This window comes from Ruditapes philippinarum, unplaced genomic scaffold, assembly GCF_026571515.1.
Source record: "Ruditapes philippinarum isolate M1 unplaced genomic scaffold, ASM2657151v2 ctg1184_1_1_1_1, whole genome shotgun sequence".
Classification (NCBI taxonomy): Eukaryota; Metazoa; Mollusca; class Bivalvia; order Venerida; family Veneridae; genus Ruditapes; species Ruditapes philippinarum.
In genome coordinates this window covers 47,040-184,069 of record NW_026851622.1, presented here as the reverse complement: position 1 = coordinate 184,069, position 137,030 = coordinate 47,040, and the positions used below count along the sequence as shown (strand labels likewise).

Sequence of the window (137,030 nt, the reverse complement as noted above, 5' to 3'; positions counted from 1 at the left end):
AGAAAAATATGACATAACTGATAATTTAAGTCGAGTGTAAAGTCGACATTTTTCATGCCAACTTTACAGATTTTCAGGTGGAAGAAGATATCAGACAATCGCCAGTTTTGGTACGTCCAGCGTCTGAAAAGAATCACCTTGTTGGTAAAAAGAGTTTGCTCCTTCAAATTTATAAAGCAAAGTATGACTCCGACTATTATCCTAGTGCAATAACAAAGAAAATCACAAATCTACTTCGTGATATTCTTTGCAGATTTTTAGTATTAGCAGGCTTGCCTTTAGATGTTCATAATTTACTAGCAAATAGTTTATAATGATTAAATACTGTTTAATTAATGCAATTTAATAAACCATTTACCCTATTCATCAGAAAGCATCGGAGATAAAAAAGAAATGCCTGGAAATTTGAAACAGCTTCAATTTAATGAAGTCTTTTAGTACAAAATAAGTAAAGTAAAGATGGAAAGACTGTTTCCTACCACTTCAAATTTATCTGTTTTAACAAGAAACCAAGCAGTAAATGTATCAGTTTCAGGTTTTTGTTAATTACGGAGCCAATGTCATAAATTTAGATTTAAATGGGCAATTTGAACTTTTTATCTTTTATTTCTCTATATTTTAGCTGGGAATGATGATGCGGCACACAGTTCCTGAATAAATAGCAATCTATTTTTGAATCGTTTTCCACAAGAATCAAAACAATTTTAAGAAAACAATAAGAGTTTTGAATCATTGAAGTGAATGTTTTTGGGGAAGAAATATTGAACAAAAACTCTAGCATTGTTGATTAATTAGTAAAAATCATGATTTTGACCTAGAAACTGAACAATGCTGATGACCAAAAATGTTACCGGTCGTGTTGTTCTACCCTAAATGATGAAAATAAATTTCAAACAGACAAAAATATATGTATGATATATCAGTTAAGAAGATTTTTCTTTGTTTCTTATGTAAATATCTTATTACAATTCAATAGGTTTTTTTTACGATGACACTTTTATGATATGATATAGACCAAGACCGAAAGCGAGACTGTCGCAAAGGCTCTGTAGGTTACCAAGGCAACAATGCAAACACCAACTGAGTTATTTACTGTTTTAACCATGTTATGATTAATAAGCTATTTTTAAGAAGCTTAACAACTTAATGGAACAGATAAGTAGAAATAAACGACTGTCGACTGTCTTGTAAACATTTCAATTTTCTTTTCTTGTAAATATAATTTTTCTACGAAAAACCAGACGGGATATATTTATTGTTTACTTTTTGAAATATTTGTCCCAAAATGTTATCAATCCTTTATGTAAAACACATTGTTATTTCAATAATGGTGTGCACATTAAAGCCAATAGGTAAACATTTTATCTTGTTCTACACCAGACGCTTTTGTGCGGAACATTTGTGATTATACATGTAGTAAACAAGTAAAGCTTTTGATAAATGGCAGAATGACAGCCTATACAGTCATTGATGTTTTGGGATATTTACTTCATATGTGTAATTAATGTTATATTTTGAATTGTTGTTTTATAATTATTTCACCGATGTAAGACTAGATAGAAATTTTATAACTACATATAAACACATTCACAGTCTGTTGCTAGCGCATCTGTGCATTTGATGATGTTATCAAAATGTGTTAAAAAGTTGAAGAGCTGATAAAAGAAAACACGTTAAGTATGATATCAATAATTCTTTTATTTCGAATAATAATAATAAATCATGGACATATAGAAAATTTGAAACTGTACAAACAAAACTGACAAAACGTATTTTTATTTGCCAGAATATTCTAAGTATGCAACTGCTTGTAGAAATCTAATGCTGTAGTTTTGACAATTCAGGTAATACAATGGTTTAGCTATGTGAGCTAACTAGTTTTAATAAATGTTCGTGTGATAACAAAGGTAATGTTGTGTTGTTGAAGTATCTGTACGGTATTTACTTAAATATCAGACTATAGAAAACAGCATGCAATTCTTGCTTAATATTAACAGGTATATTTATTAAAGATGAAACTATAAAGACGACTGTATTTCTTTCATTTGTTATTTTTACTCTTGTACAAGTATTTTCAGCGAGTTTCAGCAACTGTTTCCACTGACGAAAATCAATGATACATTTCTTTATAAATATAGATGAAACGAAGAAAAACATGTCTCATAGTTGTAACAAAATATTCAAAGAGGTTCCTTTAAGTTTTGTTTATTATACTACATTTAGATGATACGAACAAATTATATATTACATGTATGAGTAAAATTTAATGCAAGTGATTTGCTATTTGCCTTATTTTGAATATAGCTTGTCACTTTCATAAATACCGTGTATTATATTAACAAGACAATGTCTCTATCGTATTATACTGTGTCTCTTATACATTACCAAAATGTTCCCTTTTTTATTTGAAAGGAAAATTTCACTTTAAAATATAAGCATGGAAGAGATCAGATTATAAAAGAAAACACAGAACGCATTACAAAAGTACATAAACAGAACTTTTTTATGTAGGTTACACTCATTTTACAAACTAACATAATCACAACCAGTTTATACAGAATTCACATTCACTTTCTCAATATATTTGCATTTTGTATGTGAATATTTTTCCAGGTTTTTCATCAGATTGCAGAAAATCGACACGTGTACATTGTTAAAATATGAAAAACAAGATCAACAAGGAAAGGCGGCGTTCAATGAACGCAACCCCAAACCATTGAAAATAATGCATTTCATTTAAAACAAATTTCATATGAAAATTTTCCCAAACATTTGTCCATTGTAGTGAAAATATGAAGCCTTAATTGAAGCATTTAATTCACTAGGTTAGAAAAAAAGACATCCATTTGTGTGTTTTCTTTAGAAAATGCAGTTGCAACTGCAATTCATTTTAATGTATCGGAAGTTTTCCGTAACAACGCAGTTAACAAGAGCTTTAGAAATTCATTAGATATTGTTGTGTTGAACAGTTTTTATTCAAGATGTTTTTTCATTCTCATCAATTTGTTTTTTATGTAGAAAAACTTTTACGCTTGCTCGTATATGCCATTGAATAATATCTTCATTTTATCTTTGAAACCGGGTCTACTAAGAATTTTGTGGTAGGAATTTTCAAAATGTAAAAAAGTCGACATTGTTACAAAAAGAAAGAATTTATTCAGACTGTTTTAAAGTATATGAAGCTATATGCCTTCTGCAAAAACTGTTATATGACTAAAAACCTTAACAAATGCAAATATTTAAGAAATAGGTCTGTATCTTTTCTTAAGAATGAATGGCACATAAATGAGATAGATTATTGCTAAACAGTTAAAACCCTACTTAAGATAGCAGCATAATATTTTGTTCCGAAACATTGAATTCTGCTTACATATAATATTCATGTGTATTAAAAATATTACGTGACGCTGTCTTTAAAGGATCGACCATAAGGTTACAGAATGTCATATAACATACAGTAATTCTACTCTTAAAAATATATATAAAAATAAAATATAGCTTCATACCATTTAAAGTAGAGAAAACATAATATGTTACACGGTTATACATTCACGGATAAATCAATAAAATTAATAATTTTACCATTGATCGATATCATATACAAACAAAATATTAAGCAATCAGAAAAACAAAACATTTGATTAGTGAACACTTATTGGTATGTTCTTCTACTGGTTGTCAGGACTGTATGTCCTGAAATATGTGTAATCAATTACATCACCTCATAGTGTAACCACATCTTAGTTGGTAAATTAAAACCAAAGAACAGTTCTTTGAAGTATTATTGTCGCCGTTCCTGGATAGCACAAGATTTGATCATTTCTACCCGCACATCCTCTACCATAAGCCAAACTCGAGAGTCGATGTTTTGTGCGATTCTTAGCAGTATTTGCACACAGGTTATTGATAATGGAACACAAATCTAGCAAAAATATTTCCATGTATATCTGCAAACCGTCACACTATGTTGTATCTGATTCTTAGGTGGTAAATTTTTAAACTAATAGACAGTTTTTTTTTGAAGTTATGGTAGCTTAAATACAAAATGTATAATAAGTTTTCGTTATTACCCCATTAAATTTCAATAACTTCCATTATTTAGTCCTCTCAGTAAATAATTGCGCCGTTAATACCTATTACAGGTAGTCAGTATATTTATTATAAAACATATCAGGATGAATTTAAACTTAATCTCCTTTAGTGCCTTAACATATGATTATCTTGTTAAGTGCTTTAACATAATATTATCTTGTTAAGTGCTTTAATATAATATATTGTTAAGCGCTTTAACACATTATCTAGTTATACTCGTATTTACCTTCAAACTCACAAACATTCACTTAAATTCACATTATTCTTCAGAAACCAATAAATGTTTATTTCTTTAGAAAGGGCAAACATGAGATTTTTTATATTTAAATATCAGTATTAGAGCATGCTTGATGCTTGTTACTTGAATAAAGTAGCGATATATGGGTTATAAAACCTGCACAGATAAGACATAAAAAAGCAAGCATCATATCCTAATAGTGATTATACAGTATCTGGAACAAACCAAATTGAAAAAGGTCACACAGATAAACAAAAAATACCACAAACACAAACAACAATAACTTCGTGCTGAACGATCTTCAAAAATCGTTTAATACGATTATCCCTAAGAAACTCTAAATATTTTGACAAGCACTGATTTCAGAAACGTTTAAAATCGTAAATACGTGAACAAACGTTTACTGTTAACAAACTATTTTTATTTTGCTGATTTAAGATTTCTTTAAAAAGCTACTTTTAGATAATAGAGGCACATACAATAACTATTCTCTTTATATGAAGTGAAACAATTTTTGCCAGGACTTCAAAACTAGGTTCGATTCATTTTAGCACGACGATGAAAATTATGAACCACGCAACACTTTTTTACCGTTAAATACAAAAATTTAGGACAAATTAATTTTCACAATGAATGAGGAAAACAGAACGCTATCGACGATTTGCATTTATTACTTTCGGACTTGTTTTGTTAATAAGGCAAAATGGTAATAAATTTAATTTGAATAATTCAAATTGCATTGCTCTTTGCATCTCTAAGCTATATTTTAGCTTTAAAATGAAGCACACAACTGTGTTTTAGTGAAAAGTGATTTATTTCAATTTAAGCTTCAAATATTTTAGTTACAGAAATAAAAATACCGTATTGAGAATAGTTAACACATAATGAAGGCTTTATTAACCTGAAGTAAGCGTTTGTTATTGATATGTAGAAGCTGTCTGAATAAAAATTATTTTTAGTGAAGCAGCATACACTGCACAGGAGAAAAAGATGATTGCTGAGGGTCAACTTGTCTAAAAAGCTACCAAATAAGGTCAAACCCACGGTTCGTATAATATTCGCCTATCGTCCGGAAAATATAGAATTTAAAGTATATTTTCATTTTATAATGTATATAAAGGTATTTCCTAAAGAACGCCAAAACGGCAAATATTGAAATGTATGGAAGTGGGAAGTGCGTACATACTCTCACACAGGTTAAGCAGAATGCATCAATTAAATAAGAAGTCATGAGCATATACACAATCGTAAGATCAGAATTGGCAAAAATTTTATAGAAATAAATATTCCTGTCCTCTATTTTGGTTGAATCTAATACCGTTAACATTAATATATAATAAACTCGACTGAAAATTTATCTTGAAATGATCTTGACGTATTTGATGAAGTCCTTCAGTCATACTTGACGTACACATAAAGTTGATTTGCATGGTCCAACAAGACTATAAAATCAAAGTGTATTAAAGTTTATCTGCTGATTTTTAAAATAGTAATTCTTCAAAATACCTGTATGCTCGAATATTTCTTTAAGAGCGACTGGTGTGTGTATGCAATCATTGCTAAACGGTTTAAACCCCACTTAAATAGCAGCATAACAATTAATTCTGTCAGCGTGCAATTTCCACGTGTGTAACTTTCAGAATTTTTACAACTCATTCGAGAATGAATAACTGATAATTTAAGTCGAGTGTAAGTCGGCATTTTTCATGTCAACATTCCAGATTTTCAGGTGGAAGAAGATATCAGACATTCGTAATTTTTGGTACGTACAGTGTCTGAAATGAACCACTTTGTAAGAAAGAAGAGTTTGCTCCTTCAAATTTATAAAGCAAAGTATGACTCCGACTATTATCTTAGTGCAATAATAAAGAAAATGTTTTCACAAAAATACTTCGTGATAATCTTTGCAGACTTTTGTAAATATTGATGTGTAGTATTAGCAGGCTTGCCTTTAGATGTTCATAACTTACAAGCAAATAGTTTATAAGATTAAATACTGTTAAAGTAATGCAATTTAATAAATCAGTTACCCGACTCCTCAGAAAGCAACGAAGATAAAAAAATATCTGGAAATTTGAAGCAGCTTTAATTTAATTAAGTCTTTTTAGTACAAAATAAGTAAAGATGGAAAGGCTGTTTCCTACCACTTCAAATTAATCAGTTTTAACAAGAAACCAATAGTAAATGTATCAGTTTCGGGTTTTTGTTAATTATGGAGCAAATGTCATAAATCTAGATTTAAATGGCAATTTGATCTTTTAATCTTTTATTTCTCTATATTTTAGCTGGGAATGATGATACGGCACGCAGTTCCTGAATAAATAGCAATCTATTTTTGAATCTTTTGCCACAAGAATCAAATACTTTTGTCAATTTTAAGAAAACAATAAGCGTTTAGAATCATTGAGGTGAATGTTTTTCGGGAAGAAATATTGAACAAAAACCCTAGCATTGTTGATTAGTTAGTAAAAGTCATGATTGTGACCTAGAAACTGAACACTGCTGAAGACCAAAAATGATACTGATCGTGTTTTTCTACCCTAAATGATGAAAAAAAATTTCAGACAAGAATTATGTATGATATATCAGTTAAGAAGTTTTTCCTTTGTTTCTTAAGTAAATATCTAATTACAATTCAATGTCACTTTAATGACTATGATATAGACCAGAACCGAAAGCGAGACTGTCGCAAAGGCTCTTTAGGTTACCAGGGCAACATTGCAAACCCCTGGTGAGTTACTTATTGTGTAAACCATGTTATGATTAAGAAGCTATTTTGACCACGATTAACAATGTAATGGAACAGATAAGTAGAAATAAACGACTGTTGACTGTCTTTGAAACAGTTCAATGTTCTAAATATGTTTTTTTCTATGAAAAAACAGACGGGATATATTTATTGTGTACTTTTTGAAATATTTGTCCCAAAATGTTATCAATCCTTTATGTAAAACACATTGTAATTTCAATAATGGTGTGCAAATTAAAGCCAACAGGTAAACATTTTGTCTAATTCTACACCAGATGTTTATACTTAATGCGGAACATTTGTGATTATACATGTAGTTAGTTAACAAGGAAAGCTTTTGATAAATGACAGAATGACAGCTAATATAGTGATTGGTGTTTAGGGATATTTACTCCATATGTGTAATTTATGTCATTTTACCGATATAAGACTAGGTGGAAGTTTTATACTCACATATAAACACATTCAAAGTCTGTTGCTAGCGCATCTGTGCATTTGATGATGTTATCAAAATGTGTTAAAAAAGTTGAAGAGCTGAGAAAAGAAAACAAAAACGTTAAGTATGATATCAATAATTCTTTTATTTCGAATAATAATAATAAATCATGGACATATAGAAAATTTGAAACTGTACAAACAAAATTGACAAAACGTATTTTTTAATCTCCAGAATATTCTAAGTATGCAACTGCTTGTTGAAATTTAATGCTGTAGTTTGGACAATTCAGGTAATACAATGGTTTAGCTATGTGAGCTAACTAGTTAACTTAATAAATGTTCGTGTGATAACAAGGGTAATGTTGTGTTGTTGAAGTATCTGTACGGTAATAACGTAAATGTAAGACTATAATAAACAGCATGCAATTCTTGCTTAATATTAACAGGTATATTTATTAAAGATGAAACTATAAAGACGACGGCATTTCTTTCATTTGTTATTTTTAGCGAGTTTCAGCAACTGTGTCCACTGACGAAAATCAATGATACATATCTTTATAAATAAAGATGAAACGACGAAAAACATGTCTCCTAGTTGTAACAAAATATTCAAAGAGGGTCGTTTAAGTTTTGTTTATTATACATGTACTACATTTAGATGATATGAAAAAATTATATATTACATGTATGAGTAAAATTCAATGCTAGTGATTTGCTACTTGCCTTATTTTGAATATAGTTCGTATCTTTCACACATACCTTGTATTATATTAATAAGACAATGTTTCTATCTTATTATATTTTGTATTTTGTATCTTATACATTACGAAAATGTTCAATTTTTATTTGAAAGGAAAATTTCACTTCAAAAAATAAGCATGGAAGAGATCAGATTATAAAAGAAAACACAGAACGCATTACAAAAGTACATAAACAGAACTTTTCTTTTATGTAGGCTACCCACCATTTTACATACTAACATAATCACAACCAGTGTATACAGAAATCACATTCCCTTTTGGTACACAAATCTAGCAAAACTATTTCCATGTATATCTGAAAAATGTGGAATCAACTACAAACCGTCACACCATGTTGTATCTGATTCTTAGGTGGTAAATTTTGAAACTAATAGACAGTTTTTTTGAAGTTATGGTAGCTTAAATACAAAAATGTATAATAAGTTTTGGTTATTACCCCCATTAAATTTCAATACCTTCCATTATTTAGTTCTCTCAGTAAATAATTGCGCCGTTAATACCTATTACAGGTAGTCAGTATACTTATTATAAAACATATCAGGATGAATTTTAACTTAATCTCCTTTAGTGCCTTATCATATTATCATCTTGTTAAGTGCTTTAACATATTATCTTGTTAAGTGCTTTAACATATTATCTTGTTAAGTGCTTTAATATAATATTTTTTTTAGCGCTTTAACATATTATCTTCTTAAACTCTTTAACATTTATATTTAACTTCAAACTCACAAACATTCACTTAAATTCACATTATTCCTCAGAAACCAATAAATGTTTACTTCTTTAGAAAGGGCAAACATGAGTTTTGTTATATTTAAATATCAGTATTAGAGCATGCTAGATGCTTGTTACCTGAAGAAAGTAGCGATACATGGGTTATAAAGCCGGCATAGATAAGACGTCAAAATACAAAATAAAAAAGCAAGCATCATATCCTAATAGTGATTACACAGTATTCAAGAAGAAATACTGGAACAAACCAAGTTGAAAAAAGTCACACAGATAAATTAAAAATACCACAAACACAACAACAATAATTTCGTGCTGAACGATCTTCAAAAATCGTTTAATACATTTATCCCTAAGAAACACTTAGGCAAAAGCACTAATTTCAGAAACGTTTAAAAATCGTAAATACGTGAACAAATGTTTACTGTACAGTGTACACAAACTATTTGCATTTTGCAAATGAAATTTTATACATTTTAGATTTCTTTAAAAAAGCCACGTCTAGATAATATAAGCACATACTCTAAGAACTGGCTTTATATAAAGTGAAACAATTTCTTTGTAAGGATTACAAAACTAGGCGTGATTTATTTTAGCACAACGATGAAAATTTATGAACCACGCAACACCTTTTTACCGTTAAGGACAAATTAATTTTCACAATGAATGAGGAAAACAGAACGCTATCGACGATTTGCATTTATTACTTTCGGACTTGTTTTGTTAATAAGGGAAAAGGGTAATACATTTAATTTGAATGATACAAATTGCATTGCTCTTTGCATCTCTGAGCTATATTTTAGCTTGAAAAGAAGCAAACAACTGCGTTTTAATGAAAAGTAATTTATTTTAATTTAAGCTTGAAATATGTTAGTTACAGGTATAAAAATACCGTATTGAGAATAGTTAACATAATATTATTATGAAATACTTTATAAAGTAAGTAAACGTTTGTTATTAATATGTAAAAATTGTTTGAATACTTGGTTTTTAGTTAAACAGTATACACTGCACAGGAGAAGAAAGTGGCCAAATTGTCTGAAAAGCTACCAAATAAAGTAAAATACACTTGCCCGTCCGAAAATTTAGATTTTAAAGTATATTTTCATTTGAAAAATGATAATTAAAACATCATTAAAGAAATAATGGAATCATAACGCCCATTTATATGTAGGTATATCCTAAAGAACGCCAAAAACGGGGAAAAATTGAAAATGGACGTGGTAATTGCGAGCTATCGCTATCGTCCACACACTTTCACAGAATTCATCATTTAAATATGAAGTCATGAACATAAACACAATCGTAAGATCAGAATTGACAAAGAAACATATTCCTGTCCTCTACTTTGGTTGAATCTAATACTGTTGACTTTTACATATAATAAACTCGACTGAAAATTTATCTTGGAATCATCTTGACTTATTTGATGAAAGTCCTTCAATTATACTTGACGTACACATAAAGTTGATTTGCACGGTTCAATACGATTATAACATTAAAATGTATAAAGCTATATATCTGCTTCATGATGGGTACTGATTATTGCTTGAATTAAAATACTAATTCTTCAAAATACATGATAGAAATATGTTCGAACAATTGAGTGGTGTATGTGTGAGTGGTTTTTAATAACACAGAATTTCTACAACAGATTCGAGACTTACGAAACGCTATAATTCTACCACTTATAAAAAACATTTATATTTGAAAAAAAAGCTTTATACCATTTAAACGGTCAAAATCTGCCAAAAATATTTCTATCCATAATTATGGCGAATAAGTTGGATTCATTATCTAAACAAAGCACTGGTCAAGCTGATTAAAGCTCTAGATGAGAAACCTGTCTTCTTAACATTTTTATTCAAAGGTAATCTACATGTACTTTACAAAGTACAAAGAACTTTGGCCAAAGGACATATATACATGTATGCATACTTGAATTAACGCAATTTGAACTGTCTCGGATTAAATTACTCTGAACCTTCTCTAAATTGAAAATAAACATGTTGTCTGTGACAGTAATGTAAACGATGCAACTGTAATATTTTCCTTAAGTGAATTTAAAGATCCTGTAACACAATTTTTTTTTATGGTTTTATATCATAAATATAATGTTCAAATGAGATTTATCAATTTTGGAAGTTCCAAAAAGCATTATTTGTAAAGATACTACCGAATTGACATTTCATGTTAATCAAGGGAGGTAATAAAAAATTTATTTTCTAGCAAGTCTAAGTCAAATTTTTCAATCAGAAATGAATGCATATATTTGAATGATTACATATAATGTGGACAAATATTTGTGGTACATATTTTACATATTTTTCAATGTTTGAAAATTGTTTAAGAAGCATATTGTATACATATATAAAATTTAATTTTAGTGTGGTAACAGCATTAATTACAACATACAGGATCTTTAACATATACAATAGAAAGTGATTTCACTGCCGTCATTTTGGAAACAGATATGATATTATACAATTATTGACTATTGAGCCATTGAATATGATGTGATATTTACCGGCAGATGACATATTGACCGAGGCGATAGCCGAGGTCAATATGACTTTCTGCCGGTGAATATCACATCATATTCAATGGCTCACTTGTCAATAATTGTTTTATTATATGAATAGGCTAAGAAATAAAAAAATCACAAAAAGTACAACCTTATATATACATGTACAAATTTTGCCTCGTTGAAGCGCGGGAAAAAAGACGCACGTGTTAGGCGTGCAACGACTTCGCGAACGCTGCGCATACAAAAGTAATTCAAGTTTATACTCATCATTGCGGTGTAGCTTTTAAGTAAAATGGTAATGTATTTATATTTTAATCGAGAAATATGCCACAAAGAACAAAAAGCAACAATTATTTTTTAAGTAACACGCGTATTTAACAGTATAAGGTGTATGATCATTGAATATGAGTCTCAATCTATGTTTAGACTGGGAAAATCCAATTCAGCCAGTGAATATGATACTACACCCAGTAAATATGATTTTATAAAAAGTTCTGTTGACTACTGTCTGGACCAATGAGATTGAAGCTATATTTAGATCATATAATAATTTATGATATGTAAGTCAAATGTTGTTTTATTTTGGAAAACATGAGAATATTACCTGTGTACGAGTGCATGTCAATGATAAATTACTATCGTATATCATAATAACACTTATAAAGCATATGTTTGTCAAATGGATGTCTTTCGATATGAACATATTACATGCTATGTGTTGACGATATAACAATGATATTGTTATACAAAATTATTCCGTTGATAGAACGTTGTTGAAATGTGTAGATAAGTCATATCTCACTTCAGAAACATTATAAAGTGATATTTGTTTCAGTTACGACGTTTATTTCTCGCTTGAGAAACATTGTATATTGATATTTATTAAAGATAAGTTATTTATATCTCACTTTAGAAACATTTTAAGTGGTACATGTGGTCTTTATTGAAAATACGATATTTAGAATTTTCTCTGGCACATTACATTGACATATATATTGAAGATGTAACATTGATGTGAGTTTCAGATTTGTACGATGTTTAAGTTGAAAATTGACATGAACACTGTAGCTGAATGTATGCCATTGAGACATAATTAGAAGATATTACATACGTATGTAAATAACAGAAAATATGACATAACTGATAATTTAAGTCGAGTGTAAGTCGACATTTTTCATGCCAACTTTACAGATTTTCAGGTGGAAGAAGATATCAGACAATCGCCAGTTTTGGTACGTCCAAAGAATCACCTTGTTGGTAAAAAGAGTTTGCTCCTTCAAATTTATAAAGCAAAGTATGACTCCGACTATTATCCTAGTGCAATAACAAAGAAAATCACAAATCTACTTCGTGATATTCTTTGCAGATTTTTAGTATTAGCAGGCTTGCCTTTAGATGTTCATAATTTACTAGCAAATAGTTTATAATGATTAAATACTGTTTAATTAATGCAATTTAATAAACCATTTACCCTCTACATCAGAAAGCATCGGAGATAAAAAGAAAATGCCTGGAAATTTGAAACAGCTTCAATTTAATGAAGTCTATTAGTACAAAATAAGTAAAGATGGAAAGACTGTTTCCTACTACTTCAAATTTATCTGTTTTAACAAGAAACTAAGCAGTAAATGTATCAGTTTCGAGTTTTTGTTAATTACGGAGCAAATGTCATAAATTTAGATTTAAATGGACAATTTGATCTTTTAATCTTTTATTTCTCTGTATTTTAGCTGGGAATGATGATACGGCACGCAGTTCCTGAATAAATAGCAATCTATTTTATATCGTTTGCCACAAGAATCAAATACTTTTTGTTAATTTGAAGAAAACAATAAGGGTTTAGAATCATTGATGTGAATGTTTTTTAGGGAAGAAATATTGAACATAAACTCTAGCATTGTTGATTAATTAGTAGAAATCATGATTGTGACATAGAAACTGAACAATGTTGATGACCAAAAATGTTACCGGTCGTGTTGTTCTACCCTAAATGATGCAAATAAATTTCATACAGACAAGAATTATGTATGATATATCAGTTAAGAAGCTTTTCCTTTGTTTCTTATGTAAATATCTAATTACAATACAATAGGTCTTTTACGATGACACTTTTATGACTATGATATAGACAAAGACCGAAAGCGAGACTGTCTTCTTAGCAAGGCAACGAATGCAAACCCCAACTGAGTTATGTACTGTTTAAACCATGTTATGATTAATAAGCTATTTTGTTCAAGCTTTTGGAAAGCTTTTTTAATTTGATAAATGGCAGAATGACAGCTTATACAGTGATTGATGTTTTGAGATATTTACTTCATATGTGTACTTAATGTTATATTTTGAATTGTTGTTTTATAGTCATTTTACCGATGTAAGACTAGATAGAACTTTTATAACTACATATAAACACATTCACAGTCTGTTGCTAGTACATCTGTGCATTTGATGATGTAATCAAAATGTGTTAAAATAGTTGAAGAGCTGAGAAAAGAAAACACGTTAAGTATGATATCAATAATTCTTTTATTTCGAATAATAATAATAAATCATGGACATATAGACAATTTGAAACTGTACAAACAAAACTGACAAAACGTATTTTTATGTTCCAGAATATTCTAAGTATGCAACTGCTTGTAGAAATCTAATGCTGTAGTTTTGACGATATAGGTAATACAGTGGTTTAGCTATGTTACTATGTAACTACATGTAGTTAACTTAAATTTTCGTATGATTACACGGGTAATGTTGTTTTGTAGAAGTATCTGTACGGTACTAACGTAAATGTCAGACTATAGTTAACAGCATACAATTCTTGCTTATTATTAATACATTAACAGGTATATTTATTAAAGATGAAACTATAAAGACGACGACATTTCTTTTACTCTTGTACAAGAATTTTCAGCGAGTTTCAGCAACTGTTTCCAGAGACAAAATCAATGATACGTCTCTTTATAAATATGGATGAAATGAAGACAAACATGTCTCATAGTTGTAACAAAATATTCAAAGAGGTTCCTTTAAGTTTTGTTTATTATACTACATTTAGATGATACGAAAAGTTATATTATGAGTAAAATTTAATGCTAGTGACTTGCTACTTGCCTTATATTGAATATAGCTCGTCACTTTTACACATATCGTGTATTATATTAACAAGACAATGTCTCTATCGTATTATATTTTGTCTCTTATACATTACCAAAATGTTCAATTTTTATTTGAAAGGAAAATTTCACTTTAAAAAATAAGCATGGAAGAGATCAGATTATAAAGAAAACACAGAACGCATTACAAAAGTACATAAACAGAACTTGTCTTTTATGTAGGCTACACTCATTTTACAAACTAACATAATCACAACCAGTTTATACAGAAATCACATTCACTTTCTCAATATATTTGCATTTTGTATGCGAATATTATTCCAGGTTTTTCATCAGATTGCAGAAAATCGACACGCGTACATTGTTAAACCATTCAAAATAATCCATTTCATTTAAAACAAATTTCATATGAAAATTTCACCAAACATTTGTCCATTGTAGTGAAAATATGAAGCCTTAATTGAAGCATTTAATTCACTAGGTTAGAAAAAAAGACATCCATTTGTGTGTTTTCTTTGGAATAATGCAGTTGCAACTGCAATTCATTTTAATGTATCGGAAGTTTTCCGTAACAACGCAGTTAACAAGAGCTTTAGAGATTCATTAGATATTGTTGTGTTGAAAACTTGTTATTCAAGATTTTTTTTCATCCTCATCAATTTGTTTGTTTTTTATGTAGAAAGACTTTTACGCTTGCTCGTATGCCATTGAATAGGATCTTCATTTTATCTTTGAAACCGAGTCAAGTAAGAATTCTGTTGTAGAAATTTTTAAAATGTTACACTAAGAAAGACTTTATTAAGGATGTTTTAAAGTGTTTATGTCTTCTGCAAAAATTGTTATATGAATTTTGAAAATAATACCTAAAAATGCCGATATGTAAGAAACATGTCTGTATTTTTTATTAAGAATGAATGGCATATGGATGAAATAATTGCTAAACAGTAATAAAAAACCTACATAAAATAGAAGCATAATATTTTGTTTCAAAACACGCAATTCTGCTTACATATTATATTCAAGTGTATTAAAAATATTACGTTACATTGTTTTCTAAAGGATTTACCATAAGATTACCGATTGTTAAAAATAACATAATTTACTCTTAAAAATATATATAAAAAATAATAAGATATAGATTTATACCATTTAAAGAAGAGAAAACATAATAAGTTACATGTGACACGTTATATACACGGATAAATGAATTCAATTTTAATTAGGACAGTTTGTGAAAAAGATATTATGTTGATTAATAATTTTACCATTGATCGAATCATATTCAAACAAAATACTAAGCAATCAAAAATAGCATTTGATTAGTGAACATGTTTTGGTATGTTCTTCTACTGGTTGTCAGGACTGTCTGAAAAATCATTAATCAATTACATCACCTCATAGTGTAACCACATCTTAGTTGGTAAATTAAAACCAAAGAACAGTTCTTTGAAGTATTTATTGTCGCCATTCCTGGACAACAACATATACAATTAACAAGATTTGATCATTTCAACCCACACACCACCTACCCTAAGCCAAACTGAATTAATATAGTATAATGACTGCAATATTTTGTGTCGGAATACAAATAAATTGAATCTAAATTTAAAGTAGACCTCTATTGTTCTGGAAGAAGTCTATTTCACGAAAAAAAATCCTAATACCCGACAGAACGGCTATTCCTAGCATTATTTGTAAATGCTAATATTTGCAGACCAACTTTTTAAAACTGGTAGTCAGTATATTTATTATCAAAATACCCGGTAGAGTTGAAAATTAATTCCTTCAGTGCTTTGCCATATTATGCTGCTATACACATACTAAATATAGATAAAATGTTTACCATCACTTTGAATATTTCATTATAATGATATGTGTTACATTTTAATAAAAGTACATGAAAAGTTAAGAAAGTGAAGTCGCTGACTTCAAAATATTCTATCACTATATACACAAAATAAAACATCAAGGTTTTAAAATCATGAACAAATCCGAGGATAACATTTGAACGTTTCGGAAAAACCCTGTTTCCTAATTATGCGGTTATCTGCAATGATGATGTCGACTCAGTGTAAAACGCCGGAAAACAACTGTTACAATTTAAATAAAACACACGCTTTTAAAACCTTGGCTTCACATATTTTAGTCTTGATCCTTTAAATACATACATGTAAGCTCCCCACTAAATAGTAACATTAAATTCCGTTTTTGGCTACTTACTTGAATACGATAACATATAGAGTACACAGCTAAACCTTCATAATGGCACAATACATTACGCTTGTTTCAATCCCATGTCTCATGTTTTACGTGAAAAGATCAAGTTGTTGATCATATTAGCACAATACACATATCCAATTCCTACTATTGTTGTTTTCACATGTTTGTTTAATGGACATACATTTTTTTTCACATGCCCTTATATTTAACTCACAATGTTCAGTGTCATTTACAATATCACAATCGTGACGTCGACTAACAAATTGCACCGCTTAGAAGATAATTTGAATTTATTGACATCTTAAACATTATCATTCTTTCATCTAAATTTTATGAATTCTGCCTAAAATATCATGCAAAAAAGCATTTGTGTATTAATATGCGCGCAAGTTGCCTTCTTTTATAGAACCTCTAAAGACAAAGTGAATGTTATTTTCAACACTGACTTTCTCTATGTGGGTGTATATGTCAAGGTGTAATCTTGGGGAATCATCACAACTAGAGTTACCGTTACTGTTACTATAATAAACACAAGCAACAAAAGCCTATCCAAAACTAACGCCAATTGCTGCCATTCTTGTTTTAAAATATCCTTCCTATCTTGTTCTTGTAACCTCGTTTCATTTCTTTCAATAGTTTCATACACTTTTTTCAACACTTTTAAAAATTGTTGTTCAACATTATCACTCGCGGTTGGAGTGGCACCGCCTACACGCAGTCTGTTAACAAAGCGCGGCGACAATCCGCCATTTTGTGCTGGTATCTCTGCATCAAAGTCTGGAGTGTCATACTGACAGTGGTCATGAAGTGGTATCCTCGACTGTAAATAGGTTAAAACAAGATGACTTAATATGCAATTATAGCCTTATTCTAGTATGTAAGAAAATGTTTGATTTTTTAAATTAATTTTAGTTTTTTTTTTGTATTAATTCATTTCATATAATGCTTCATGTTAGATAAAGGTTTTGAATAAATATATTCAGACAATAAGTATTAAAGTGACATTATGCTCATTTTGTCATTGTCAAGTTGAGCTGAATTGACTTAATATTTTAAAAAAGTGTCTGTTATAATGGTGATTGACAAACAGTTGATATTGGAAATTTGTTTAAATTTAACACTTTGAATTTCTTGTATCAAGGAGTACTTAAAATCTTCTGAAATCACGTGCGATAATATGTTATATAGCCTCTAACATAATACCAGGAAAAGAATAAAATTCAATATATATTATAAGAGATGAGATCATCCAAAAATTGTCTGAAATAATGAAGCAAAAACTCTTTATAATTCATAGAGGGGTTATATATCTACTCTTATGTTATACGTTCCTTACATTTAAACGTTTATTTCTTATAATCAGTTTAAAATGAAATAAGATTTCGAAATATTCTAGAATTATTTACTTATCCACATTAAATATTTGATTTTAACTGTATTAAACTCTCCTCAGACGTTAAGGCTTAAGGTGCACAACTTTAAACAACATCAGGGAATTGAAACAATTACATTTCCCGATATAAAGAGATTATTGAAGAGAATTCTGGGCTGATTCTTCGTGTTGGTACTACAACAGATACGAATGAATAACTTGTTACAGGAAATATGTAAAAAAGTAAATGGTTACATTTGAAGACACTTTTGCTATGTAGTATTTGTACTTACCAAACCAGGTCCCGGCGGGGGCGACGGAAGATCTAGCTTTATGAACAATATTTTGGCAATAATACCGAAAAACATTCTTTTCACTGAATGTGGTACCTCTATACCTCGTGCCCCCTTGTGGTGAATATTTAACGTTAGCACCGTCATAGCCGTAGCAGATGATACAATTGCAATAGTTACACCGTAATATAATCCTGAAATATAGAAAACTTCTTAATACATGTTTATAGACTGTACAAATCTTTATAACGAATTTATTATACAGCATTTCTTATTTCAAAACGTAAATTGACGGTAGCCATGAATAAAGATTATATTAACTTCACAATTATTTATATGAAATAGAGAGTTTTAAAACTATTTTAAAGAACGTCCAAAATGACAAAATTGATAATGTTGCAGGCTCAGTTTGATTTTGCCTGTTCATTGACGGAACTGAAAGTTGTATGCTACCGTACCCCGGCCGAAGCAAAAATCAACATTTAACTTGAAATGGTTAAATTTTGAATTTGAAAACATCCCCAGATGTGTTAATATTGTGATAACCATGCATGGCGTTTTTAATGTGACACGCTAGTGCCATTCCATTTAAAAGATCTATTGGTCCATAAGTCAACAAATACGTGAAAACAATCATTTACCAAAGTCTTTATGCATAAATTGTATAGAAGACAAACTAAAGATACTTCGCATCTATTTTGTTTGGTGTTCATTCATCCATTGATTTATTTAATACGTTGTGTTTGATTCATTTAATACGTTGTATTTGATTTAATTAATACATTGTGTTAAGTCACTTAATGATGTTTTACTACAATCAACAGTATAATTTGTTCAATAGTTCAACACTCACCTATAAGAGGCACTACATCTGATGTCGGAGGCATACTTTCAGCAACTATCATAAGGAAGACGACTATAGATAACAGTGTAGTAATTCCCATCGACACCTTTTCTCCGGACTCAGGGGGCATGTAGAATCCAAGAAGAGCAACAATCGTTATCAGAATACATGGCATAACCATATTAAACAGATAGAACAATGGTCTCCGCTTTATGATTATAATGTATTTCATGAAAGGCACATCATCTGGACAACACGAGAACTTGACAAGTGTTCGTTTCGGTTGATAATGTAGTAACTGCCACTCCGAGCTTGGCACATAATTTGAAATGTCCCCTTTGTCGTCCTTACTTATTACATTTAACTCGGCAATACCGTATGACCATGATGCAAAATCCATTGTGCAGTTTTGTATATCGTAAGGAAAATATTTAACATCAATTGAGCAAGAGCTTCTAAAAATAGACATAGACAACCACGTGACATTTCCGGTATGGTCAATCATAACATTTGAACTGACAGATGTTACAGTTGAGCTGACGTCCGCACTGAAAACAATACACGAGAGGAGAATATGAATACAGTAAGATAACAGAAAAAATAAACATGTTGTAAATATATACATGTATATATTATGATAACAATAGGAGTATTTTAGAATTGTTAAGATAAGATACCTTATACGTGTGTTAGTAACTGGATATTTTTATTCAAAACTGTTAATCGGTTATTTGTCTTGTATTAAATAAATTAATATTAATAACATTAATGTAATTGTGGCATGATGGATTTCTGACAGACACTACATGTTATTTTTGATTCACATGTAATAGTAGTTTGTACTTCAAAAATGTCCATATCCTTTATCAAAGACAATCATGCTGGTGTTACGTAAAGTATGTGCCCTATAAAAGCATATTACTGTATCAAAAATCGTACACTGACGCCCGGGAAGAAAATTAGAAATCTGCGAATTTGCTTGGGAAATCTTACTTATTGTATAAGACAACATCTGGTCTCCATATGTCTTTGTACGGGATACGTATCACGGTGATATTTCCGTATTTGCTTGGCGACCAAATTAGTTTTGGATCCAGCCAGTTTTGATTGAGCCAACAATTTGTAGTAATTATTTGATTCTTTTCATCCTGAAGAATATGAAATTTAGTTTAAAGTTACTATAATACCAGTAATGATAGATATTATCATACTCATGAACAAACGCAAAAAATTTCAATTTAATGTACATTGTTGTCAAAGGATATTAAATTAAAATCAGTTAATTACTAGTAACAATATGTAGAATTTAAATGATTAAATGCTAATTTATTATAATATTTTTTATTGCATTAACAATAAATCACACTTGCAAACATGATTTATGCCTTTAATGATTACATAAATGGAAGAAAGGTTTTGGTTGAAAATGTACGACAGACATAACATTCAAGACACATAATGTTTTGATAAAATGTGCTCTAAAATCTTTTTTAATGGTATAAACTTATGTTTCTCCTTTCTAAAGAAAATTAAATCATTTCTGAGCCATACATTTTCTTTATAACGACAATACATTATTTATTCAAAATGTTTTCAAATTCCAAGATACAACGGCTGTTTCACATAACTGTGTCAGAATTGTAAATAACAAAACCACGGATAAAAGAGAATCTACCGGAAGAAGAAACATATTTTGTAATATTTGTAGTTCGTTAGTCATAAAACAGTAAACATTATTTTAGATTTATAGTGATAAAATGTGAAATAAGAGTAACAAAATAGTAAGCCGTCTTGCCGATGGAGCAATTGAATATTTGAACATTTTGAACAGGAAAGAAAGAACAAACATCACATATATTAGAAACAGCAACAACAATGCAAAATGATATAATAGACTAAAATGACAGTGTCGCAGTGGTAAAAGTTTCAAGACTGCACGTTTTATTTTAAGCATTTTCGAGTGAAAGGTTACTTTTTCATACAATTGTGTTCATAAAATCATGCTTCTTGCCCTCAATACTAGAATACCTTTAGGAAGAAAAAACCTACAATTCCATTAGTTCAGACACTTCCTTGATTGCTTGAATTACATTTAGGATAAAATGTACAACTAGTTTTATTTGTTCTGATTGTAACAAAAGAAACAATAATTACATCCAGACGAAATCATATCTTCCATAATCAACATTGTTCTGCGGAACTAAAATTGCTTTATTATGGTATGAAAGGAAATGGACTTTTTACGATATCAGCTAAAACTCTGCTGCAATGAATATTTGGGCTAATTTGTCCTATCAATTACATCTAGATTCCATTCAGATATCTGCATACAATCAAAGTCAGAAACATATTGTAACATCACGATATACTGTGAATCTTGATGGATGCAAAAACGTTCGATTCCAAACATACAATATGATAAAACGACTCAATGTTCCAATTAAAAAATGAAATACAAAGATAATGTAAAAAAAATAAACAATTATGTTATAAAGAAAGCAGATAGTCAATAATTTAAAAAGGGATAAACAGTATAAATGTTGATAAATGAGTACACCTTAATGTCCATGAAATAAATGAGCCGCGTCATGACAAAACCAACATAATGGGTTTGCGACCAGCATGGATCCGCGCAGTCTGATCAGGATCCATGATGTTCGCTTACCAACTCTATTACAAGTGGAGAAACTGACAGCGAACAGCATGGATCCTGATCAGACTGCGCGGATGCGCAGACTGGTCTGGATCCATGCTGGTCGCAAACGCACTATGTTGGTTTTGTCGTGACGCGGCTCAAATGTGATTTAAAATATATCATACCACATCTATGATTTGAGCTAAAGCTACTGCATACGTCATATTGACGGGTTTACTGTAATGATTCGACGGTCGAACTCTTTTGTCATATGATTTGAACAAATCGCGGACCAGTCTATACTCGTTTTCATCTCCAAATGTCAAGGTTCCTGAAATATAATAATGAAATAGTGAAAATATGTTGATATTCATATAACTGAAACTGTCATATTTCAGTCTCGTCACATAAGATGATTTGTAAAGAAAAAGCATGCATTACAAAGTTGAGATGACAAATCCTTTACTAATTATTAAAACACAAATCGTACAATTCAAACAGATCTCTGGTTAAAATCAACAATTTTAATAATCCTCGCCTCTTTAAATTGCATTTTAATATCTCCTTACATTAATAACAAATAAAACAGAACATGACACTATACTATGACATATACGCACACTGCTTTAATTTTCACAGCATCATATTCTTTAATAAACAATACCATTTCACCTGTATACGATAACTTCTTTTACAATATGTTCAAATTAATTATTGTTAACATCAGATTCTTTTTTTCAAGAAGCATACCTGTTTTTCTTTTTAAAACACAAACAACCTCAAAACAATATATTTATACGTTACATTTCCACCTTTTAAATATTAAGAAAAACATGAGACTTATAGCTTTTATATTTTGAAAAGACTCCATTGCGTTTTCTTTTGATGCGATTGAAATGTTTTCGGGAATTGTGTGCTACATGATGTAGGTCTAGATTAATAATTTGTGTGAAGATTTCTAATCATTCTTTCATCATGTTTTTCATCATTTGTATTGAGCAAAATGAACCAATAACGAAACGCTTTTTTTTAATCGGACATAGAAGCGAGCAAAAACTTCCATATTAAATTTACATCTGAGCATATGTCTTTATTATCATTGCAGGTTTTTTTTTCACTTGAGATATGTAAGAATTTCTTATGTTATGTTTTAAGCTTTTTTACCTTAGTGGAAGTCCTTTAATATCTGGTTAATATCTTAAAACGGCAATTTTGCAGTCTTTTAGCATTATAATCAATGTAAGAAAATATTCAATAATCTATGTTTGATATGTGGACTTTGACAGTTTTTACAGTAAACGCAATGCAATTAATTCATATTGACGACAAAGTAAACATTTTGATTAAACGATTTGAGTCATAAATGCTACTAATTAAGCATGAATGTTTCGTGCAAAAGGTATTTAAGTAATGTTTAAGCCGCTGTTAGGTTTTCTTTGATGTTTTTTTAATAAACCACTACAGTCAATCCAACCAGACCAGCTGGATAACAGCTGTTCACCCTAAACGACTGACGCAACCGAGGTTTTGGAAAAAGTATTTTAGACATAAAATATAAAGAAACTAAACCCTGGCACCCAGTATGCGCGTGAGAACCGTATGGTTATGTCAGCGGACCGAAACGTGATGATGTCGCGGGACAGTCCGCATAAGTATCATCTGACGACTGTTAAAGCTTTACAGAAATATTAAATAGTTTTAAAAAGTTTGACTTTGCCTTGTTTGCTATTCTTTAACGTTTCTTAATTTATTTTATGGCATATTAGATATATTTAAACATTGCATATTCCTTCATTACAAATATATACCTGTTCTTGGTAGACAAGCAGAACGATAAAAATTCGTCACCAGAAAATAAAATTGATCTTATAAGACCATATTGTGTTTCACACAATATCAGCCAAAAGCTTAATTGCATTGCGACAGAGAAGAACGAAAAATAATTCGTTTTATTACCTTTTACAATCAGAATAGCCATTATAAGAAGTTCCATTTTCTTCCCCAAGAATTCACATCAGTCAACTCATTTCCGGTATGGACAAATTACACGGTTAGGAGAATATCAGCGCCGATTATTGTTATCGTCTCACCAACACAACGGCATTATAAGCTGGAAATAAATGTAATTGCCATGAAATAATCAGCAAAATGAGCATTTTGTTAAGTGAAAACTTCCTTGGGAACAATAGATTTCTGTAATTCTATTGTTCGGACGAGAACGCATATCGAATCTGTTTTAGCCACATCGAACAGATTGCCTCGTTCTACCACGCTGATAACGAGCGTTTGTCTGAGTCTGCAAACCGTAAATAGGTGAAATGAGATCATTCTAAAAAATAATTAGAAGTATAAAGTACATTCCTCACACAAAACTGCTCAGATCGAGTAACACTTGCTACTTAATGTTAGCTTAAGCTAACAGACGAATGACGAATAGTAATTTTAGTGACGATGTAACAATTCCAACATTATCAGTCTTGTATCACTTGCAGTTATGCCTATAATATGATTCTGTTGTTGTCTTTAACACTGCTTCTCTTAACAATGTCTTTGGAGAATAATTGGAAATTAAAAATCCATTCCCAGGTGTACATTGTGCAATCTGATAATTCTCAGTTAGGTGACAATAACTGTTTAGACTGCAGATAACAAAATTAGATTAAATCTATGGAGCCTTAGGTTAAGCTAATATACACAGACGAAGTCATTTGTTACATCTTTTAATCTAGGGAACAAATTAATATTACCACGGCTATAACCATGGTAACAATAACGTTTCTATAAAATGAAGTTTATATGAGCCATAAGTCTTCTGCTTTTACTCTATGGACACCATGTTCAGGGTTTTTGTCAGCTTCATACTGAATAAACTTATCAATAAGTATTTTGCAGTCCACAGTATCACCTCTGTAGAGCAACACCCTTTGGTAGACGAACATCTTAGATTTTAGGAGGGATGCTCTACAGAGGTAAAAATATAAGAAATTCTTTATTAAGAAAGAAAGTATTGTTGCTGTCAAAAGATTTTTGCTTTACAGAAGGCCGAGTGATTTAAATGAGCTAGACAAAGATTTGTTAGTTATACAAGGGATGACAAGGATATAAAATATTACGGTGTTATCATTAGACCGTTCCTTCCGGAATGACACTAAATAGCAGATATTAATATATTTGCTCTTGAGATAGTTCAATCATATTTTATACCAGGATATTACCAAGCTTTCAGGATTTTTATTCACGACAGGGTGTCATAAATAAAAGGGAAAATAATGGCACATAATGGGGACATAATAACATGCTTTTCGTATGACGATAAAACAAATGAATTATACCAAGAACACGTCAACACGTTTTTTTATGAGAGCCACAGACAAAGGAAATAGAAAGTTCATTTAGTTAACACTTAGTCAACTTAAGTCAAAACAATTTTTATTAGAATTTGTTTTCCGTTCTTGTCTTTTTTTAAAATATATATTTTATTTGAGTTATCAGTATATCTGCTTATATGCACAGTAATTGTGAAATACAGACAATGTACAATAAACATGTAAAATAAGATTAAGCAATGTTTTTTTTCTCGTTTAATTAAAAAATGAAATAAATTCGAATTTTCAAAAAAATGCAACATTTAATCTTTTAAAGTGAATTGGTCGATTATGTAAGGTCTGTTAAACCTTTATTAATTAATTAATTAATGAATAACCTTTATTAACCTTTGTTAAACGTATTAATAATTACATGAACGTTGAAAGTATTTAGTATTAGATATAAAGCAACCCACAGATTAATAATATATGGATACATAATCTGATATTACATGTATTTATACCTCATCTACAGCAGTATATATGTTTTCATCATATAAATGTTCATACAAAATCACTTAAAACTTTACCAAGTTTATTTCAAGAAATTTTTTATAAGAATATTCAAGTGAAACATTTCATTTCGTTTTATCAACATTTGCAATACTTATAGAAAATGTGTACATTGTAGACAAATCTACTTTAAAAAAGAGTTGTGAAATACCATAAGAACCATAAGGAATAAAATTATTTTCATCGGAACCTTTTTGCTAAAAGGACAAATAATCGCTTTTTTCTCAAGATAAAGATTAAAAATGATTGACGATTAAGATATACATGTGAAATGATTTATCAATAAAATAAACATGAAGTGGCTTTTAAGATACACATGTAACGCAGATATACATGGATCTTTTATAAAGATATACATGTAAAATAATTTATACATTTGATCTTTTATTAAGATATACATGTAAAATAATTTGTTGTTAATATATACACGTAAAAGATATACATTTAATGATAAATAAGAGGATATTTATATGATAGCTCCCAATAACTATATATTATATATACACAATATGGAACATTATAACATTGTCAATATCAATCATTTTGTAGATATTATAAGTTTTTAACTCTGAAAATCCCGGAAGTCCTATCGATACTGCTATGATTATATACGGCAACTTTCCTGGTGGAGGGAGAACCTCGGCTGCCATCACCTGAGTAGAACCACTTAGCTAGATAGCATCCTCACGGGAAAGAACCGAACCCACAACGTTGAGACGCCATGGTTCGTAGCCATCGACTTTAAATACTCGGTCATGGAGGCCACCATAAACTTCTATATAAAGAAGTGAACTTATAGAAGTACTAAGTAACATTTGTATTATCATTTTACTTTGCAATTTTTTATGAATTCGATCAGAACTATCATTGTTTCACTGAGATATATGGAAAAAGAAATATGCATTATACAAACATGGTGCAATTTCATAGATGAAATCTTGTAATAAAATCTGTTTTGAAAAAAGTTAAATGACGCTTTTAATATTTAATGAAAATATTTCATTATCATGTCACCTATGAATTATAAAAAAAACTCTCTGTCACAATTTAAATACAAATATTTAATTTCAACCGCTCTAAGCATTTACAAATAGTTTGCCTCTTGAGACAAGCCTTGGATGCAAATATCATTTACATCTGATGCTTTTATATAATTATACAGATGTAAACACATTTGTGAGGTTATATGAAACAGCATAATCTCAAATATACACACCCTAGTATCAAAGACAATTCCCAGGTAGACATAATACACGCAACATCCAAATGGAAATAAAAAATATGTAAATTTCAGATTTTTTTTTATATCGTGTCATATTTTAGAACAGATTTCACAGCTTTAAAAGTAACATATTTATTTCATTCGGTAAAACAGAGAACAAAATTATAGTTTAATTTTCAAACACCTTTATTATGAAGGTCAATGGTTGTTCTCAACTTAAACATCATGTAAAATATGCTTTGATTATATACAGCTGCTTTATATGCATATATGACAACAAGAATGTTCTGATAAAGCCGTATAGTCATATAGTAAATGCTTATAATGTAAAGAATCGAAAGCAAATCTTCAAAAAAAAAAAGATAAAAATTAGATGACACTGTTGGACAATTATAACAAGTTAACTGAATATCATAATGTCCATATTCATGAATCAAATTGCTACATTTTAATTAAATGTACAAAACCAAATAATAGCTACAATTAGACTTTGGTTTCAATATCTCTTAAAATCATTGCATATTTTACTGAAATAAATAAAAAACAAAAACAATAGTGACAAAATCCAAATACCCACGATTTTACTCACAGAGGAGTCTAATTTCCAGAAAAAAATCCACCACTTATGAATCAACTATTTTGATTACCTTGTCCTGGTTTGTTTATTTGTATAAAAACATTTTCTGACAATTGTTTAATATATATCGCATCATTTATAAGCCGAGGTGAGTATTATGAAATTCTAAAAAACCCTGTGTTATTGCGCGTAGCTTTTAAACACTATTCCGTGGCATCGAATGTCCAATATCAGTTTAGAACCGAGGAGAAATGAAAGCAATATCAAATTTACCATACCATACAATTTAACCCTTTAACTACAACATTGACTTACGAACCATATATAATCCACATTTAGAAACAAAGAATTATTCACTATGGTGAAGAAAATGAATAGGAGTACTTATTCTTATTTCCGCTTGTTTATTGACTGAACCGATACCAGAAACTATGTTTTACAGTAACAAAACCTATATCCATAAAGTTTGAAGTAAATTCCATGGAGTTACAGGGACTCAAAGCACATGTCTTTTTTGCACAAATAATACGAGTTGTACAGTCTGATTTTTATCTCTACACAGCACATATATACATTATACAAATATGTTAGCTAGAGTACTGATGAAAAAATATCTCTCAACGTATTAAGTATTCAATAATATTACCCATATAGCGTAACAGAAGAAATTGTGTCGTCAAACACTCGTAGATCAAATGTGCATTAAATATTTTAATATACACAACTAAAATAAAAAGAAATGCAAAGACTGAAGAAAATCTGTTCAGATAAAACAGTTTGCCACTTATTATCAGCAAAATAAGAGTTTTTTTAAACACATTTTCTTCTCATCTTTTTGTCACCCTTTTTATCGGAAGGTATCAGGTGATTTCATATGATTTGATAAAACAAGACGTATTACGTTTTTTTTTCTCTGGAAAGAAGTCGAAAGGATGTTTCATGGCTTGATGTTTTAATAAACTTTCTAATATGAAAGACGTATTGCTATAGACCAATTCACTTTAAAAACTGTCTGCAAAAAGACATTTACATAACAAACAAACAAAGAAACAAAAAAAAATGTGAAATGTAATCCATAGAATACAGAAACAGTTTATCATGTATTATGCAAGCATATAGTGAACCCATCTGTGTCTAACAACAGCAGACGCATGTATAAAGATAATTGGTGCCATATCATGTCTTTAAGATCTCTCTAGATATAATACTTGTTCTTGAGCATCGACAGCGTTAAAATTGCAAACTTCCCTAGGAGATTATAGTGCAATCTGACGTCGAGATTGAGGTGACGATAATTGTATCATAAAATAATTCTCAAAAGACCACGTCAAAACAAGCTTACAATCTGAATATATGAATATTTACAAACAACACTTTTTAGTGTTGAGAAATGAGTACCACTCAAGCCGGTGCTGGGGGGAGACATGAGGGATGTTACATTATCCTTCTTGTACAGACTCAATCAAACCGAGTCTGCAATTTTCATGTAATTTTGCTGTTTTCAGTGCTTAGGAGGGATCACTTTTTCCATATATCTGTAGTAAAATGACGTTATTTTATTACAATTACACACTATAATATCTCTATTTCATCTAAATAAACATAAGAATTACCAATACGTTTAAACTAAAGAAATCAGATTTAAGGTATATGATGTATCTAAAGCCAACTTTGGCCTAGTATCAGTACATTTGTAAATGCGAAGTTGACTTAACCTGACAAAAAATTTAAATAAGTTATGTTAGTGCTACATTAATCCATTTTATGAAGTCAATGCCTTTCTTAGATATAATTTCAATTTGACGGCACAAAATGAAGATTATGTTATGTACCGGATTCCGAACATCTACCTGCAAAAACCGAACAGTTTTTAGAGTGGCTTATAAACAAATCAAGTTAGAAATTCTGCTTTTTTACAGCTAAAGTTCGGTTCACAATCTTCATTTTCTACACTTTTCTGCCTTTTCGTGACCGTTCTGAAAATTATGACCAATGGGCTCCGGAAAGGGGTCACAATGAGTAATTCATTTCATACCGGGAAACGATCTACCGGACAAAAATATGTTCATATTAATGGGTGGTAATTATTTATTGAATATATATGATCTTTGGTTTTAAGAACATACATGTGCAAACCTTAAAATTGATATTTTTCTATTTGCGACATTTTCTTTGTTTCTATATCTAAAACACCACTTTGAATGAGGTCTGTGAATAATAAAGAAAACGGTTTTTCATGAAAGAAACGACGCTAACATGCAATTACGTGTTTAACAAAATATTTCTGATTATTTCATCTTTTCGTTGTAAAGTTTCAAAGCTGATTATAATTTACCACTGTTCTCACTTTTATAGACAGTATCAAATATACAATAATCGAATAAAGTATTTGATAAATATTTTTCAGTAGTGCAAGATTTTGTTACTTTTACCGTTTACAAATTCAATAGCTTAATTAATACGAAAATGTTCGTGTACTGTTTTGTCTAATAAAATCTTATTATGTTCGTTACGTACACATTTCATGAACCTCCATTACAAATTGATTTTGTACACATGAGGGCCTTACCATGACAGAGGTACATATAACGCAGCCTTTCTATGAATTCTCAGAGATAGATTACAGAGTTAGTCATTCTGAATGAGGAAATATATAAATAGTAAATCATTTATTTTTATTTTATGCTTTTCAGTGGATTACTGATTTATCCGTGAAAATTATATTTGATAATTTCACAGTGAAAATTATCAAAATATAATTTCACACTTTTCAATGACGAAACTACTTTTTTAAGATTTTCCCCATGTGGTACCTCAATTTTATTTTTGCTGACAATTGTGACAATGTCCTCCCGTGAAATACACAACTTTAAAAAATGGCTGCCGCTTACATTTAACAAAGCTAGGTCTAATATAAATTCGCAGTAAGTAACAGAAATATGGATGGATGGTTGGACTTTTTCTCCTACAAGAATTGTTTGTTTTTATTATTAAAACAAGCAAACATTCATTTTTTATTAATAAAATGAATAATATCACCGTCATTTAACGTTGATTGTCGAACATATTTTTCAGCGAAAGACTTTTTGTATTTAATGAGAATTTCCAAATAAATGGGGCTGTCAATGGGGAAAACAGATTTTTTATTAACGTTAGTATTATGGAAATTTCGTTTTAACTTGTTTTTAAGCATAAAATAAAATGAAAATTTGTTTGTTTGTTGTGTAAGATGTAATTTTATTTCATCTCGTGAACTTTAAAAACAGTATTCTCACTCTTGCTTACGCCACTCGTGAGAATACTGTTTTTAAAGCCCACTCGATGAAATAAAATTTCATCTTACACACAAACAAACAAATATCCTCTGTATAATAAACAAATAAATGAAATTCAGACGAACACGTAGAAAAGGGAATTTGATTGTCAGGTCTCACAAGACAGCATAAATTAACTGTATCTACCAAAATTTAAACTGTGTTAAAGGAATAAATTCTTGAAATTGATATAACACAAGAAGATATATCTTAAATTGTGAACTTTCGAAAATTTATAGCATAATTTAGACGTCACCGTTGTTTGATTTATTGTTTGAAATTTCCTCATCTGGTAAAGTTTAATATTATATAAAATGTAAGAAACCATAAAATGCATCTATATAAAATGTATGCATGCATACTATGTAAGGTTTAAAGTCTAAATATTTGTGAACTAGCAAAAGCTAAATAAAGACGAGTTTTACACGGTTATATAAGCACATCCATCAAAATGCTTATAAATTATGCGTATATATCTAAGCTCCATTGTGATGCTTGCTGCTTATTTAAATAACTCCCGAATTCCGCTGACCTGTGTAATTTAATGAAATATGGTCCGGCAAGACTCGAACCTATGAACTGTAAGTTGAGTAGCACCTTTACCTCTTAGCTAGTGACACCTTAAGTAACTAACAATTATGGAAATATTTTATAACTATAAATCAATTAAAATCACGAGATACGCATGGAGAACTTGTATGGTTTAATATTTCTTCATGAACAGTGAATTTTTCATTTATCGTTTTCGTCGTGCAAACGATAATTAAATCCAGAAGTCTTTATTGAAGCTTTGTGCGCATGTTGATTTTTCATTTATCAGTGTGTGATTATAAAAATAAAAGAAAAATAAATCTTATCAAATAAAACATAAAAAACATGGAAAGGCACGGCTTTAAATGAATCATGTCTAGCAGGCAATCGAATGCAATGGACATGCATCGACATTTAAACAAGACCCATCCAAAACTAAGTCCAATAAACGCACTATAAATATTAGCTGGGATGTTACAATCACTGCCTTGTACTTTCATATTTTCAAAACATCTGATGAACTATCTATCAATGGTATAACTAAACCATCTGTTGTAATGCAAATTCAATCAGATGACCGGAGACAGTCTGGCGACAGTAAAAGCTTTATGATGTTGAGACTATTCAACTTTATGTCAGTACATCGATTTGTCGTTTAGTGAAAATTTAAAACCAGAAAATACATAATAAATTTTTAAAGTTGTAGAAACAAGAAATTTTTATAAATGAAAGCTAAATAAATCTTAAAATATGTCTTTACATACATGTGTGCAAGCTTAAATTTAATTTCATCACAATAACATTGTAATAAAAAATAACAAGGGCAACATTGTCGCAAAATACGCCCGTCACAAAAGCTTTTGACAGAGATGTGGGCATTATAGATATGCATATAGGAGATATGCTCTGGGCAATATCCGGAAAATATCCGGATATTTTATCATCTCTAGTGACCTTGACATTGCAAATATTAAACTTAATTACATGTGCTACACCTGTAGTCATGATAGTTATCACTTGTGTAATTATGGTTCACGTTCATAAACTTTGACCTTACTCTGTGACCTTGACTTTGGTAGCAGGGACCTGGATTATATGCGCAATAAGCCTCGCAATGGTGAACATTTGTGCCAAGTTACAATAAAATCACTCGGTGAATGTTGAAGTTCAGCTCCGAACAAGCGTTTTTCAATGACCCCTGAGTGTGATCTTAACCTTTCACCTAGATACCTATGTGCACGTGACACTGCTTCTCACAGTGATAACAATTCTATGAAGTTTTATCAGAATCCCACCATGCGTGGAGGAGATATGCTCTTGACAAAATTGTTATATTCTATCATCTTTACTGGTCTTATTCTTGCATATAGTAACCTGAATTACACATTTTACACCAAACGTTATGATAATGATTTGTGTTTCAATTCCATAACAAATGATTACTTTTTTTCCGTTTTTTTTTTAAACGGTCGTTTAAAAATGGTTGCAAACGTAATAGGAAATAAAAAATATTTAAAGAGCATAATATTATTTAAACTTTTGGTGTTGATGCTTTTAATCTTTTTGCGCACGTTGATTTTTTAGTGTAAAATGAGTTCAGTTAAAGCATAGTTAAACACACTTTCTTTGCGAAATAAGAATTCAAAATAATTTATTTGATATAAATTAATTTTCAGGGTCAAGAAATTTCTCCTAATATTTTCTATGAAAGTTCAAGAATTTCTAAAATTTGAATTTTCGAACGATATTTGATACTTTTTGGTTATTTCGTTAAAATTCACTTCCTAATTCCGGAAATTTGTAAATGATAATTCTACTTGAAATCAACAAAGATTCCAAAATGTCGTATCTTTCAATTTAGCAGTGACCATTTATTTCTGAAACCTTTTTAGAAGCATGTCAAGTCTTGATTAATGTGTGGGAAAATAAGAAAATCGAGAGGTATAATTTTGAAGACAAAAAACGATTACAGTTACAAAGTTTAGTAATACATTAAACATGCTTAAATCCTCAAATTCTTTTATTTTATATAACAACTATATATATTTTTGTCATGTCTTACTAAAACAGTTTATTTTATGTTTCTTTTTCTCCAGATAAACCCAGACATTCGAATTCTGGCAACTTACAAAATCTTAACTCACAGATGTTCGGTTTTCAGGAGCTACTCTGTATTGCAAAGAGTACTGTTTTATAAAATAGCATATCGATCCGTTTTATGCACTACTAATTGGTGTTTTTCGTTTTTCAGAACTTTAATACCATCATTTTGAAAATTGAATCTTTATAAAGTATTGAGATAATTATTATGTTGTTGACAAAACGAATTCTAGACAGTGTTTTAACAATTGTTCAATTATGCACTCAAACATCAAAATAAAAAAATGTTATCGTCTGCTAGAAAGCCAGTTATGAATTTTGCGTGTTCTATTAACTGAACGTTGAGCTGAAAGTGTTAAAGCAAATCTGATTTCAATCCCAACGGTATACTGTACAACGTGCTAGCAGGATTGAAGTTTTACGACAATGGTATTAAATGATGTTATATTTCTCAATCCAAATTTTTCAGAAATCTTAGTTAAAGATTATAGCCAGCTTTAAAATAAATGTCTTCCTTTGAATTTACTTTCTGAAGAAAACACTCATCTGATCTGAACGCTTTTATCGAGTCTCTAAACGTTTCCTTGACAATATCAATAAACGTGTTTGTGAACCATTTAATTAAAATTATTATATCTAGACTAAAAGGTCTATCTAATACTTATCATAACATAATCATTTATAGCTTTACATTCTTACATGTTCAGAGTCACATAGCGGGCGTACGTAAATATTCGTAAGTACATTGAATTTTTTCTTACACTTTTATAACAAATTTGATTAATTAAAATTCACGAAGTGTGTACAAAGCATGTACATGTTTACTAAGTTGTTAAAGTGAATTAGTTAAATCATGTTAACAAAATTACTTAGAATCAAACAGAGTCTGTAATTCTCTTGTAATTTTGTTGTGATTAATGCTTCCGAGGGATCACTTTGTTTCCAGATTGTTATTCAATATTTATCAAATAATAATAGAGATACATTTGGTTAGTCTTTATCTATATTTAGATGCCAAAAATAAAAACAAGGAAAGAAAAAATACAACAACAAAAAATAAATAAATAAAAAACAATAAAACTCTAAAAGCAAACAAAAAACCACGCAAACACAAGGAACGTATTTTGTATAAACTGACAGAATAATGGTTTTCTACTACCAAGACATCTCTAGACAAAAGCATTTGTGATACGGACACATAAGTCGTATTTACAATGCTTTCCCCTACAGATAAACTCCATCACACACTATTTCATTTTAAGATCCCTTTTAAGAAGTAATGAACACATATATTTTTAAATTACACTTTTTTTATTCTAATTGATACCCGGTTTAAAATGTCAATAGGAATCTTGTTTTCCCTAGAAACCATATAAAAATCTTTAAAGACCTAATACAAAGAAAATATTTTTCCCTATTTTTATCGGTAAAATGTTTGTTTTACAGTGATATCTACGTAAATGGTCATATAAAGACTAAAAAGAACTTTTACGACAGTTTTCAATAACATTTTTCGAAAAAGGGAACAAAAATGATATATTGTTAAGAAAGCTTTCTAAAAAATGTAATTACCCCGTCTACAGATTTTATGATATCATGTGTGGACGAAGAACTGACATCTGAATGGTTATCAGAAAAAATGTGGTAACAAAGGCCAATACAAGTTGTCAAGTGATCAGTTGATGATATATCAGGGTATTGAAGGTACGACATTGTCTGGTTGAGCTGACATAAAATGAGTTACACAATCATGGCAAGATATTTTTTGCGAGTGTATGATAAACAATTAACTCTTGCCAAGTTCTTTATGCTTAGCTTCACTGTTATTCTTATTTTGGTGATTGTATCAAACCTGTTTTGTTTTGCTATTACATTCATGACAATGTAATGTTACAACATGACGTAAACCCTTGAAATGAATTTATGACACGTCATTGATGCATGACCAAAAATATACAGTTTGCGAAACTATTCATAACATGAACCATAACTGGAATATTGTTTTGGGTGATGCCGCCCTTAAACACATCAATCTAAAATATGCATTTAAAATTTTATCTTTAATGTATTGTACATCTGAATACCATGAATACATTGCTGATGGGCTAAAAGACCACCCATACCGTTTATTGAATGACAAAAAAGAAACAACAACAAAATTTCATTAGTACTACAATCGTATTGGAAAAAAAGTAAACATTAATGATAAGTTGTTTTTGATGTTAATTACAGTAAAATTCAAGATTCCGTGAAATAAGTGCGATGCAAAAACCCTTGTAATTAAATGGGTATATTATATAACATAACGATCTTATCGACAAGAGTAGCTCTTCCCCTCGAACAAAATATTCACCAAAACTGCATTTTACAAAAAGTAAAAATCTATTGATCAAAAAGAAGAAAGGAATCTTAGGTCTGTTATATTGTTTTTATACTATTATATTTTACAGTGATACTACTAAGATCTAATTAAATCCGATTGATGAAACCGACTTGATAAGCCATCTGTTGTATTATAGATTACATCTGATAACACAGACAACAAAATAACGTTGTAATGACGAGAATTGTCAACAATACTGATCTTCAACTGGACAGAAAATTAGATTTATCTAATTGTTGTATGTCATATGCCGCTTAAATAAGTTAGTCAATATTAGAATATTAGACATTATTTTCTGAATATGTAGATACAAAAATGTTTATGAGGGAAAAAAAAGACATACATCTAGTTGAATGAAAACCATTCGTTAAAACTTTTGAAATAGCGTAGTCAATATGTCACAATGTTAATGTTACTCGACAAGAAAGTAAATCAAATGAAAGATATTTTTGCTGCATGACCTTTTTGGCAATTGCAATTTATTTGAAAATGTACTTATCATACTTTCATAAAAAACAAATGTGATTGATGAACAATATGTAATTTATGTTCCTAAGTTTGTGTAACCTTGACAAAAATAAAAATGTTTTTCTACTAAATGGATTCTGACTAATTGATACCATTGCCAAATAGCAATGCTTTCTTTACCTTTATCATCCATGCTTTTTGTATGAATATAATAACATCTTTACTTTAAATAGTATTACCAAAAAAGGTCACGGAGAATGCCTTCTTTTTAAACAAATATAGTTTTTAAAGAGAGTTTGTTTGACTGGCAGATATTGTACAAACAAATTTCACAAAATTAATACATAAACTTTCGTATCTTAATGGGTACTTACATATAAAATTTAGCATTTTAGCATCTGTTATATCACAAATATTACAATTTACTCCGTTCGCATTGCATTTGATAAGCTTGTAACTGTCCGATACAAACAAATCTTTCTTCTTTAAACACTGTTCAATCTTAAATCTTAAAAGTGTGGTGTACACAAATTTTGTTTGAGAATTACTACAACAATAAATGATTTAAGATACGAGATAACATTCGATACGTAAATTGCAGAAAAAAGCACCATATCCAGTTATATCGAAACTCTCAACATTACTCAAGCATTATAAAAGCTTTTTTTCTTGCATAATATTTGATTGTCAACTACGTTTCCGTTTCCGGAAAATACGTAACCTGATATCTTGATGAAATGAAAAACACAAAATTAATAATAATTACACAATTATTGAAACGTTTTAGACAGAAATAAGGCACAGATAAGGACTGTTGTGTAAGATAACGTATAGACGAAACGCAACTAAAATTTTATTTATATAACATAAAATTTGGGGCAATATTTCACAATTTAGTGAGAAACTCCGGGTAACGTACGGGACGTCGGGGATTCATGCAATTTATTTTTGGAAATTTGTTCATGGGGGGACCCGAGGGTTCCCCCAACAATAGCCGTACAAATTTAAAAAGTGTTTGGCGAAATTTAAAAAAATTATATTTACAAATTAAAACATAAATTTAAGGCAGTACCTTCAATTAGAACGTACATTTGATTGTTTCTAACGCAATAACTTTTAAAATTTTTTAAATTTAACGATAGTCGAGTAATAATAAACATATAAAAAATTATCAAATGTACAAAAAAATTGATGCTTTCACACAAGTAATTCTTTTTATTCATTTCAAATTCTTTTTTTTTTTTTTTACTTTAAAAGTTTTAAAAAATATAACGTTTCTTTGTTTTTCTTTGGTTATATATGAATATGTACTAACACAATTATTTACATTTTTTTGTAAAAAAAGAGAAAATAATAACTAGAAAAAAGAAATAAAAATAAAGATGAATAAAACGAACTCACCGACTGAGTATTTAACGCATTTAAATCACTGTTAAAGACAGGGGACTCTATCAAATCTTGGACATCGTTAAAAGGAAAAATTGGTACACTTCACAATGAAACTTAGTTATTAATGTTTCAGGATAAAAGAATGGAATTAAATAATAAATAAATAAATGAATAACTAAATAGTGTGTGGCATCTGTAAGTTAATTGCTTCTATGTTTTTAAAAGCCTTTGAGATAAAATAAATGGAAAATATGATACATTGTCTGGCTAAAAAATGATAGATAAACGAAAAGAAATCGCGTGTATGATTCGAAAATATGTCATGGAGTTGCCTTTAGTTTATTAAAAAATCTCAAATGGCTCAAGGAATTTGAATTTAAAAATCTAAAAGATGATAGTTTTTATTGTAAGAAATCTAAACGGAAACATACGTTTGAATTAGAAATTTAATAAAAATGTCAGAATAACTATGTATCACACCTTTTACAGAGATGCTTTGTCAGTTATTCCTTCATTTCCATGGCGACACATTACAATTGTTTGAAACGATATTTAAGGAAAATATTATTGTTTTTTCTTATAACTTTGAATTCATTTGTGTCTCGAATTTATATCAGCTTTACTCCCCCGTATAATATTTGCGAAGAGCGTGATCTTTAATATTGGTTAGATATAACGAAATCACCAGATTACCTAAAGCATAGTTTTTATATAGAATTGGTGTGATTGTTAATAAACAACAACAAAGTAACCTGAGTATCAGAGATAAGATGTTTTAGTTATAGCGGCATAAGCGATATAATATAAAACAAGTTTGATAAAAACTATATGCCAATGTTGAAACAAACATTACGTGACCATAATGTACAAATGTAGATAATCAGTGTAAGTTATTCTACTATAGACAATTTTTGAAACTGTATTTATGTACAAAAAATTCTTAGATAGTGTTAAATATGATACACATACAATAAATATGCCTCGTCTAAAAAATATGCTCCTATTTTCCTACAATCAAAACAGAAGATATTCTGGTACTTTCTCAAAATGTTGAATCTGAATACCACTTCTTCCTATATTGCCCCACAAAATGTGAACTTAGACAAAATATATTAAATAATCCCTTTGTATGTTAAAAAAATTAGTAGCAATATTGGCTTTTGGTACCAATACTACTTTAACAAACATGATATATTTACAATGCTATGAAACAAATTACTTCTCAAATTCTTGTTTTCTTTCAAAATGTTCATCAATATCGTTCAGTATTTCTTATTTAAACTATTACTCAATATAGATATTTGTAAATATTGTCATTCTTAATATATAAGCTAAAATGCTATTCCTTTTAGGTAGGTGTGATATCTTGGCCATCCTCTTAATACTTGTAAATCGGCAAATGCATTTGTATGCCGAAATGCAAATAAACTTGAAACTGAATTGATTACCTTTTCGATTGGATTAAACAAAATGATTTATAACACCAACTGTTTGTAATTTATGGATAGTATGTGTGAGATTTACTGAGACCATGTAAGCTTTACACGATATATCACATTAATTCTAAATGAAGAAAATAACTCATTTTACTGAGAAGTACTTATATACTTGATTAACTGACGGGTTCATTTATATTCCTGGAACAGTTTCAGAAAATATCACATATTTCAACGACTGTGCAAAATAACACGCGGTCCAAATATATATTTTATTTCCCTTTTTTTTCAACGACTGTACGAACCAAAATAACACGCGGTAAAATGATAATATTTCATTTCCCTTTTTTTTAAGTTTGACTTTTATATGGATATTTAAAGTAGTTCAATATGCATATTGTCGAAATAAACAGATGTTATAGATAAATCGAAAGAGGTCATTCTTAGGAGGATAAGTAAGTTGGGTGTAATAATCGGTAATTATTCACATTTTGAAATATATATATAGTATGTTCGAAACGTATAAATATCGGGAGGTCACATTGGAAGTGAAAAACAAGAGTCCACTGAAGAGACTGATGGTATAATAACACCAGTGTACTAAATCTATGCAATTACTAAATTATTTCTAGCATTAGTGAATTAACAAAACGATCGAAATTTATTAAAATATCTTTAACGTTTCCAAAATGAAATACATATTTAAACGAAGTGTTTTGTACTGATGACGCAAAAAAAATGTAAATTAACAAATTCATGTTAAATTCAAAACAGATCTAAGACAAACAAATAAAAGTGAACACTAAATCTAGATCGACTTTAAGGCAGCAGGCTTCCAGATTTAAACCAATTTTCATGAAAATTTTGAAATTGTATTAAAGAGTAAAACTATTGTGAAGTGAACACGCAAGTAATTTACATTTGCAAACAACAATCAACAACAATCAACAATGCATAGATCCATAACCTGTCTAATTCTGATTTTTTTTTCAAGTTTTCTAGCACCGATGTAAACAGTAGATAATCCAATCTGATATGCAAGAAAACGGCATCTTCCACACAGTTATACAGGAAATGTATCGATATACTTAAAATTGACTGTCGACGTCATTATTTTGTAATTTGAACACATCGTGAGGTGAAGTGTGGCTTGTTTCAAATCGGTATAAAATTGTATCTCTGAAAGATTGTCTCCATGTTTTGTATTGTTTTGTATTTTCACATATATTTTGTTTACCTTACTGACAGATTTATTGTTGACTAATGCCAATATTAATTCAAAAGGGTATATACCAAAATGTGACTATGAGCTATAATGGCTTTGCCAATTGTGTATTGTGAGATTTATGAAAGAATAAAGCTTCTTCTTCTTCTTCTTCTTCTATGAACATTATATATTTATACCGAGTATTGTTTCATCCATGTTATGAAAATGAATTGTTAAAATGGGTTCTCGTACGTTTATTTTGTATTTAAAGTACTCAATACACAGAAAAATTACAATAGATATGTATATCATAAACCAATGCATAAGCAATGTGAAGTAAAGACAAACAAGCACATCAAGTTGATGGTTTAATCGTAAATATCAGCTTAAACCATCCTGGTCATTTCCCCGGCAAGACTCGAACCTACGAACCGTAAGTTGAGTAGCACCTTTACCTCTTAGCTAATGACACCTTAAGTTACTAACAATTATGGAAATATTTTATAAATATAAATCAATTAAAATCACGAGATACGCATGGCGTACTTTATTGAAGCTTTGTGTGCATGTTGATTTTACATTTATCAACGTGTGATTATAAAAATAAAAGAAATAGACCTTATCAAATAAAACATCAAAAAACATGGAAAGACACGGCTTGAAATAAATCATGTGTAGAAGGCAAGCGAATGCAATGGACATGCATCGACATTTAAACAAGACCCATCCATAACTAAGTTCAATAAACGCACTATAAATATTAGCTGGGATGTTACAATCACTGCCTTGTACTTTCATATTTTCAAAACATCTGATGAACTATCTATCAATGGTATTACTGAACCATCTGTAATGCAAATTCAATCAGATGACCGGAGACAGTCTGGCGACAGCAAAAGATTTATGATGTTGAGACTATTCAACTTTATGTCAGTACATCGATTTGTCGTTTAGTGTAAATTGACTCCAGTAAATACATAAGTCAATTTAAAGTTGTGAGAAGACAAGAAACTTGTTATAAATGGTAAAGCTAAAGATATCTTAAAAATATGTCTTTGCATACATGTGTGCAAGCTTAAATTTAATTTCATCACAATAACATTGTAATAAAAATAACAAGGGCAACATTGTCGCAAAAAACGCCCGTCACAAAAGCTTTTGACAGAGATGTGGGCATTATATATATATAAAAACATGTGCTACACCTGTAGTCATGATAATTATCATTTGTGTAAGTATGGTTCCCGTTCACAATCTTTTACCCCACTCTGTGACCTTGACTTTGGTAGCAGGGACCTGAATTATATGCGCAATAAGCCTCACAATGGTGAACATTTGTGCAAAATTACATTATAACTCCCGCTGAATTGATGTTAGCTCCGAACAAGCGTTTTTCAATGACCTCTGAGTGTGATCCTAACCTTTCACCTAGAGACCTGATTTATGCACATGACACTGCTTCTCATAGTGATAAACATTTCTATGAAGTTTTATTATAATCCCACCATACGTGGAGGAGATATGCTCTTGACAAAATTGCTATATTCTATCATCTTAAGTGGCCTTTACCTTGCATATATTAACCTGAATTACACATTTTACACCAATAGTTATGATAATGACCACATGTGTTTCAATTCCTCAACAAATGATTACTAAATGGTCCGGATATCTTTTAAAACGGTCGTATAAAAATGATTCCAAACTTAAGTAAACAATAAAAAATACAAAAAGAACATAATATTATTTAAACTTTTGGTGTTGATGCTTTTAATCTTTATGCGCACGTTGATTTTTTAGTGTGAAATGAGTTCAGTTAAAGCATAGTTAAACAACTGTTTTGCGAAATAATGAATCAAAATAAGATATTTTTGGTATCTTATTTATATTCACTTCCTAATTCCGGAAATTTGTGAGAGATTGTTATATCTTCAAAACTTCCGTCTCTTCCAATTAGCAGTGACCATTTATCTTGAAACCTTTTAGAAGCATGTAAAGTCTTTGATTAATGTGTGAGAATTAAAAAACCGAGTGGTATAATTTTGGTCTAGACCTGTATAAGATAGATCATCAATCTCGAAAAGTTAGTTTAGTCCTGTCACGTCAAAATACACCAGTGTAGTCTCTTTAAGAATAAATTGTGATACATGTAACTTATTTTATGGTATTGTTTAAAAAAAAGTCAGTTATAGGTGATAATTAATTCATTAAACTTTAGAAGAACCCTCAAATTCTTACATTTTATATATTATATCAACTTCATATATTTTTTGTCATGTCTTACTAAAACAGTTTATTTTCATGTTTCTTTTTCTCCAGATAAACCCAGACATTCGAATTCTGGCAACTTACAAAATCTTAACTCACAGATGTTCGGTTTTCAGGAGCTACTCTGTATTGCAAAAGAGTACTGTTTTATAAAATAGCATATCGATCCGTTTTATGCACTACTAATTGGTGTTTTTCGTTTTTCAGAACTTTAATACCATAATTTTGAAAATTGAATCTTTATAAAGTATTGAGATAATTATTATGTTGTTGACAAAACGAATTCTAGACAGTGTTTTAACAATTGTTCAATTATGCACTCAAACATCAAAATAAAAAATATGATATCGTCTGCTTGAACGCCAGTTATTAGTTTTGCGCGTTCTATTAACTGAACGTTGAGCTGAAAGTGTAAAAGCAAATCTGATTTAATCCCTACGGTACACTGTACAACGTGCTAGCAGGATTGAAGTTTCACGACAATGGTATTAAATGATGTTATATTTCTCAATCCAAATTTTTCAGAAATCTTAGTTAAATATTATAGCTAGCTTTAAAATAAATGTCTTCTTTTGAATTTACTTTCTGAAGAAAACACTCAACTGATCTTAACGCGTTTATCGAGTCTCTAAACGTTTCCTTGACAATATAAATATACGTGTTTGTGAAACATTTAATTAAAATTATTATATTTAGATCAAAAGGTCTATCTAATATTTATCATAACATAATCATTTCATGGCTTTACGTTCTTTTATGTTTAAAGTCACATAGCGCGCGTACGTAAATGTTCGTTAGTACATTGATTTTTTACTAACACTAATATAACAAATTTGATTAATTAAAATCACGAAGTGTGAACAAAGCATGTACATGTTTACTAAGTTGTAAAAGTTAATCAGTATAATCATTTTAAGCTTGACTTATTTAATAGTTATCAAATAATAATAAAGATACATTTGGCAAGTCATTATCTATATTAAGATGCCAAAATAAAAACATGGAAGGAAAGAGACAACAACAAAAATGAATAAAAAACAATAAAACACTAAAAGCAAACACAAAACCACACAAACACAAGGCACGTTGTTTGTATAAACTAACAGAACAATGGTTTTCTACTACAAAGACATCTCTAGACAAAAGCATTTGTGATCCGGACACAAAAGTCGTATTTACAATGCTTTCCCCTACAGATAAACTCCATCACACACTATTTCATTTTAAGATCCCTTTTAAGCAGTTGTGAACACATATATGTTTAAATTACACTTTTTTTATTCTGATTGATACATGGTTTAAAATGTTAACAGGAATCTTGTTTTTCCTAGCAACCATATAAAAATCTATCAGACCTATAAGTAATAATATTTTCCCTATTTTATCGGTAAATGTATGTTTACTGTGATATCTTACGTATAATGGTCATAAAGACTATATAAACTTTTACGACAGTTTCATTAGACATTTTCGACAAAAGGGAACAATAAATGATATATTGTTAAGATAGCCTTTCTTAGAAAATGTACACCCCGTCTACAGATTTTATGATATACAGTGTGTGGATGAAGAATCTGACATCTGAATGTTATCAGAAAATAAATGTGGAAACAAGGCAATACAAGTTGTCAGTGATCATGTTGAATGATATATCAGGGTATTGAAGGTACGACATTGTCTGGTTGAGCTGACATAAATGAGTTACACAATCATGGCAAGATATTTTGCGAGTGTATGATTAAACAATTAACGCTTGCCAAGTTCTTTACTTAGCTTCACTGTTACATATTCTTATTTTGTGATTGTATCAAACCTGTTTGTTTTGCTGGTTACAGTCATGACGATGTAATGTTACAGCATGACGTAAAGCCTTGAAATGAATTATATGACACGTCATTGATGCATCACCAAAAATATACAGTTTGCAAATATTCATAACATGAAACCACACTGAATATTGTTTGGTGATGCCGCCTTAAACACATCAATCTAAAATATGCATTTATCATTTTATCTTTAATGTATTGTACATCTTGAATACCATGAATACATTACTGATGGGCTGAAAGACCACCCATACCGTTTATTGAATGACAAAAAAGAAACAACAACAAAATTTCATTAGTACTTCAATCGTATTGGAAAAAGTAAACATTAATGATAAGTTGTTTTTGATGTTAAATTACAGTAAAATTCAAGATTCCGTGGAATAAGTGCGATGTAAAAACCCTTGTAATTAAATGGGTATATTATTTAACATAACGATCTTATCGACAAGAGTAGCTCTTCCCCTCGAACAAAATATTCACCAAAACTGCATTTTACAAAAAGTAAAAATCTATTGATCAAAAAGAAGAAAGGAATCTTAGGTCTGTAATATTGTTATTATTATATTTTACAGTGATACTACTAAGATCTAATTAAATCCGAATGATAAGACTTGAGCCATCTGTTGTATTATAGATTACATCTGATAACAGAGACAACAAATAACGTTGTAATGACGAGAATTGTCAACAATACTGATCTTCAACTGGACAGAAAATTAGATTTATCTAATTGTTGTATGTCATATGCCGCTTATATAAGTTAGACAATATTAGAATTTTAGACATTATTTTCTGAATATGTAGATACAAAAAAATTTATGAGGGGACAAAAGACATGCATCTAGTGGAATGAAAACCATTCGTTAAAACTTTTGAAAATAGCGATGTATCAGTATGTCACAAGGTTTATGACACTTGACAAGAAAGTAAATCAAATGAAAGATATTTTTGCTGCATGACATTTTTGGCAATTGCAATTTATTTGAAAGTGTACAAATCATACTTTCATAAAAAACACAAATGTTGATTGATGAACAATTTGTAATTAGTTTATTTACTGTTCCTAAGTTTGTGTAACCTGGACAAAAATAACAATGTTTTTCTACTCAATGGATTCTGACTAATTGATACCATTGCCAAATAGCAATGCTTTCTATACCTTTATCATCCATGCTTTCTGTATGAATATAATAACATCTTACAAATAAATAGTAATTACCAAAAAAGGTCACGGAATGCCTTCTTTTTAACAAATATAGTTTTTAAGAGTTTTGTTGACTGGCATGATATTAGTACAAACAATTTCACAAATTAATACATAAACTTTCGTATCTTAATGGGTACTTACATATTAAAGAATTTAGCATTTTAGCATCTGTTATATCACAAATATTACAATTTACTCCGTTCGCATTGCATTTGATAAGCTTGTAACTGTCCGATACAAACAAATCTTTCTTCTTTAAACACTGTTCAATCTTAAATCTTAAAAGTGTGGTGTACACAAATTTTGTTTGAAAATTACTACAACAATAAATGATTTAAGATACGAGATAACATTCGATACGTAAATTGCAGAAAAAAGCACCATATCCAGTTATATCGAAACTCTCAACATTACTCAAGCATTATAAAAGCTTTTTTTCTTGCATAATATTTGATCGTCAACTACGTTTCCGTTTCCGGAAAATACGTGACCTGATATCTTGATGAAATGAAAAACACAAAATTAATAATAATTACACAATTATTGAAACGTTTTAGACAGAAATAAGGCACAGATAAGGACTGTTGTGTAAGATAACGTATAGACGAAACGCAACTAAAATTTTATTTATATAACATAACAATTTGGTCAATATTTCTACAATTAACGTGAGAAACTATCCGGCTAACGTACGGACCGTCGGTGATTCATGCCAATTTATGTTGGAAATAGTTCATGGAGGGGCACCTGAGGTCTTCCTCAACAAGTAGCCGTACAAATTTAACAGTGTTGGCGCAACTAAAAAATATTATATTTACAATTAATCATAATTAAGGCAGTACCTACAATTAGAACGTATCATATTGATTGTATTCTAACGCAATAACTTGTAATATTATACTTTAACGATAGTCGAGTAATAAATAAACATATAAAAACATTATCAAATGTACAAAAAGTTGATGCTTTCAGCACTATAGTACATTCTTTCTATTACATTTCATTACTTAGTTTTTGTTTGTTTTACTTTAACGTTTGAATTAATATAACGTTTGCTTATGTTTACTTTGGTTAATATATCGAATATGTACTAACACAATTATTTACAATATTTTGTAAAAAAAGAGAAAATAATAACTAGAAAAAAGAAATAAAAATAAAGATGAATAAAACGAACTCACCGACTGACCGACCGACCGGTCAACTTACTCAATATATGAAAATATTATAAAATATCATAATAAACAGAACTGATTTTGTTTCACCAAACGCATTTAAAACACTGTTAAAGACAGGGTCTATCAAATCTTGGACATCGTTAAAAGGAAAAATTGGTACACTTCACAATGAAACTTAGTTCTTAATGTTTGAGGATAAAAGAATGGAATTAAATAAAAAATAAATAAATGAATAACTAAATAGTGTGTGGCATCTGTAAGTTAATTGCTTCTATGTTTTTAAAAGCCTTTGAGATACAATAAATGGAAAATATGATACATTGTCTGGCTAAAAAATGATAGATAAACGAAAAGAAATCGCGTGAATGATTCGAAAATATGTCATGGCGTTGCCTTTAGTTTATTAAAAAATCTCAAATGGCTCAAGGAATTTGAATTTAAAAATCTAAAAGATGATAGTTTTTATTGTAAGAAATCTAAAACGGAAACATACGTTTGAATTAGAAATTTAATAAAAATGTCAGAATAACTTTGTATCACACCTTTTACAGAGATACTTTGTCAGTTATTCCTTCATTTCCATGGCGACACATTACAATTGTTTGAAACGACATTTAAGGAAAATATTATTGTTTTTTCTTATAACTTTGAATTCATTTGTGTCACGAATTTATATCAGCTTTACTCCCCCGTCTAATATTTGCGAAGAGCGTGATCTTTAATATTGGTTAGATATAACGAAATCACCAGATTACCTAAAGCATAGTTTTTATATAGAATTGTGTGATTGTTAATAAACAACAACAAAGTAACCTGAGTATCAGAGATAAGATGTTTGTTATAGCGATAAAGTATAATATAAAACAAGTTTGATAAAAACTATATGCCAATGTTGAAACAAACATTACGTGACCATTATGTACAAATGTAGATAATCAGTGTAAGTTATTCTACTATAGACAATTTGAAACTGTATTTATGTACAAAAAATTCTTAGATAGTGTTAAATATGATACACATACAATAAATATGCCTCGTCTAAAAAGATGCTCCTATTTTCCTACAATCAAAACAGAAGATATTCTGGTACTTTTCAAAATGTTGAATCTGAATGACAACTTCTTCCTATATTGCCCCACAAAATGTGAACTCAGACAAAATATATTTAATAATCCCTTTGTATGTTAAAAACAATTAGTAGCATATTGGCTTTTGGTACCATACTACTTTAACAAACATGATATATTTACAATGCTATGAAACAATTACTTCTCAAATTCTTGTTTTCTTTCAAAATGTTCATCAATATCGTTCAGTATTTCTTATTTAAACTATTACTCAATATAGATATTTGTAAATATTGTCATTCTTAATATATAAGCTAAAATGCTATTCCTTTTAGGTATGTGTGATATCTTGGCCATCCTCTTAATACTTGTAAATCGGCAAATGCATTTGTATGCCGATATGCAAATAAACTTGAAACTGAATTGATCACCTTTTCGATTGGATTAAACAAAATGATTTATAACACCAACTGTTTGTAATTTATGGATAGTATGTGTGAGATTTACTGAGACCATGTAAGCTTTATACGATATATCACATTAATTCTAAATGAAGAAAATAACTCATTTTACTGAGAAGAACTTATATGCTTGATTAACTGACGGGTTCATTTATATTCCTGGAACAGTTTCAAGAAATATCACATATTTCAACGACTGTACAAAATAACACGCGGTCAAAATATATTTTATTTCCCTTTTTTCAACGACTGTACGAACCAAAATAACACGCGGTAAAAGGATAATATTTCATTTCCCTTTTTTTAAGTTTGACTTTTTATATGGATATTTAAAGTAGTTCAATATGCATATTGTCGAAATAAACAGATGTTATAGATAAATCGAAAGAGGTCATTCTTAGGAGGATAAGTAAGTTGGTTGTAATGATCTTTAAAAATAAAGTTCGGTAATTATTCACATTTTGAAATATATATAGTATGTTCGAAACGTATAAATATCGGGAGGTCACATTGGAAGTGAAAAACAAGAGTCCACTGAAGAGACTGATGGTATAATAACACCAGTGTACTAAATCTATGCAATTACTAAATTATTTCTAGCATTAGTGAATTCACAAAACGATCGAAATTTATCAAAATATCTTTAACGTTTCCAAAGTGAAATACATATTTAAACGAACAATCAACAACAATCAACAATGCATAGGTCCTTAACCTGTCTAATTCTGATTTTTTTTTCAAGTTTTCTAGCACCGATGTAAACAGTAGATAATCCAATCTGATATGCAAGAAAACGGCATCTTCCACACAGTTATACAGGAAATGTATCGATGTACTTAAGACTGACTGTCGACGTCATTATTTTGTAATTTGAACACATCGTGAGGTGAAGTGTGGCTTGTTTCAAATCGGTATAAAATTGTATCTCTGAAAGATTGTCTCCATGTTTTGAATGTACATTATATGTTTATACCGAGTATTGTCTCATCCATGCTATCCAAATGAATTGTTAAAATCGGTTCTCGTACGCTTATTCATTATTTAAAGTAATTAATACACAGAAAAATCGCACTAAATATGTGTATCTTAAACCAATGAATAAGCGATGTGAAGTAAAGACAAACAAGCACATCAAGTTGATGGTTTAATCGTAAATATCAGCTTAAACCATCCTGTAAGAGAGGTTTAAATCATTCATCTAAAACGTAATGCACTTATAGTTAAATTTGTGTGGTCTGTTTCAATCTGATGAACAACAGTGGTTTTTCATAATTATGACATCGCCTATGACATATTTAGTACGTGAAGTATGATAAAAAGTGATTATTTATGATTTTAACATTTTTTTAATAGAACAGGTGTATCAATAAATATCATCATAAAATGGGTTGGATACTTTTTTGTATTTTCTGCGGCAGAATTCTTTACTTATATATCTGCAACATTTTACTCGAGTTCAAACTAGCGTCGATTTATAAACTCGTTACAAATGTCAAAACAAAATAAATCGTAAATAGCAAGCAAACAAATGCATTGTATTTTGAAAAGAGTTTCAACATTTTAATGATAAGTTCACAGATGTGATACTACTCACAAGTGGAATAGTGTACTTTCTTTTCGTGTACGGTGATATTAATAACTCCCAATTGCATAACTTGATGAACAGAATCATCTGTTGTAAAGCAAAATAAATCAGATGACTGGAGGCTAAACATTTGTTATTGTTAAGGCTCCCTAACTGTTTGCTTATATTGATGTTTCGAATAGAGCAAATTGAGTTAAATTAAGTCGCTTCATTATAAATGTTCAGGAAAATAAGATATGTAAATTTCTGTATAAAACAATGTTGGCTTTGTCCTCTGGGAATATTGTTAAATCTAAATAATTAACATTTGTGAAAGAAACGCTTAATAATCTTTGTTTGTCAGAATATTTTCATCTACAGAAAGTAGATAATATTAATCACTTTTAAAGTATTGTGAAGCTTAGACTACATGATCAATTTTACGAGAATGACATAATGCTATTGATACACCTTCTAAGTGCTAAGTGTGTCGTACATAAAAAAATACTCACTCTTTTCAAACATAGATGTACTTCACTTTGAAAAAGGCAAATATTTATGTAAATTTAGAACAATGAATCACCCACAACCAACTTAAAAAGGCAATCATTTGGTTATTGACCATAATAATACGCTCTGTTCCTTTTGTCTGTATGAAGTTATTTTGATGAATTTCACTACTTATTTGAGTGTTCGTATGACATTAGACGTAAATCTCCTCTTTCGAGTTTTTATATTCATCCCAAATTTTTAAACTTGAAAGATTAATGAATATTTGTGATAAAAAAAATCTACTAAAACTGTATTTTGTAAAAACATCAAAATGATTTATTGTAATCTTTTTTACAGAAATAAAGTTCAATTTCTTCATATATTTAAACGTTATTCAAAGACATTATATAGTATTATAAGAACAGGTAGTAGTTAATCAAGACGTTAATATAATGCAGCTCTTCAAGTTTTTAATTGATAGTACGTGTTATTTTTACTTCTCCCCAATGCCATGTGTATTGCTCTTATATTCCTGGACTGATCAAATGTAACATTTAACTTATCATTTTACTAAACGATTTTTCTTTTCAATCAGTCTATGTTACTCGAAAATAATGATTGTATTTAGGAATGGCACACTTTTGAAATCTGTCCACTATGCTCAGTGCGACGTAACAACTGAAATATATATAGATATTCATCTCTAATTTTTTTATAGCATAGGAGATAATACCTTCTCAATATAAATTTAAAACATGAGATATAATATATCTTTTGGTTGATGTTTACATCGCTCCAACACAGAAAAGGTTATTAGATGACTTATCAGCTTAACTGGTAGAGGAAGACCAAAGGTTCGTGCAGTATTATAGGCAAGACCGGGTACCTAAGTTGAACCACAAACGTTCCACAAACCAGTTTGATAGCTTCCTCACACGAACCAAAGACCCTTGCAGGATTCAGAATCACAGCGGTGTGGGGCATTTGGGTTAAAATCAACGACCCTAACCACTCGGCCACAGATTCCTATACTATAAAACAAAGATGATCATTGGTTTGAGAAAAATAATATAATTTGAACCATGAAATGTTGGAAATTGTGCCATTTTGACTGTCTTTAGGGATTCTATTTCTCTCTATTTTTTAATAATACCTTATGATACTTAAACTTATGTACATAAAAAGATTGTGATTTTTTTTCTAAATACTCATGAATGTTTACGATACATGAAATGAATAAACTGAGACATCAAGGTATTCGAGTTAATAAACAAAAGATAAATCCTACATATTTAAAATCAATTAAGAACTATAAGGAAAATAATTTAAATTGCCAGGTTATGTCTAACTAGCTTTTTGTTTCTTGTTTAAAAAGGAAGTGAAAGTGTTTTATACAAAAAAGCACATGCTAACTCACCAGTTGATGGCCGGCTATTGTCCCGTTACCTTATAATGACATTATTGCAAAAAATAATCATAATATTGTGTTCCTAGATAAACAACCCATTTATTTTATTCGCGAAAACTAACACATAATATAATTATGAAAATAAACTAAGGAAATACATTCTCATTTGATAGTTTATATTTTGTCTATTATTTGCTATTTCACCTGATATGAGATGCTCTTGTTCTCTTACAAAATCCTTTAAGGTGTTCAGGAACATCCGATTTCCATTCCCGTGGGCATTTAATGCAATCTTAAAGCTACATTTAGGTGACGACATTAACATTACCAGATAATGTAACTCTCAAAAGAGCACATGAAATTAAATTATGTAAAATTAAGACAAAGTTTATACACTTGGAATTCAAAACTGGTACATCTATTTGTATGCGGGACATATTACAACATATACAACACATTAACTGCACATATATTTATACATTTAAAATATTGAATAAATCCAAAATTAAATGATATAGCATAAATTAATAGGCCGACATTCAAAGATATGCTTTCGTTTTTTAGTTTTAAATTATTTTTTGAACAGAAAAGAAAAGTTTTCTCCAAAGAATTCTAGGTAATCTCTAAATTTAGCCGACTGAAAACATAAATGATGTCATACTGTCAAAAAAGGGCAAAACAATATTATGTTGTGATTATATCTAAGAAAGAATGCCAGTGAATTACAAAATGAGCCCACCTATACATTTTTTTGTTATTAATGCTTTAAGCATACGAAATATTGAGCGGTAAAAATCAAGCATATGTGATAAATGTTATTTTTTCCCTATTTGTGTTGAATATTTTATTCGGTATGAAACTTATACATTTACATCTATGACACATATTGAATTCTTTTTTTTCCTTAAACACACACAAAAATTCATTTCTAATCCCGCAATATTATAATTCTTATAGTATTTTCATTTTTATTTTACAAGTTTTATAATTTCTTAAACCAGAAACGTTTCATGGATGCAGCATTGAAATAAAGATGTTTGCAGAGTGTACAAAAAGATATTCATAATTTAAAGTATTTGAGGATAACAGCCTGAACAAGCAAAGATAATTGAAATGTGCTTTCGGTAGCAATCTTCTTTGGATATTTTGTTCTGAATAAATCTGAAATATCATGAATGCATTTGATCGATAGCAAGATGACATTCGTGAAGAATTATTCAATGACAAAATGGTAATGAATGTATTGTACACAAATGAGATGTAATGTTGATGTCATTGATACAAGGAGAGACGTTTTGATAAAGTTACAAACCATGCTTGTAATAAAAGTGTCTGAAACATTCGTCAGACTACCTAATTTCATTGTTATTATGACCGTAGGTCAGTATTTTGTTTTAGAAAGATCTTCCACGCGCTGTAAAAATATTTATAATATATAAAGTGTATTATCTGACAGCACCCTAAATAATAGCAACAACCCCAACCACCAAAAACAACAATAACACCCCTCCTTCATCTTTGAATCATACACAATAAATACCTCAATCTGATAAAGGGATCACCGTGCTTTTAAAATGTTAAGCATATATAGCAATACTTCTTAAAGTGTAAACTTTTAATATGGAAAAGGATATAAAATCGATATTTCGAAAAGCAAATTTAGCGAGACCGTGGAATTTGTAAATAAATATGTTTGACTGTCCGCAAACAATTAAACACATAAAAAGACGTTTGATGAAGCCGCAAGAGTAAATCAAGTAATACTTGCCTTTATTTACTTTTTTCTGATTGATTTTTACCGTTATATATTATAGAGTTAGAAATAATATTTGAAAATTAAGGCTTTTTATTTCATATAAAAGTGGAACTTGCAATACTTTTTAATTTTAAAACTGTTATTTCAATGATTCTATAGCTGTTGTCAAACCATAATAAAGAGTTCACGTGTAGTCTATCTTATCATGTCAGTTATTTAACTAAGGTCATTTTCAATATAAATATGATGGTTATTTAGAAATACAAGATCTTAATTTAACGTCTATAAATGTTGAAAAGATACTGACATTGGCATGATTAAAAATTCAATATTCTGTTTTTTTCTTTTCTTCTCTTTGCATGAAATACATACTTCTGACAGAACAAAATTGAAAACAAAAACATGCAGGTTTTTGAAAATGTATCAGGCAGTAGAAAATTAAATGGCTGCAAGCTCTGCGGTATTTTCTGATCTTTGCAATCTAAATCGTACTGTATATCTGTATGTATTTTCCTGTATAAGTTTATTTTTATGTACTATAATTCATCTTGCAAGGCACCAGAGCTTGATACATACGGAATTTTGCATAACTAGAGTTGCATCAAAAAATCATTTATGTTCATTTTTTTTATGACAGCCACACTTTATCCTTGCATATCATGGCTACTTCCTTAACAAAGACACTTAAAAAAGGTTGCCTCGACCGGGATTTGAACTTTAGACCTCTCACACACTAGACGAGCGGGTTAACCCTGCACTACGGAGAAGTTATACAAACAACGCCTGAATAAAATCAAGTCATTCTAAATTTAGAACTTCCATTACATTTCGGATTTGTAATCGTTATTAATTTCGAGGTATTTTGTTCAAGATAAACCTGTTGTTTAAAATTGAAGTAAATAATTTAGCGAAAATCTTCTCGCCCAAACAGCGCGACATGTAGAATCTATATATTCCTCTACTCGGCAGTCAGATTTTCAACTTTGAATGCGTTGTAATTTGTTGGATACTTGTAACAAATTAAAAATGTTTCTTTCTTTTAAATCGCTAGTTTTAACCTGTTTTGAGAACTACTTGTTGTTAGGTTTGTCGTGAAACTTCTGTGTCAGAGATTGAATGTTAGCTTTGTATATCAGAAAATACAAAAACTAAATCCGGGATAAGGAAATGTGAAACTTGAACAGTCAACCTTAACTATACAAAAACATTTTAAATAAGCTATGACATAATATCTGAAATTCTTTACATTGCATTTTCAATATCTGTTCAATTAAAAATAATATGAAATCACTATATTTTTACCTTACTTGTTCACAGCTAAATCCTTTCTTTTCACATGACTGTTATCCATGCAAATAATTCACTCGACAGGCAAATTTAGAAAATCCAATAAAATGTTAGAACACGAATCCATTGATATTTTTGCAGTTAATCAAAAATCCAAAACAATAATTACCAAATAAAGGAAAGTGTTACTACAATATTTCTTGTTCTATCAATTATTACTGAATGTTGTTATCATTTACATTTTGTTCATATAGTTAATAAAGACATTTACGACATTTTCATTATACTCTTACTCAAGAAGGAGCAATTAATGACGATGTTTCAAAATGATCTTTCCGAGAAAATGTCCGGCACTATCATAAATCTTCATATATATAGAGTGTGGACGAGATCTATTGATATCTGAATGTCAAATGGGGAAATTGGGATAAAAACGAAGCAATACAAAGTGATGTGAGATTCTATTATGAGATAAGGTCAGTATATTACACGTATAAGATTAGCCATTCTTTATTGCCTAAATGACGTACGAAATAATAAGAATATATATAAAAATGACCTTGTGCGAATCTTTCAAGTAAATTTACACAATAGTCAGGAAATTTTATATCAAGCCTGAATAAAATTAAAGTTTTGGATTGAATTCGTTATATACTTAAAAATAAACAGCATCGAGTTAATTTATAAAAAATATTCGGATATTTTCGTATTTTGTGAAAAATATTTTTTTTAAATATTATCAGCTGGGGAGTTATAATTTGCATTGTTCTTATTTTTGTCTAATCGCTTTATTTATTGATTCAAACTTTAAAAAATCTGTTTGCAAATACTCTTAACACTGATTCATTATGGAAGAAGCTTTTTTATAAAGAAGCCTGAACAAATATATTTCAATGATCGCCTTTGTAAGTTTTGAACAATCAATATTTGCCCTATCAAATATTTTATTTTAAAAACTTATTATCGTTATATCGTATCGATTCAAAGAAGACATTTAAAAATGAACGTTTTACGCACGCTAGCTCATGTGGATATTAAGTTGTCAATTCGGTTCCAATACACTCTGATGAAATTATTTTATATAAATTTAAACAGCGTCTGTAAGTTTCTCGTATAATTCTTGATATCAGACAGGAATATGTATTGTTTATACCTGTGATAGAAAACATGTCTTACACCCCCGTGTAAGACAGATCTCGTGCTTTAAATGACGTCTTTTTTTAATAAATTTTTTCATATGATGGCGTAATTTTTCAAGAAGTTTAAAATTCTTACGCTACTATAAGAAATAAGTGCTGCGTGAAAATATTAGTTCCGAAATATGATCAATATTTTAATATGCAAGAAAAAGAATCAAACACCGGCAGAGCCTCGTTACCGCAGTGAAAACAGTTACCCTCGAGATAGATATTCCGGTCTGGGTAAGATCCTTTTAATCTAACACTTCATTTTGATGGTAAAATGCGCATGTCATTTGTTTAATGTGTATAACTTTAAAAAATAAAATAATAAACAAGAGGGCCATGATGGCCCTGAGGTCGCTCACCTGTATATCGGCCCCTGGAGCAGGGTCAGTTTAAACCCCAGGGCTTTTATTTGAACATACTTGGAAGACACCCATTAGAAGATGTTTCTTGATGTTAAGTTTTTACTACACACATATAATGAAAAACAATGACCTCTGCCCTCCCCCACCACCACCTTTCCCCTCACCCCCCAGCAGGGCCAATTTTTACCCAAGGGCTTTTATTTTAACAAACTTGGTAGACACCCATAAGAAGATGTTTCATGCACATATAGTTGAAAACAATAACACCCCTGGGGCATGGCCAGTTTTGATCCCAGGGATTTTATTTGAACAAACTTTGAAGACACTTACTAGGAGATGTTTCATGCTTAATATCTTAACTCTAGCTCTTTGAGTTCTATAAAAGAAGATTTTTTAAGTTTTTGCTATACACATATTAGGAAAATCAATGAACCCCGGGGCGGGGCCAATTTTGACCCCAAGGCTTTTATTTGAACAAACTTGGTAGACACCCATTAGAACATGTTTCATGCTAAATATCTTAACTCTAGCTCTTTGAGTTCTATAAAAGAAGATTTTTTAAGTTTTTACTATATGCATATAGGGAAAATCAATGACCCCCTGCGACTGGGCCAATTTTGTCCCCAGGGCTTTTATTTGAACAAACTTGGTAGACACTCATTTGAAGATGTTTCATGCTTAATATCTTAGCTCTAGCTCTTTGGGTTCTTTAAAAGAAGATTTTTTAAGTTTTTACTATATGCATATAGGGAAAATCAATGACCCCCTGGGGCGGGGCCAATTTTGACCCCAGGGCTTTTATTTGAACAAACTTGGTAGACACCCATTAGAACATGTTTCATGCTAAATATCTTAGCTCTAGCTCTTTGAGTTCTATAAAAGAAGATTTTTTAAGTTTTTACTATATGCATATAGGAAAAATCAATGACCACCTGCGACTGGGCCAATTTTGTCCCCAGGGCTTTTATTTGAACAAACTTGGTAGACACTCATTTGAAGATGTTTCATGCTTAATATCTTAGCTCTAGCTCTTTGGGTTCTTTAAAAGAAGATTTTTTTAAGTTTTTACTATATGCATATAGGGAAAATCAATGACCCCCTGGGGCGGGGCCAATTTTGACCCCATGGCTTTTTTTTGAACAAACTTGGTAGACACTCACTAGAAAATGTTTCATGCTTAATATCTTAGCTCTAGCTCTTTGGGTTCTTTAAAAGAGAATTTTTAAGTTTTTACTATATGCATATAGGGAAAATCAATGACCCCCTGGGGCGGGGCCAATTTTGACCCCAGGGCTTTTATTTGAACAACTTGGTAGACACTCACTAGAAGACGTTTCATGTCAAATATCTAAGCTCTAGCTCTTTCGGTTTTTTAAAAGAAGATATTTAAAGTTTTTTCTTTCGGTTGCCATGGCAACCAGAGTTCTGCATGGAATTAAATTCTTTAAACAATTTTCAAAGGTGACCACCAAAGGAACATTCCTGTGAAGTTTGGATGAAATTGGCTTAGTGGTTTATGAGGAGATTTAAAGCAAAAGCAAAAGTTTACGGACGGACGACGGACGGACGGACGGACGACGGACGGACGCCGGACGAAAAGCGATCACAAAAGCTCACCCTGTCACTTTGTGACAGGTGAGCTAAAAAACTATGTTTGAAACGTTTAATAACTAACAGTTTAACTAATGTCAAATCAAGAATATTTACACAGAATATCCAAAAAAGAGACAAAACCAAAAAAGAGACAAAAGAAAACAAACAGACATTCTATAATGACCCCTAAAAGCCAAATGTTAAAGGTGGAATAAATCGTTCTGACTTGAGTTATTATAATTATGTCCTGTATAGCGATATATTCAAAGATCTAATAAACTCTCCCAATGGTATTAACTGATGAAACCGAACCGTTCTGTTGCAATACAAATTAAACCAGTTGAACGGAGACAGTCTGAAAACGGCCAATACTTTGTTATATGAGGCTATTCAAATTTTGTCCGAACTCATATTTCGTCTAATGTAAAATGAGTTCAAATCATACAGTTGAGTAGCAACAATGTACTTTAAAAGCATGAAAGGTATATGCATATGAACAATACTTAGGCCCAAGGGAATGTGTACACTAAGTTTGGATATCATGGTCTAAATGCTGATATGTTAAACTTACATTTTAAACCAGACCGTGAGATAGAATAAGTTAAGTATAACACCGCACAGGTTATACGCTTATAAACTGAAAATCGGATTTTTCATTCCACACGAATGCGTCGAAAATCTTTGAATAATTTCGGCTAAAAGTGGTAATGTAGATGAAGAGCCCTTTTCCGAGCGTGCACAATAGTATATGTGTATACATGCCAACAAAAGATATCAGCAAGTTCTTTGTAAATGATGGCAAGTTTAAGTAATTGTTTCCCAGTGGTTGACTGGGTCTTTGAAATCGTAGTATAATCTTAAACATTGCTAAGAATAATATAATGCTTTTTTATATAAGTCTACAGAAAAAAACTCATTCTGAACTCATACTGCAAGAAAATGTTCACGACATCATAATAATCATTTTCCTTACAATGTCTATAATATCTACCCTCTCCCTTGCCGCCAAAAATCAACAACAACCATTTTCTATCATAACAGAGTATGTCACATATAATATTGGTTTAAATCTATGTATAACAGTAGGCTAAATGACTTGATGTTGAAGAGAGACTCTGCCCAATTACATAAAAAACTATTATAAATTTAAATCGAAATGTGAAAAGATTTAGGAAAATAAATAGACAATATGTAGCCCTATGTACCAAAATAATTTCTGTAAATATTTCACATTAGGTTATTTTTATCATTATAATTGTTATAGATGGTTTTCAAGTTCGCGCCTGATAGGATGAATGTCATTATATTTCAAAGTAAAACACTTACGGAAAGTAAAACACTAACAGAAAGTTAAACACTTACGGAAAGTAAAACACTCGCAGAAAGTTAAACACTTACGGAAAGTAAAACACTCGCAGAAAGTTAAACACTCACAGAAAGTAAAACACTTTCTTCTAGAAAGCATTTCAAGGAACTGCAATACTGTTACAAGGGGAAAGTGGTGTTGTGATTTAAAAAAAAGAACAAAAAATATTATTTTATGTTAGAAAGGGGAAATATCTTCAATGCTGTTGCTGCTTTGTTGTCTGCTGTATTGTACTGAGGTGCGATATTCCTGTTAGAGGCTTGTGAATATCATTAAATCTGATTTGAATTCCCCGAGGTATATTGTACACTGTTTGAGAAAGTTTAGTAAAGAAAGATAATATAAAAAAAGTTCAAGTTACTGTCTGTTTACAAGAAAAATATACAACGACACCAAACGTATATCTTACATCTTTTGCTCAAGTCAGTTTGAGTTTTTACAAGGAAATATAGCATTGAGTTACTTATAAAGTGCTGTTGCCATAGACGTACATTACACATGTATCAGAAAGAAGAGAACAAGATTATTTCACAAATATAAATCCACCTTTTTCATATGCTATGATCTGATCAAATAATTTTCGTTCTATTTATTTATAGGTCTCCCGCTTTTTTATAAAGATAACAGAGTTACCTACAAAGTAGAGAAAAACAGAAGCCATTAAGAACGAAAATGTTTCAGGATCAGTAAGTTCATTGATGGTACTGGTATTTGCAAGCTATCGTCCTCACCCACAAGCAACGGCTTGAGCAGAATTCAAATTTAAATAAACAAGATGATACGTTCATGCCATTCAATGAAAAGCGCCGTTTGGTCGTCATTAAAAGAAGGCGTATGCCAAAAACGAGAAGACAATGGACAGAGCCATTTACAAAACTTACCTTGGAAATTAACTGCAACTAGTAAAATACTTTATTATTAAAGTAAGGAGACAGTGTGCTTTGGCAATGTAAACCTCTTTTATTTCCTTTAATTAAAACATGAAAAAGGTGAACTTTTATATTTAAAAAACATCCGCTAATGTGGTCATCGTGGAACCTTCGAGATGATACTTTCATGCTATTCAATGAAAAGTGCCGTTTGGTCGTCAGATAAAAGAAGGCGTATGCCAAAAACGTGAAGACAGTGGACAGAACTGTTTAGAAAACTTACCTGCAACTAGTAAAATACTTTATTATTAAAGTAAGGAGACAATGTGCTTTGGCAATATAAAAAAGTAATACTACTCAATATAATCATAACCATTCTCCATTCAACCTCTTTTATTATCTTTAGGTAAAATGGCAATATAAGTGTACAAACATTATATTAGAAAATCGAACCTTCAATTAGTAATTTATTATACCATTGTCGTGAAGAACACCTATAAATAGGAATGTAAATTGCATGAATACTATGTATTCGTTCCTTAAAATAAGTACAAGTTATACAAAATGTAGCCACTCTCTTATCAATGATCCTTCTCTCTACCCACACATTCTCCCCACATTGATCAAAGACCCCAGACAACAAAACAAAAATATAAACCATACCAAGGTTATTCATTTTAAAAATACAAACAGGTATTTAGAAGAATGATGTCTTATGTACAATTTTGTCGACAAAGTTCAAACAGAAGTATTTTAATTACTCTTGTAGACTCGCGGTTACATATGTAGTGATATATAGACCTAACAAACCCCGAAATGGCCTCATCTAATGAAACAGAAATATCTGTTGTAATACAAATGAAATCAGATAAGCGGAGACAGTCCGGAGACACTAAATAACTAAGTAATCTTTGCACAATTCAACGGTATGTCCGAATTGATTTTTTTCCTTCATTGTGCAAGATGTCTTCCTAAGATTAATCACAAATCTACTCTGATATATCATGCAGGAAACAAAATCAGACTATACTTAATGAACATGTTTAGATGTATTAAAGTAATATGACTGAGTTGGAAAATAATTATTTACATATACATTAATCTTTGAGAAGGTTTTCAACATTCTCTCATGTGCCATGATATAATATAAATTCTTGAATTAACAAATAGATTAAAATTTCAGAATCAGTTTAACTTAGACTGTTAATTATGAATGTCGTAAATGATTATTATCGTAAAAATGAAATATGTTTCACGACCCTTGTCGCCGGTCTAAACGCGTCGATAATCCCAAAAGAACCAGAAAAGTAAAAGAACATTGAGATAAAGTAATGAAAAAAAATTAACAGATGCCCAATGGCACGTAACACCTGCTGTTTTGATAATATAAATACTTAAATGGCGTATATCTCGAGAGCCGTGACAACAATTTAAATAATAAAAAAAGCAATTAAACAGTAATGACAGTGATTATTAACTTTTATAAAATTTAATAAAATGACGCCAATACCTTTCAGGAAGTAAAGAAAGTAAAATATTTTGCTTAATAACACATCGCTTACTTTTATTAAATAAAAAACTGACAAAATAAAACTCAAACCACAGTCTAAATAAATTGGAAAAGTCATTGACTAAAACTGCAAACATTTTTTACATTTATTGTTTTTTGTGTGTTTTGCTTTAAAAACATAATAATTGAAGTTCAGTGTACAGGAAATAGTTCCTTTATCTAGTCTCGTAACACCTATTTGGATTTTTCACAAACATTTTTAATTCATATTATTTGTCTGTCAGCATCGTTTCCTGACAGGAAATAATGTGAGGCAAGATAGAAAAATAGCATAGAACAATAAACGTTAATAAAGAAAAGATAATTTAAAAAATCGAATAAGGAAAAGATAAGGAAAATTAGTTCCTGATAACGACAATAAGATAAGTCTCAATCTTTTATTGTTTAACAGATGTATTTGTTTTTGTATTTTAGTTTATTTTCAAATACACTGTTCCTGATATGATATTTTTCATAACAACGGAAATGACGTATTAACTAACAGTTTTATTTATGCCTGGATTGAATGTCGACAATCATGCCTTGCAATCTTACTGATGACTATTTCTCAGGTAATTACAAAGTCATTAATTGCAAAATAATGTTTTTTTTTATATAAACGTTCAATATCTGAAAAAAGGTTTATTTGCTAAACTACCAAGCATCTCCCGGGGTTCGATGCCCAGGAAATTTGTTTGTAGTTAAGAATGTAGGAAGGTAGTCTAGTACAGTAACTGGTGTAACTCTCCAGGAACGATGGTTAGGAAACTACCCACCTATATGACTGAAATACTGTTGGGAAAAGGCGTTAAATGAAACAGACAAACAAAATAACAATACCATTAAGTGAAATCTATTTTTAGTTTTACATCCTTATATACATAAGTCTTTAAAACATTTCTTCAAATCAAATGCTTTTTGATGAAATATTGAAAAACAAAATTTTAATGATATGTGAATAAGATATTGTTATACTTCTATAAATATAATCTAACATAATTCATTAACAGATATTTAATGAATGAACTTTGCTACAACTATATTTGTAGTTGAGGGGCAAGTGGTTTGAAATATGATAAACAAGATCAACAAGGAAAGGCGGCGTTCAATGAACACAACCCCCATATGACCCAGCAACAAGAACCAACGGCAAGGAGCCCAGGCGGACCCCAAACACAAAAAGGACAGGGCAATGACACGTTAATCATTAAATGATAAATAATTTGTAACTGATTAGGAATTCAAAGAAAAAAATAATAGGCCCACAAAGGGGAAGGGGACAGGAGACCGGGGGAAGGGGGGGGGGTGGTTAATCAAAGAAATAAAAACTAGAGGTAATGGGGAAGATACTTACCGTAGACGAGAAAACAACAAGGGACACAAGCAAAAGTGTCACCAAAACAGTATGAAACAACATAGACATACATCTGAGGAACACAGTGGGGCGCCGCCTTGGGAAACGCGTCAGTTTATTGCTGGGGAGTTTAAAAAAAACCGGTTAATGTGTGCAACCAAAACCTCACTCTTAGCCCCACCATGTTCCTATAAACGAGACAGTGTAAATAAAATGAATCCCCGCCAAGTGAAATTCTAACAGTTGTCATGGTTTACAAAAGGTTAAATAAGTAAAAACACTAGTTTATTTTCAAATACAACTGTTCCTGATATGATATTTTTCATAACAACGGAAATGACGTATTTACTAACAGTTTTATTTATGCCTGGGTTGAATGTCGACAATCATGCCTTGCAATCTTACTGATGACTATTTCTCAGGTAATTACAAAGTCATTAATTGCAAAATAATGTTTTTTTTTATAATAAACGTTCAATATCTGAAAAAAGGTTTATTTGCTAAACTACCAAGCATCTCCCGGGGTTCGATGCCCAGGAAATTTGTTTGTAGTTAAGAATGTAGGAAGGTAGTCTAGTACAGTAACTGGTGTAACTCTCCAGGAACGATGGTTAGGAAACTACCCACCTATATGACTGAAATACTGTTGGGAAAAGGCGTTAAAATGAAAACAGACAAACAAAATAACAATTACCATTAAGTGAAATCTATTTTTAGTTTTACATCCTTATATACATAAGTCTTTAAAACATTTCTTCAAATCAAATGCTTTTTGATGAAATATTGAAAAACAAAATTTTAATGATATGTGAATAAGATATTGTTCTACTTCTATAAATATAATCTAATTTAATTCATTAACAGATATTTAATAAATGAACTTTGCTACAACTATATGTGTAGTTGAGGGGCAAGTGGTTTGAAGTCAACAACCTTAACCACTCGGCTACGGATGCACATAAAAATAACCGTTAGAAATATACATAACTATTTCTAGAGAAAACAAAATATTGCCTATTCCAATTCCAAAATTAAATAATAACATAAATAAATAAATTTATTAATAAATAAATGAATAAATAAACGCTGTATTATCGCATTGTAAATGGGGATATAGATTTTCCAAAATATATATTTTTGTCATTTTATTTATAATGTCTGATATGGCAAATTAATCACCTTTCCGATTGGATTAAACAAAATGATTTATAACACCAACTGTTTGTAATTTATGGATAGTATGTGCGGTATTTACTGAGACCATGTAAGCTTTATACGATATATAACATTAATTCTAAATGAAGAAAATAACTCATTTTACTGAGAAGAACTTATATATTTGATTTACTGTCAAGATCATTTATATTCCAGGAACAGTTTCAGAAATTATCACATATTTCAACTACTGTATACACCAAAATTACACACGGTAAAAAGATAATATTTCATTTCCATTTTTTAATTCTGATTACTTTTTTATATGGATATCTAAAGTAGTTTATTATGCATATTGTCAAAATTAGATTAATTGTAGAAATAAATCGAAAGAGGTCTTTCTAAGAATGATCAGTAAGTTGGTTGTGATGCTTTTTAAAAAAAAACAAGTTCGGTGATTTTTTGCATTTTGAATTATAAAGAGTGTGTTCGAAACGAATTAATATCGTGGTGTCGTCACATTGAAAATGAGGAGACGAGGCTACACAAGACTCCATTGAAGAGACTGATTGTATAATAACATCAGTGTACTAATTATTATAAAATTACTAAATTATTTATAGACTTAATAAGTTCACAAAATGACCAGAACTTATCAAAATATCTTCAATGGTTCCAAAATGAAATAAATATTTAAACGTATTGTTTTAAACTGACAATGCAGAACAAAATGTAAAATAAACAAATTTATGTTAAATCAAATACAGATCTAAGACAAACAGTTAAATGTGAACACTAAATCAAGATCGACTTTAAGGCAGCAGGTGTCGAGATTTATACTAATTTTCAGGAAAATTTGAAATTGTAATGTAATAAAAAGAAAAACTTTTGTGAAGCGAACAAAGAAAGTAATTGACACTGAACCAATGCATAGATCCCTAACCTGTCTAATTCAATAAATACAATTAGAATGTCACCACAACAAAATAGCTTATGTTTGTGATTTAATCTATTGTTATTCGCAAAAAAAGATCTATCAATCTACGTCAATTACCAAAAAGACATCAAACTATGTGAAAATAGCCCTTACTATTTTAGTAACTAAGTAGAACTTTAGTAACGTAGTAGAAATATAGCGGTTAATACTGCAAAATATGTCTAAAATCGCATATAACATGAAAATTATTATTTTAATTGTGATTTTTTTTAAATACAAAATGTACTTCTTTTAATGTATTTGTATATTTTTCGCAAGTTTGATTTTCTTGACAAACTGTTGGCTGGCGGCATGCAGCTTAAAACAATATCTATTTGTTTCAACTGTATCAATATTTGCAAATTAGGGTTTAAATTCTTTACCAAAGGTCAGGAAAGTCTATCTCACGCACGACATAAAAACAAAATTTAGACACAGTGACTGGGAGAAATTATTGAAAGTGGAAGGCCGAAAGTCATTAATTCGAAAATGATAAGCACCTATGAATTTCTGTATTCTCCTTACCTTAAGCGGAAGCTGCGCTGACACATGTTAGTGAATATAAAAATCTGGCTGCGCAATGTTAGCAATCTTAGCCAGGAAAACATTGGAGTTCTATTATAAGAGTCTTACACCGTTTGTCGGTACAGACCGGAATATCTAGCTCTCGGGTAAGGGTTTACGCTAGTAGCGAAGCTCTGCCGAGTTTTCGAGTTTTCGCTAAACAGTTACCCGAGAGCTAGATTTCCCCGTTTGTTTGTGTTATTTTTCTTGCATATGACTTATCTATAATACTTCAGAACAAAATAAGAATACCAAAATTTTCATTTAGAATATGTTTCTTATGGAAACTTTTGATTTTTCAACTTTATTCATTACGGCTAAATGACGTCATCCTAAGAATGCAATTCATTCAGAAAAGGCGCGTGTGTATGGCGTCATTTAAAGCACATGACCTGTCTTACAAGCGGAGTATAAGACAGAGTTTTCTAGCACCGATATAAACGGTAGATAATCCAATCTGATATGCAAGAATAAGGTACCTTTAACATAGTAATACAGGAAGTGTATCGAGGAAACCGATGTGTACTTGAGACTGACTGTCGACGTCATTATTTTGTAATCTGAACACACCGTATGGTTCAGAGTGGCTTATTTTGATAATTATAAAATTGTACCTCTGAAAATTGTCTTCATTTATTGTATGAACATTATATATTTATACCGAGTATTGTTTCATCCATTTTATCCAAATGAATTGTTGAAATGGGTTCTCGTACGCTTATTCATTTAAGTAATCAATACACAGAAAGAAACAATATATATGTATATTATAAACCAATGTGTATAAAGTTAAGTTGAAGCTTTAATATCAGCTAAAACCATCCTCTACGAGTGGTTAAAATAATTCTGTTTTAAAACGTGATGCACGTATAATTTAATGTGTGTGGTCTGTTTAAATCTCATGAACAACAGTTGCTTTTCCAACTATGACATTACCTATGACTTATTTAGTAAGTGAATTATTATAAAAAAGTGATTTTTTATGACTTTGAACGTTTTTTAATAGAACAGTTGTGTAAACAAATATCAGCATAAAATGGCTTGGATCCTTTTTTGTATTTTCTGCGGTAGAACTCTTTAATAATATATCTGCATCATTTTTACTTGAGAAAATAATCACCCTCAAACAAGCGTCGGTTGATAAAATAAGGGCAAGTACAATTGACAAAACAAAATAAATCGTAAATAGCAAGCAAACAAATGCACCGTGTTTTGTACAGGGTTTCGACATTTTAGAAATAATTTCACACACGTGATACTACTCACAAGTGGGATAGTGTATTTTCTGTCGTGTACGGTGATATTTACAAAATCAGATAAACTCCCAATGGCATAACTTGATGAACGGAATCATCTGTTGTAATGCAAAATAAATAAGATGAACGAAGGCAGTCTTGTGGTACTAAACGTTTTGTAGTGTTCAGGCTCCCTAACTGTATTCTTATATTGATATTTCGTTTTTGAATTAAGTCGTTTGATTATTAATGATATGGAAAATAAGATATGAAAACATGTGTATACAACATTGTTGTCTTTGTCCTCTGGAAATATTGTTAATTCTAAAAGAATATTATTTGTGAAAGAAACGCTTAGTAATCTATGTAGGTCAGAATGTTTTCATCTACAGAAAGTAGATAATATCAATGACTTTAAAAGTATTGTGAAGCTTAGAAAACCTGATAAAATTTTACAAGATTGGCATAGTTCTATTTATATATCTTCTAAGTGCTTAGTGTGTCGTACACATTAAAATACTCACTCTTTTCAAAAATAACTAGATGCACTTCCATTTGACATAGCAAATATTTATGTAAATTTAGAACAATGAATCACCCATTACCAACTTAAAAAGGCAATCATTTGGTAATTGATCATAATAATACGCTCTGTTTCTTATGTCTGTATCAAGCTATTGATGATGAATTTCACTACTTATTTGAATGTTCGTACTTTAATGACATTAGACGTAAATCTCTTCTTTCGAGTTTTTATATTCGTCCTAATTTTTTTTAAACTTGACATATTATTTTCATTCCGATTCTTTTTAAACTTGACAGATTAAACAATATTTGTGATAAAAAATTCTACTAAAACTATTTTTATTTTTTGAAAACATTATTTTCAAATTTGGATAATACTTCTCATTCTCCGTTCCCTCTCCCAATGTAAAATAGTATTGCATTCAGTATTTGAAATGAACAATATGATCTCCTATTTTTGTTTATTGGGCTAGTAATAATTGTATTCTTTTACTGTGATATTAGTTGATTTCAGACTGTTAATTTCTTTTCTTCGTGATAATCATATTTCATGCCTTGGTTTATTAAAAACTTAAACTGAAACTGAGAACCAACATGAAGTTACTTAGGCGAGTATTGACCTCTAAATTACTTCTTGGTCTGAACTAAATGCTATGACTTTTTACGGTGTAATAGTGCGATTCGTTGGTTGACAAATGTATATGTGTTTAAGGACCATTTTAGAGTTTTAACAAAAAATCTTTATTATCTTTGTACTACATAACACATGAATTGAAAATTATGTCTATTCTTATATTTTCATTAGTTTCCCACAATCGAATTTTTGTTTTAAGTAAAACTATTTCAATTACTATAAGAATAATAATCTTAAACTAAAGGAAGGTCACGACAAGAAATGTAACGTGTTGTTTAACGTTATATGTACAAAAAATCAAAATGATTTATTGTTATCTTTTTACAGAAATAAAGTTCAATTTCTTCATATATTTAAACGTTATTCAAATACATCATTTAGTATCCCTATTATAAGAACAGCCAGTAGTTATTCAAGAAGTAAATATAATTCAGCTCCTCAAGTCTTTAATTGATAATACATGTTATTTGTACTTCCTCTCAATGACATATGTATTGCTCTTATATTCCTGGACTGATCTAATGTAACATTTAACTTATTATTTTACTAAACGACTTTTCTTTTCAATCAGTCTACGTTGCTCGAAAATAATGAGTGTACTTACGGAATGGCAAACTTTTGAAATCTATCCACTTTGTTCAGTGCAACGTAAGACCTGAAATATATAAAGATAATAAGCTCAAAAAATTAATAACAAAGGAGACAATATTTTCGCAATATTATATGAAACTAAAAGATCAGAAATAATATATCTTTTGGTTGGATTTTACGTCGATCCAATACAGTAGATTTAATGTGATGACTTATCAGCTTTACTGGCGGAGGAAGACCAAAGGTTCGTGCAGTATTTCAGGCACGAGCGGGTACCTGAGTTGCACCACAAACGTTCCGCAAACCATTTTGATAGATTCCTCACACAAACCACACCAAAGTTCCTTGCAGGGTTCAAACTCACAGCGGTGTGGGGCAAGTGGTTCAAAGTCAACGACCTTAACCATTCGGCCACGGACTCCTCTACTATAATACAGAGATGATCATTGGTTTGAGAAAAAGAATACAATTTAAACCCTGAAATGTCGGAAATTATTTTCAATTTTGCTTTTTTGACTTTCGTTAGGGATTCTATTTTCTCTATTTTTACTATACCTTATCATACTTAAACTAATGTACATACGTTTTGATTGTGATGTTTTGCTAAGTAGTTATGAATGTTTACGATACATGAAATAAATAAACTGAGACATCAAGGCATTCGAATTAATAAACAAAAGATAAATCCTACATATTTAAAATCAAAGCTGTGAACTATAAGGACAATAATTTAAATTGCCAGATAATGTCTTACAAGCATTTTGTTTGTTGTTTAAAAAGAAAGTGAAAGTGTTTTATACAAAAAAGCCGTGATAACTCACTGATGACCGGCTATTGTGCCGTTACCTTATAATGACATTATTGTAAAAATAATCATAATATCTTATTCTAAGATAAATGACCCACTTTATTTTATTCGCGAAAAATTCACACATAATATAATTATGAAAAGAAACTAAGGAAATACTTTAACATTTGATAGTTTATGTTTTGTCTACTATTTTCTATTTCACCTGATATGAGACGCTCTTGTTCGCTTACATGATCCTTTAAGGCTTTCAGGATTTCCTTTCTCGTGGGCATCTAATTCAATCTTAAGCTACATTTAGGTGACGACATTTACATTATCAGATAATGTAACTCTCAAAAGAGCACATTAAATTAAATTATGTGAAATTAAAACAAAGTATTTACAATTGGAATTTAAAACTGGTACAACTATTTTTAACCGAGTAAAAAACAACAACAACAACAACAACATAAAACAATCTTTTGTTGTGATTATATTTAAGAAAGGAAGCCAGTGAATTACACTGTAAGGCAACCTGTACATGTTTGTGATTAATGCTTCACTTCAAGAATACGGTCAAACTCACAGTAAAGGGGTTGTGGCCTAGTAATAAGGGTGTCGTGTCTACCTCTCAATCAAGGGAACGATGGTTCGAGCCGTGCCAAGGTCACAACTACGTCACCATATAGGACGCCAGGACTGTTGGTTCCAATTGTTTCAGGAAACGGACTCGATGGTGATTTAACTAAGCCTGAAGCTCTCTTTACAATCGAACTTAATTATAGAAAGTTTAAATCAAACATATATTACTACTTTTCAAACGTTTTAACTTAAAACATCTGTCTTAGTCTTCCAATATACTATTACTTAAAATCAATATTCATAGTTTTCTTTAATATCTGATGATATTTGTCATATAAAATGAAAACGTAGTACTTTTACATTTTGGCAGAGTCAGAAATTAAGGTAAAGTCCAAGCAATTGTGATCAAGTTAGAAAACATGTTCATGTTTATTTTTTATTTTGAATTGAATATTTTACTCAGTGTGAAACTTTTGCATCAACATCTATGACACATACTGATTTCTTTTTTTTTTTTGCTCTTACACACAAAAGAAAATACTTATTTCTTGTCCCGCAAAATTATAACTATTATAGTATTTTTATTTTACAAGTTATAGATTTCTTAAACCAGAAACGTTTTATGAATTCAGCATTGAAATAAAATGGTTTGCAGAATGTCCAAAAATATTTATAGTTTAAAGTATTTGTCAATAACAGCCTGAACAAGCAAAGATAATTGAAATGTGCTTTCGGTAGTTAACTTCTTTGGATATTTTTTTTCTGACTAAATATGAATTATCATGAATGCATTTGATCGATAGCAAGACGACATTCGTGAGGAATTATTCAATGACAAAATGGTAATGAATGAATTGTACACAAATGAGATGTAATGTTGATGTCATTGATATAAGGAGAGACGTTTTGATAAAGTTACAAACCATGCTTATAATAAAATTTTCTGAAACATTAGTCAGACTACCTAATTTCATTGTTATAATGACCGTAGTTCAGTATGTTGTCCTAGAAAGATCTTCCAAGCTCTGTAAATATATTTAAAATATATATAGTATATTTTCAGACAGCACTTTAAAAAATAACAATAGCAACAACCCCAACCACTAAATTAAAAAAAAAACAACAACCCAAAAGCAACATTAAAAACCCTTTCCAGACATCTTTGAATCATACACCACAAATATCTCAATCGGATAAAGGGAAAACTGTTTAGCATATATAGCAATACTTCTTAAAGTGTAAAATTTTAATATGGAAAAGGATATAAATCGATATTTCAAAAAGCAAATTTAGCGAGACCGTGGAATTTGTAAATAAATATATTTGACTGTCCGCATACGATTAAACACATGAAAAGGGCGCTTGAAGAACCCGCAAGAGTAAATCAAGTAAAACTTTTTTTTTCGATTTATTTCAACCATTATATATTTTAGAGTTAGAAATAACATTTGAGATTAAAGGCATTTTAATTTTTATCCAAATTATTTTTAAAACTGTAATTTCACTGAAACTATAGCTGTTGTGCATCAAACCGTAATAAACAGTTCGCGTGTAGTCTATTTTATCTTACCAGTTATTTAACTAAGGCCATTTTTAATATAAATATGATGGTTTAAGAAATACATTATTTTACTTTAACAAGAGATACTGACATTGGCTTGATTAAACATTCAATATTCTGTTTTGACTTTCCTTCTCTTTGCATGAATTACCAACTTCTGACAAAACGAAGTTGAAAATTAAAACACGCAGGTTCTTGAAAATTTATGAGGCAGTGAAATGAAACTAAATCCGGGATCAGAAAATGTGAAACTTGAACAGTCAACCTTAACTATACCAAACATTTTAAATTTAAGCTATGACAAAATACATAAAATTCTTTACATGGAAAACTTCAAAATATAATAGGGAATCACTATATGTCTTACCTTACTTGTTTACAGCAAAATCCTTAATTTTCTCCTGACTTGTATCCATGCAAATAGTTTAATCAACAAGCAAGTAAAAAAAATCTGATAAAATTTTTGCCACGAGTCCATTGATGTTTCCAGTTAATCAATAAAATCCAAAACAATAATAACTAAATAAAGGATAGTGTTACTACAAAATTCCATGTTCTATCTGTTATTACTGAATGTTGTTATCATTTACATTTCGTTCAAATAGTTAATAAAGACATTTACGATATTTTCATTATACACTTACACTAGAAGGAGCAATAAATGACGATGTTACAAAATGATATTTCCGAGAAAATGTCCGGCACTTTCATAAATCTTCATATATACAGAGTGTGGACGAGATCAATTGATATCTGAATGTCAAATGGGAAATTGGGAAAACGAAGCGATACAAAGTGATGTCGGAGAGATTCTATTATGAGTGTATTACACGTATAAGATTAGCCATTCTTTATTACATTAATAACGTACGAAATAATGAGAATATATATAAATGGCCTTGTGATTGACCTTACACATTAAACGATTTGCACAATGGTCAGTAAGTTTTATATCAAGCCTGAATGAAATAACAATTTTGGACTGAATTTGTTATATGCTAAAATATTGACAGCATCGAGTTAATTTATAAAAAAACTCGGTTATTTTCGAATTTGTCAACAAAAAATAATTTTCATATATTATCAGCCGGGGAGCAACAATTTGCCCTGTTCTTATTTTTTTCTAAACGCTTTAGTTCTTGATTCAGGCTTTAAAAAATCTGTTTGCAAATATTCTTAACAGTGATTCATTATTGAAGAAGATATTTGATTAGGAAGTCTGAACTAATATATTTCAATGATCGCCTTTGTAACTTTTGAACAGTCAATATTTACCCTATCAACTGTTTAAATATTTCATTTTAAAAACTTGTTATTGTTATATCTGATCGATTCAAAGAAGACATTTCAAGAAAGTGAACGTTTTACGCACACTAGCTCATATGAATATGAAATTGTCAATTCGGTTCCAATATAAAGATACACTTTAGCTCATGTGAATATGAAGTTGTCAATTTGGTTCCAATATACAGATATTCTGAAGAAATTATATAACATAATTTTAAACAGTTTATGTAGGTTTCTCTTACATTTCTTCCATATCAGACAGGAATATGTACTGTTTATACCGGTACTAGAAAAGCCGTCTTACACTCCCGTGTAAGACCGATCGCGTGCTTTTAATGACGTCATTCCCGCGGGAATAAGTGCTGCATGAAAATATAAGTTGTCGTATTTATTTCCGATATATAATAAATATTTTTATATGCAAGAAAAAGAATCAAACACCGGCAGAGCCTCGTTACCGCCGTAAACAGTTAACCACGAGCTATATATTCCGATCTGTGTAAGATCCCTATAATCTAACAATACATTTTGCTGGTAAAATTTGCACATCACTTTAATTTGTGTTACATTAAAGAGTAATAAAAAAGTTTGAAATGTTAATTAAATTACTTATAGTTCACGATGTTGAATCAAGAATATTTACACAGAATATCCAAAAAAGAGACAAAAGAAAACAAACTGACATTCTATAATGACCCCTTAAAGCCAAATGTTAAAGGTGGAATAAATCGCTCTGACTTGAGTTATTGTAATTATGTCCTGTATAGCAATATATACAAAGATCTAATAAACTCTCCCAATGGTATTAACTGATGAAATCGAACCATCTGTTGCAATACAAATTAAACCAGTTGAACGGAGACAGTCTGGAAACGGCCAATATCTTTGTTATATGAAGCTATTCAAACTTTTGTCCGAACTTATATGTCTTAGTTGCAAAATTAGTTTCAATTCTACAGTTGGAAGCAAAAAATGTCTTTAAAAGTAGGCACGGTATATTGCATATATGAAACAATACTTTAGCCCAAGGGAGTGTTCCAACAGGTTTGGATATTCATTTGGTCTAAATGGCTGAACTTTTTGTAAACCAGACCGTGAGTCTAGTGTTAGTTAAGTTATAAACACCGCACAGGTTAACGCTTATTAAATTGAAAATCGGATTTTTCATTCCACACGAATACGTCGAGCATCTTTGAATAATTTCGGCTAAAAGTGGTAATGTAGATTTAAAAGCCCTTTTCCGAGCGTGCACAACAGTATATGTATACATGCCAACAAAAATATCAGCAAGTTCTTTTGTAAATGATGGCAAGTTTAAGTAATTGTTTCCCAGTGGTTGACTGGGTCTTTTGAAAAATCGTAATATAAATTCTTAAACATTGCTAAGAATAATATAATGCTTTTTTGATAAAAGTCTACAGAAAAAAAGCCATTCTGAACTCATATTGCAAGACAATGTTCACGACATCATAATAATCATTTTCCTTCACAATGTATATACCTTGCTAAAAATCAACAACAAACCATTTTCTATCATAACAGAGCATGTCACATATCATATTGGTTTAAATCTATGTACAATAGTGATATTGAAGAGAGACTCTGCTCAATTACATAAAAAACTATTATAAATTTAAATCGAAATGATAAAAGATTTAGGAAAATAAATAGACAATATGTAGCCCTATGTACCAAAATAATTTCTGTAAATATTTCACATTAGGTTATTTTTATCATTATAATTGTTATAGATGCTTTTCAAGTTCGCGCCTGATAGGATGAATGTCATTATATTTCAAAGTAAAACACTTACGGAAAGTAAAACACTAACAGAAAGTTAAACACTTACGGAAAGTAAAACACTCACAGAAAGTTAAACACTTACGGAAAGTAAAACACTTACTTCTAGAAAGCATTTCAAGGAACTGCAATACTGTTACAAGGGAAAGTGGTGTTGTGTATTTAAAAAAAAGAACAAAAAAATATTATTTTATGTTAGAAAGGGAAATATCTTCAATGCTGTTGCTGCTTTGTTGTCTGCTGTATTGTACTGAGGTGCGATATTCCTGTTAGAGGCTTGTGAATATCATTAAATCTGATTTGAATTCCCCGAGGTATACTGTACACTGTTTGAGAAAGTTTAGTAAAGAAAGATAATATAAAAAAAAAGTTCAAGTTACTCTCTGTTTACAAGAAAAAATATACAACGACACCAAACGTATATCTTACATCTTTTGCTCAAGTCAGTTTGAGTTTTTACAATGAAATATAGCATTGAGTTACTTATAAAGTGCTGTTGCCATAGACGTACATTACACACATGTATCAGAAAGAAGAGAACAAGATTATTTCATAAATATAAATCCACCTTTTTCATATGATATGATCTGATCAAATAATTTTCGTTCTATTTATTTATAGGTCTCCCGCTTTTTTATAAAGATAACAGAGTTACCTACAAAGTAGAGAAAAACAGAAAGCCATTAAGAACGAAAATGTTTCAGGATCAGTAAGTTCATTGATGGTACTGGTATTTGCAAGCTATCGTCCTCACCCACAAGCAACGGCTTGAGCAGAATTCAAATTTAAATAAACAAGATGATACGTTCATGCCATTCAATGAAAAGCGCCGATTGGTCGTCATTAAAAGAAGGCGTATGCCAAAAACGAGAAGACAATGGACAGAGCCATTTACAAAAACTTACCTTGGAAATTAACTGCAAACTAGTAAAATACTTTATTATTAAAGTAAGGAGACAGTGTGCTTTGGCAATGTAAACCTCTTTTATTTCCTTTAATTAAAACATGAAAAAGGTGAACTTTTATATTTAAAAAACATCCGCTAATGTGGTCATCGTGGAACCTTCGAGATGTATACTTTCATGCTATTCAATGAAAAGTGCCGTTTGGTCGTCAGATAAAAGAAGGCGTATGCCAAAAAACGTGAAGACAGTGGACAGAACTGTTTAGAAAACTTACCTGCAACTAGTAAAATACTTTTATTATTAAAGTAAGGAGACAATGTGCTTTGGCAATATAAAAAAGTAATACTACTCAATATAATCATAACCATTCTCCATTCAACCTCTTTTTATTATCTTTAGGTAAAATGGCAATATAAGTGTACAAACATTATATTAGAAAATCGAACCTTCTATTAGTAAATTATTATACCATTGTCGTGAAGAACACCTATAAATAGGAATGTGAATTGCATGAATACTATGTATTCGTTCCTCAAAATAAGTACAAGTTATACAAAATGTAGTTAACAAAATACCCAACTCTCCTATCAATTACCCTTCTCTCTACCCACACATTCTCCCCACATTGAACAAAGACCCCAGACAACAAGACAAAAATATATAATACCATACCAAGATTATTCATTTAAAAATACAAACAGGTATTTATAAGAATGATGTCCAATGTACAATTTTGTCGGCAAAAGTTCAAACAGAAGTATTTTAATTACTCTTGTAGACTCTCGGTTGACATATGTAGTGAATATATAGAAGACCTTAACAAACCCCGAAATGGCCTCATCTAATGAATCAGAAATATCTGTTGTAATACAAATGAAATCAGATAAGAAGAGACAGTCCGGAGACACTAAATAACTAAGTAATCTTTGCACAATTCAACGGTATGTCCGAATTGATTTTTTTCCTGCAAGATGTCTTCCTAAGATTAATCACAAATCTACTCCGATATATCATGCAGGAAACAAAAATCAGAACTATACTTAATGAACATGTTTAGATGTATAAAAGTAATATGACTGATTTGGAAAGTAATTATTTACATATACATTAATCTTTGAGAAGGTTTTCAACGTTCTCTCATGTGCCATGATATAATATAAATTCTTGAATTAACAAATAGATTAAAATTTTAGAATCAGTTTAACTTAGACTGTTAATTATGAATTTCGTAAATGATTATTATCGTAAAAATGAAATATGTTTCACGACCCTTGTCGCCGGTCTAAACGCGTCGATAATCCCAAAAGAACCAGAAAAGTAAAAGATCATTGAGGTAAAGTAATAAACAAATAATTAACAGATGCCCAATGGCACGTAACACCTGCTGTTTTGATAATATAAATACTTAAATGGCGTTTATCTCGAGAGCCGTGACAACAATTTAAATAATAAAAAAAGCAATTAAACAGTAATGACAGTGATTATTAACTTTTATAAAATTTAATAAAATGACGCCAATACCTTTCAGGAAGTAAAGAAAGTAAAATAGTTTGCTTAATAACACATCGCTTACTTTTATCAAATAAAAAACTGACAAAATAAAACTCAAACCACAGTCTAAATAAATTGGAAAAGTCATTGACTAAAACTGCAAACAGTTTTTACATTTATTGTTTTTGAGTGTTTTTTTGCTTTAAAACATAATAATTGAAGTTCAGTGTACAGGAAATAGTTCCTTTATCTAATGTCGTAACACCTATTTGGATGGTATAAGTTTTCACAAACATGTTTAATTCACATTATTTGTCTGTCAGGATCGTTTTCCTGACAGGAAATAATGTGAGACAAGATTGAAAAATAGCATAGAACAATTAAGGTAAATAAAGAAAAAAAATGTAATAAATCGAATAAGGAAAAGATAAGGAAAATTATAACGACAATAAGATAATGTCTCAATCTTTTATTGTTTAACAGTTGTATTTGTTTTTGTATATTTGGTTTCTTTTCAAAATACACTGTTTCTGATATGAATATAATTCATAACATCGGAATGGATTATTAACTAATAGTTTAATTTATGACTGGGTTGAATGTCGACAAACATCTTACTGGTGACTATTTCTAAGGTAATTACCAAAATCACTTATTGCAAAATAATGTTGTTTTTTGATAAACGTTCAATATCTGAAAACAAAGGTTTATTTCAATACCTTTAAGTGAAATATATTTTTTATTTTTACATCCTTATATACATAAGTCTTTAAAACATTTCTTCAAATCAAATGCTTTTTGGTGAAATATTGAAAAAAAAAAAATGATATATTGTCATACTTCTATAGATATAATTTAACATAATTCATTAACAAATATTCAATACTTCAACTATATAAGTAGTTGAGGGACAAGTGGTTTGAAGTTAACGACCTTAACCACTGAGCTACAGATGCACATAAAATAATCGTTAGAAATATATATAACTTTTTCTAAAGAAAACAAAATATTGCCTTTTTCAATTCCAAATACAAATAATTACATAAATTAACTAATTAATAAATAAATAAATGAATAAATAAACTCTGTATTATCGCTTTGAAAATGGTGATATAGTTTTTCCAAAATATATATTTTGTCATTTTATTTATAATGTCCTTTATGGCAAATTAATCGCTTTTCCAATTGGATTAAACGAAAAATTTATAAAACCAACGTTTTTAATTTTTGATAGAGTTGGATTTTCTGAGACCATTACCTTTAGAAATACACATTTAATTTTAAATGAAAAAAATTCTCATTTTAAGAGAAAAACTTATTGCTTGATTAACTTTCGGGTTCATTTATATTCCTGGAACTGTTTCAGAAAATATCACATATTTCAACGACTGTACAAACCAAAATTACACACGGTAATAGAATAATATTTTATTTCCCTTTTTAAGTTTGATAACTTTTATATGGATATTTAAAATAGTTTAATATGCATATTGTCAAAATTAATCTGATTTTAGAGATAAATCAAAAAGAGGTATTTCTAAGAAGAATCAGTAAGTTGGTTGTTATTTTAAAATAAAGTTCAGTGATTATTTGCATTCTGAAATAAAGGCAGCAGGGGTTCAGATTTATACAAATTTTCATGAAAATTTTGAAATTGTAATGTAATAAAAAGTTATACTATTGTGAAGCGAACAAAGAAAAGCAATTTACAAATGCAAACGGCACTAAGCAATGCAAAGATCACTAAACTGTCTAGTTCAGTAAATACAATTAGAATTTCATCACAACAAAAGAGCACATGTTTGTGATTAAATCTATTGTTATTCAATTAAATGTCAGATTAGGGATCTATCAATCTACGTAAATTAACAAAATGAGATCAAAATATGTAATAATAGCCCTTACTGCGTTAGAAAAGTAGTACAAATATGGTGGTTAATACTGCAAAATATGTCAAAAATCGCATATAAAATGAAAATTATTATTTTAATTGTAAATAATTTTTTTCACTTCTTTTAATGTATTTGTACATTTTTCGCAAGTTTGATTTTCTTGTAGAAGTGTTAGCTCATATGGAGGCATGCGGCTTAAAACAATACCTATTTGCTTAAACTGTATCAATATTTGATATTAAGGTGTAAATTCTTAACCAAGGTTCAGGAAAGTCGATCTCACGCTCGACATAATAACAAAATTTAGAGCACAGTGTCTGGGAATTATTGAAAGTGGAAGGCCGAAAGTTATTAAATCGAAATTGATAAGCACCTATGAATTTCTGTATTCTCCCTATCTTAAGTGGGAGCTGCGCTGTCACATTTTTGAGAATATCAAACAATCTGGCAATGTGAACACTCTTAGCCAGGAAAACATTGGAGTGCTATTATAAGGGTCTTACACCGGTTGTCGGTACATACCGGAATATCTAGCTCTCGGGTAACAGTTTACGGCAGAAACGAAGCTTTTCGCTAAACAGTTACCCGAGAGCTAGATTTCCCCGTTTGTTTGTTTTATTTTTCTTGCATATTATATATTTATAATATTTCAGAACAAAATAAGAAAACTGATATTTTTCATTTAAAATATGTGTCTTATAGTAACTTATGATTTTTCAACTTTATAACCAGTAGATAATCCAATTTGATATGTAAGGAAAAGATATCTTCAATACAGAAATACAGGAAGTGTACAGAGGAGGCCGATGTGTACATGAGACTGAATGTCGACGTCATTATTTTGTAATCTGATAACACCGTGTGGAGAGTCGGTATAAAATTGTATCTCTGAAAATTTTCTTCATGTATTGTATGAACATTATATATTTATACCTAGTATTGTTTCATCCATGTTATTCAAATAAATTGTTGAAATGGGCTCTCGTACGCATATTCATATTTAAAGTAATCAATACACAGGAAAAAACACACTAGATATATATATTATAAACCGTGAAGTAAAGACAAGCACATCAAGTTGATGGCTTAATCGTAAAATTTAATATAAGGTTAAAGTGTTTTAAATCATTCTGTAAAAAACGTGATGCACGTATAGTTAAATTTGTGTGGTCTGTTTATATCTCATGAACAACAGTTGCTTTCCGTAATTTTGACATCACCTATCACCTAGTACATGAATTATGATAATAAAATTGATTAGGTATTTATAATTTTCAACGTTTTTTTAAAAGAACAGGTGCATCAATAAATATCATCATTAAATGGCGTGGGTACTTTTTTGTATTTTCTGCGGTATAATTCTTTATTTATATATCTGCAATATTTTTACTCCAGTTCAAACAAGCGTCGGTTAATAAACTCGTTACAAATGTCAAAACAAAATGAATCGTAAATAGCAAGCAAACAAATACATTGTATTTTGAAAAGAGTTTCAACATTTTAGAAATAAGTTCACAGATGTGATACTACTCACAAGTGGGATACTGTATTTTCTGTCGAGAACGGTGATATTTACAAAATCGGATAAACTCCCAATGGCATAACTTGATGAACAGACTCATCTGTTGTAACGCAAAATAAATCAGATGACTGGAAACGGTCTTGTGACATTAAACATTTGGTATTGTTAAGGCTCCCTAAATGTATGCTTATATTGATGTTTCGTTTAGAGCAAATTGAGTTAAAGTAAGTCGTTTGATTATTAATGGTCAGGAAAATAAGATATGTAAACTTCTGTATAAAACAATAATGTCTTTGTCCTCTGGGAATATTGTTAATTCTAAATGAATAACATTTGTGAAAGAAACGCTTAATAATCTGTGTATTTCAGAATATTTTCATCTACAGAAAGTAAATAATATTAATCATTTTAAAAGTATTGAGAAGCTTAAACAACATGATCAATTTTGATCAAGATTGGAATAGTACTATTGATACATTTTCTAAATGCTTAATGTGTTGTACATATAAAAAATACTCACTCTTTTCAAAAATATCTATTAAATATACTAACATTTGACATAGGCAAATATTTATGTAAATTTAGAGCAATAAATCACCCATTATCAACTGAAAAATACAGTCATTGGTAATTGATCATAATAATACGCTCTGTTCCTTGTGTCTGTATCGAGCTATTGGTGATGAATTTCACTACTTATTTGAATGTACGTACTTAAATGACATTAGACGTATATATCTTCTTTCGAGTTTTTATATTCATCCCATTTTTTAAAACGTGACTGATTAATTAATATTTGTGATAAAAATCTACTAAAACTATCTTTATTTTGTAAAAAAGACATTATGTTAATATTTAGATAATACTTCTCATTCTCCGTTCCCTCTACCATTTATTACAATGTAAAATAGTATTGAATTCAGTAGTTGAAACGAACAATATTATCTCCTTATTTGTTTATATTTATCTAGTCAAAATTGTATTTTATTGTGATATTAGTTGATTTTTGACTGTTACTTTCTTTTCATTTGTTTGTTATGACCAGTTGCATATTACATGCCCTGGTTTAATAAAAACTGAAACTATGAATCAACAAGAAGGTACTTAGCCGAAAATTGACCTCTAAATAACTTCTTGATCTGACTTAACTTCTATGACATTTACGATGTAATATTGCAATTCGTAGGTGGAAAATGTATATGTTTTATAAGATCATTTAAATTTTAAACATCTTTCAATCGATTTTTTTCAAGTAAAATTATTTAAATAACTACAAGAATAAGAATCTTATATAACTAAAGGAAGGTCTCTACAAAATATGTAATGTGTTGTTTAACGTTATATGTACAAAAAGCAAAATGATTAATTGTCATCTTTTTTACAGAAATAAAGTTCAATTCCTTTATATATTCAAAATTAAATCAAAGACATCTTATTTTACTAAACGATTTTTCTTTTCAATCAGTCTACGTTACTCGAATATAATGAGAGTACTTACGGAATGGCACACTTTTGAAATCTATCCACTATGCTCAGTGCGACGAAACACCTGAAATATATAAAGATATTCAGCTCAAAAACTTTTATAACAAGGGAGATAATACCTTCTCAATATAAATTTAAAAAACATGAGATATAATATATAATTTGGTTGATGTTTACGTTTCTCCAACACAGAAGAGGTTATGATATGACTTATCAGCTTTACTGGTGGAGGAAGACCAAAGGTTCGTGCAGTATTTTAGGCACGAGCGGGTACCTAAGTTGAACCACATACGTTACGGAAACCAGTTTGATAGCTTCATAGACACTTGCAGGGTTCAAACTTACAGCGGTGTGAGGCAAGTGGTTTAAAGTCAACGACCTTAACCACTCGGCCACGGACTCCACTACTATAATACAGAGATGATCATTGGTTTGAGAAAAATAATACAGTTTGAACCCTGAAATGTCGGAAATTATTTTCAATTTTGCCGTTTTGACTTTCTTTAGGGATTCTATTTCTTTCTATTTTTGCTTTACATTATGATACTAAAACTTATATACATACGTTTTGATTGTGATATTTAGCTAAATAGTTATGAATGTTTACGATACATGAAATAAATAAACTGAGACATTAAAGAATTCGAATTAATAAACAAAAGATAAATCCTAAATATTTAAAATCAAAGCTGTGAACTATAAGGAAAATTATTTAAATTGCCAGATAATGTCTTACTAACATTTTGTTTGTTGTTTAAAGAGGAAGTGACAGTGTTTTATACAAAAGAGCACATGCTAACTCACTGATGACCGGCTATTGCACCGTTACCTTATAATGAAATAATTGTAAAAAATAATTATAATATTTTATTTCTAGATAAAAAGCCCACTTTATTTTATTTGCGAACACTAACACATAATATAATTATGAAAAGAAACTAAGGAAATTCTTTAACATCTGGGGGTTTATGTTTTGTCTACTTTTTGCTATTTCACCTGATATGAGATGCTCTTGTTCTCTTACATAATCCTAGGAAAATCTGATTTCCATTCCCGTGGGCATTTAATGCAATCTTAAAGCTACATTTAGGTAACGACATTAACATTATCAGATTATAACTCTCAAAAGAGCACATGAAATTAAATTATGTGAATTTAAGACAAAGTATTTACAATTGGAATTTAAACTAGTACAACTATTTGTATGCGGAACATATTACAAAGTCACATTAACTGCACATATATTTATACATTTAAAAGATTGAATAAATCCAAAATTAAATAATATAGCATAAATTCGTAGGAAGCACGACATTCAAAGACATGTTTTCGTTTTATAGTTTTAAATTTTGTTTGAACAGACACCAACGAATAACAGGTTCTTAAAAATGATATATAACTTAACCGAGTCAAAAAACAACAACAACAACATAAAACAATCTTTTGTTGTGACTATATTAAAGAAAGAAAGCCAGTGAATTACACTGTAAGGCAACCTGTACATTTTCGTGATTAATGCTTTAAGCATACGGTCAAACTCACAGTGACGGGGTTGTGGCCTAGTAATAACGGTGTCGTGTCTACCTCTCAATCAAGGGAACGTTGGCTCGAGCCGTGCCAAGGTCACAACTACGTCACCATATAGGACGCCAGGACTGTTGGTTCCAAATGTTTCAGGAAACAGACTCGATGGTGATTTAACTAAGCCTGAAGTTCTCTTTACAATCGAACTTAATTATAGAAAGTTTAAATCAAACATATATTACTACTTTTCAAATGTTTTAACTTAAAACATCTGTCTTAGTATTCCAATATTTTATTACTTAAAATCAATATTCATAGTTTTCTTTAATATCTGATGATATTTGTCATATAAAATGAAAACGTAGTACAAACAATTGTGATCAAGTTAGAAAACATGTTCATGTTTATTTTTTATTTTGAGTTGAACATTTTATTCAGTGTGAAACCTTTGCATCAACATCTATGACACTTATTGATTTCTTTTTTTTGCTCTTACACATAAAAGAAAATACTTATTTCTTGTCCCGCAAAATTATAACTATTATAGTATTTTTATTTTACCAGTTTTATGATTTCTTAAACCAGAAACGTTTTATGAATTCAGCATTGAAATAAAATGGTTTGCAGAATGTCCAAAAAATATTTATAGTTAAAAGTATTTGTCAATAACAGCCTGAACAAGCAAAGATAATTGAAATGTGCTTTCGGTAGCTAACTTCTTTGGATATTTTTTCTGACTAAATATGAAATATCATGAATGTATTTGATCGATAGCAAGACGACATTTGTGAAGAATTATTCAATGACAAAATGGTAATGAATGAATTGTACACAAATGAGATGTAATGTTGATGTCATTGATATAAGGAGAGACGTTTTGATAAAGTTACAAACCATGCTTGTAATAAAATTTTCTGAAACATTCGTCAGACTACCTAATTTCATTGTTATAATGACCGTAGTTCAGTATTTTGTCTTAGAAAGATCTTCCACGCTCTGTAAATATATTTAAAATATATAAAGTATATTTTCAGACAGCACTTTAAAAAATAACAATAGCAACAACCCCAACCACTAAATTAAAAAAAAAAACCCAAAAGCATCATTAAAAACCCTTTCCAGACATCCTTGAATCATACACCACAAATATCACAATCGGATAAAGGGAAAACTGTTTAGCATATATAGCAATACTTCTTAAAGTGTGAAATTTTAATATGGAAAAAGATATAAATCGATATTTCAAAAGGCAAATTTAGCGAAACCGTGGAATTTGTAAATGAATATATTTGTCTGTCCGCATACAATTAAACACATAAAAAGGCGTTTGAAGAACCCGCAAGAGTAAATCAAGTAATACTTGTCTTTATTTACTTTTTTCCAATTTATTTCAACCATTATATATTTTAGAGTTAGAAATAACATTTGAGATTAAAGGCGGTTAAATTTCTATCCAACTTAAATACATTTTTATTTTTAAAACTGTAATTTCACTGAAACTATAGCTGTTGTGCATCAAACCATAATAAACAGTTCGCGTGTAGTCTATTTTATCTTACCAGTTATTTAACTAAGGCCATTTTCAATATAAATATGATGGTTTAAGAAATACATTATTTTACTTTAACGACTTTAAATCTAGGAAAGATACTGACATTGGCTTGATTAAACATTCAATATTCTGGTTTGACTTTCCTTCTCTTTGCTAAATTACCAACTTCTGACAAAACGAAGTTGAAAATAAAAACACGCAGGTTCTTGAAAATTTATGGGGCAGTAAAATGAAACTAAATCCGGGACCAGAAAATGTGAAACTTGAACAGTCAACCTTAACTATACCAAACAGTTTAAATTTAAGCTATGACAAAATACATTGAATTCTTTATATTGTATTTTTATATCTGTTCAAGGAAAACTTCAAAATATAATATGAAATCACTATATATCTTACCTTACTTGTTTACAGCAAAATCCTTAATTTTCTCCTGACTTGTATCCATGCAAATAGTTTAATCAACAAGCAAGTAAAGAATATCTGATAAAATTTTTGCCACGAGTCCATTGATGTTTCCAGTTAATCAATTAAATCCAAAACAATAATAACTAAATAAAGGATAGTGTTACTACAATATTTCATGTTCTATCTGTTATTACTGAATGTTGTTATCATTTACATTTCGTTCATATAGTTAATAAAGACATTTACGATATTTTCATTATACTCTTACACTAGAAGGAGCAATAAATGACGATGCTACAAAATGATATTTCCGAGAAAATGTCCGGCACTTTCATAAATCTTCATATATAGAGAGCGTGGACGAGATCTATTGATATCTGAATGTCAAATGGGGAAATTGGGAAAACGAAGCGATACATAGTGATGTCGGAGAGATTCTATTATGAGATTACACTTATAAGATTCGCCATTTTTATTACATTAATAACATACGAAATAATGAGAATATATATAAAAATGGCCTTGTGAATGACCTGACACATTAAACGCTATGCGCCTCTGTCAACAATTTACACAATGGTCAGTAAGTTTTATATCAAGCCTTAATAAAATTACAGTTTAAGACTGAATTTGTTATATACTAAATTATTGACAGCATCGAGTTAATTTATAAAAAAAAACTCGGTTATTTTCGAATTTGTCAACAAAAATAATCTTCATATATTATCAGCCGGGGAGCAATAATTTGCACTGTTCTTATTCTTTTTCTAAACGCTTTAGTTCTTGATTCAAGCTTTAAAAAATCTGTTTGCAAATATTCTTAACATTGATTCATTATGGAAGAAGATATTTGATTAGGAAGCCTGAGCTAATATATTTCAATGATCGCCTTTGTAACTTTTAAACAGTCAATATTTACCCTATCAACTGTTTAAATATTTCATTTTAAAAACCTAATATCATTATATCTGATCGAAGCAAAAAAGACATTTCAAGAAAATGAACGTTTTACGAACACTAGCTCATGTAAATATGAAGTTGTCAATTCGGTTCCAAAATGATATTATATAAATTTAAACAGTGCCTGTAAGTTTCTCGTATAATCCTTGCATATCAGGCAGGAATATGTATTGTTTATACCGGTGCTAGAAAAACCTGTCTTACACCCCGTGTAAGACAGATCGCGTGCTTTAATTGAGCCATTCTCGTGAGTCTTTTATAAATAAATTGCTTTCATAGGATGACGTTCTTTTTTTCCAGAAGTTGTAAATTCTTACGATACTATGAGAAATAAGTGCTGCATGAAAATATTGATTGTCGTTATTTCTTTTACGTAATATTATAAATATTTTAATTTGCAAGAAAAAGAATCAAACACCGGCAGAGCCTCGTTACCACCGCAAACACCCTCGAGCTAAATATTCCGGTCTGTGTAAGATCCTGTAAGTTTCTCATATATTTTTTGCATATTAAACAGGAATATGTACTGTTAATACATGTACCGGTACTAGAAAAGCCCGTCTTAAACCCCCGTGTAAGACCGATCGCGTGCTTTTAATGACGTCATTCCCGCGAGCCTTTTATGTATGAATTGTTGTAAATTCACACGCTACTATAAGAAATAAGTTCTGCATGAAAGTATAAGTTGTCGTATTTCTTTCCGAAATATGAAAAATATTGTAATATGCAAGAAAAAGAATCAAACACCGAAGGAACTTCGTTACAGATGTAAACAGTTATCCTCGAGCTAGATATTCCGGTCTGGGTAAGATCCTTCTAATCTTACACTTCATTTTGATCGTAAAATTCGCATGTCATTTGTTTAATTTGTATAACTTAAAAAATAAAATAATGCAAAAACTATGTTTGAAACGTTTAATAACTAAAAGTTTAACTAATGTCGAATCAAAAATATAGACACAGAATATCCAAAAAAGAGACAAAACAAAACATTCTATAATGACCATTTAAAGCTAAATATAAAAGGTGGAATAAATCGTTCTGACTTGAGTTATTGTTATTATGTCCTGTATAGCGATATATTCCAAGATCTAATAAACTCTCCCAATGATATTAACTGATGAAATCGAACCATCTGTTGCAATACAAATTAAACCAGTTGAACGGAGACAGTCTGGAAACGGCCAATATCTTTGTTATATGAGGCTATTCAATAGAATAAAATAGATAAATAAAGAATCCCTAAAGAAAGCCCAACACGGCAAAATTGAAAATGTTGCAGGCTCGGTTTGATTGAGCCTGTTCATGGACGGTACTGGAAAGTGCAAATAACCGTCCACGCCCCCTAGCACCGGCTTAAGCAGAATTCAACATTTAAACGTGAAATAGTAAAATTTTGAATTTAGAAACATCCGCAGATGTGTTCATACGGCGGTTATCATGGAACCTTCAATGTGACACTTCCGTGCCATTCCATGAAAAGCGGCGTATGGTCCCCAAGTAATAAAAAGCGTGTGCCCTAAACGAGAAAACAATGGGCAGAACTAAATAAAATGGAATTTTGAAAGGGGATCAGAGGTTATGAAGCCTGCGTATCACAGATAAGACGTCAAAAGACAAATTTAAAAAGCAGGCAACATATCCTAAGGGTGATTCAACATTATTCAAGTAGGAATATTGGAACCACCCATATAGAAAATGCCGAAAAGTTGAAACTAAAAATACCACAAGCACAACAATAATGTCGTGCTGAACGATCTTCAAACTTTTGTCCGAACTTATATTTCGTCTAGTGCAAAATGAGTTCTAATCATACAGTTGAGTAGCAACAATGTACTGTAAAAGCATGCAGTATATATATCTGAACAATACTTAGGTCCAAGAGAATCTATTTGAACATTAGAAGTTTTTGAATATCATGGTCTAAATGATCTAAAAGATCACCCAGGTCTTTGTAAATGATGACAAGTTTAAGTAAGTCGTTTGTCAGTAATGGACTGGGTCTTAATAGCCGTAGTATCGTATCACTAAAAACATACCTAAGTATAATATAATGCTTTTATAGAAGTCTACAGAAGGAAAAAGCCATTCTGAACTCATATACTGCAAGAAAGTGTTCATGTCATCATAATAATCTTTGTCCTTAAATTGTCTATAATATCGAAATCCCTATGTACCAATATATTTAATGAAAATATTTCACAGTAGCTTATTATTTAAATTATAATTATTAAAGATAGTTTTCAAGTTCGCGTCTAATATGATTGATTTAATTATATTTTAAATAAAACACGAACGGAAAGTAAAACACTAACGGAAAGTGAAACACTCTCAGAAAGTAAAACACTTTACGGAAAGCATTTCAAGGAACTGCAATACTGTTACAAGGGGAAAGTGGTGTTGTAATTCAAAAACAGAAAAACGACACTTCCGTCTAGAACAGATATTTTATTATGTTAAAAAGGGGAAACAGTGTAACCCAATTTATATTCGCGAATACAAATTTTCACGTTTTGCGGAGGTCGGACATATTCGAGAATATTTATTTCCGCGTTTTCTTGATTTCCGAAAAGAAAATCGCGGATTGGAAAGTCCGATGGGGCCGTAAAATCCATTAGCCGACTTTTAATCTTCAATAATTGAGGTCATTATTGGTGTCTTAAATGTGATTAACAATACCCTAGCCTTATATTGTATTGGTAAGTGTATTGTGATCACGGAACGTGATTGACAATAGGCCTACTAGTATATCATAAACTGTATTAAAATGTGGATGTTTCTTTTGATTGCTATAATGACATAGAGTTCTTTTGATATTTATAAAATAGTAGTAGTTTTCTTAGTCTGTGTTTTAATGCTTTATGGCAATATTCATAACATTTCATTACTTCCTAACAGGTGCCCGTAAAATTCGAAAATATCCGGTCAAGTAGCTTTGCATGAACAACGTCTAAAATGAAAATTTCTCTCCAATTTATTCGCGAAATCGTGCGGACTTATTCGCGCAAACAAATATTCGCGCTTCCTGGCCATCCGCGATTGAAGCGAATATTAATTGGTCGCGAATAATCGTTGGGTTACAGTATTTTCAATGTTCTTGCTACTATGTTGTCTGCTGTGTTGTATTGACGTGGGATATTTCTGAAAGAGGTTAGTGAATATCATTAAATCTGATTTGAATTCCCCGAGGTATAGTGTGCAATGTTTGAGAAAGTTTAGTAAAGAAAGATAATAAAAAAGGTTCGAGTTACTGTCTGTTTCCAAGAAAAAATATATACAACGACACCAAACGCATATCTTACATCTTTTGCGCCAGTCAGTTTGAGGTTTCACAAGGAAATACATTATTCAGTTACTTATGATGTGTTGCTGCCATAGTCATTCATTACAGAATGAAGTGAACAATATTATTTCACATATATAAATCTAACTTTTCATATGATTTGCTAGCGTGTACTTGAACAACAGTTGTTTTTCCGCTTATGACTCTTAATTTGATATTTCAGTTTTTACTTTCCAATAAAAATCAAATCGATAAGATTACCATTGTACAACTGGCGTGTGTTTTATTTAAAAAAACCGAAGCCAAATAATTTTCGTTCCATTTATTTATAGGTCTCCCGCTCCTTCTTTTTATAAAGACAATAGAAATACCTACAAAGTAGAGAATAACAGAAGCCATTTAGAACGAAAATGTTTCGGGTTTAGTTAGTTCATTGATCATCGTGGAACCTTCATGATGATACTTTCATGCCATTCAATAAAAAGCACCGTTTGGTCGTCAGGTAAAAGTAGGCGTATGCCTAAAACGTGAAGACAATGGACAGAGCTATTAACAAAACTTACCTGCACTAGTAAAATGCTTTATTACTTATGCTTTTTTACATTATTAAAGTAAGGTGACAGTGTGCTTTGGCAATGTAAAAAAGTAATACTACTCAATAAAATCATAACCATTTCTCCATTCAACCTCTTTTATTTCTTTAGGTAAAGCGGAAATATAAGTGTACTAACATTATATTAGAAAATCGAACCTTCAATTAGTAAATTTTTATACCATTGTCGTGAAGAGCACCTATAAATAGGAATGTGAATTGCATGAATAATATGTATTCGTTCCTCAAAATAAGTACAGGTTATACAAAATGTAGTTAACAAAATACCCCACTCTCCTATCAATGACCCGTCTCTCTACCAACACATTCTCCCCACATTGAACAAAGACCCAAGACAACAAGACAAAAATATATACCATACCAAGATTATTCATTTAAAAATACAAACAGGTATTTATAAGAATGATGTCCAATGTACAATTTTGTCGGCAAAGTTCAAACAGAAGTATTTTAATTACTCTTGTAGACTCTCGGTGACATATGTAGTGATATATAGAAGACCTTACACACCCCGAAATGGCCTCATCTAATGAATCAGAAATATCTGTTGTAAAACAAATGAAATCAGATAAGCGGAGACAGTCCGGAGACACTAAATAACTAAGTTATCTTTGCACAATTCAACGGTATGTCCGAATTGATTTTTGTCCTGCAAGATGTCTTCCTAAGATTAATCACAAATCTACTCTGATATATCATGCAGGAAAAAAAATCAGACTATACTTAATGAACATGTTTAGATGTATTAAAGTAATATGACTGATTTGGAAAATAATTATTTACATATACATTAATCTTTGAGAAGGTTTTCAACATTCTCTCATGTGCCATGATATAATATTAATTCTTGAATTAACAAATAGATTAAAATTTTAGAATCAGTTTAACTTAGACTGTTAATTATGAATGTTGTAAATTATTATTATCGTAAATATGAAATATGTTTCACGACCCTTGTCGCCGGTCTAAACGCGACGATAATCCCAAAAGAACCAGAAAAGTAAAAAGAACATTGAGATAAAGTAATGAAAAAAAATTAACAGATGCCCAATGGCACGTAACACCTGCTGTTTTGATAATATAAATACTTAAATGGCGTATATCTCGAGAGCCGTGACAACAATTTAAATAATAAAAAAAAGTCAATTAAACAGTAATGACAGTGATTATTAACTTTTATAAAATTCAATAAAATGACGCCAATACCTTTCAGGAAGTAAGAAAAGTAAAATATTTTGCTTAATAACACATCGCTTACTTTTATTAAATAAAAAACTGACAAAATAAAACTCAAACCACAGTCTAAATGAATTGGAAAAGTCATTGACTAAAACTGCAAACAGCTTTTACATTTATGTTTTTGTGTGTTTTTTGCTTTAAAACATAATAATTGAAGTTCAGTGTACAGAAAATAGTTCCTTTATCTAATGTCGTAACACCTATGTGGATTGTATAAGTTTTCACAAACATGTTTAATTCACATTATTTGTCTGTCAGCATCGTTTTCCTGACATGAAATAATGTGAGACAACATTGAAAAATAGCATAGAACAATTAACGTAAATAAAGAAAAGATAATGTAATAAATCGAATAAGGAAAAGATAAGGAAAATTGTAACGACAATAAGATAAAGTCTCAATCTTTTATTGTTTAACAGTTTTATTTGTTTTTGTATATTGGTTTCTTTTCAAATACACTGTTTCTGATATGATATAATTCATAACATCGGGAATGGCTTATTAACTAACAGTTTAATTTATGACTGGGTTGAATGTTGACAAACATCTTACTGGTGACTATTTCTAAGGTAATTACAAAATCACTAATTGCAAAATAATGTTGTTTTTTGATAAACGTTCAATATCTGAAAACAAAGGTTTATTTCAATACCATTCAGTGAAATCTGTTTTTATTTTTACATCCTTATATACATAAGTCTTTAAAACATTTCTTCAAATTAAATGCTTTTTGATGAAATATTGAAAAAAAAAATAATGAGATATTGTTATACTTCTATAAATATAATCTAACATAATTCATTAACAAATATTCAATACTACAACTATATAAGTAGTTGATGGACAAGTGGTTTGAAGTTATAACGACCTTAACCACTCGGCTACGGATGCACATAAAATAATTGTTAGAAATATATATAACTATTTCTAAAGAAACAAAATATTGCCTTATTCAATTCCAAATACAAATAATTACAAAAATTAACTAATTGATTAATAAATAAATGAATAAATAAACTCTGTATTATCGCTTTGAAAATGGTGATATAGTTTTTCCAAAATATATATTTTGTCATTTTATTTATAATGTCCTTTATGGCAAATTAAATCGCTTTTCCAATTGGATTAAACAAATGATTTATAACACCAACTGTTTGTAATTTATGGATAGTATGTGTGGTATTTACTGAGACCATGTAAGCTTTATACGATATATCACATTAATTCTAAATGAAGAAAATAACTCATTTTACTGAGAAGAACTTATATGCTTGATTAACTGTCGGGTTCATTTATATTCCTGGAACAGTTAAAAAAATATCACATATTTCAACGACTGTACGAACCAAAATAACACGCGGTCAAAAGATAATATTTCATTTCCTTTTTTTTAAAGTTTGTTTACTTTTTTATATGGATATGTAAAGCAGTTCAAAACTGCGCGGTACATTTTTGAGAACATAGAACATCTGGCAATTTTAGCCAGTGCTATTATAAGGGTCTTACACCGGTTGACGGTATAGACCGGAATATCTTGCTCGAGGGTAACAGTTTACGGCAGTAACGAAGCTCTGTCGAGTTTCCGCAAGACAGTTACCCTAGGGCTAGATTTTCCCGTTTGATTGGTTTTTTTTTCGTGTATTTTTTTCTTTCTTATTACTTATTTATAATATTTCGGAACAAAACTAAAATTTTCACCAAGAAAATGTTTCTTGTAGTAACTTATGATTTTGCAATGTTATTCATAACGGCCAATTGACTTCATCCTAAGAACGCAATTCATTCATAAAAAGGCGCGTTTGTATGACTGGACTTGTCTTATACGCGGAGTTTAAGACATAGTTTTCTAGATAGCACCGATGTAAACAGTAGATATTCCAATTTGATATGCCTGAAAAAATATTTTCCACACATTAATACAAGAAGGCCGCTGTGTACTTTTGACTGACTGTCGAAGTCAATATTTTGTAATCTGGAAACACCGTGTGGTAAAGAGTGGCTTGTTTCAAATCGGTATAAAATTGTATCTCTGAAAGTTTTGTATGAACATTATATATTTATACCAAGTATTGTTTCATCCATGTTATCCAATGAATTGTTGAAACGGGGTTTCTTAAGCTTATTCATTATTTAAAGTAATCAATACACAGAAAAATCACACTAGATATGTATATCATAAACCAATGAATAAGCAGTGTGAAGGAAAGACACAAGCACATCAAGTTGATGGTATCAGCTTTAACCATTCTATAAGAGTGGTTTAAATCATTCATCGAAAACGTGATGCACTTATAGTTAAATTTGTGTGGTCTGTTTTAATCCGATGAACAACAGTTGCTTTTCATAATTATGACATCGCCTGTGACATATTTAGTACGTGAAGTATGATAAAAAGTGATTTTAAGGTTTTTTTTTTAATAGAACATGTGTATCAATAAATATTGTTATGAAATTTGAAACTAATCTTTTACTAGAAGAGTATTCTTTTAGGATGGTAAATCTGGACAATATTTCTAAGCTGGTTAAAATGTTTATGTTAACTTTTACTCATTTTTGTTGTAAAACAATTGAGTCATTAACAGTCCAGAATATTGGCACAGCTCAGTTATTTTTAGATTATGAGCATACCTCATTCCAAATTTGGAAAGGTCGCGCAGACAAAGGTCGCGCGACACTTAAGGTCGCGCAATAGGAAAGGTCGCGCAGAATCAGCTTTCCCAGGCATGCTAGTTCCAAATATGGAGAGGTCGCGCAATAAGAGGTCGCGCAGACTAAAAGTACAAGGTTTAAGTTATTTTTAGCCCTTCAGCATCTCAATTGTTGTTAACAAAGCATAATTTGGTCATATCAGATTTTATGAATGGGATTCCTTCCTGCTTTATCTATGTACAGGTTACTTGGTTAAATGTTGAGCTGTATGTTGTAAGCTGGAGAGATTATATTTCTGTTGTTTAATGAATTATCAGTCAGTATTATAAGTTTATAGAAATGTCAATCAGTAGTAAATGTATTGGTCTTATATAGCCATATATAGTACATATATCTTTATTACTGCAAGTATATTTTGCACTATTAAGATGCATTATTGGACAGATAATAATTATCCTATTGAGTGTTCAAGATGTAAATTTATATAACTATTATGTATTTTTGTACTAATGTTTGTATTGTACAACAGTCTGTATACTGAACCAGTTGCAGGCCATTTTGAACATTGTTAAGGCATTGTCAGCATTTTAAAAGGTCGCGCAACATTCAGGTCGCGCAAATGAGTTGTGTGCAAAACTGGAGAGGTCGCGCAATAAGAGGTCGCGCAAACAGTCTACTTTTGCACACCACCCTAGCTTGCGCAAACAGAAGGGTATATAAGCTGGGAACTTTTCTAGCTGGGTTAGTTTTGGGGTTTTTGAGGAGTTTTGGAGTGAGTTGGAGTTGGTTGAGTTGAGTTAGTTAGTAATTGAAGAAATGTATTTGTTGAAGTTGTTAAGAATTTTACTTTGGTTTTGACTGTTGATAGAAAATAAAATGATGCATTATTTTGATTTACTGCAATAAATATAATCCTGCTTTCACTTGGACTTGACTTGTTCATTGTACCAGCATACAGAAATGGTTGACTTTTAAGCGAAAAAAGTGAATAAACAAAGCATTTTCACAAAAGTGAAATGATTTCGTAACACTGGTGGCAGCGTCGGGATAAGAACTTTAACATGCTTCAGCGCAGGGATAAAGACTTTGAAATTTTCTACTTTTGAGTGTAATGGACTTACAAAATGGAAAAGGAATTAGAATCATTGCGTCAGACTGTTTCTTTGTGCTGTTTAGAAATAGGAAACATCTCCAAAGAACTAGTTAGTCATAGTGAAAATCTTACAAGTGCAAATTTAGTGATTTTTGTAACAAAGTGAATGAAATTTTAGAAATGAAAAATAATGAAATCAGTGAATTAAAATCATATAATGCAAAATTACGTGCTTCTATGCTAGACGATGACACTCAGGTTTTAGAAGAAAGTCAGTAATATGGGACCTAAGAAATCTGCTAGATCTGCATCAGCATCGCGTCTTGAAAATTCAGAACTTACAATGGATTTACGTCAAAAACTTTCCAGAAAAATTGATGAAAATGATGATTTACAAGCTAATTTAACTGATGCATTGGCAAATATTGAGAAATTAAATGAAACTGTCAAAATTTTACAAAGTGAAAAAGCTGGATTACAAGAAATTATAGAAAGTGAAAATGAACAATTTAGAAGAGATAAGGAAAATTTGAACAGTCTATATCATACAACTCAGATGAATAGAGACAGACAAATCCAGAGATTGTCAAATGAAATTGATGAATTACAAAATATTTTACAATCAAGAGATGTTGAACTTAGTCGCCTGCAGAACATTGCATTACGAGAAAGTAACCAAAGAAATTCTCGGGATTATAATGTTCCACTACCAAATCAGGTTCTTTTTTGATGGTAAAACATCATACACTGCATTCATACGTTCAATTTGCTGTGTTGGCTGAAACATGCCAATGGAGTGATAAAGAGAGGGCATTTCGCTTGCTGAATAGTCTGAGGGATGATGCAGCAGAGTTTGTATTCAACCAGGTCAGTCCTGAAACTCAACAATCTTACACACAGCTTGAGCAATGTCTAGCAGCAAGATTTGTAGAAAGACGTTCTACTGCCTCTTATCTGATGGAGCTCGAAAAATGTCAAGCTTCACTCAAGGGAAAAACTCGTGGAGTATGTTGCAGATATAAAGCGTCTGGTTCGAAAGGGCTACCCAACTGCAGATGATCATACTATTGGTACAATTTGTTTACGGCATTTTATAGAGGTCTGGGTGACTCCCAGATGGCTCTGGCTATAGGGATGAAGGATCCGACCAGTATCGAAAATGCACGCGAGATTCTGGAGACGTACTATAGTTTGAAAGGATGAAACTAAGGCAAACACCAAAGTTCGAATGGTTCGTCAAGGGAACAACAATGTTTCTCAAGAGCAGTTTTTTGTCTTTGAAGAAAGAAATAGATAAAAAATTTGATGAGATTCTGTCTGTCATTAAAAAGCAAGATATGCAGCCAGAAAAATTCAAAAGAAGGGATTTATCTACTGTTGAGTGTTATAAGTGTCATAATTTAGGTCATTATGCACGTGATTGCACGAGTCAGCAGAGTGATAAAAATAAAGCGGAAAACTAGGTGGGACTAAGGCAGACGGCCTTGCGTTAGTCCAAAATCATAGTGAAAAAGTGATAAAAATTCATTTTAATGATACCTGCAATGGATTATCTTTGTTATTACCTGTGAAATTTGGTGAAATCAGTGCAAATTTAGTAGTAGATACTGGAGCAGTTGTTACTATTGTTTCTTCTAATATCTATCATAGTGTGCCTTCTGATATTCGTCATCATTGGAGAAAATTGATCCAAATTTTTAAGCTTGAAGTTGCAAATGAAGGGTATCTCCCTATTTTAGGTAAAACTGTGATGAGTTTTAAAATTCATAAGGATATATTTAAGTTCAATGTGTTTATTGCACCAATTCAAGAAGATGGTCTTTTAGGTCTTGATTTTCTACAAGAAAATAATTTTGTGTTAAGTGCAGAAAATGGTTTGCGTCTAAATGGAAAGAAGTATCCTACGTTGATGGAATCTTCAGTTTTCAAAGTGATGCGTGTCAAAAGTTCAAAGTCAGTCATTGTACCAGCAAATAGTGAAGTGATAATAGAAGGAAGTTGTTCTGGCGGCAAAATTGATACCGAGTTTGGAATTGTTACGCCATTAAAAACAGGTGATGATAGTGAAAATAGCTTAATTGTTGGCCATACGCTGGTCAACCCTCATTCTAAAAATGGTTGTGTTCCAATTCGTTTAATAAATATTTAGCAATGAAAATGTAAAATTGAAGCTAATACTACTCTTGGATATATTGAGAATGCTGAAAAAGTTAGTTTTTGTTAGAAAAATGAGTGTTTTGTTAATGAAAAGTGTGACTCAAAAGCTTCCATCTCATTTAAATGAGCTTTATGAAAATTCAGTGAAAAATCTTAATTATGATCAAAGAGTGAAACTTAAGAATCTTTTGATTAAGCATTCAAATGTGTTTGCAAAGTCACCAAAATGATTAAGGTCGTACATCTGTAATAAAGCACAACATCAATACTGGGGGCAGCAAAGCCTATTAAGCAACGCCCTAGGCGCCCACCAAAAGCTTTCGCAAATGAAGAAGAGAAAATAATTAAAGATCAGTTAGCGGCCAATGTTATTCAGGAAAGTATATTCTCCTTGGGCGTCACCATTAGTATATGTCAGGAAACGTGATGGAACAACACGACCTTGTGTGGATTATCGTCAGCTTAAACAACGTAACAGAAAAAGATGCATACCCCTTACCTAATATTAGTGATTGTTTGGAAAGTTTAGGGGGATCATCATATTTTTCGTGCTTGGATATTTTGTCAGCCTATTATCAGATTGAAGTTGATGAGGCTGATCGCCAAAGACAGCCTTCACTACAAAATTCGGTTTTTATTTTGAATATTTGGTAATGCCTTTCGGATTATGTAATGCACCGTCAACCTTCCAACGATGTATGGAATTAGTAATGAGAGGTCTTCAGTGGGAAATTTTGCTGATATACCTTGATGATTTGATTATTTTTGGCCGCACATTTGAAGAACATTTAGATAGGCTTGATACAGTTTTAACGCGTTTGTGTGAGTGTGGAATGAAACTGAAGCCAAGCAAATGTTTTCTGTTAAAAACTGAAGTGTCATTCTTAGGACATGTAGTAAGTAAGGAGGGGAAATAAGCCCTCAAAAGTCTAAAGTTAGTTGTATTGCAAATTGGAAAGGCCGTACGATTTAACAACTCTGCGATCCTTTCTTGGTTTTTGTTCATACTACAGGATATATATTCGTGATTTTTCCACAAGAGAGCTAGGCCATTAAATAGGTTGTTGGAGGCCGGACAACCATTTGAATGGTCTGATGAATGTCAGAAAAGTTTCGACGATTTACGCAGTGCATTAACTGGTGATGAAGTCATGGCATACCCTCAAGATGATGGATTATTCATACTTGATTGCGATGCGTCGAATTTTGGAATAGGAGGAGTTTTGTCACAAATGCAGTTTAGTGAAAAAACTTGGACAGTGTATCGAGAAGCCAATAGCATATGCGAGCAAAAGCTTTGAATAAGGCTCAAAGACGCTATTGTGTAACACGTCGGGGGAACTGTTGGCAGTTGTTTACATTTGTTACTATGTTTAAACAGTATTTGTTAGGACGTTCGTTCTTAGTGAAGAAGTGATCATTATTCATTAAGATGGATTATGTCTTAAAGAACCAGAAAATCAGATGGCTAGATGGCTTGAAGTGCTATCACAATATGACTTTAAGCTAGAGCAATCGCAAGGGAACTAAGGCATGCCAAATGCTGACTTTTTGTCGAGGATTCCGTGTGACCCCTTGTTCGTGTACTTGTTATATGTGGTCACTCTATTCTAAGTGAGCTTCCGTGTGGAGGTTGTAAAGAATGGTGTGAAAAAGCATGACAGTGGTCGGAACTTGCAGATTTGATGATGTGGTTCCACTGGTGTCGCTAAGAAGTCAAGCGAGTCAGAGAAAAGGTGTCCTGCCGACTTAGTTAGGACTTTCTGCATCAGTGCTGAATTTTTGGTTTTTTTTTGCTTTGTATCTGGAGCTTTTCTCAGGGCAAATTGAACAGAAATTTCGTGGTTGTGAGAAATTTGTTTCTGTGAGAAGACTTAGGGCAACGGAGAAGAACGTGCGCCTAGCTGGTGCTGCGGATAAATTGATTTAAGTGATGCCACCAAAGAGAAGGATGGCACAGACATCACATGCAGGAGGTCTGTACCCAAATGGTGACATTTCTTCTGAAAAAGTGTATAAGTTTCAAAATTGGTAGGGTTCGTATACCACAAGGAACTTATAAAAAATGCAGAAAGAAGACAGTGGATATAGACAAAATTTTATTTGGCTGTCTAGTTCTGATATTAGACCCGCCACGTGACAAAAGTTGCCGCTGAAAAAGCCCAGCGACAAGAAGTTTATGGTTGCAGTGGTCTCGAGTTTATCTTAAAGATGGAATTTTGTTTAGGAAGTTTATTCAAACAGATAATGTTACCAGTTATGATCAACTTGTTTACCATCACTTTTAATAATCAAGTTATTAAAGCTTCACATAAATGGTATTCTATTCTGACATTTAGGGCGTCAAGAAAAACACTGGCAAAAATAAAAATGAATGCTTTTAACTGGTATAAATGTCATCTTCTGTGAAACTATGGATTAAACAACTGTGGGCCTTTCTGTGGAGCCAGAAAGAAACCAAATAAGAAAGCTAAGGCACCATTAGCAGGAATATTATGTTGGATTTCCTATGGACAGAGTTTCAACAGATATTTTGGGTCCATTTCCCATTTTCAGAGAGTAAAAATAGGTACATTTTTTAGTCATTTTGGACAATTTTACGAAAATGTTGAATGTTACGCTATACCAGACAACGTGCTGAAACAGTTGCAAATAAGATAGTGTTTCGAGTATTTCTGTAGATTTGGATTACCCGCTGGACTTACATTCAGATCAAGGAAAGAATTTTCAGTCTGACATTATTTAGACAAAATGTGTGTTTACTAGAAATAAATCAAACAAGATGTACACTCATACAGAAGCATCTTTAATGGTATGGTGGAACGCTTTAATCAGTCATTGCTTAAACGCTTATTACTAACTTATGTGAATAAAGAACAGACAAATTGGGATTTGTACTTGCCCATAATGACTAGTGCCTACAGATCAATGTCCATGAAAGTACTCAATATACACTAACATGTTAATGTTTGGAAGAGGTTTAACTTACCAGTAAATTTTTCTAGGAGACATTCTTGTCAGTCTGAAACTTTGGAATACTGACTATGAGTTGGGTTTTTAAATGAGAAGTTTTTCAAGGATATACAGTATTGTTCAGGAATTTGAAGTAAAATCTTCACAAAGACAAAAACGTGATATGATTCAAGAATTTCCATGAATATTTAAATGTTTGGGGGGATGTTGTTTACTGTCTTATTCATCAAGAATTGTCGGGAAAAGTCCTAAGTTAAAGGCTAAAGTTTTTGGAAGGGACCATTTGTAATAACGAAAAAATCAAGTGACTTGTTATTTAAAATAAGCAGGATCCTCAAAATAAAACCAAAAATTGTCCATCATTTACAGCTTTAAAGAAATCAGTTACAACTATAACCCAATGGGTTTGTAGGCCTGCAAAAGCTTACAACACTAAAACATTAAAAAAGAACAACACTTTAATTTACACCATAATAACATAAGGATGTCAGTCCCGGAAGGAGAAAGATGCAGGAGACATCCAGGACAGGCTTTGCTATGATAACCTAAAGTAGAGAATGGTCAAACTTAGAATTTTGCACCCTGGAATTGAGTCACAGGTTTGGGGTCAGCTTATATAAAAGGGTAAATGACAGCCCTCGAAAGTATTTGCAAATGTGCTTTGTTCCATTTTAAACTGTAATTATATTGTTTAATTCTTTAAAAATTAAATAGTGCAGCTTGCATTCAAGACTATCAAAGAACTTTAACTTCGGCACATTCAAAAAGAAATTAAACATATTCAAACAGAAAAAAAAAAAAACAATGAGCTGACTTTCTAAAATGTCTTACTGAACTTGACAAAAGTGTGTGTTGGAGATTGTGAATTAAATTGAAGAGACAGGGAAAAACTGTTATGGATTTTATCTAAGTAACAGTAAGAATTACTTATTTTATATTTATAAAAATCCATTATGCTTATTTGTTAATTTGTTTAGTTTTGCTTATGTTAATCTGCATATATCATTAACACTTAGTAGTTTTTCACATGTATTGTTTAGTAACTTAGTAGTTTTTCACATGTTTTGTTTAGTACCAATATTATTCTTTTTATTTTATTTCAATTTCACTTAACAAGAGTTTTCAAAAGTTTTGCTCAAATTTTTAAAAACTTAACATATGTAAATTAATTGTTTTTGTGCTTCCGGAGTAAAGCAAAGTCCAAAGGTGGGAGAGTGTTATGAAATTTTGAAACTAATCTTTTACTAGAAGAGTATTTCTTTTAGGATGGTAAATCTGGACAATATTTCTAAGCTGGTTAAAAATGTTTATGTTAACTTTTACTTCTTTTGTTGTAAAAACCATTGAGTCATTAACAGTCCCGAATTGGCACAGCTCAGTTATTTTTTAGATTATGAGCATACCTCATTCCAAAATTTGGAAAGGTTCGCGCAGACAAAGGTTTCGCGCGACACTTAAGGTCGCGCAATAGGAAAGGGTCGCGCAGAATCAGCTTTCCAGGCATGCTAGTTCCAAATATGGAGAGGTCGCGCAATAAGAGGTCGCGCAGACTAAAAGTAACAAGGTTTAGTTATTTTTAGGCCCTTCAGCATCTCAATTTGTTGTTAACAAAAGCATAATTTGGTCTCATATCAGATTTTAATGAATGGATTCCTTCCTGCTTTTATCTATGTACAGGTTACTTGGTTCAATGTTGAGCTGTATGTTGATAAAGCTGGAGAGATTATATTTCTGTTTGTTTAATGAATTATCAGTCAGTTTATAAGTTTATAGAAATGTCAATCAGTAGTAAATGTATTGGTCTTTAAGCCATATATAGTACATATCATCTTTATTACTGCAAGTATATTTTGCACTTATTAAGATGCCATTATTGGCAGATAATAATTTCCTATTGAGTGTTCAAGATGTAAAAATTTATATAACTATTCTGTATTTTTGTACTAATGTTTTGTATTGTAAACAGTCTGTATACCTGAACGCAGTTGAAGGCCATTTTTAAAATTATGTTAAGGCCGATTTCGCATTTTAAAAGGTCGCGCAACATTTCAGGTGCGCAATGAGTTTGTGTGGCAAACTGGAGAGTCGCGCAATAAGAGGTCGCGGCAAACGTTACTTTTGCACACACCACCCTAGCTGCGCAAACAAAGGGTTATTATAACTGGGAAACTTTCTAGCTGGGTTAGTTTTGGGGTTTTATGAGGAGTTTTGGAGTGAGTTGGAGTTGTTAGTTGAGTTAGTTAGTATTGAAGAAATGTATTTGTTGAGTTGTTAAGATTTTACTTTGTTTTGATGTTATAGAAAATAAAATGAAAGCATTTTTTTTGATTTTTGCAATAAAATAAACCCCGCTTTCCTTGACTTACTTTTTCATTGTTCGCATAAAAAAGGTTTCTTTTAAGCGAAAAAGTGAAAAAAAAAATTTTCACAAAAGTGAAATTTTCGTAAATATATCATAAAAAAGGGGTTTGGGTCTTTTTTGTATTTTCTGCGGCCCCGAATTCTTTACTTATACTGGAACTTTTACTTGATTCAAAAAGGCATTTAAAAACTCTTACAAATTCAAAAAAAATTTAAAAACTTAATAGCAAGGGAAACAAATGCATTGTATTTTAAAAAAATTTCAACATTTTTGAAATAAGTTCCCCCGGTTGATCTATCACAAATTTGGATAGTTATTTCCCGTCGAAACGTGTATTTTTCAATTTTTAAATTCCCAATGGATAACTTGATGAACAGACTCATCTTTTGTAACGCAAAATAAATCAGATGGCCGGAAGCGGTCTTGTGACACTAAACGTTTGGTATTGTTCAGGCTCCCTAACTATATGCTTATATTGATGATTCGTTTAGAGAAAATTGAGTTAAACTAAGTTGTTTGATTTTTAATGTTCAGGAAAATAAGATATGTAAACTTCTGTAAAAACAATATTTTCTTTGTTCTCTAGGAATATTGTTAATTCTTAATGAATAACATTTGTGAAAAAAACGCTAAGTAATCTTTGTATGTCAGAATATTTTCATCTACAGAAAGTAGTTACTATTAATCACTTCAACCTTTTACCCCATGAGCATATTGCGAAAAATGGCCATTTTTACTGAAAAGCCTCCTGTAACAAGTTCAAACTGCTATGAAAGTATGAAAAATGCTTCAATACTAATGAAACTTGGCACAAAAGTTGACTACACCATAGCCTCTGTAACAGCATGCTCCATATTGTAAATTTCCTGTTTGACCATGGCAACGGGGGACGTCTCAAATTGCAAAAAATCACTATTTGCATTGTGTTGTTTTCCATCAAAACTGATTTCAAAGTGCTGCAACTTCTCAATGAATTGTGATAGAGTAAAAGGCTTTTCAGCGTCGGTTACTAGCTACCCTAAGATCGACCTGAGGCCATTTTTAGCCTGTCACATGTCCAAAATTTTCTTGGAGATGAGGGGGATTCCGCCCCCCTCAAACCCCCCAAACAGAAGGGGGCACATCCCCCTTCTGGCAACCCCCTGATGTAATATTTTGATTGGGGACGGCGCCGAAAATGTGGTCACTTTTTTAACAACATTTCTCAAACGAAAAACAATGTTTGGGGCCTAAATAGGGCATTTTTTCACTGTTTGAGGCCTCAAAAAAGGGGGGGCAAAAAGCCGTCGAAACACGCTTATATAAGGGAAAAGGTTAAAAGTATTGTGAAGCTTAAACAACCTGGTCATTTTTTACGAGATTTGCATAGTACTATTGCTAAATCTTAGTGCTTAGTGTGTCGTACATATATAAATACTCACTCTTTTCAAAAATATCTAATTATACTTCCATTTGACATAGGCAAATATTTATTTAAATTTAGAACAATGAATCACCCATTACCAACTGAAAAAAGGCAATCATTTGGTAATTGATCATACTAATACGCTCTGTTCCGTATTTCTTATCAAGCTATTGGTGATGAATTTCACTACTTATTTGAATGTTCGTACTTTAATGACATTAGACGTAAATCTCTTCTTTGGCTTTTTTACATTCATCCCAATGTTTTGAAAATAGAGAAAACTTTACACATTTATTAATATTAATGATAAAAAAAATCTACTAAAACTTTCTTTATTTTGTAAAAACTTTTTTTAAATTTAAAAAACTTCTCTTTTTTCTTTCCCTCCCCTAAAATTTTCAATTTTTAAAAAAAATTTAAAATTTCATATTGAAAAACAATTTATCTCCTTTTTTTATTAATTAGCTATCATAATTGTATCTTAGTGATATAGTTTTTACTTTTCTTTTTTTTTTAAAAAATTTGCATTTTACATCCCTTTTTTAAAAAAAAATGAAACTTTAACTTTAAATCAACAAAAATTACTTGGGGCTATGACTCTAAACATTCTGATTAACTTTTTTTTTTAGGGTGAAGTTTTTCATTCGTGGGGGAAATGGTAATTGTTAGGACCTTTAAAATTTTAAACATCTTTATCATGTTTGTAATATATATGTATTTGAAATTATGTCTATTCATATATTTTTATTAGTTTCCCACAATCGAATTTTTGTTTAAAGTAAAACTATTTAAATCACTACAATAATAAAAATTATATATAACTAAAGTAAGGTCACGACAAGAAATATAACGAGTTGTTTAACGTTATATGTACAAAAAATCAAAATGATTGATTGTAATCTTTTTACAAAAATAATGTTCAATTTCTTAATATGTTTAAACGTTATTCAAAGACATTTTAGTATCCCTATGATAAGAACAGCCGGAAGTAAAAATAAATCAGCTCTTCAAACTTTTAATTGATAATACATGTTATTTGTACTTCTCCTCAATGCCATGTGTATTGCTATTATATTCCTAGACTGATCTAAAGTAACATTTAACTGATTATTTTACTAAACGATTTTCATTTTCAATCAGTCTACGTTACTCGAAAATAAATAAGTGTACTTACAGAATGGCACACTTTTTATAATCTATCCAATATGTTCAGTGCAACGTAACACCTGAAATATAAAACAGAAATTCAGCTAAAAAATTTAATAACAAGAGAGACACTATTTTCGCAATATTATATAAAACTTAAAAGTCAGAAATCATATATCTTTTGGTTGGGTTTTACGTCGATCTAACACAGTAGATGTGTCGTGTGATGCCTTATCAGCTTTACTGGCGGAGAAACACAAAAGTTTCGTGCAGTATTTAGAGTTGAACCACAAACGGTCCTCAAACTAGTTTTGGTAGCTTCCTCACACGAACAACTCCAAAGTCCCCTACAGCTGTGTGTGGCAAGTGGGTTAAAGCCAACGACCTTAACCACTCTCTACTATTATACAGAAATGAAAAATAGTACAATTTGAACCCTGAAATGTCGTAAATTATTTGCAATTTTGTCGTTTTGACTTTCTTAGAGATTCTATTTCTCTCTATTTTCACTATACCTTATCATACTTAAACTAATGTACATACGTTTAGATTGTGATGTTTTGCTAAGTAGTTATGAATGTTAACGATACATGAAATAAATAAACTGAGACATAAAGGCATTCGAATTAATAAACAAAAGATAAATCCTACATATTAAAAATCAAAGCTGTGAACTATAAGGACAATAATTTAAATTGCCAGATAATTTCTTACTAGCATTTTGTTTGTTGTATAAAAGAAAGTGAAAGTGTTTTATACAAAAAAGCCGTGATAACTCACTGATGACCGGCTATTGTGCCGTTACCTTATAATGACATTATTGTAAAAATAATCATAATATTTTATTCTTAGATAAATGACCCACTTTATTTTATTCGCGAAAAATTCACACATAATATAATTATGAAAAGAAACTAAGGACAAACTTTAACATTTGATAGTTTATGTTTTGTCTACTATTTGCTTTTTTCACCTGATATGAGACGCTCTTGTTCGCGTACATAATCCTTTAAGGTGTTCAGGAAAATCTGATTTCCATTCCCATGCGCATCTAATGCAATCTTAAAGCTACATTAAGGTGACGACATTAACATTATCAGATAATGTAACTCTCAAAAGAGCACATGAAATTAAATTATGTGAAATTAAGACAAAGTATTTACAATTGGAATTTAAAACTAGTACAACTATTTGTATGCGGAACATATTACAATGTCACATTGACTGCACATATATTTATACATTTAAAAGATTGAATAAATCCAAAATTAAATAATATACCATAAATTCGTAGGTTGCACGACATTCAAAGACATGTTTTCGTTTTATAGTTTTAAATTTTGTTTGAACAGACACCAACGAATTACAGGCTCTTAAAAATGATATATAACTTAACCGAGTCAAAAAAACAAAAACAAAACAACAACATTAAACAATCTTTTGTTGTGGCTATATTTAAGAAAGGAAGCCAGTGAATTACACTGTAAGGCAACCTGTACATTTTTGTGATTAATGCTTTAAGCATACGGTCTAACTCACAGTGACGGGGTTGTGGCCTAGTAATAAGGGTGTCGTGTCTATCTCTCAATCAAGGGAACGTTGGTTCGAGCCGTGCCAAGGTCACAACTACGTCACCATATAGGACGCCAGGACTGTTGGTTCCAATTGTTTCAGGAAACGGACTCGATGGTGATTTAACTAAGCCTGAAGCTCTCTTTACAATCGAACTTAATTATAGAAAGTTTAAATCAAACATATATTACTAATTTTCAAACGTTTTAACTTAAAACATCTGTCTTAGTCTTCCAATATACTATTACTTAAAATCAATATTCATGGTTTTCTTTAATATCTGATGATATTTGTCATATAAAATGAAAACGTAGTACTTTTACATTTTGGCAGAGTCAGAAATTAAGGTAAAGTCCAAGCAATAGTGATCAAGTTAGAAAACATGTTCATGTTTATTTTTTATTTTGAATTGAATATTTTACTCAGTGTGAAACTTTTGCATCAACATCTATGACACATACTGATTTCTTTTTTTTTTGCTCTTACACACAAAAGAAAATACTTTTTCTTGTCCCGCAAAATTATAACTATTATAGTATTTTTATTTTACAAGTTATAGATTTCTTAAACCAGAAACGTTTTATGAATTCAGCATTGAAATAAAATGGTTTTCAGAATGTCCAAAAATATTTATAGTTTAAAGTATTTGTCAATAACAAGCAAAGATAATTGAAATGTGCTTTCGGTAGTTAACTTCTTTGGATATTTTTTTCTGACTAAATATGAATTATCATGAATGCATTTGATCGATATTGTTTGGTTTTATTAACCTGTCAATTACATACTGATTACACGGTCGATGCACACAATATATTAATCTTCGGTAGATGTTCGGTAAGTTCCGTGAGTTGTACGCTGTACGGTGGAATTCAATTTAATGTGTATCTCTAAACTAAGTGTACTCAGCGTTATAGCGCAATAGGGTAAATCACGAGTTTATACTCTAAGTGCCACACGTGTTTTAAGTTCGAGGCCGCGTTGGTCCATGTTTTTTTCTTATTAATACTTTCAACATTATTGAATCTATATATGATTATTTTATGTTGTTCGTTTTGTTTGATTATGTTTTACTTAATTTTGTTATGTATATACTCTTTTAAATAACATGTTTTTTAAGAATTTATGTTTAAAATTATATGGATTAAAATCAATAAATGTCTTTTCAATGCCGTACAAAACACTACAAATCTGTTCCATTAAAATATACTGCAAAAATAAAGAAAGAGTATTAAAACAATGGCAACAGTAAGGATCGAACCACAGACCTCTCAATTATCAGGCATTCTCTTTACCGACTGTCCTATTGTGAATTAACGACAACCTTCACATTAAGCTGGCGTGACTTTCAATCCATGACTAATATACTCCACATTAATTCTCGTAAACTACACGGACCAAACCGAAGTGGGATCGAATATTTAAATGAGCCCTATAATGTATTCATAATTGACAGGTCAATAAAATCAGACTATAGCAAGACGACATTCGTGAGGAATTATTCAATGACAAAATGGTAATGAATGAATTGTACACAAATGAGATGTAATGTTGATGTCATTGATATAAGGACAGACGTATTGATAAAGTTACAAACAATGCTTGTAATAAAATTTTCTGAAACATTCGTCAGACTACCTAATTTCATTGCTATTTGACAGTAGTTCAGTACTTTGTTTTAGAAAGATCTTCCACGCTCTGTAAAAATATTTACAATATATAAAGTTTATTTTCAGACAGAATTTTAAAAAATAACAATAGCAACAACCCCAACCACTAAATTAAAAAACAAACAAACCCAAAAACAACATTAAAAACCCTTTCCAGACATCTTTGAATAATACACCACAAATATCTCAATCGGATAAAGGGAAAACTGTTTAGCATATATAGCAATACTTCTTAAAGTGTAAAATGTTTATATGGAAAAGGATATAAAATCGATATTTCAAAAGGCAAATTTAGCGAGACCGTGGAATTTGTAAATAAATATATTTGACTGTCCGCATACAATTAAACACATAAAAAGGCGTTTGAAGAACCCGCAAGAGTAAATCAAGTAATACTCGTCTTTATTTACTTTTTTCCGATTTATTGCAACCATTATATATTTCAGAGTTAGAAATAACATTTGAGATTTAAGGCGTTTTAATTTTTATCCAACTTATTTTTAAAACTGTAATTTCACTGAAACTATAGCTGTTGTGCATCAAACCGTAATAAACAGTTCGCGTGTAGTCTATTTTATCTTACCAGTTATTTAACTAAGGCCATTTTCAATATAAATATGATGGTTTAAGAAATACATTATTTTACTTAAACGACTATAAATCTAGAAGAGATACTGACATTGGCTTGATTAAACATTCAATATTCTGTTTTGACTTTCCTTCTCTTTGCATGAATTACCAACTTCTGACAGAACGAAGTTGAAAATAAAAACACGCAGGTTCTTGAAAATTTATGAAACAGTAAAAAGAAACTAAATCCGGGATCAGAAAATGTGAAACTTGAACAGTCAACCTTAACTATACCAAACATTTTAAATTTAAGCTATGACAAAATACATTAAATTCTTTACATTGTATTTTTATATCTGTTCAAGGAAAACTTCAAAATATAATATGAAATCACTATATATCTTACCTAACTTGTTTACAGCAAAATCCTTAATTTTCTCCTGACTTGTATCCATGCAAATAGTTCAATCAACAAGCAAGTAAAGAAAATCTGATAAAATTTTGTTTCCAGTTAATCAATGAAATTCAAAACAATAAGAACTAAATAAAGGATAGTGTTACTACAATATTTCTTGTTCTATCAGTTATTACTGAATGTTGTTATCATTTTCATTTCGTTCATATAGTTAATAAAGACATTTACGATATTTTTATTATACTCTTACACTAGAAGGAGCAATAAATGACGATGTTACAAAATGATATTTCCGAGAAAATGTCCGGCACTTTCATAAATCTTCATATATAAAGAGTGTGGAAGAGATCAATTGATATCTGAATGTCAAATGGGGAAATTGGGAAAACGGAGCGATACAAAGTGATGTCGGAGAGATTTTATTATGAGATTAGGTCAGTGTATTACACGTTAAAGATTAGCCATTCTTTATTACATTAATAACGTACGAAATAATGAGAATATATATATATAAAATGGCCTTGTGATTGACCTTACACATTAAACGATTTGCGAATCTGTCAAAGATTTACACTATTGTCAGTAAGTTTTATATCAAGCCTGAATGAAATAACAGTTTTGGACTGAATTTGTTATATGCTAAAATATAAACAGCATCCAATTAATTTATAAAAAAACTCGGTTATTTTCGAATTTGTCAACAAAAAATAATCTTCACATATTATCAGCCGGGGAACAATAATTTGCATTGTTCTTATTTTTTTTTAAACGCTTTAGTTCTTAATTCAAGCTTTAAAAAATTGTTTGCAAATATTCTTAACATTGATTCATTATGAGAGAAAATATTTGATTAGGAAGTCTGAACTAATATATTTCAATGATCGCCTTTGTAACTTTTGAACAGTCAATATTTACCCTATCAACTGTTTAAATATTTCATTTTAAAAACTTGTTATCGTTATATCTGATCGATTCAAAGAAGACATTTCAAGAAAGTGAACGTTTTATGCACACTAGCTCATGTGAATATGAAGTTGTCAATTCGGTTCCAATATAAAAATACACTTTAGCTCATGTGAATATGAAGTTGTCAATTCGGGTTAAATATACAGATATTCTGAAGAAATTATATAACATAATTTTAAACAGTTTATGTAGGTTTCTCTTACATTTCTTCCATATCAGACAGGAATATGTACTGTTTATACCGGTACTAGAAAAGCCCGTCTTACACTCCCGTGTAAGACCGATCGCGTGCTTTTAATGATGTCATTCCCGCGGGCCTTTTATGAATGAATTCCTTGAATATGATGACGTCATTTTTCCGTTATGAATGAAGTTGTAAATTCATACGCTTCTATAAGAAATAAGTGCTGAATGAAAATATAAGTTGTCGTATTTATTTCCGATATATAATAAATATTTTTATATGCAAGAAAAAGAATCAAACACCGGCAGAGCCTCGTTACCGCCGTAAACAGTTAACCACGAGCTATATATTCCGACCTGTGTAAGATCCCTATAATCTAACAATTCATTTTGCTTGTAAAATTTGCACATCACTTTAATGTTTGTTACATTAAAGAGTAATATAAAAGTTTGAAATGTTTATTAAATAACTTATAGTTCATGATGTTGAATCAAGAATATTTACACAGAATATCCAAAAAAGACACAAAAGAAAACAAACAGACATTCTATAATGACCCCTTAAAGCCAAATGTTAAAGGTGGAATAAATCGTTCTGACTTGAGTTATTGTAATTATGTCCTGTATAGCGATATATTCTAAGATCTAATAAACTCTCCCAATGGTATTAACTGATGAAATCGAACCATCTGTTGCAATACAAATTAAACCAGTTGAACGGAGACAGTCTGGAAACGGCCAATATCTTTGTTATATGAGGCTATTCAAACTTTTGTCCGAACTTATATTTCGTCTAGTGCAAAATGAGTTCAAATCATACAGTTGAGTAGCAACAATGTACTTTAAAAGCATGAAAGGTGTATGCATATGAACAATACTTAGGCCCCAGAGAATTTGTACACTAGGTTTGGATTTCATGGTCTAAGTGCTGATATGTTAAACCAGACTGTGAGATAGCGTTAAGTATATCACCGCACAGGTTATTAACTTATAAACTGAAAATCGGATTTCTCATTCCGCACGAATGCGTCGTGCATCTCTGAATTATTCCGGCTAAAAGTGATTATATAGATGAAGACCCATTCTTCGAGCGTGCACAATAGTAATGCATACATGCCAACAAAGAAAGTTATCCCAGGTCTTTGTAAATGATGACACGTTTAAGAGATTGTTTGTCAGTAATGGACTGGGCCTTTATAACCGTAGTATCATAAAAACATTCCTAAGTATAATATATTGCTTTCATAGAAATAGAAAAATACAGAATCCCTAAAGAAAGCCCAAATACGACAAAAATGTTGCAGGCGCATTACCGTTACCGTCCATGGACAGTCTCAATCAAACCGAGCCTGAAACATTTTCAATTTTGTCTTGTTGGGCTTTCTTTAGGGATTCTTTATTTCTTTCTATTTCATGCCATCATTAAAATCTTTGCCCTTAAATTGTCTATAATATCGAAAGCCCTATGTACCAATATATGTTAATATTATGTATTTCACATAGGTTATTATTTATATTATATTTGTCCTAGATGGTTTTCAGTTTGCGTCTGATATGATTGATTTAATTATATTTTAAACAAAACACTAACGGAAAGTAAAACACTTACGGAAAGTGAACCACTCACAGGAACTAAACAAGAGCTGTCACCCAAGTGAGGAATGCCCCCAAAAAGGTTTATTCAGCATGCAGGTAAGGTGAAAAGAAAATAGAATGAAAGTAACTAATTGCTTAATATTGTTCTTTGTATTATTGTACCTGTAATCTCTGATTGTGATAGCGTGAACCTTCAAAATATATGTGTGACCTTGACCTTTGAAGAAGGGACGTGGTTCCTGGATTCGACAGAATGTTGTTATGTTATTTCAAAATCCCTCAATGCATGACAAAGTTACAGTCTGGACATGACTGTTGCGTAAATGGGGACACATGGACGACAGACAGACATGAGCCCTAGCGGCGACACATTGTCTTGATGTGGTAGACATTTGTGCCAAGTTATTTTAAAATCCTTCTATGCATAACAACGTTACAGTCCGGACATGAATGAATACCTTCAAACTCTTCTCGAGAGAATGAGTACCTTCAAACTATAAGTGTGACCTTGATCTTGAAGGTAGGGACATGGGTTTTAGTCGCGACATGTCGTCTTGGTGTGGTAGACATTTATGCCTAGATAGATTAAAATCCTTCGATGCATGACAAAGTTACAGGCCGGACACGAATGTGTGTACCTATAAACTCTTATTTGTGATAAAGTGAAATTCAAAATAGTAGTGTGACCTTAACCTTTGAGGTAGGGACGTGATTACTGGACATGACGCATTTTCTTCATGTGGTAGACATTTATGCCTAGTTATTCTTAAATCCTTCAATGCATGGCAAAGTTACAGTCCGGACACAAATGTGTGTACTTATAAACTCTTATTAAGATAAAGTAAAACTTCAAAATGTTAGTGTGACCTTGACCTTTGAGGTAGGGACGTGATTATTGGACGCGACACAACGTCTCTATGTCGTATACATTTATGCTAAGTTATTCAAAAATCCTTCGATGCATGACAAAGTTACAGCCCTGACACGAATGTGTGTACCTATTTACTCTAATTGCAATAATGTGAAACTTCAAAATGATAGTGTTATGAACTTTACCTTCGAGGTAGGGACGTGGTTCTTAGAAGCGATTCATCGTCTTGATGTGGTAGAAATTTGTGCCAAGTTATTTCAAAATCCCTCACTGTATGATAAAATTACACGAACACGAATGAAGTGGGACGCACATATGGACAGACAGACGGACGGACGGAGAGACGGTGTAATTTTAATATGCCTCCCTTCGGAGGCATAAAAAATCTGGAAACAAAGTGATCCCTCAGAAGCATTAATCACAACAAAATTACAAGAGAATTGCAGATTCGGTTTGATTGAGTCTGTGCATGAGGGATAATGAATACGTGTAACATCCCTCACTCCCCCTAGCACCCTTAGTAAAACAATTACGGAAAACATTTCAAGGAACTGCAGTACTGTTTCAAAGGGAAAGTGGTGTTGTGATTCAAAAACAGAAAAAACGACATTTTCGTCTATAACAGATACTATATTATGTTAAAAAGGGGAAATATTTTCAATGTTGTTGCTGCTATGTTGTCTGTTTTATTTTATTGAGGTATGATAATCATGTTAGAGGTTAGTGAATACCATTAAATCTGATTTGAATTCCCCGAGGTATAGTGTGCAATGTTTGAGAAAGTTTGGTAAAGAAAGATAACACAATAAGGCTCAACTTACTGTCTGTTTCCCAAGGAAATACAGCATTGAGTTACTTATGAAGTGACGTTACCATAGTCATACATTACGCATGTATAAAAAAGAAGAGAACAAGATTATTTCACAAATACAAATCTATTTTTTTCATATGATTTTCGAGCGTGTGATGTGTTTAAATCTCTTGAACAACAGTTGGTTTTCTACTTATGACTCCCAATTTGACATTTTATTTCTTACTGTCCAATAAAATGTCTAAATGATCATCATTGTACAGTTTAATTTATAACAGAAGCTTAATCATTTCCGGTCCATTTATTTTTGTTAACGTCATTGTTATATTATTCAAATTACGTATAGGTCTGCTTTTTTATAAAAATAATAGAATTCCCTACAAACTGGAGGAAAACAGAAACCATAAAGAACGAAATGTTAATGGATCAGTTTGTTCTTTGACGGTACTGGTATTTACAAGCTACCGTCCTCGGCCCCTAGCACCGGCTCGAGCAGAATTCCAATTTGAACATGAAAACGGTAAACTTTTATATTTAAAAACATCCCCTAATGTGCTCATACGGCGGTTATCGTGGAACCTTCAAGTTGATACTTTCATTCCATGAACAGTGGCCAAGTTCAAACAGAAGTATTTTAAATACTCTAGAAGACTCGCGGTGACATAAGTAGTGATATATAAAAGACCTAACAATCCCCGAAATGGCATAATCTAATGAAACAGAAATATCTGTTGTAATACAAATGAAATCAGATAAGCGGAGACAGTCCGGAGACACTTAATAACCAAGTAATTTTTGAACAATTCAACGGTTTGTCCGAATTGATTTTTTTCCTTCATTGTGCAAGATGTCTTCCTAAGATAAATCACAAATCTACTCCGATATATCATGCAAGAAACATTTAAAATCTGATTATACTTAATGAACATGTTAGATGTATTTAAGTTATGTGACTGAATTGGACAATTTACATATACATAATCTCTTACAAAATTTTCAACATTCTTTCCTCTCATGTGCCATCATATATTATAAATTCTGGAATTAGCAAATACATTAAAATCGCAGAATCAGTTTAACCGTAAAAATGAAATATGTTTCACACCGCTTTAAGCGCATATCAGTCCTGAACACTGAAGTGTTGCAATCAATTATCCCAAAAGGACCAGAAAAGTAAACGAACATTGAGGTGAAGTATGTAACAAATATATTACAGATGCCCGGCAGCACGTTACACCTGCTGTTTTTATAATATAAATGCTAACATGGGGTAGATATCCCTACAGCAGTGACAACAATAACAAGAAATTAAAAATCAATAAAGTATTTATGACAGTGATTGTTAACATGTATAAAATTTAATAAAATGACGCCAATACCTTTAATGAAGTTAACGAAGTAAAAAGAGCACAACAACTACCTTTTTAATACTTAATTCGCATAATAACATAATAATATCACTTTCTTATTAAATCTTAAACTGAAAATGAAACTGAAACCATAGTTGAAACAAGATGGAAAAGGCATTGACTAAAACTTGCAATATTAATTACAATATTTTTTATATGTGATAATTCAATTTCAGTGTAAAGAAAATAGTTCCTTTTATCTAATGTCGTAACATCTATTTGGATTGTATAAGTTTTCACAAACATTTTTCATTAATATAATTTGACTGTCAGCATTGTTTTCCTGTCAGGAAATAATGTGAAGCGAGATAGAAAAATAGCATAGAAAAATTAACGTGGATAAAGAAAAGATAATGTAAAAAATCGAAAAAAGGAAAGATAAGGAAAATTATTACGACAATAAGATAAAGTCTCAATCTTTTATTGTTTAACAATTGTAATTTGTTTCATCCAAAATACACTGTTCCTGATATGATATGATTCATAACAACGGAAATGGCGTATTTTCTAACTGTTTAGTTTATGACCGTCTTGATGTCGATATTCATGCCTTGCAATTTTACTGGTGACTGTTTCTCAGGTAATTACAAAATCATTAATTGCAAAATAATGTCGTTTTTCTTCCTATACGTTCAATATCTGGTTTCAATACCACTAAGTGAAATTTATTTTTATTTTTACATCCTTATATACATAAGTCTTTAAAACATTTCTACAAATAAAATGATTTTTTGATGAAATATTGAAAAACAAAATTTTAATAATATGTAAATAAGATATTGTTATACTTATATAAATATAACTTAATATAATTCATTAACAAATATTCAATACTACAACTATATGTGTAGTTGAGGGGCAAGTGGTTTGAAGTCAACGACCTTAACAACTCGGCTACGGATGCACATGAAAATAATCGTTAGAAATATATATAACTATTTCTAAAAAATACAAAATATTGCCTATTCCAATTCCAAAATTAAATAATTACATAAATAAATAATAAATAAACAAATAAATAAATAAATAAATTAATTAATTAATTAAATTAATAAACGCCGTATTATCGCTTTGAAAATGGTGATATAGTTTTTCTAAAAACATATTTTTGTCATTTTATCTATAATGTCTGATATGGCAAATTAAATCACCTTTCCAATTGGATTAAACAAATGATTTATAACACCAAATTTTTGTAATTTATGGATAGTATGTGCAGTATTTACTGAGACCATGTAAGCTTTATACGATATATCACATTAATTCTAAATGAAGAAAATAACTCATTTTACTGAGAAGAACTTATATGCTTGATTAACTGTCGGGTTCATTTATATTCCTGGAACTGTTTCAGAAAATATCACATATTTCAACGACTGTACAAACCAAAATTACACACGGTAATAGAATAATATTTTATTTCCCTTTTTAAGTTTGATAACTTTTATATGGATATTTAAAATAGTTTAATATGCATATTGTCAAAATTAATCTGATTTTAGAGATAAATCAAAAGAGGTATTTCTAAGAAGGATCAGTAAGTTGGTTGTTATTTTAAAATAAAGTTCAGTGATTATTTGCATTCTGAAATAAAGGCAGCAGGTGTTCAGATTTATACTAATTTTCATGAAAATTTTGAAATTGTAATGTAATAAAAAGTTATACTATTGTGAAGCGAACAAAGAAAAGCAATTTACAAATGCAAACGGCACTAAGCAATGCAAAGATCACTAAACTGTCTAGTTCAGTAAATACAATTAGAATTTCATCACAACAAAAGAGCACATGTTTGTGATTAAATCTATTGTTATTCAATTAAATGTCAGATTAGGGATCTATCAATCTACGTAAATTACCAAAATGAGATCAAAATATGTAATAATAGCCCTTACTGCGTTAGAAAAGTAGTACAAATATGGTGGTTAATACTGCAAAATATGTCAAAAATCGCATATAAAATGAAAATTATTATTTTAATTGTAAATCGTTTTTTTACTTCTTTTAATGTATTTGTATATTTTTCGCAAGTTTGATTTTTTTGTAACAATGTTAGCTCATCTGGAGGCATGCAGCTTAAAACAATACCTATTTGCTTCAATTGTATCAATATTTGATATTAAGGTGTAAATTCTTAACCAAGTTCAGGAAAGTCGATCTCACGCTCGACATTATAACAAAATTTAGAGCACAGTGTCTGGGAATTATTGAAAGTGGAAGGCCGAAAGTCATTAAATCGAAATTGATAAGCACCTATGAATTTCTGTATTCTCCCTATCTTAAGTGGGAGCTGCGCTGTCACATTTTTGAGAATACCAAACAATCTGGCTGCGCAATGTGAGCAATCTTAGCCAGTGAAACATTGGAGTGCTATTATAAGGGTCTAACATCGGTTGTCGGTACAGGCCGGAATATCTAGCTCTCGGGTATCTGTCGAGTTTTCGCTAACCAGTTACCCGAGAGCTAGATTTCCCCCTTTGTTTGTTTTATTTTTCTTGCATATTATATATTTCAGAACAAAATTAGAAAACTGATATTTTTCATTTAGAATATGTGTCTTATAGTAACTTATGATTTTTCAACTTTATAACCAGTAGATAATCCAATCTGATATGCAAGGAAAATATATCTTCAATACAGTAATACAGGAAGTGTACCGAGGAGGCCGATATGTACTTTAGACTGAATGTCGACGTCATTATTTTGTAATCTGAACACACCGTGGGAAGAGTCGGTATAAAATTGTATCTCTGAAAATTGCCTTCATGTATTGTATGAACATTATATATTTATACCTAGTATTGTTTCATCCATGCTATTCAAATGAATTGTTGAAATGGGCTCTCGTACGCCTATTCATATTTTAAAGTAATCAATACACAAGAAAAAACACACTAGATATGTATACTATAAACCGTGAAGAAAAGACAAGCACATCAAGTTGATGGTTTAATCGTAAAATTTAATATAGGGTTAAAGTGGTTTAAATCGTTCTGTAAAAAACGTGATGCACGTATAGTTAAATTTGTGTGGTATGTTTAATTCTCATGAACAACAGTTGCTTTCCGTAATTTTGACATCACCTATCACCTTGTACGTGAATTATGATAATAAAAGTGATTACATATGTATAATTTTCAACGTTTGTAGAACAGTTGTATCAATAAATATCATCATTAAATGGCTTGGATACTTTTTTGTATTTTCTGCGGCAGAATTCTTTATTCATATATCTGCAATATTTTTACTCGAGTTCAAACAAGCGTCGGTTGATAAACTCGTTATTAATGTCAAAACAAAAATGAATTGTAAATAGCAAGCAAACAAATGCATTGTGTTTTGTTAAGAGTTTCAACATTTTAGAAATAATTTCACACACGTGATAGTACTCACAAGTAGGATAGGTTATTTTCTGTCGTGAACGGTGATATTTACAAAATCAGATAAACTCCCAATGGCATAACTTGATGAACAGACTCATCTGTTGTAACGCAAAATAAATCAGATGGCTGGAAGCGGTCTTGTGACACTAAACATTTTGTATTGTTCAGACTCCCTAACTGTATGCTTATATTGATATTTCGTTTAGAGCAAATTGAGTTAAACTAAGTCTTTTGATTATTAATGTTCAGGAAAATAAAATATGTAAACTTCTGTATAAAACAATATTGTCTTTGTCCTCTGGGAATATTGTTAATTCTAAATGAATAACATTTGTGAAAGAAACCCTAAGTAATATTTGTATGTCAGAATATTTTCATCTACAGAAAGTAGTTACTATTAATCACTTTAAAAGTATTGTGAAGCTTAAACAACCTGATCAATTTTTACTGAAAAAGGCAATCATTTGGTAATTGATTATAATAATACGCTCTGTTCCTTATGTCTGTATCAAGCTATTGGTGATGAATTTCAATTTAATGACATTAGACGTAAACCTCTTCTTTCCAGTTTTTATATGACAAAAAATTCTACTAAAACTATCTTTATTTTGTAAAAACATTATGTAAAAATTTAGATAATACTTCTCATTCTCCGTTCCCTCTCTCATTTGTTACAATGTAAAATAGTATTGAATTCAGTAGTTGAAATGAACAATATGATCTCCTATTTTTGTTTATTTAGCTAGTCATAATTGTATTCTTTTATTGTGATATTAGTTGATTTTTGACTGTTTTCTTCTTTGTTATAACCAATTGCATATTACACGCATTGGTTTAACAACAACTGAAACTTAAACTGTGAATCAATAAGAAGTTACTTAGGCGGGTATTGACCTCTAAATTACTTCTTGATCTGAACTAAATTTTTGACTTTTTACGGTGTAGTATTGCGATTCGTAGGTGGACAAATGTATTTGTGTTTTAGGACCATTTAAAAAATTTAAGCATCTTTATTATGTTTGTAATATATAACGCATGTTTTAAAAATTATGTCTATTCTTATATTTTCATTAGTTTCCCACAATCGAATATTTCAATAACTACAATAATAAGAACCATATATAACTAAAGGAAGGTCACGACAAGAAATGTAACGTGTTGTTTAACGTTATATGTACAAAACATCAAAATGATTTATTGTTATCTTTTTACAGAAATGAAGTTCAATTTCTTCATATATTTAAACGTTATTCAAAGACATTATTTAGTATCCCTATGATAAGAACAGCCAGTTTCAAGAAGTAAATATAATTCAGCTCTTCAAGTTTTTTATTGATAAGACATGTTATTTGTACTTCTCAATGCCATGTATATTGCTATTATATTCCTGGACTGATCTAATGTATCATTTAACTTATTATTTTACTAAACGATTTTTCTTTTCAATCAGTCTACGTTACTCGAAAATAATAAGTGTACTTACAGAATGTCACACTTTTATAATATATCCAATATGTTCAGTGCAACGTAACACCTGAAATATAAAACAGAAATTCAGCTAAAAAATTTAATAACAAGAGAGACACTATTTTCGCAATATTATATAAAACGTAAAAGTCAGAAATCATAAATCTTTTGGTTGGGTTTTACGTCGATCTAACACAGTAGAGGTCGTGTGATGCCTTATCAGCTTTACTAGCGGAGAAACACAAAAGGTTCGTGCAGTATTTAGAGTTGAACCACAAACGGTCCTCAAACTAGTTTGTTAGCTTCCTCACACGAACAACTCCAAAGTCCCCTACAGCTGTGTGTGGCAAGTGGGTTAAAGTCAACGACCTTAACCACTCTCTACTATTATACAGAAATGAAAAATAGTACAATTTGAACCCTGAAATTTCGAAAATAATTTTCAATTTAGGGATTCTTTTTATCTCTTTATTATACTTTACCTTATACTTAAACTTCTATATGTACATACGTTTAGATTGTGATATTTTGCTTAGTAGTTATGAATGTTTACGATACATGAAATAAATAAACTGGGACATTAAAGCATTCGCATTAATAAACAAAAGATAAATCCTACATATTTAAAATCAAAGCAATTAACTATTAGGAAAATAATTTAAATTGCCAGATAATGTCTTGCTAGCATTTTGCTTGTTGTTTAAAGAGGAAGTGAAAGTGTTTTATACAAAATTTTCGAAAACTAAACCATAATATAATTATGAAAAGAAACTAAGGAATACTTTAACATTTGGAAGTTTATGATTTGTCAATTTTTTGCTATTTCACCTGATATGAGATGCTCTTGTTCTCTTACATAATCCTTTAAGGTGTTCAGGAAAATCTGATTTCCATTCCCGTGGGCATTTAATGCAATCTTAAAGCTACATTTATGTGACGACATTAACATTATCAGATAATATAACTCTCAAAAGAGCACATGAAATTAAATTATGTGAAATTAAGACAAAGTATATACACTTGGAATTTGAAACTGGTACATCTATGTGTATGCGGGACATATTACAATGTCACATTAACTGCACATATATATTTATACATTTAAAAAATTGAAAAAAATCCAGAATTAATTAATATAGCATAAATTCATAGCAAGTTGGACATTCGAAGACATGTTTTTGTTTGATAGTTTTAAATTTTGGTTTGAACAGACAAAAAAAGTTTTATCCAAAGAATTCTAGGTCATCTTAAAATAAGCATATATAATTTAACCGAGTCTAATTGAATTCCAAAATTAGCCAACCTGTACATTTTTTGTGATTAAAGCTTTAAGCATATGCAATATTGAGCGGTAAAAACTCACAGTAAGGGGGTTGGGGTGGTGGCCTAGTGATAATGGTTCTGTGTCTACCTCTCAGTCAAGGGAACGTTGGTTCGAGCTGTACTAAGGTCACAACTACGTCAACATATAGGACGCCAGTACTGTTGGTTCCGTTTTTTTCAGGAAACTGACTCGATGGTGATTTAAATAAGCTTGAAACTTTCTTTACAATCGATTACAGAAAGTTTAAATCAAACTTATATTACTACTTTCCAAACGATTTAACTTAAAAAAATTCTTAGTCTTTCTATATTCTATTAGTTAAAATCAATATTCATAGTTTTCTTTAATATCTGATGATTTTTGTCATAGCACTTTTATATTTTGTCAAAAAAGTCAGAAATTAAGGTCAAGGCATATGTGATCAATTTAGAAAACATGTTCATGTTTTTTTTATTTGAGTTGAATATTTTATTCGATGTGAAACTTTTAAATCAACATGTATGACAAATATTGAATTATTTTTTCCCTTACATACAAAAAAGAAGAAAAATACTAATTTCTTATCACGCAAAATTAATATTATAGTAATTCCATTTTTATTTTACAAGTATTATATTTTCTTAAACTAGAAACGTTTTATAATATGCATTTAAATAAATATGTTTGCAGAATGTACAAAAGGATGTTTACAGTTTAAAGTATTTAACGATAACAGCCTGAACAAGCAAAGATGATTGAAATGTGCTTTCGGTAGCAATTTTTTTTGGATATTTTTTTTTCTGAATAAATCTGAATTATCATGTATGCATTTTATCGATAGCAATACGGCATTCGTGAAGAATTATTCAATGACAAAATGGTAATGGATGAATTGTACACAAATGAGATGTAATGTTGATGTCATTGATATAAGGAGAGACGTTTTGATAAAGTTACAAACAATGCTTGTAATAAAATTTTCTGAAACATTCGTCAGATTACCTAATTTCATTGCTATTTGACAGTTGTTCAGTAATTTGTTTTAGAAACATACACCAATAATACATAAAACGGATAAAGGGATCACCTTGCTTTTACGGTTTAGCATATATAGCAATACTTCTTAAAGTGTATAAATTTTAATATGATAAAAGATATAAAATCGATATTTCAAACTGCAAAATTAACGAAACCGTGGAATTTGTAAATAAATATGTTTGACTGTCCGCAAACAATTAAACACATAACAAGGTGTTTGATGACGCCGTAAAAGTAAATCAAATTCTTCTTGACTTTATTTACTTTTCTCTCGATTTATTTCAACTGTTATATATTTCAGAATTAGAAGTAATATTTTAAGACCATTTTCAATATAAATATGATGGTTTAAGAAATACAAGATTTTACTTTAACGACTATAAATCTAGATGAGATATTGACATTGGATTGATTAAACATTCAATATTCTCTATTTACTTTTTTTTCTATTTGCATGAAATATCAAATTCTGACAGAACAAAATTGAAAATAAAAATATGCAGGCTCTTGAAAATTTATGAGGCAGTAGAAAGAAACTAAATCCGGGATAAGAAAATGTGAAACTTGAAAAGTCAAAACTATAACCAACAATTTAAATTTAAGCTATGACAAAATACCTTGAATTCTTTACATTGTATTTTGATATATGTTCAAGAAAAACTTCAAACAATAATAAGAAATCATTACATCTTACCAGAAAAATCCTCTAATTTTACCTGACTTGTATCCATGCAAAAATTCCCTCAACAAGAAAGTAAAGAAAATTTGATAAAAGTTTGGGCCACGAGTCCATTGATGTTTCCAGTTAATCAAATAAATCCAAAACAATAATTACCAAATAAAGGATAGTGTAACTACAATATTTCCTTGTTCTATCAGTTATTATTGAATGTTGTTATCATTTACATTTCGTTCATATAGTTAAATAAGGTATTTACGACATTTTCAATATACTCTAACTAAAGAAGGAGCAATAAACGACGAGGATACAAAATGATATTTCCGAGAAAATGTTCGGCATTTTCATAAATCTTCATATATAAAGAGTGTGGACGAGATCAATTAATATCTGCATGTCAAATAGGGAAATTGGGAAAACGTGATGTCGGAGCGATTCTATTATGAGATTAGGTCAGTGTCTTACACGTACAATATAAACCATTCTTTATTACATAAAAAACGTACGAAATAATGAGAATATATATAAAAAAGGCCTTGTGATTTGCGAATCTGTCAACGATTTACACAATGGTCAGTAAGTTTTATATCAAGCCTGAATAAAATAACAGTTTTGGACGGAATTTGTTATATACTAAAATATAGATAGCATCGAAATAATTTATATAAAACTCGGTTATTTTCGAATTTGTCAACAACAAAAAATCTTCACATATTATCAGCCGGGGAGTAATAATTTGCCCTGTTCTTAGTTCTTTTCTAAACGCTATAGTTCTGGATTTAAACTTTAAAAAATCTGTTTGCAAATATTCTTAACATTGATTCATTATGGAAGAAGATATTTGATTAGGAAGCCTGAACTAATATATTTCAATGATCGCCTTTGTAATTTTTGAACAGTCCATATTTACCCTATCAACTGTTTAAATATTTCTTTTTAAAAACTTATTATCGTTATATCTGATCGATTCAAAGAAGACATTATTAAGAAAGTGAACGTTTTACGCACACTAGCTCATGTGAATATGAAGTTGTCAATTTGGTTCCAATATACAGATATTCCGAAGAAATGAAATCATATAAATTTAAACAGTTTTTGTAAGTTTCTCGTATATTTTTGCATATCAAACAGGAATATATACTATTTATAGCGGTACTAGAAAAGCCCGTCTTACACCCCCGTGTAAGACCGATCGCGTGCTTTTATCGACGTCATTCCCGCTAGCATTTTATGAATGAATTGCTTTAATAGGATGACGTCATTTTTCCGGTATGAATGAAGTTGTAAATTCATACGATACTATAAAAAATGCATGAAAATATTCAAAATATTAGTTGTCATATTTCTTTCCGAAATGTGATAAATATTTTAATATGCAAGAAAAAGAATCAGACACCGACAGAACTTCGTAACAGCTGTAAACAGTTATCCTCGAGCTAGATATTCCGGTCTGGGTAAGATTCTTTTAATCTAACACTTCATTTTGATGGTAAAATGCGCATGTCATTTGTTTAATGTGTATAACTTTAAAAAATAAAATAATAAAAAAAACAATGTTTGAAACGTTTAATAACTAATAGTTTAACTAATGTCGAATCAAAAATATAGACACAGAATATCCAAAAAAGAGACAAAACAAAACAAACAGACATTCTATAATGACCATTTAAAGCCAAATATTAAAGGTGGAATAAATCGTTCTGACTTGAGTTATTGTAATTATGTCCTGTATAGCGATATATTCCAAGATCTAATAAACTCTCCCAGTGGTATAAACTGATGAAATCGAACCATCTGTTGCAATACAAATTAAACCAGTTGAACGGAGACAGTCTGGAAACGGCAAATATATTTGTTATATGAAGCTATTCAAACTTTTGTCCGAACTCATATTTCGTCTAGTGTAAAATGAGTTCAAATCATACAGTTGAGTAGCAACAATGTACTTTAAAAGCATGAAAGGTATATGCATATGAACAATACTTAGGCTCAGAGAATTTGTACACTAGGTTTGGATTTCATGGTCTAAATGCTGATATGTTAAACCAGACTGTGAGATACCGTTAAGTATATCACCGCACAGGTTATAAACTTATAAACTGAAAATCGGATTTCTAATTCCGCACGAATGCGTCGTGCATCTCTGAATTAATGCGGCTAAACGAGTTTATGTAGATGGAGCGCGCACAATAGTATATGTATACATGCCAACAAAAAATACCACCCAGGTCTTTGTAAATGACGACAAGTTTTACTAATTGTCAGTATTGGACTAGGTTTTCATAACCGTTGCCTGCTTTTTAAATTTGTCTTTTGACGTCTTATCTGTGATATGCAGGCTTCATAACCTCTGATCCCCTTTCAAAATTCAATTTTATTTAGTTCTGCCCATTGTTTTCTCGTTTAGGGCACACGCTTTCTATTACTTGGGGACCATACGCCGCTTTTCATGGAATGGCACGGAAATGTCACATTGAAGGTTCCATGATAACCGCCGTATGAACACATCTGCGGATGTTTCTAAATTCAAAATTTTACCAATTCATGTTTAAATGTTGAATTCTGCCTAAGCCGGTGCTAGGGGGCGTGGACGGTAACTTGCACTTACCAGTACTGTCCATGAACAGGCTCAATCAAACCGAGCCTGCAACATTTTCAATTTTGCCGTGTTGGACTTTCTTTAGGGATTCTGTATATATCTATTTCATAACCGTAGTATCATTAAAACATGCCTAAGTGTAATATAATGCTGGCATAGAGTCTCAAGAAAGAAAAAGCCATTCTGAACTCATTTACTGCAAGAAAGTGTTCATGTCATCATAATAATCTTTGTCCTTAAATTGTCTATAATATCGAAAGCCCTACATACCAATATATTTTATAACAATATTTCACAGTAGGTTATCATTTATATTATATTTGTAATAGATGGTCTGATATGATTGATTTAATTTTTTTTTAATAAAACTCCAACGAAAAGATAAACACTAACGGATAGATAAACACTAACGGAAAGTGAAACACTCACAGAAAGTAAAACACTTACGGAAAGCATTTCAAGGAACTGCAATACGGTTACAAGGGGAAAGTGGTGTTGTGATTCAAAAACAGAAAAAAACGACATTTCCGTCTATAATACATATTATATTATGTTAAAAAGGGGAAATATTTTCAATGTTCTTGCTACTATGTTGTCTGCTGTGTTGTATTGAGGTGAGATATACCTGAAAGAGGTTTGTGAATGTCATTAAATCTTATTTGAATTCCCCGAAGTATATTGTGCAATGTTTAAGAAAGTTTAGTAAAGAAAGATAATACAAATACAATAAGGCTCAAGTAACTGTCTGTTTCCAAGTAAAATATATTTACAACGACACCAAACGTATATCTTACATCTTCACAAGGAAAAACAGCTTTGAATTACTTATGAAGTGTTGCAGCCATAGTCATTCATTACACATAAGAAAGAAGAGAACAATATTATTTCACATATTTGAATCTAGCTTTTCAAATGATTTGCGAGCGTGTGATATGTTAAAATCTCTTGAACAACAGTTGTTTTTCTGCTAATGACTCCAAATTTTACAGTTCTTAATTTTCAATAAAAAATCTAAAACATTACCATTGTACAGTGCGCATGTTTTATTCATAGAAACAAAAGCTAAATCATTTTAGTTCCATTTATTTTGTTTACGTCATTGTTATGTAAATCAAATCACGAATTACCTACAAAGTAGAGAAAAACAAAACCATTAAGAACGGATCAGTTAGTTCATTGACGATACTGGTATTTGCAAGCTATTGTCCTCGCCCACCAGCACCGGTTTGAGCAGAATTCAAATTTAAACATGAAAAAGGTGGGAACAACCGCTAATGTGGTCATATGGCGGTTATCGTGGAACCTTCAATATGATACTTTAATGCCCATTCTATGAAAAGCGGCGTTTGGTCCTTAGGAAAAAGAAAGCGTATGCCCAATACGAGAAGATAATGGACAGAGCTGTTTACAAAAATTACCTTGGAAATTCACTGCAACTAGTAAAATAGTTTATTATTAAAGTAAAAAGACAGTGTGGAATGTGAATGGCATGAATACAATGTATTCTTCATTCTCCCCACATTGAACAAAGACCTTAGAGAACAAGACAAACATATGTACCACACCAAGAATACAAACAGGTATTAATAAGAATGATATCTTATGTACAATTGTGACGGCATAGTTCAAACAAAAGTATTTTAATTACTCTTGTAGACTCGCAGTGACATATGTAGTGATATATAGAAGACCTAACAAACCCCGAAATGGCATCTTCTAATGAAACAGAAATATCTGTTGTAATAAAAATGAAATCAGATAAGCGGAGACAGTCCGGAGACACTAAATAACTAAATAATCTTTGCACAATTCAACGGTATGTCCGAATTGATTTTTTTCCTTCATTGTGCGCAGATGTCTTCCTAAGATAAATCACAAATCTACTCCGATATATCATGCAGGAAACATTTAAAATGCATCATACTTAATGAACATGTTAGATCTATTCAAGTAATGTGACTGAGTTGGAAAATTTACAATAACATTAATCTTTTATAAAATTTTCAACATTCCGTCATGTGCCATGATATATTATAAATTCTGGAATTTGCAAATAAATTAAAATCGCAGAATCAGTTTAACTTAGACTGTTAATTATAAATATCGTAAAAGTGAAATATGTTTCACGCTCCCTTTGTTTAACCACATGTCAATCCTGAACACTGCTGGGTTGAAATCGATTATCACAAAAAGACCAGAAAAATTGAAGAACATTGAGATGAAGTAAGGAACTAATATTTTACAGATGCCGCACGGCACGTCACACCTGTTGTTTTGATAATATAAATGCTTAAATGGTCAAGATATCACGAGAGCAGTAAAAACAATAACAAATAATAAAAAAATCAATTAAGCATTTATGATAATGATTGTTTAAACGTATGCAATTAATGAAATGATGCAAATACCTTTCAGGAAGTTAACGAATTAAAATATTTTGCTTAATAACACATCGCCTACTTTTATTTAATGCAAACCTGTCAAAATAAAACACAAACTACAGTGTAAATACATGTAAATTTGAAAAGTCATTGACTAAAACTGGAAACATTTATTAAAATAATTGTTTTTTTTGTTTTGTTTAAAACATAATAACTGAAGTTCAGTGTACAGGAAATAGTTCCTTTATCTAATGTCGTAACACCTATTTTGATTGTATAAGTTTGCACAAACACTTTTCATTGATATAATTTGACTGTCAGCATTGCTTTCCTGTCAGGAAATAATGTGAAGCGAGAAAAAAAATTAGCATACAAAAATGAACGTAGATATAGAAAAGATAATGTAAAAATTGAAAAAAGGGAAAGATAAGCAAAATTATTACGACAATAAGATAATGCCTCAATCTTTTATTGTTATATTTTTTGCATTTTGGTTTCTTTGAAAATAAACTGTTCCTGATATTATATTTCTCATAACACCGGAAATGACGTATTAACTAACTGTATAGTTTATGATCATGCTGAATGTCGACAATTATGTCCTGTTATCTTACTAGTGACTATTTTCAGGTAATTAAAAAATCATTAATTGCAAAATAATGTTGTTTTTCTTTCTATACGTTCAATATCTGAAAACAAAAGTTTATTCCAGTACCATTAAGTGAAATCTATTTTCATTTTTTTTCTTCCTTTATATACATAAGTCTTTAAAAAAATTTATAAATAAAATGATTTTTTGATGAAATATTGAAGCAAATTTTTAATTATATGTTCATAACATAATGTTATATTATATAAACATAAACATATATAATTTATTAACATAATTATATTAAAGAAATGAGGCTTGCTACAACTATAAATATGAGGGGCAAGTGGTTTGAAGTCAACGACCTAAACCGCTCGGCTACGGGCGCCCATAAAAATAATCGTTAGAAATAACTATTTCTGAAAAACAAAGAATAGAAATGGTGATCTAGTTTTTCCAAATTCATATTTTTTTGTAATTTTATTTATAGTGTCTGATATGGCACATTCATACAATTTTAAATGATGTTACAAAATTTGTTGGCTAACTATCAGCTTGATACAAAATGCACATGTAGTTGATTTAGATAATTTTTAAAAACAATTACCTTCTTTTTTCAAATAATCCATTCATTTACATATTGAAAGTGCGATTGGAGAATCAAAAATTTGCTTCTGTTTATAAATACGCACAAATCTGTTCAAATATTTCCTTTAAAATTAAACAATTGTTTATTTAAACATAGTTTTACAATAGTCTCTCAAAATGCCTTTCTTATGACTATTTACTTCTATAAATCATAATATTTGATGACAGAAAGTAAACAAGATAAGCATACACATGCGACCTGTACATGAACTTTAAAGGACTTGACAATTAGTATATCTAATTCAAACATTAAGTGCCATTAGAAAACGGGTAGTTAGTAAATATCTTTCAACATCAGATAATAAAAAGAAAGACCTTTACTTTACTATTAAGCGAGATAGATGACACATGTACCTTAAAACGTGTGCTTTAAATAAGATTATTAAGCAAAACATTATGAGATATTGTTTGGTTTTATTAACCTGTCAATTACATACTGATTACACGGTCGATGCACACAGTATATTAATCTTCGGTACATGTTCGGTAAGTTCCGTGAGATGTACGCTGTACGATGGAATTTAATTAAATTTGTATCTCTAAACTAAGTGTACTCAGCGTTATAGCGCAATAGGGTAAATCACGAGTTTATAATCTAAGTGCCACACGTGTTTTAAGTTCGAGGCCGCGTTAGTCCATGTTTTTTTCTTATTAATACTTTCAACATTATTGAATCTATATATATTATTTTAGGTTGTTCGTTTTTTTATTATGTTTTACTTAATTTTGTTATGTATATACTCTTTTTAAATAACATGTTTTTTTAAGAATTCATGTTTAAAATTAAAACGGATTAAAATCAATAAATGTCATTTCAATGCCGTAAAACACACTACAAATCTGTTCCATTAAAATATACTGCAAAAATCAAGAAAGAGTACTAAAACAATGGCAATAGTAAGGATCGAACCACAGACCTCTCAATTATCAGGCATTCTCTTTACCGAAGTCTGTCCTATTGTGAATTAACGAAAACATTCACATTAAGTTGGCGTGACTTTCAATCCATGACTAATATACTCCACATTAATTCTCGTTAACTACACGGACCAAACCGAAGTGGGATCGAATATTTAAATGAGTCCTATAATGTATTCATAATTGACAGGTCAATAAAATCAGACTATAACATACTTTTCTTTAAATGTTTCTTTTCAATAATATTTTTTTTCCGTGACAATTATTCTCGGACAATGGTCATTAGTCTCTCACATACGATTCCGAACTCATGTAGGATTAATGGTTTGCTACTTGGGGAGAAATTACTGGTAGCCAGTTAGCTTGACCGACCGCCGAGATTAATGTTAAAATCGGGTTAAAAACAAACCAAACAAAATCAAGTGCTTAAAAATTGTTGAAAGAAAATACCGATACCTAATGTTGTTTGGAGCACATTGTGACCTAAATTTGATATGTAAGAAATTTAACAAAATGAGACAACTTATTAGCCGATTTAACACTTTAAATGAGGTTTGTTGAGTGCGATAATTATGAGTGAACGATACTTCCTGCAAGAGATGCCGTTAAATATTTATGATATAATGTTAGAGTATTGCAGTTTTCTAAAGTTAGAAGTTATTTCATAATTGATGATGAATATTTAATAATAAATATGATAACCAACTTGGTCATTGACAGCAAGATAGACAGTCTGACAGTTGAGTTAGACAGTCAACAGCGAAAAACATCTGACCTTTCGGATATTATTTATCAAGTTAACATGATGTGATAGTGTGGGATATGAAAGGCATTCTTTAAAAGCTGAATTCTAGAATTTTCTGGAATTTAAAATGTGGAACTGACTCACAAATGTCGTGACTTAAAGAGATTCTTTTATTAATAAACACAATGACAACAGTCGCCGTAGCGTGCTGTTGTAGAGATATTCATACAAAACATTCGATGAAATCTGATTTAAATTGAATTAAATTCAATGTTGTCTTTGAAAATTACAATTGTTTTGTTTCACCGCCCGTACAAACAGATAACAATTATAGTCTCAAGAGCATGCTCCCGACAAACATTTACATTTAGGGTTTTCAAATAGTTCTAATTGAAAACAATCAGAGGTTTTATAAATTGCCTTCCAACTGGAACAAATCTTTGAGAAAAATCTAAGACTAGATTGCAAATACAACATTTTGAAATATGAGAGTTAAAAAAAATCGAACTGGTATTGATTTTAAACTTTGCGATAATAAACTTACAAACTGATTCTTGCATGAACAAAGTTTCGGAGGAATATATTGTCACAATCTTAATATGTAAGAAAAAAAGGTTACTTTTAAGATTAATTTACTACAACTACACATTACATGTACAACAATGAAATATTTATCTATTCTATTTGTTTAACCTGATCTAAAGGGATACTCAATTATTTTAGTTTTTATTTTAATACAAAAGCAAAAGCTAATGCCACGAAAAATGGCTAATGTAAAATTATGTGACGGACAGATCAATCAATCAATCAATCAATCAATCAATCAATCAATCAATCAATCATAACATATTTATATATCTATATAACAAAAGCAAAAAAATGGCTAATGAACAGTTATTTGACAGATCAATGAATGAATAAATGAATGAATGAATAAATGAATGAATGAATCAAAGCATGTTTATAACAAAAGCAAAAGTTAATTTCACATAAAAATGGCTTATGAAAAGTTATCTGACGAATCAATCAATCAATCAATCAATCAATCAATCAGTTTAATAAAATAAATGTCTTTTCGACAAACAATAACTTCGTGATTATCCGTTAAATATTACGTTTTACACACGAACAGTACAGTGTTGTGTGAGACATTCAATGAGATCTCAAGGATAACAAATATTAAATCTGTGTTTAATTAATCAATTATCGTTCTGAACTTGTATACAAAATTACATTGACGTTTGTGTAACAGGTTGTTGTTGGGAGAGAACAAAGCCTTTTGAGATCTTTATAAGATGTCGCTTACGCCTCGGGTAAAAGTAATCTAAATTCGGTAACATATTCCGTCTTAAGACATGACTTTCCTTACAATAAAATGAATCAGTTTCTAACATTTTCATTGATTGACATTCAATGTCACGGTATAAAGTAAATAAACAGTATGTTTACAAAGAAAAAATGGCGCTGCATCATTATTCATTTATTATATTCTTTTCTATCATGCGTTTATGTTATTTTCTAATCGGTTATTTAATGACAGTTAAAACAATTTGATAAGATAAGTATTTTTCTAGTCATATTATAGCCATTGTTTTTTTTTAAATGAAAGAGGCAAAATGAACAACATGTTTTCTGAAACAAATGTCATGCATTGGTCACAATAATTTCTGATAGAACTGATGGTAAAATAGGATTTTCTGAATCTTATTATACACATCGACCATCACCCCTGGGGAATATTCATATTATTTAGACTGTAATGTCCAATATCCCTGTCAGCAGTCATTCTAGATGAAATACTGAATTCCACTATGAACAATAGCATGTTTACTTAACATTGCAGTTATATTTATATTTTATTTCTTCAAAGCTCCTCACGAATATTCAAAATTTATTTCGCATGTACAGTTGTCGACATGTCAAAAATGTCTCGTAGCAGATGCAAGTGTTTGACAAAATGCAAATTGAATGTGATTTGTATAGCATTGATGAGCTATGTCTTTGAATGTCTGTCAAGAAGTAGCAGACTGATGTTGCATTCCTGGGAAGGACAAATCCTTGTAACATCAAATTGAAATGATGTTCATGCATACAATTCCTCTATTATTAGTGTCAAAATCAAGGATATTGACAAATCTAATCAGACGCCAAGAAAGTAACATCCTTCTTGGAAATTCAATAAATGGCAGTCCTTTCACAATCAGTTGGGTTGAAATTTCTATAGAGACGTTTTGCTGGGCAATTCTAGTTATATCTATCAACAAAAGCATCCATAATGTCTTATCATTACTTAACATTTGGCATCTGTATGAGACCATTTTCTTTCTAATGTTAGCAAATAACATGTGTAAGTGTAATACTGATATATTTTCACCACAATTACAAACAAATTCGATGTCGACCATGAAAACATGTTTGTCAACTTGTATTGTTTTCAGCAATCAAACGTGTTCTGTAAGCACAAAGCATGATTATTCAATACATATCAAATAAGTTGGCATAAGATATTCACAGATTATGTGTTCTACTTATGTTTATTTAAATTGCAAGGCCTAATCGCTTCCTATATAACGTTTTATTGTCAAAAGAAGCCAAATTTTACTCCATTTATCTTATTTAAATTATTCAACGCATAAAAATAAAAAAATAAAACGATTTAAAAAAATAAAAATAAAAAAATACATATTTAAAAAACATAGAAGCTTGAAACACTTCTAACATTTGATGAAGCATTCTTAGCAAATCGGATCATCTGTTGCAATACAAATTAAACCAGTTGAACGGAGAAGGTCTGGAAACGGCCAATATCTTTGTTATATGAAGCTATTCAAACTTTTGTCCGAACTTATTTCGTCTAGTGCAAAATGAGTTCAATTCATACAGTTGAGAAGCAACAATGTACTTTAAAAGTATGCACGGTATATGCATATATGAACAATACTTAGGCACCAGAGAATTTGTACACTAGGTTTGGATATCATGGTCTAAATGCTGATATGTTAAACCAGACTGTGAGATACCGTTAAGTATATCACCGCACAGGTTATAAACCTATACACTAAAAATCGGATTTCTAATTCCGCACGAATGCGTCGAGCATCTCTGAATTAATGCGGCTAAACGAGTTTATGTAGATGAAGAACCCTTTTCCGAGCGTGCACAATAGTATATGTATACATGCCAACAAAAAAAAATACCACCCAGGTCTTTGTAAATGACGACAAGTTTTACTAATTGTCAGTAATGGACTAGGTTTTTATAACCGTAGTATCATTTAAACATTCCTAAGTATAATATAATGCTTTCATAGAAGTCTACAGAAAGAAAAAGCCATTCTGAACTCATATACTGCAAGAAAGTGTCCATGTCATCATAATAATCTTTGTCCTTAAATTGTATATAATATCGAAAGCCGTATGTACCAATATATTTTATAACAATATTTCACAGAATGTTATTATTTATATTATATTTGTAAATGATGGTCTGATATGATTGATTTAATTATTTTTTGAATAAAACTCCAACGAAAAGATAAACACTAACGGATAGATAAAACACTTACGGAAAGCATTTCAAGGAACTGCAATACGGTTACAAGGGGAAAGTGGTGTTGTGATTCAAAAACAGAAAAACGACATTTCCGTCTATAATACACATTATATTATGTTAAAAAGGGTAAATATTATCAATGTTCTTGCTACTATGTTGTCTGCTGTGTTGTACTGAGGTGAGATATTCCTGAAAGAGGTTTGTGAATGTCATTAAATCTTATTTGAATTCCCCGAAGTATATTTTGCAATGTTTAAGAAAGTTTAGTAAAGATAGATAATACAATAAGGCTCAAGTCACTGTCTGTTTCCAAGTAAAATATATTTACAACGACACCAAACGTATATCTTACATCTTCACAAGGAAAAACAGGTCTGAGTTACTTATGAAGTGCTTCAGCCATAGTCATTCATTACACATAAGAAAGAAGTGAACAATATTATTTCACATATTTGAATCTAGCTTTTCATATGATTTGCGAGCGTGTGATATGTTTAAATCTCTTGAACAACAGTTGTTTTCCCGCTTATGACTCCAAATTTTACAGTTCTTAATTTCCAATAGAAAATCTAAAACATTACCATTGTGCAGTTTGCATGTTTTTTTATAAAAACAAAAGCTAAATCATTTTCGTTCCATTTATTTTGTTTAAGTCATTGTTATGTAATTCAAATCACGATTTACCTACAAAGTAGAGAAAAGCAAAACCATTAAGAACGAAATTTGCAGGATTAGTTAGTTCATTGACGGTACTGGTATTTGCAAGCTATCGTCCTCGCCAACTAGCACCGGCTTGAGCAGAATTCAAATTTAAACATGAAAAAAATGTGAAATTTTATATTTGGGAACAATCGCTAATGTGGTCATACGGCGGTTATCGTGGAACCTTCAATATGATACTTTAATGCCCATTCTATGAAAAGCGTCGTTTGGTCCTTCGGAAAAAGAAAGCGTATGCCCAATACGAGAAGATAATGGACAGAGCTGTTTACAAAACTCACCTTAGAAATTCACTGCAACTAGTAAAATAGTTTATTATTAAAATCGGGAGACAGTGTGGAATGTGAATGACATGAATACAATGTATTCTTCAAAGTAGGTACAGCTTATACCCCCTCTCCTATCAATGACCTTTCTCTCTACCCACACATTCTCCCCACATTGATCAAAGACCTTAGAGAACAAGACAACAAATGCACCACACAATGAATACAAACAGGTATTAATAAGAATGATATCTAGTGTACAATTGTGACGGCAAAGTTCAAACAAAAGTATTTTAATTACTCTTGTAGACTCGCGGTGACATATGTAGTGATATATAGAAGACCTAACAAACCCCGAAATGGCATAATCTAATGAAACAGAAATTCTGTTGTAATTCAAATGAAATCAGATAAGCGGAGACAGTCCGGAGACACTAAATAACTAAATAATCTTTGCACAATTCAACGGTATGTCCGAATTGATTTTTTTCCTTCATTATGCGCAGATGTCTTCCTAAGATTAATTACAAATCTACTCCGATATATCATGCAGGAAACATTTAAAATTTCATCATACTTAATGAACATGTTAAGATGTATTTAAGTAATGTGACTGAGTTGGAAAATTTACATTTACATTAAACTTAAAATATTTTTCACGCTCCCTTAGTTGAAGCATATGTCAATCCTGAACACTGCGGGGTTGAAATCGATTATCCCAAAAGAGCCAGAAAAGTTGAAGAACATTGAGATGAAGTAAGGACAAATATATTACAGATGCCGCACGGCACGTCACACCTGTTGTTTTGATAATATAAATGCTTAAATGGTCAAGATATCTCGAGAGCAGTAAAAACAATAACAAATAATAAAAAAATCAATTAAGCATTTATGATAATGATTGTTTAAACGTATGCAATTAATGAAATGGCGCAAATACCTTTCAGGAAGTTAACGAAGTAAAATATTTTGCTTAAAAACATATCACCTACTTTTATTAAATGCAAACCTGTCAA

The 137,030-nt window shown here is 30.5% G+C and overlaps 1 protein-coding gene across 3 annotated transcripts; it reads right to left on the bottom strand.

Annotated features, from left to right (window-relative positions):
- Positions 1 to 15,350: 15,350 nt before the first annotated feature.
- Positions 15,351 to 105,737, bottom strand: LOC132717348 (ligand-gated ion channel 4-like). Of its 3 annotated transcripts, none has more exons than XM_060700897.1 (8): positions 105,698 to 105,737; positions 69,004 to 69,054; positions 23,965 to 24,118; positions 22,194 to 22,339; positions 20,367 to 20,521; positions 19,383 to 19,921; positions 18,530 to 18,723; positions 15,351 to 17,684 (listed from the first exon to the last, which is right to left on the bottom strand). In XM_060700897.1, the coding sequence occupies exons 3-8, from the start codon at positions 23,999 to 24,001 to the stop codon at positions 17,316 to 17,318; spliced, it is 1,440 nt and encodes a 479-aa protein (XP_060556880.1). In that variant the 5' UTR covers positions 24,002 to 24,118; positions 69,004 to 69,054; positions 105,698 to 105,737; the 3' UTR covers positions 15,351 to 17,315. The 3 variants fall into 3 exon arrangements, with proteins under 3 accessions (XP_060556880.1, XP_060556811.1, XP_060556951.1); XM_060700828.1 differs by lacking the exon at positions 105,698 to 105,737 and adding an exon at positions 82,319 to 82,369; XM_060700968.1 differs by lacking the exons at positions 69,004 to 69,054; positions 105,698 to 105,737 and adding an exon at positions 82,319 to 82,370.
- Between the last annotated feature and the right edge of the window lie 31,293 nt (positions 105,738 to 137,030).

Excerpts from the sequence above, each read along its gene's own strand:
- LOC132717348 (XM_060700897.1), bottom strand. The coding sequence starts at position 24,001 with ATGGAACTTCTTATAATGGCTATTCTGATTGTAAAAG. Across the intron at positions 22,340-23,964 it reads GGCTATTCTGATTGTAAAAG|GAACCTTGACATTTGGAGAT; the intron begins GTAATAAAACGA and ends ATTATATTTCAG. Across the intron at positions 19,922-20,366 it reads GATGTTGTCTTATACAATAA|TGCGGACGTCAGCTCAACTG; the intron begins GTAAGATTTCCC and ends TATTGTTTTCAG.